This window comes from Ambystoma mexicanum, chromosome 6p, assembly GCF_040938575.1.
Source record: "Ambystoma mexicanum isolate Mex_15411 chromosome 6p, UKY_AmexF1_1, whole genome shotgun sequence".
Taxonomy (NCBI): domain Eukaryota; kingdom Metazoa; phylum Chordata; class Amphibia; order Caudata; family Ambystomatidae; genus Ambystoma; species Ambystoma mexicanum.
Window position 1 is genome coordinate 800,668,742 of NC_090935.1, and position 144,179 is coordinate 800,812,920.

Sequence of the window (144,179 nt, forward strand, 5' to 3'; positions counted from 1 at the left end):
CAGCCATGGACATTACACACCTAAAAAGTACACATATATTAGGTAGCTTATATTAATGAAATATTTAAAGTGAGAGTTTTGAATAGTGGTGCAGTGTGGGTTGAGGAGGTATTTGTAGTCAGAGGGATTTCGTTTCTATTAAGGAAAGAGTAGATTTCGATTGGGTGCACCATAATTATGCATTTCTAATATGTGCCAAATTTAGTTTTTTATAAGTAGTGCCCCCTAGCTTGTTGCAAAAAGTTGTATAGTTCCATTTAGTGCCAGTAGAATAAAATAGAGTCGCCCTGTATATAAAAGGTCACTGTCCTTGTCAATCATGCACTTCACAAGCCTGTGGCTGCCCTCATGGTTAACCTGTCGAGTCAATACAAACCACTTATAATACATAGAGTTTCAAATTGGCAGAAGTAAAGGGTACTTCTTATCTGCATCCATCAACAACACAGATTTCCCCATCTGCCTTCATGCTATCCGACTAACACAATCTTCTTGCCTTTCTTACAGAGCCATGCACAGCGGGACAAACATTTCTTTTTTAAATTATTTATTTTATTGTTTAAAGCGTGGACCTAGCTCGAGAGCAGCGTAGTGTGGCTAGCATCTTTTAACAGTAGCACAGTACTGTGAGGTATGTGTGTCAGTATGTGCATCCATTGGAATTAGTCCTTGGTCAGGTGTTGTTGAAGGAGCCATGTTTTGAGAGATTTGCGAAATCGGAACATTGTGGAGACATTCCAAAACGACACTGGGATCGTGTTCCAGAGGGTGGGTGCATGACAACAGAAGAATTGTTGGCGGATCCTCTCTTTGTGGACGAGTTGTGATTCAAGCTGGTTGGCCGATTTGCTGCACGAGGAGCGTGTGCCACCAGATATGTGGAGCTTAGTCACCAGGTACGCTGGGGTGCTACTCATGACTGCTTTATAGATGATACATACAGTCTTGAACAGCATCCTGGCTTGGAGTGGAAGCCAATGTCATTTGCTTAGGATGGAGGTAATTCAGTCAGATGTCTGTGTTCCCATGATAAGACGTGCTGCAGCGTGGTGGACTGCTTTTGGGGAGCCCAGTGAACAGCTTTGAGCCCGGTCAGGATAGCGTTTCCTCATTGATGTGCTAGACAACAAATGCCAACACTACGGTCCGGAAGTCCTGCAGCAGGATGGAGGGTGTCACGCTCACCTGGGTCTCTGCAGGAGTGATAGAGTCCTTTGATGTCCCTTCCTGCTGCTGGATAGGTTCTTCCTGTGTGCAATGCCTATCTGGCTTAACGGGAGACAAACCTGCCAATGAGAAGGAATTTAGTGGGTGTTTGCTAAATACTACCCAAGCCTCCCTTCTGCCCCTGAATAACCTGTGTTGCAGACTAGGACTTGGCTCACCTCTTGGGCTAGTTTGACGAACTCTCCATCCTGCGGAATGCAGGGGTGCTACAACTTCATGTTCTGAAGACCAGTTACTTCACTGTGCCTGGTATAAAGTTTGTAGTAGTTGTGCTGCTGTGCTGTTATGCGGTCGTGGTCGCTACAGGTAAGTTCCGTTGTCGGAAATGTTGCGGATGCGTTTTTGTTGTAGTGGCACTGCAGGTAAGTTCTGCTGTCTGTAGTGCGATATGTTGCAGGTCTGTCCCGCCGCTGTGTAGTGAGTTCTAGTACTATCAGGAATCTCATAAAGTTAACATGCGGGGTGCGCAGAGCGGAGTTATACCTCCTCTGTTCTTACTTTGATCTTTCTTTTGTCTCCGCAGGAGTTCTGGATACTGGCGCTGCCCTGGCGGGGCGAATGCTGATTAGGAACGCTGGTGGAGTCTTGCAGCGATCCGTCGTCGGAGCAACCCTTGTTGGTGACTTGCAGGTGCACGCAAGACAAGAGTACGTGAACTGCGGCCTGATCGAGCGTGTTACGCTTGCGAGTCGGCGCCGCGTAGAATCTCACGGTGTGTCCTTTGAGTTTTTTTTACAGGTGATGGGCTGCAGAAGGGCATCCAGTCTGGAGCGCAGTGAATGGGCTGCATGTAAGTACTGGAGTCTCTTGGACCAATGAATGCTGTCTCCTTCCTTGTGGATGTCGGGAATGCGATGAGCGTGTAGCTTTTGAGCTAACAGAACCCACACGAAGCACGGGCACCTCCCTGGGCGTGGCTTATAAAGGCAGCCACACCCAGAGACTAGACTGCTTTGCACAGTTCAGGCATGGGCATTAGAAGTCCATGTTACTAGAACAGGAAGTGAGCCTTATCCATAGGACAGGAGAGTGGATGTCTAATACGTACCTTGCTCTCCAGGCCTCTACCCACTGTGCTCCAGCCTGCTTCTCCCCCGTACCTCCATGGACTATGGAGAAATAATGCTTAACTGGGAGCCCAAGCCCAGTACCCATGACAGAGGGTTTGATTTTTTTGAAAGGCAGAGATTCTGAGCCAGGCTATTTGGGCCTTCCTGGCTATGTGTTTCTGGAAGGACAGGCTGCTGTCAATGATGAAGCCTAAGGATATTGCTGAGTCTGAGAGTTGTGGATCAAATCCTTCTAGGTGCATATCATTGACCCATTGGTGGACAAGTTGTTTTTTAGTGGGAGGACTGATGAGATATGAATTAGTCTTGGGTGGGTTTCGTTTGAGGTAGGCAGTCAACATCCAGGACTGGATGATGGCTAGATAATCGTGGAGACGAATAATGTCCTGCTCACTATTTAGTCTCATCTACAACTGAGTATTGTCTGCCTATTGGTGGATGGCTATATTGGGTTTTTTGAGGAGAGTGCCCACAGGCTCCAGGTAAAGGTTAAAAGGGATTGGTGAGAGGATGGAGCCTTGGGGGACTCTGCAGGAGACCTGGAGTCGGTTAGAGTGCAACAAGTTGATCTGGATAGCCTGGTGTCTCCCTGAGAGGCAGGAGGTAAACCAATTCAGGACAGTGCCAAAGAATACCATCCTGTCGGAAAGTAGGGAGAAAAGCATGTGGTGGTCGATGGTGTCCAATGTAACCGAGAGGGCAAGGAGGACGAGGAACCATGAGTCGCCCTTCCATGATTTGGAGAGCATCATCGACCACCTGGTTGACGGCTGTCTCAATGATACACTTGGGGCGGAACTCTGACTGATAGTCATTTAGGTGGTGCAGTTGTTCGAGTCGGGCAAGTTGTTGTGTAGCAATTACTTTTCCCAAGATTTTGCCATTAAGAGGAAGGCTCGTAATGGGCCTGTAGCTGATCAGGTTATCTGTATCTAGAGTTGTTTTTTTAAAAAGAGGTTGTATGAGACAAGTCTTGATGATGTCCAGGAATGATCCTTCTCTGAGGGAGGCATTGATGATGCTGAGGAGTGCAATAAGAACCAGGCCCGTCAATTCTTTAATGATGGAAACCAGAATTATATCATCAGAGTAAGAAGTAGGTTTGAGGGAGGCAATCATTTTTATGAGATCCAGGGGAAAGAGAGAAGCGAATTTGGCCCAGAGGGGCAGTGTGCGTGCTGGGGTGCAGGGGATGCTAATGCTGTGGATGTTGATTTGATTGCCTCTCTGATTTAGTCTGTTCAATAAAAGTAAAAATCGGGAAATGCTGGTACCTCTTGGTCGGATGAGGGTTTGGTACAATGCAATACTACTTCACAGAGGGCTTTGCTCCTATTAGAGGCTGCCACAATGGTGGTGGAGTAGTAATCAGCTTTGGCCTTGGTAATCAGAATCCTACAGTTTCTGCAAAGAGATTTGAGGTTGCTCAGGTCACCCGAGTTATGGTTTTTTCCACCACCTTTTCTCTAGGGCTCTGTTTGAGCATTTTTTGAAGGCTGCTTATGGGGTGTACCATAGGGCGGATGGTTTGGTTTACTGGCAGAAGTGCACTTTATAAGACTACTTTTACATTACATTTGCCCACTAACTTTATCCTGTGTAAGATAGGTTAATTCATGTGTACTACTAAATTCCTGCAAAAGGAAATCAGGCACTGCAGGGAAGCGTACAAGTGACGATTTGGACACAGAAGCAGAGGCAGTGTTTGTAAACTTATGTTTGCATAGAGCCCCTTGAAACATGCATTGATAAAGCTAATAATTTTGCTTTTACAGATGTTTGTTGTATTTTACATGTATATGTACGATTTGTGTTGGCCCTATAAAGAACATGCCCAGTTAAAAAAAAAAAAAGAAAATCAAGCTGATGGGCAGGTCATCCGGTGACTATTATTAGATGAGCTGTTAGTCTCTGCTGGCTGATTAAATACTTCTAACATTTTTAATTGGCAGCTGAGGCACGAAAGCTCCATCTTACATAGCTGCTATGAAGGCCCATAACATGCTTTTGATCTCTGTACCATGCAGCATGGCATCATCAATAATTTTGAAAGCCCATATTCAAGCCCCGATTACGCAGGACAATAAACAATGTCCAAGCGGATGACGTAATGCCTAACAACGGGGCCAAAAAGTAGCGTTGTACCACCCTGAAATAGAATACAGGCATACATGATATATGAGACCATGTGTAGGAAGGCACATACTGCTTGGTAACTATTGTTTTGAGAACAGTAAGGATATTGTGTCATACCAAGACCCAGCATCGTTTTATCAAGTATGCCCATGCAAAGGGGGCATGAACATTCATGTAAACATGCTAGTTATAACTGATGCAAGGAAGATCTCATACCGTGAGTGCGATATGCGCATTTTACTGTTCTATGTCATTTTCCCACTTTCTGAAATTCGCGCATAAAAAAAAGACCAACCGGTCGATTTTGTGCAGCCCTCAGAAAGCAGAAAAAGGATATGGCAATATGAAAGGACAAAGTTTTTTTTTTATTCTGAGGGTTTCACCGCCCGATCCCCCCTTCGCTCCTTGCCACTCTGCTCCCCCACCCCTCTCCCCACATAGACACACAAACATACATAGATGTTCATCTCCTGTTTTCCTACCCGTACACTCACACACACGCAACACACACACTACCACACACACTACATGCACACACACTCACCTGACACTCCCACGGTTTATTCTCTCTGTCTCGCTGTGCCTGTCAGCCCCTGCGCACACCTGTAAGCTTCGCAGGGGCTGACAGTTTGATTTAGAAAGATCGCTCTGCATGGTCACAGAGCGGTCTTTCTAAATCGATATTTTTTGCAAAAGATCTATATAAAAAGATCTTTTGACTTACTACTCATTTTAGTGGTATTCTTGCCTTAACAATTTTTCTCCATGACACCTGAGGCAGCCACTCTACTCGATCTTTGTCTGCAAATTTTACATTTAATAACAGAGCGTAGTTTTCATGCATGCATCTAACTCTGCAACCAAGCAACAACACGAGTTGCAAAATGTAGAAATACCACTAACAGATACATGTGCAGACTTGGGAGGTTGTTTCAGCATAACAAATTGAAATTGTCATACCATGTATAACATCACATTTTATGATTTCAGCAACCAGCCCCTTGAAAACTCTCCGTGCATCCTCTGCTTTTCATGGCCTTCTATTGCGCAATTCCCACCCTGCTGGGCACCACACATTCTTGTGAGGAAGGGAAAGAGAGAAAGAGATTGCAAACAAGAGAGACAGTGAGACAGAGAGAGTGAGAGAGAGAGAGAGAGAGAGAGAGAGAGAGAGAGAGAGAGAGAGAGAGAGACAAAGAGGGACATATGGAAGCTGAAAAGAAGAAAATCAGATGATACAGACACGGGGCAGAGAGAGGGAGACAGCGACTGATACAGTCTAATTAGGAGAAAGGATTATTACAAATGATAATGACAGTGACAAAGGACTATGATGAATGATAAGCACTGAGACAATGAGGAAGGACTGTGATGAAGGAGTACAACTGTGATGAGCAACCTTGAAAATGTAGAACTGTGGTGAAAGACTGAAGGAGAAGGAGTGTGATGAAGTACAATGTGCACAGTGCCAGCAGAGCGGTAACGCTGACTCCTCTGAGGCTAAGGGCGCTGAATTCAGCATCCTCATACCAAAGTCAGAAGATTACCCATTGCCCGCAGGTCATGGGACGTCTTGCAGTAGGAAAGACGTCCAGTATGAAGAAGACAATTTTTAGACTGAGAGGGGGACAAGGAGAGAGTCGACCTTGTCCTTTTCGATCCAGGCCTGTGAAACCTCTGCAAACAGACACATAAGTCCTCAAACAAAGGCAGCGTGTGTTGCAGCAGATGTCTGTGGTACACAAGACCCTCCTCCACTGATTACCAAGCTGGGGAGAGAGGCTTGTTTCTGTGGTACCAACCTTGACTCCAAGGAGGAAGAAAACCAAGCGGTTCCTCAGAGCCGGTGAGTCGAGGCGAGTGCTGATAAGAAACCGAACTGTGTTGAAAGAAAAGTAGCCAAAAGGCTAAATTGAACTTATGAAAAGCAAGCGACACTTGTAACGAAGGAGGGGGAAAACCAGCGACAGAGGAGTCCGGCACCACATGGGTGCTCACTCAGGAACCTCTGGGCAATTACCCAATGTTAAAGACTAAGGGAAGTGAATCCTGTATGATGAACATTTGTATATGAACTGTATAGCTGAAAAGTCGTCGACAGTGAACCCTGCAGAGGGAAACCGACAAAAAGCAGCAAAGACCAAAAAACCTGTTTAAAAAGACATTAAGATTTGTGAAAGTAAGAAGTATTGCAAGACAAGGGCAAGGGAAGTATCCCCCTTGTCATTTGGGATCCAAGCCCGGCCGAGGGAGATCCAGGGGTGGAAAGCTATCATCCAAAGTTCACTGAGAAGTGTCTTTTGAATATGTTGAATACTATTTCTGAAGGGTCAGCGCCCAGAAGAGGGGGACCCAGAGGTGAAACCATCACCCAAAGTATTCGTAGAACAGAACTTTTTTGTTTGTTGAGAGCATCAGGACTCAAAGGCCAGAGACTTTTATTGAAAAGAGACTTAACAATCGAAGAACATGATAGCTGATACGGAACTGTAAGCTCGTGCTGGTAAGGCTAGAGCGTGTGCTGTGCTTCAAAGTCCCACCTTGTCCCATGCTAAAAACGTGTGGAAGGGAGACCTCAAGGACTTATTATTTGAAGAGTTTCCTTTATTTGAATACCCTACCCTACACTCTTTATGTAATTAGTTGTAAGAAATTGGCAATCATTTTATTTTTTAGTATAGGCTTTTTACTTTGACAAGATGTCACAAGGATTGCCTTATTTTCATTTGATGGTCGAAGCTTGCTCCCATCTTACATTTAGGTTTAGGTTAGGCATTTTTCCACCCTACACTTAAGGTTTAATAAACACCCTTGAACTGTGATCACTTGTGTCTGTCTTTACTGTTGTCACCATATAAAAAGTGTTGCGCCAAAAAAGACAGCAAGATGAAGATGCACATTTTGTCTACAGCTCTTTTAACTTCCCGCTTGGTCTGCAGTGTACATAGCAATTCAATGAGCAGAAATTGAGTTGCGAAGTGACCCTCTTCTTTGCCACGTTTTTGATGGGTGTTAATGGGTAGTGAACATTAACAATGGGCTGAGCACATCTCAATGCCAAAGCCCAACATACCGCCCTGTTTTTTGCGCAACCTTTGCATGCTTGGAAGAAAGGTTGCGAAGTGACCCTCTTCTTTGCCACGTCTTTGATGGGTGTTAATGGGTAGTGAACATTAACAATGGGCTGAGCACATCTCAATGCCAAAGCCCAACATACCGCCCTATTTTTTGCGCAACCTTTGCATGCTTGGAAGAAAACAAAAGCTTAGTTGAAAATGCTTATGCATGCCAGAGTCAAAGGAAGATTAAAACCAGCGACTGCAGAGCACATGCTCTTTTTAGGGGTGTCTTCAGGTTTTGATGGTGGTAGAAGCTTTAACAGAAGACTCCAGTTCGCTGTGAGATTGATGAGTACTAGACCTGGTTTAAGTTGATACCACTTTGCATTCTAGTATTCGTGGTCTTCCATAAATAATGGGAAATCACTACGAGTATTGGAATGCAAAATGACGAGCGAAAAATCAGAATTTGCAGAACCTCTGATTCTATAATTTATTTAAATAATGAGCAAGTGATTAAGGAGTTTGGTGAGAAAGGTTGGCATTCGTTTTTTGACATTACAAGCTGAAATCATTGTCAAGAGTTTCTTACCAAAGAGTTATCATTCAGATTGCATTGCGTGGAAGAAAATAAATATTACTGCTAGTTAAAATGGCCCATCCTTTGAAGACCGTTACAAACCCATTAATTAACAAGCCTGACACACATGCATTGATGTGTTATCTGAAATCAGTCTTTGTTCTTGGGCAGTCTGCATCCTAATTACTCCACCCACCATTCATTTACTTTAGTAATTGCAAACTGGCCCTCACCTAACTAAAGTCAACTGTAAAGAAATGTTTAATGTTACATTTCTTGAAAAAACTGAAATGGTAATCCCGGCAGATGACATAAGAGATTAAAAATAAATCTTTTATTTGTGTTATTATGGTTACATAAACCTTTTAACACAACAGTAATAAATACATAGTAAATGAAACACAAATACAATTAATACCTCAATAAATACATCCATAAAAACAAACCATAAAAGTATACATTTCAAACAACATTAAATACCACTTTAAAATAAGTCATATTCAATCTTTTCAATACGTTTCTGTATTTCTAGCCATATATAATACATTGCAAAATTCAAAATCGTATAATTCGCTGAGTATAGTAGGCTCCATGATTGATCACTATTGAAATGTACCAATTTGTATCTCATATTAAGAGACCACCTTTGTATAAACCTTGTTTAGTTTCTCACATCTTGTCAAGAGATGTCTACGGGTTTCAATCTCCTGTTTACAGAGTCTACTACTTAAGCGTTGTGTGTAGGGTATATTTTCCAAGGGCCCAATTCTTGAAAAAGTAGTGAGAAGCTCTAATCTGAGCACCATTATAAACCTCCTCACATTCGTTTTTAAATCATTAATGAGGTCATTTCAAGGAGTCTCAACAGGAAAAGCTTGTTTAACATAATTTTAATATTTTTTATATTTACCAAAGCTAGGTCACGTTAGCATTTCTATTCCATATATTCACCCATTTTTTTTATTTGTTTGCCTTTATTGTAATATGCATATCGTCTTCTATGGTAAATCCAATTTCTTCAAAGAAAGAAAACACATTTCCACTCTTTAAGAGCTCTATTAGAGCACGCATTCTCTAACACATTTTTAAAATTGGAGAACATACAGTCATGATCATCAATTCTACTCATACAAATAAAGAAAAATTCCCCATTGATATCTTCTTTGCGTAGTTAAGGATAACAATCCTAATTCACAATCAAGGCTCTCCCCTGGAGTATTCTTTGGCAGACCCAGAGCTTTTTGCCATATTTTTCTTTCAATTTTTTTCAACCAAATTGTTCCTCTCACAGTGAATATTTCTAGGCTGTAACGCAAACATGGGATTAAGCATGATGTATATTATTTGATTAATGTTTCTGTGAATAACCACCTTTATGTCTTATAAAATGTAACACGGTCATGAATCTTTTTTCTATTTTCTGTCGTATTTATCCCTCATGTAAGTCACATTCATAGTATCGGATACAAATATTCCCCGATATATGTAGGCGTGCAGAATATTGATCCTACTGTTGTCCATTGTCCATGGACATTTGATAATCATTTTCTTTTGGTGACCTATCACCATGATCTTATGAACAAATGAAGCTACTTTCTGACCACCACAGATTTACAATGGCAATTCTGGTATATATTGTTGGCACAGCAAGCATGTAAGAGGGTCATTGTTGGCATATATTGTTTAGATAGAACTAGAGTTTTTGTTCAGCACAAGTAGCATGGAAATGTGTTTTACAAGTCCATGTCCCAATACAAACATGAATCAAGAATTTTGGGCATAACCAGCATGAAAATGTGTTGCAAAATGCTCCTGTGTACTTTTGGTGACCTGGCATTAATTGGAGCATTTCATGACTTCCCCAGAGAACTGCTTGCAAAGCCTCTGGAGCTCGTTTTGCACCACATTGTAAATTTCCCAGGGCGGGGAGGGGGTCGTTTATGTTTGCACTTATGTGCACAGAGGTCCTCTTTGAGCAATATTCATCATGTGCACTGCAAATGAGAAGTGTAGTATAGAGAAGCTGGAAGTCTCTTTACACCTTTCTTTTGCACTCCCTGGTGCAAATAAATGGTGCCTGCCATGGCCGGCGGCATTTAGAATGAGTACCTGTATAATCCATCTGTTTTTTTGCATGTGCATGTTAAAAGTAAGTATATTCCAGAGGAGATTATTGGTTCTACACCAGCATGAAAATCTCATGCTGGCGTTAAACCAAGTTGTGTTTTAAGGCAAGGGGAGGGGCAAACGGGGAGCATAAATGTAACTCCCGTTCCGCCCTTGCCCACGTATTTAAGAAAACAATTAAAATCATCGAGAGCACGAATGGAGGTATTAAGACAGGCATAACTCCATTCACACTGAGGGTGGGGTGCTCGAAAATGTCTCCCTTTGCCCAGAGCCGGCACGAGGCATGGGCAGTCTGTGACTTTGCCCCGGGCCCTGCACTCTATGGGGGGCCCCATAGCTACCTGCTGCCCTGAGTATTAGAAGTAACGAACTCTGGGCTGCTTCCAGCCACAAGGCTTTTCTTTGTGCCTGTTTTAGCGAGGCCATGCTGCTCCCAGCCCCCTGTGATCCACCTCCCACCGACCTCCCCAGCAGCCAATCAGACCTGTGGGGCCTCACAGCGAGGGCTTATCACGCTCTTTGTTTAAAGTAATAGTCTGTTTAAGAAACTTTGTTTTGGACAAGAGGCTGAAAAGGGGCATTTTATTCTGTAAGCACATACAGAAAAACTAGTTGCCACCCAAATCTGTGTTCTTTGAAGACAATTAAAATATGTTCACAAAAAAGAGCTGTGCATCTGAATAGTTTTCACATGTCCGCATTTGTTGTGTTAAATACATTATTTTTGGGGGGAAGACTGGCACATTTCTCTTGCATCATATAAACCATGCCTTTGTCAAACAATGTTATTTTTGTTATTATTAAGTCTTGAAAGACAGCCTAAAAGCCATTTTTTATAATTTTGTGGAATTGCATTCTGGTATTTGTAGTCTTCAAGATGAGGTGAAAATAACACAACATGTGTACTCTTGTTTAAAATATTTCTATATGGACTCCTATATTGCTGGAGTACTTTAAATATGATGTGTGTACTTGTTAAATCCGATTTATAAAAACAGAATATTGTTGAAAGCCAAATGTTGGGGTGAGGAGGGGAAATTATCAGAAGGCACATTTGTTGGGATGATTTACCAGGTGCATGGATGTGGGAAGAGAGGTTGCTCGACTGAAGATGTTCTGCATGGCCCTGTGTTTATTTTCAGGGTACAAGTTGAGATTACATGAGGGTTGACAGCGTCCGCCCACTTTTTTCACAGTTTCGACTCCAATTACCTTGGGTGTTTTTGAGGCCAGCAAAACCACCAGGATTTGAACCCACGAATCCACAAAACCACATGAAAGTGTCTTCAAAGCACACGCCTTGTAGTGGTATTTTGCTTTCCATAGAATATTTCAATATAGATTTTTGGGTTAAAAGGTGCACACCTTTTATACTTTGCAAGCAGTGTTCTAGGAAAATCTCCTCTAGCAGTTTTTCTTCTTTTTTTCGGGTATTGATTATTCATTTTGCGAAAGACGGAACTACTTATTGTCAGCTTCCCGTAACGTCTCAAACACTTGGGACCCCGTCTTCGCCTCCTTCCTCATTGACTGAAACAACATACTGGTATCTCCACACGTCCAAACACTAGGTGTCTACCTTGACGCCGAACTTAACATGCAGAAACATGTGTCTGCAGTAACCTCATCTGCTGCATACGCAAACAAACTCATTAACTATCCAGAAAGTTCCTCACCCCCAGTAACTCCTAACACTAGCTAGACTCACAACTCCAAGAGACTAGAGGATAATGACCCACGTTTTTTGTCTTGGACCTCTTTGCAACAGCCCTCTTCAATACACAGCCTACAACATAGTATAATATGTGCAAAGGGTCACTTGTTTTCTCATTCTCATCCAGTTTTTGACCCTAAATGCATGTCTTTACTAATTCTATTTAGACATACCACCATACAATTTTGGTATCGAAAAAATATTACAATTTTATTTTCACATAAAAAATATATATTGCATTTTATTGTTTTTTTAAAAAGACATTTCATTAGCAAACATTTTTTTATTTTTTTATTTTTCTCAAAAACTTGTTCTAGTACAACATTTTCCTATTCTGACATCCAATCTCTAAGGCAAATCGTCATGCAGCAGTTCTTATTTAGTCTATTGTGTTAATGATTTTAATCACACAGAGATCATTTCTGTCAGTCTCATATAGTGTGTGGTACTGACGGATAGTCTCCTGACAGCTTTCACATTGGTGGCCTTTCACTAAGTCATCCATTCTTTCAACATTCAGTCTCCTGACAGCTTTCACATTGGTGGCCTTTCAGTAAGTCATCCATTCTTTCAACATTCAAACAAACATACCCAAATGTTTCATTCCTCATCTCAACTCTCATACTTATATTCAGGAAATTCTTCAGGGGAAAAAAAACACAATATAAAGACAATTTTTTGTTTCCAAAATGCTTCTTGTCCTCAATATTCGCCTGATATCTAGATTTCTTCTCTTGTCCCTTCTATTATGGCTCTGGGTCAACCTCCGGATGATGGTCTACTTCCTGAAGATCAGGACTTGTGGTCAATCCTCAGGTCAGTGGGCACATATTTCCCTTGGACTGCAGGCCAGGAATGAGAAATTGTATTCTTGAGCTTCCTGTCACTTCAATTGACTGTTCTTATTCTATTGCGGTTTGGTGTATTTTTCTGCCATATGAACTTATTCTTGTTATTGAGGGCTCTGGTAGCTCTCTGTTGATTCATCTAGATCTGAAGTTGAGAGCAAGGCATGTGTCGAAGTCGGCACAGAGTTTAAACCAGCTGCAACTCGCTATTAGTATTCTGTATTATTTATTTCCCGGTGCAGTCAGATATCTACTTCTGCAGTGTACATTTTTTTCTCTCACGTATGTAGTCTTGCATGTAATCGCATGAACTCTAGCTAGAACCATCATTGGCAGCAAACTTGATCACTGTAACGTCATCCTTGCAGGAACTTCCGCCAGAAACCTAAATAAACTTCAACTGATCCAGAACAACGCTCTCAGAGCAGTTTGAGGCCTCAAACGATCAGATCACATCTCCCTTATCAGACAAGAAGCTCATTGGCTTCCTATTAAGGCCTGCAACGAGTTCAGTATTCTATCCATCACTCACCTATGCCTCCACAACACTGCCCCCCAATACCTCACCCATTGCATCACCAAAAAATCCAACCCACGCAGCCTACACTCCTCCTCCTCCACTTCACTTACCACCCCTAGATTCTTCAGAAAAAGAGCAGGGTGGTCAAGCTTCACTGTCATCGCTCCCACGCTGTGGAATACCCTCCCACCTTCCATCAAAGATACCCCTCATACCTGAACTTTTGCAAACAAATCAAAACTTCTCTTTTTAACAAATATGCTCGATTCTGTGTTCTGTAACCATCATTACCATTCCATGTGATCATGCCATGTGAACCTCGTCTGTATACTACCATGCCATGCAACCACGCCATGTGTAGTACGTCTGTATATGTAACCCCTAGCGCTGTGATACCTACGGGTCTTGGGCGCTAACAGCAAATAAAATTCATTAATGCTCATTTCTATTTTTAATTTACTTCTATTAGGAAAGGCCAGTTGAATTAAATGTGCATATTTCACTTTAAGATACGTTCGGTCCCTGTGTGTATGGTAATGATCCCCCACACTTTTTTCTGGACGTGAGCCCTATTGATGACATATGAAGACTTGAGGCAGTCATTGCCTTATCTGTCCCGGGACCAATCCCTGCCCTTAAATCCTTGGAACATGCAGTCACATTAGGTATGTTTGGATTACTTACCAGTAATCTTCATTACTCTTTGTCCTGCTCTTCCTTGTCACAGTACTTTCTTTTGGGATACCCATCTCTACAAATGATTCAGCTCACTCGGGTCGGCTATTACAAATTAATCCTCACTCCTGATATTGCTACATCCATAATGTTAACAGTTAAAATTCAGATATTGATGTCAGTTTATTTGATCCCTGTGGATATTAATGACTATTTTTGTGCAATCATTTTCTGCGATGCAAATAAATGGGCCCCACACATCTTTTGAAAATAAATTGGCCCACACATCTTTTGCAAATAAAGGGGCCACACACACAGTTTGCCGCCCATGGACCCACAAATCCTAGGGCCGGCCCTGCCTTTGCCTCTTCTCAGCCCCTGTCCCCCTGATCCTCCCATTCCCCCCACCCTCGGCGCCGCCCCCGCCTCCCTGTTTTTCACAAATGCACGATTTGATGTCAATATATTGTTTTTAAATCTCAAACCCATACTTGCCAACATTCTATGACCAAAAAGATGTAGTATTTTTGAAGTTTCAAAAATAATAATTCCCATAACAATGACATCACAGGAAAATACAAAACATTCATTGTTGGCACCACTGAAGCATTCTAAAATACACAACCCATCAAACAGCACAACATGGAAAGATGTTCAAATATATAATTGTGAATGGTAACTTAGCACCAAATTCAATTACCTAACTTCACAGAAGGTAATTACACAGAGCTGGTAGGCAACGTTTGACACTGCTCTGTAACAGCAGCCCAGGCAGTACATATTTATTGCAAGTTGAACACTGAATGGCAGGGCAAGTGATACCCACCCTGGTCTGATAGGCAGATGCTATGTGATCGTGTTACACTCTGCCACTTGCCTTCTCTGGTGTTTCACCTAAGGGTTGTCCTAGCAAGAGTGCAGGGCAGAGTCAAGTAGCTGTCAGGTCACTGGATTGGTCTTTGTCCAATCAAAGTAATCACCTACCAGCCCACTGTACAGACTAATTAACATGTTGCATGCTTTGTCCTGCAGCCTGCCTTAGAGTCACATAAATGACTTGCCACTGTAAAAAGCGGATCTGCGTGAAATTACCGAGTTGAAAAGTCCGACCACCAATAGTCCGTTTTTGTTTCGTTGTTTTTGCTCCATGTTTTCGCATTTGCATATGTGGGGGAGAGCCCCCACCTTACACCTATACATTTTTACTAACTTTACCCACCCCCCCCCCCCAACATATACATATGAGAATAAATGGTGGTCGGACTTTTGGTGGTAGGACTTTTCTATTTAGGTAATTTCGTCCTTACCAGTAAAAAGCAGTAGTATCTGTCACTGAAATCTCTAGTCTGGTAGTCGGGTAGGACTGCTTAAAAAGTGGTAGCCTACTGCCTAAATCTGTGGGGTTGGCAAGTATGCAAACCCAACCACCTTGAGTTTGTTTGGGCGTGCTCAATAGAATCGCTTTAGCATTGCCAGGAAAAACATTTCTGCCCCATCACCAGCTGCCATTGATCTCAACGTTCTGTAATTCTTGTCTACGTGTTATCTTTTAGGAACTTCTAGCCTTTGCCAGCCAGGTCGAGCATAAGGCGTGATGCCGAGGAATGACGGCATGGGCGGAGTTGGCGTGACGTAGAACAGCACTTGAGAGTCGGAGCTGGTAGTAACGCAAAGTGCAAAGCGCGCAGCACGTGACACGGTCTTCCCAGGGAATGCGCTCCACACTCATAGGTAAGAAATTATGTGACCCTAAGTAGCTCGTGTCTTTTGTTGAAAGAATCAGAACTTCACACCGATGATCGAGAACGGGCCATATTAATTGTACACAGTGCAGTTGCGGTGCAGTAAATCTCGGCTCCTCGACTTCTGGTTTAAAAGCGAAAAATGCCAATACTTGATAAAATAAGAGTGAAACAGCTGAACAGTGCCCTCCGATGGCCGAAGGAAGTAAAATGTTGCAAACTTCTGAGAACATGATTAAACATTGCGTGTTTTTATAGATGAAAAAAAATGCACAGGAAAAAGGTAAACTTTGTATGCCGCTCAAGCTGCATTCCGGCCCACCCGGGCTGCTGGTGCATGACAGGGCGGGCCACTGAGAAGTGCCAGTGATGACAGGTGGGTGGACAGAGGGGAGGCTGAAGTGTTGGAGATTAGGGGCCTCTTCACAGTTCCTGATAAGGGAAATTGCTCAATCCACTTGAAAGACAGACTTTTCAACCAACCATGTCCCAGTTAGAGCATGCCCGCCACCTGGGCGCTTGTCTCCTGGAGTGGGCTTGGTCTGGTATGCCCGGATGTTAAACGCGCACAGTCACTGCTTGTTCGGTCCAAACCAAAACTGAAATGAGCTCTTGCTGTTTATTTTTATTTATTTTGTTTATGAGGAAACTTTTTGTTTCAAAAAAAGGCACAGTTGTCTGTTGCACGGTGTGGCATTCCAGAGAGTGGTTTAAAGTGGGATTTTGGAAGACACAAGCATCTTTTAAGGAGAATAGCGTTTTCGATCGATTTCTTTAATTTGGGACTGAAGTGTAATGCCTGAATTACTTACTGGTAATCTTCGGTATTCCTGATCCTAATCTTCCTTGTTTAAGTGCTTACTTTTGAGAGATGGCCATCCCTCAATAGAAACGAAATTTAAACGTTCTTTCTTTTTTACCCCTCTTAATCGAAGAGGTGTACAAAGACTTCCTTGACCCACAAATCCAATGTATGACAAAGCTTTCTAGCCCAGTGCTCCCCATCATCACAAGAAGGCAAAAAAAGCTATCGAGACTGTGACGAAGAAGAGTAGAGTTTGAGGTAATAAAGATTACACCTAAGTAATCCAGTCATTTCATCTACGCCCACTCATGAATTTTAACATGTACCAAAGTGGGATGAGTCTCAGCGCATGACTATCCCAAACAAACCATGCAAAACCAAAATTCTTCCCACAGCATTGGTGGCCTTTTTGACGACCTTTTAAAAACATAAAATCAACCAATCACCTAGATACTTTCCTGCGAACTCGAGCACCAAAGGCATGTGCTTCATAAGCTTCAGTATGAAGAAGGTAAAGTTTCACAAATTCAGCGCCATATAAACCTCACCAAAGGAGACACCTTGACGCTTCAGCGCAAGAAGCCGCAACGCCTCTTGTGAATCTACCCCGGATCCTGGAAGGCAACCAACAATCAAAAGAGTACGCCAAAGAAATAGCCAGACCTAGCCACCTGCAATAATGTAAGCAAATGAAACCTTTCAACCTTTTCTGGCTGTGCCATTCTTGCAACTAGTCTTATTCAAATAAGTCAATAATGCCCATCAAGGCAATACCAAAACTCCTCCAGAGACAATGGATTCCTATAGAATGCAAGTAATGCAATATCTTGTCAAAGAGGGAATTCAAACACCTTTTGGCCTCATGGCGGGATCACACTTAGGTAACAAAGGGGTCAGGAAGAAATTAAGCAATGGTTCCCTGCACAAAGCACACCTAATTTAACGATTCTCCTGACAGAGGTGACAGCTACTAGAAAAATGTTTCCACTGACAGAAATGTGAGGTCTGGGGAATCAATTAACTTAAGAGATTGACCTGCAAACAACAATATGTCTCCCACGAGAACCAGTGCCATCAGACGAGGACTGGATACAGAAAAACTCTTCTGCATTCTGAAGACCAAACCTTCACTTTCCACTCCCCCATGAATAAAATATGTCTGGGGTTGCTTATGTTCCTTTGCAAGGGGATATCGCCCAACAGTTGTGACTGGACTGTTACCATTTGTGGCAGAACCAGACGTGGGTCCGTGCCTGCTGGGCCTAGAGACCCAAGCTTCTCTGGTCTGAAAATTTTATGATGGTTTCCCAAAGATTGCTAGACCCAAATTAAAACTTTCCTGGAGGAATTGTAAAACAGCTGGTACATTTCCTCAACTAGGTGAAACATCCAGATTCTTTGTATATTTCTGAAAATAATTAAATTTCTGGAGTAGGATTATAAGACTGCTAAATAGTACTAACCCTGTTGCCTAGTCCTTCCCCCTCAACATTCAGACGGAACAGGAAATCCCCAGGTTCTCAACACTGAGTGTTAGACAAACCACAGAATTTGTCTCCTAGTGTGGCCATCAACCCACCCTAAAGGTATCCTTCATGGTGATTACAGGGGCTTAGTGACTCAGAGGAAAATCTGTAGGTCTTCAGAGATAACCACCAATGGATCAGGCATCCGATGGATCTACACACCAGAACCACTGCTCGAATTTCTGAGAATCCTGTTTCCACTGCTTGACCCCAGAAATCACAATCATGAAGAGATGCGACCCTAAACTCAGAATCCTTTTCTCACTGAACCACTTGGAGACCTGTGTCTTTTTACTCTCCCCTCTGCAAGGTAGACACCGCCCGTCGGGGTGCAAATCAATGGGCTGATAAAAATCAACTGATAAAGGGCTCACATTGCACTTTTGCCAGTCGAGGAGGAATTACTTAATGTCTGAAAGCCCCTCTTCCATTTTAAGGGTACCAAGTCCTTAAATGCTGGTTGTAGCAGCCAGTGGTCGAGATACGTATACATGTAAATGCCTTCCTGATGCAAGGAAACCACCACTGGAGCAAGAACGTTGATGAATAAGTGCGGACCTGTTGTGAGGTGCCATGAATCTTAGGAAGCAGAAATCAAAAGTGCAGATAGGCATATGTAGAGAGTGGTGCCAAGTACAGCAGGGGCGCTGGAGGTTTTCCACTTACTTCCCACTTCCCTGAACATGTTCAGGGGAGCACATACGTGACCATTTATGACGACAGGGACTGCACTTGCACTCCAAGTGGCCTGCAATGTATTCAATCGGCACAGACTGATCGTACCGTACTGTCATTTATTCAAGAGTACTATTTACATGTGTGTTCGCCTTGATAACACAATTCTTCTTAACATGGTATTACAAACCTTCTAAACAAGAGACTTTGTCAAATGTAAAACCATGCTCTAAAACTGCCAATTAGCAATTGATTTTTGTGACCTGCTGTATGTTTCGTTTTTTGGAAGGAATGCAATTTGCATTGACAGCATGCATAAAATATGGTACTGCGTTGGTAATGCCGAAGCAGCAGCGACATTATCACACAGGTAAGACCCAGAAGAGAAATTAAAGACATCCTGGGTTGGCCCATGCCAGTGTGAGATACTCAGTCAGTCCTGGCATTTAGGCTCCTATCACATTGCATGTTTGTACCTGTAGTGCTGTAATTATAGTGGGAAAACAAAACCACACATTCTGCATTTGTGGTACACTTAGAATACATGTGGATGGCTAATCAGAAAAATAAATAAATAAATAAAAATAAAAAGAATACATGTGGATCACTTTCAACAGGTTAGCCCAACCTTCTGACTATTGGGATACTTGGGACTGGCAAGATGAATGATCTGAGACCTTCTTTGGCCCATTCTAAAAACGAACACATTTTAAACACAGCCACACAGACTACCATTTCCTCCAGTTACCCTCTGCCTACTTTTTGGGGCACATCACCCCACCCTTTGATGTTCCCTTTGATGTTACTGCTGTCTCAGTCAAAGGTTGTGCCTCAAAAGTAGCAAGACTACAATGCAGACAGCAATGTATGTTGGTTCACAAGTAAAGAGGTAACAGGAGATTGTGTAGTGTGAAACCTACAACATTTCAAGCTGTACAACCAGAAAGCGTGAGCTTACAGCTAAGCTACCCCTGTAAACAAACATGTGATCCTGGGCAAAGGTCTCTGCCAAAATTGGTCTCTTTTTTGTATGCCATAATCAGGATCACAGAGAAGTGATTCTGTCAAGCAGGCACTCCACAAAAAGCCCCACTCAGTGAAAACAATGTATAATAATAGTTATTATTATACATTGGTTATAAGACTACATTGTTTAATATGTAATAACAATATTGAGGGGTTATTTAGTGCACACCACAGGCTGTGATTCCCACCTGAGACTGCTCATTGCTCATGGTATGGTTGCTTGTGAGACATGGTTCTCTCCTAATTTAAAAGTGAAATACATGATGTACTAGAATGTTTGGTGGTCAAGGGGTCTTTATTGTGACATAGGCAATGGCTACTTAAGGAGTCCCCAATATTTGTTCTCCCCACCCACCAAGGCCTAAGGGCTGTGGCCATGGAGTCTCTACCTGCTACCTAGTTTTAGAGTAGGTTGGTAGGGGGAACACTGGCTTGGGAATGGGGGATGCGTGCATCCTGCCACACATTGCTTTTGTTTTGCTCTCCTCTCTTCCATCGTTCAGGACAAATGTGGGCCGGCTCCTGCTTCCACTTGTGTCTTCTAGGGGACTGGGGAAAGCTCCCCAATGGCTTCAGACTGCTAGCAGCTTCGTTTTCCTCTCTCCTGCTCCCCATTCCAAACAGAAGGGCTCATGGTTACTATTTTTATCAGCCTCTGAAGGATTATGTTCTTTTCTGGCTCATCCAAGAACACGTTTGTGTCCTACAGATGGCACACAGATTTTTGAAGCAGGTGCAGCGAGCAACTGAGAAACAGTGTACATTATATTCGAATTATCCACTCTATCGGTTTACCTACCTAAGGATAAGTAAAACATGAAGGTTGCCATATGAGAAAGTGATCCTGGGTGAAAAAGCCAAATAAAAGCTTTCCTGCAGCTATCCAAATCATACTTTTTAGCCTGCATAGGCCATTACAGAGAGGGATCGGCTGTATTCAAATTAATCTTGATTGTGTAACCAAACGTAGCAGTCCATTGTGATATCCTTAGTCATGTGCACTTGCAGGGCAACACAAGCAGCCCCAGCTATGTTTCGGCCTTGTTGTTCTGCAGTATGATGCTGTAGAAGGCTGCCCAAAGCAATGGCAATGGTGATGACTGAATCAAAGCATTCCACCTAGTAGTACCTTTTGTTTTTAGATTCTTTCTATACGTGAGACAGCATATTCTCAGATGTGAGTCCGTTGCTTGCTATGCTTACAAAGTCAAGCTACACGTCACTGATTAGGTCCAACATAAATTAAATCTGTCTGCGGTTGCTTATGTTCCTTTGCAGGGAGATATCGCTCAACAGTTCTGACTGGACTGTTACCATGTGTGGCAGGACCAGACGTCGGTCTGTGCCTGCTGGGCCTAGCGACCCAAGCTACTCCTCACTGATGAGGCCCAACAAGGCCGAAACATGTTTGGGGATGCTTGTGGCCTCGTGCAGAAGGGATGTCACCAAGCAGTTTGGGCTGGACTGACCCTTTTGGGTTGGGACCAAGCTGGATTTCCATATGGTCTTTCTCCTTTTGTAATGGCTTTGCAGGCGAAGAACAATGGTCTGAAGGGTTGCCTAGAGCAATACCAGAGGTTAGGATTCATTCCAAACCTTCCAGTCATCACCTCTTTTGTTTTGCGTAAGTCACCCCGAGTGGGATGGTATTCCCAGATGGGGGTCCAGTGCCTGCTTGGCCTAGAGACCCAAGCTATTCAAGGCATAAATTCATTTTCAAAAATGGATTAGCAGAGATTGCTAATTAAAAAATGTTTGATTAGCAAACAGACCCATTTGATTAGCAATTTTGTACACATATTGTTAATGTCACTAGAAGTTATTTGTACTCAGGACATAAAATGAGCAACAAGACAGCAGTTTTGCAAACCACTGCAATAAGACATTAGTGAGCTGAGTCATGCATTGCAAATACTTCAGCTACAACTGCAGGTTGGGTAACTTGGTTTACCTATTCAACCTAAAAGAAATACACTCGACCCATAGCAACAGAGGACAACACATTTAAAATTAGATTTCTGTAAACTGGTGCATGTCACTACAAACCCGCTTTTTGTTTGGTACACTGCTTCCGCCCAGAGGCCAGCCATGCACAGTGAAACTTGTATTTGATATTTACTGCAAACAAAGTAAATTTTAGATAAATGTTTCAAACATCTCTTGCTAACGCTTCTCGCCCTTCATAAAATCTACTTGACTGGGTGAAAAGACTTGGCGAGCCCTTGATGAGTGTCTGTAAAATGTAAAAGGTTAGCTGCATGAACAAACACAAATTAATAGATATGATAATAAAGGCTCTGAAAACAATTTGGCCTGCTGTCTTCTACATGTGGTAATATATAATACAATCATAATCATAAAGCAAAGCAAACACTGGATGCTAACTTCAGTGTTTGGCATTGTAGTAGATCTGTAGATGTACAGACTGGATGGAACTATTGATAACTACTTTGCGTAAGCATCTAGTTAGCTTTGTGAATTCATTATGTAAGAGTAAAGAAAGATGGCATAGCAGGCAGAGAACTGGGCAAACCAGGTGGAATATTGTAGTTTGTGGTCATCCCACTTTCAGGGTAACTGGTATAAAGCAACAGGGTGATAATATGGAATGTCAAAGAGTATGGAATCGTTCATGGGTTGAGCACCAGTTGCAAGATGTATGCAACCTGCAGGTTACAGAACTAGGTTTGCCATCAAAAGCATTTGATCATGTGATCATGAACCTTTTCAAAAGTGTTCACTCGTCAATATGATGCATCTTCCCCAACAAAATTAAATATACTTCACACTATGAAATGTAGATACACTAACCTAAACGTTACTGTAAAGCATGGAGATGATGCAGTGTTTTACAGTATCTATACTGTAATGATGCATTCTGTAACAAGTTAAGAATGGAATTGCATGACTGTCTTTTAAAAAAACGATAACGTTAACACATACTGGTCTTATAGGGTATAGAAAGTTTAGTAAAAGTATCATCCTGATTACTTCTGTATTGCAATTATTTGAAACTCCCATACATGCCTTTGGCACTTAAGAGTGGAGGAGATGAGTAATGCTGCACTTTCTCTCCATTAGCACTTGAAGTGAAAAGAGGGCGAAGAGAGCAGTGAGCGCAAAAGAGGAATGCAGGGCGAGTTCTGCTTTTATTGAAGAGGGAAACTTAAATAGCTGATTTTGTACACAAGTGTCCATTTGATTAGCTAACCTACAGAATTGCATAGCAAATTGCTATATGACACTGCTTATTTTATGCCTTGCTATTCCTCACTGATGAGGCCCAACAAGGCGGAAACATGTTTGGGGATGCTTGTGGTCTCGTGCAGAAGGGATGTGACCAATGAGTTTGGGCTTGACTCCCCCTTTCAGGGTGGGACCAAGCCTTATTTGCATATGGTCTTTCCCCTTTTGTAATGACTTGGCAGGTGAAGAATGGTGGTCTGGAGGGTTGCCCAGAGCAATGTCAGAGGTTCAGATTAATTCTAAACCTTACAGTCATCACCTCTTTTGTTTTGCTGTAGTCATTGCAAGTACTGGCATGCTTCCATTTTAGCATCATAATTATATTTTATTAACATAGCATCTTACCTTACAATTGTCACCCACTTGTTAAATGTTCATTCCTCTACTCTCCAAATGATATCAAGCTCATAGTATTCCAACTTTTAAAATTTGTCAATTATGGAAAGTAAACCCCCCTCTATCACCACCTATGGCGTTCACCGGTGCTCTATCCTTTCACCCTGGTTCTTTAAAATCTATCTCGCTCCTCTTGCTCACATTATCTCAACTTTTCCCCCGCACTTCCAGTGTTATGCAGACAACAGCCAACTCTTCTTCAAGCTACCCTCTGCAGCTCTTCTGACCTCCTCTGTCATTCCTGATTGCCTGTCCGCTATCCAGTCCCGGTATACCTCCAATTACCTCTGTCTCAATGCCAGCAAGACTGAGCTTCTTACTATTGGGATCCCTGTTCCATCTTTTCTCCCGGCACTCTGGCCACCCTCAATGAGCTCTCCCCCCTCTCACTCCTCTGAGACCAGAAACCTGGGAGTTATCTCTGACTCCTTTCTCTCTTTCATTCCTCACATCTTGGATTTTGCCATGAAGGCCCATTTCCAACTCTACCTCCTCAAGAGCATCCTCCCTTTCCTCACTTTCCCCGAGAAGCTCAATGTCTCCAGAGCGCTGGTACTCTCCAGGTGGACTACTGTAAGAGCCTCTTCCTTAACCTACCTTCTTCTTCTATCCGCCCCCTCCAGCTAATCCAGAATAAGACTGTGAGACTTATCATTGGCCTTAAACCCAGAGTCCGTATCTCTCCAGCCCCAAAATCTCTCCACTGGCTCCCAGTTGCTGCAAGGATTACATTTAAATCCCTTTGCATCATCCATACGGCTGTCTGGGTCCAGGGAACACACTATCTGCAACTTTCCCTCACAAAATACTCTCCCTTCAGATCCCTCCGATCCTCCGGCTCCAACTCTCTGCTTGTCAAGCGCTTCTCTAAGCAGAGAGCGGATGGCCGGTCCCTTTCCCCAGCTGGCTCCCTCCTCTGGAGAAGCCTTCTCCTCTCTCACTGTCTTGACCTGGATCTCCTCAAGCACCTCAAGACTTTCCTCTTTCCCTTCTCCTTCCCTCCCATGCTAATCCTCACAGTCACTGTGATTGGTGACCTGGGCCCTTATGTGTCTTCTGGGGTCCTGGCCCTCTGTCCAATCACCCACTGCAAACTCCTTCCCTCTGCACTTGCCCTCAGGCACCACTTGGCCTGTACTGCCTCACAGTTCTGCACCTATTGAATGGGCTGATGACCCGTCTTCCATCGGGTGGTCAATGTCTGGCACTTACCTGTTGGCATCGCAACCGGCTCTTGCACTTACCTGTTGTCTTGCAACTGTTCCCTCTGGCACTTCACCCCTCTGTGGATCCTCTAGCACTTCCCCCCCTTAACCTGCTTTCTCTCTGCACTTGCACGATCCAAATGTTCACAAGGCCTAGTAGGATGGCTTCTTTTGGATTTTGTATATCCCATTGTCTTGCTGTTTTCCCTTGTTCCCTTCCCTTTGCCCTCGGGGCGCTTTGAAACACAATTTCTTGATGTATAAGTGCCTTACAAATGCCCAATAAAATAAATAAAAAATACTTTCTTTCCTCCCAAGCGCTGTAACACCCCTTAATGAATAGTAGTTTCCAAGTCACCCCTACAAAAACAAACATAGACCCAATGCACACTTCCGACACAAAGCGATCCCTACAAAGTGCCTGGGCTTCATAGATAAATCCCATTCAGACTGTCCCCATTTGTTCATGTTGCAGTGACAGGGTAAAAATATGAGAATACAGTCGTGTGAGTAAGCTAAAGATACATAAATACAATCTGGTGAATAAAGTGCACACAGCGCTGGTCATTAGCCCGGATTTTCCCAGATCTGGCAAATATGTCTTCTGGTAAAAGGGTCTTAATGTTAATGTTTTCAGTTTGCTTTTGTTTCTGATGCCAGGACACCTTCTGGACAAAGGTCGGGAGACTTAACCACTAGACCACTTGAACATCTGGTAAATATGCTTGTTAGGTTTGTACTGTGCAGAAAATATTCAAGCAAGCTTGATAGGTTTAAAAGCTGTGCACCTTTTATACTTTGCTTGCAACATTATAGGAAACACTCCCCCTCTCTTGGGTTATTGTCAGCTGTTAATTAATTAATCTCCTGAAAAGGAATATTTTAATCATGGGTGGGGGGCGTAGAAAAATCTCCTGCATAGACCAAGATCCTGCCAACCCTCCTGTCCGTATCGTTGGTGCGATCCCACAGTTAATAATGTCCATTTCCAACACTGATACACCTTTTAATGAATCACTAAGTGTGGGTGTTAAATCCACTCCATAAACTTCCCTTGAAAACGCACCAGCAACCATCACACCCTGAACCCTCCCTAAACACAGCACCTACTTATAACAATTCATATCATATGCAGACCGCTCTTGCACAGAACCACAGATGGCGAAATAAAACCTGACTAGGTTACTTAAAATCTGCCTGGAAAGCTTGCAAGGAAAGGGCTGCCTGACACATTCACCATCTTTTCCCCACCAGCCTTCCTCGGTCTGCTGCTGCCGCCTTCCCGCTCGTCAGGCCATCAGGAGGCAGTGTAATTTGCAAGGAACAAGACGTCTACCACACGTTCAGGGCGCGTTGCTGGGTCCGTTCCTCTAATGGGAACTAGTCTCTACCTTGGGGGGGAAGCGAGCGCGAGGCGTATTTGCTGTCACAGTCGCGCTGCGTGTGCGAGCTTCTCACCGGCCTCCGCGAGCGCCCTGCTTGCACCCGGGCCCCGCAGGGTGGCTTTTCATCGGGACCCCTCTACAGAGGAGGCCCGGGGCCCCTCCCGCTAACCCCTCTCTCTCCTCCACAGAGCCCTGAATGGACGGGTATGGGGAGAGCGGCCGCCCCCTGCTTCCACGGCGCTGACCGCCGCCCTGTTCGCGCGCCGCCGCTGCTGCTGCTCTGGCTGTGCTGGGCCGCCTCAGGTAGGAGGAAGGGCAGCGGGTGGGCTGCCGGCTAGTGGCCTGCCCTACTCCAGCGAGTGCCTGGAGTGGGGGTGGTCCGCTGGGCTCGTGAGATCCGGGATGCAGCATGCTCAGGTGGGGAGAGGGGCGGGGGAGAGTGGTCGCGCAGTGTAAAGAGCGGGTGTCACGGGCTGCACCTCTACTCGACTCCGAGGCCACCAATTGTTTGCAGCCCCCCTTGACTCTGCGATGCGCCCCTAGACGGTCGTGTTCGCCTCTCCAAACACGAAAAGGGTTAATGTCAGTGGCGTCTGAAGTTATGGGGATATCGTAAGTGTTGCGAGATTTGTTTCCCAAAGGTAATTCTTATAATTGGATGGCTTTGCATATACAAGTGAGTGCTTTTGGTCTTGTCGGTTAATAGGATGTGTTGCCCTTCTTATGCGAGCGTCTTAACATGGCAAGTATTGGATACGTTTAAGGAATCTACCTCCACCTAGGATTGATTCGGGACACTGTTTATGCCGTGGCTGGGGACTTCTGCTGCTAGGTTTTGCCATTTTAAAGATGGAAAGTCGCTGCGCCCTCGGCTCCAGTTTCAAGGCAGTGCTTCTGAGGGCATAGTCGCGCTCCTCGGTGCCAGTCTACATACAGTGGGGTCTGGCCGGTGTTGGGAAGCGGCTCTGGGGTGTGATTCCCCACGCGCTCTGTGTGAGGTGTCTGGCATTCGGGGTGGCATCAAATGAACCCCTGTAGCTGCAGAGAGGCATGGCAGCTGTGTTCACACGCAGTCGCGTACTATTATTGGCTAGATTTCTGTGGGGGGTGTATTTGTTTTTGGGGGAGATGACTTTCTAGAAGTAGAGAGCGCTATTTAAGAGGATTAACCACGAAACATCAGACAGACCTAACACCTCCGGGAGCTAGCGCTGGCTGAGTAATACACAGAGGTCTTCAGAGTTGTGTTCGTGTGTGCACAAATATCTTTCACAGTAAGACGTTTAGTCTACTTACGTTTGGGCAAGATTCCGCATCTCGTTTAGACCCACAGAGATGTGTTTTAAAGCCGGAACTGACGTTTGTTTGATATGCTCCTATGCGGTTCGCTTAGAATGCGCTGATTTTGGTAGTCGACTAATTATGCCTGGTAAAATGTGCCATGTTCGAAGTTAAGCAATATTACGAGCTGTGATACTTCTACTGCGAGCAGAAGCAGCCAACTGTATCCCCTTCCTATCCCCGTACCCCCAACCGATTACCTTTTAGTAAACTCATTGTGAATGGCAGCGTTAGCCTGTATGATACTTTTCGGATTATTCTACTCAGTCTCGTGAGGATGGCTCAGGGGCAACGTACTCGCCGTGGAAGCAAGGCGACACGGAGCAACACAGGTTCGATCCCTTTCCGTGCTTAGAAACCTCATTTTCACTAAGACATGGCCCTCTGGCTAAAAATGACTGGAGGATCCACATATGTTCGTGATTATTTCTTAAAGGGTTGCATAGCATATTAAATACATGCCTCGATACCCCTTGCCAGTTATTTGCGTTTTAGAAGCAAGCCCCACGTTGTAGGGTTGCATTGCATAAACGCTATTTGGGTGGCTTTTTTATTTGTGGTGGATGACTTTACTGCCTACCAGTGTCATGTGCATGGTATTGTCTGGGTTGCCTCGGACCCATAAGGATCCACGCTCCTTGTTCATTTTCTGTTCCATCCCATCACAAAGCTTCTGATGGACGCCAGCGTTCCCAGACCTGTCATGGTCTTTCTCGGCCCTTGAGGCTGGAGTAGCTTTATCTGCTCCGCCGTGGCTTCATCTATTGACCCCCTGACAGGCAGAGTGTGCAGTGGCATTAAATATTCACTGGGGCCGCGCGTTCTTGGGACTGTGCCTATAAAGATGACCGTCCTGGTGAGGGACCCGACTGCTGCTGAGACATGGAACGTGGCGAGTCATAAAAAATGCACGGGCCTCCTTCGCAGGCAAAGATGGATTTCTCTGGTGGGCGCATTGGTCCGAAGTGCCGCGAGGGTGTAGGCGAACCCTAGTGGAGGGATCTCCAGTTGAGGACTGGAGATCCCTAAAACTGCAACATTGGAGCTGAAACGACATGTCCTTTTGAGCCGTGGCCGCTCTGGTTCACTCTGTCATATGCATGTAAAGGGCTACTTTTTATTCGTATTTGCAGTCCACTGACCAAGCGGTAGCAGTTATTATTACAGATAACAAATGGGTATTGGCCCGGTTTAATGGCCGCGTGTAGGGAGTAGCCGTTCTCTGATCAGCCGCTCGTTGCTGTTTAACGAACCCAATCCGCACCAATTACCCTTTCTGATGACTTTTATTTTTGACAGCCGTGTCCGTGACACTAGTGCGGGTTTTAACATTTAGTTGTCAAGTTATCGATAGGCACGACTGGCTATAGCTTATTTCAATAATTGTTTGACCACGAACCTTATTTTGCAATACATGTACTGCTTCTAAACTACCAATAAATACTGATGCGACGGCGTTTTCAAGTGTAGGCCCTGAAAAAGGTTTTCGATTGTGGTCCATTCAGTATTTGGCATACCATCCAATCTACATGCGGAACTTACAAGCAAGTTGACAGTAGCAAATGGAACCATTTCCCACCTGTTTTTCTCATTCCCTTGTTGCTAACTTACGTATGACCTGCCAGACCCAGTTTTCCAGAGGGTGATCCCTTTCATTTCCAGAGGGTGACCCCTTTCATTGCCAGAGAGGAGTCTGGTGTCTGCCCCATGTTCGATAATCGCATCATTGCCGCTTTTTCATTTGGTTTATTCGGGTGGTATTTCCGTCTCCTCGAAGTGGTCTATTCTGTTCTTCACTAATTCCATGATACCCGATGGGGCGTATTACTGTCTTTGTTTAACCTTTTGTGGAAACCCGACTGCAACCTGTTTTTGTGAATTCTTGGAACGCTCTTTCTTGGTGTATGTAGATGGTGACTTCCACTTGTTTGCCGGTGGTTGGGAATGTGGTGTACCACAGTTCATGCCACTGTCGCGCAAAGTGGCTATGGCGCCGATGGAGATAGTTTCCAAGGTGTTCCCAGGTAGTTCCGCTTTTGGATGTTTACTTCCGTATTACGGTAAGCTTTTTGTATCATTAACCCCTATACCTCGGAACCTTGACTTGAATGCGCTTTCCGCGGTGCCATACCCGGTTGTCCTCGGCATCCCAGATGTTAGCCATTGGGTACAGTGGGGGACACAGATTTACGCTGCGCAGAGTGTGAACAGAAAAATATAGAGAATGGGGACAGAAGGGGTGTTTCTGTGTGGCGCTTTGGCGTTCGTGCTTGCAGAATGTTGTATTTGCTTTCCTCTAGTCTAGATCATGGCAGTTTGAAATCGGAGCTTGTTTTTTACACACAGGAACTGAAATATAAATTAAGCACCAGCATTTTCGCAGTAATGTTTTCTCAAGCTGCGAGGCACCATTGTGCCGCTCTGCCACAGTGGCGCACACTGGGATGCTTTTCACACGGCAAGGTAGTTTTACATGTGGGGTCTTGTTCAAGAAGGCACGGTGGTTTTGTTTTTCCCCTTTTCGGGCCCCATTGGAAAATGGTGAAATGTTAACTTCGGCTGATGGCAAATCGTATCCAGATGTAGAACGTTTTCAACCAGTTCTGAAGTGTGCACAAACGTTTTAACCCATCGGTACTCAGGATTCGTTCAAAAGCATAGCAAGATCTGGCGAAGGGGAATCGGTGCTTGAAGTATTTGTAAACGCGTTTCTGATGGATTTGATATGATGAATACAATTAATTTGGTGCCGTGTAGTATTATTGCTGGGGTGTTCATTTGGCACGCATCCTATGGTTGACGGACCATAGCAATTTCCCACACTTTGCTGCCTAATCAAATGCTTCAAGAAGGCCAGAACCGTGGTATGTTCATTTTTGTTTCTCTATAGGTTATGTAAAAAAATATTGCACCAGTCGCTGCTGCAGTGGTGTAACAGCACTACGGCTTGTTCAGAAAGTGGCACAATGTGACACTTCCATGAGGTATCCATACCTTGGGACTGCAAGAGAATAGAAAAGGGCAGCAGAGGAGGGGGAAAAAGGGTTCATGGTGGGAAAGTAGGAGGGGGTTAAACACTCTGAGAAAGGGAAGGATGGTAGTTATCCGAATACTAGTACAGTTCTCTGAAGTAGTATTGCATACCAGTCTACACCAAAACATTTACATTCTGGCAGATGCTAAGTTATTCAAATGCATGAAGTATATATAATTGACTAATAAGAACAGAGTCGGCGGCCCACATCGCGTGGTAACTGCCCAAGTTACGATCTGGCCCACAGACAAGGGTCTTATTGCTATTAGCACCCCAGGTTTTAAATCCGGAAACCCAGGGTGCTGAAAACAATGATACATATTTAAATGAAATGGGTGTGCTTGCAGCACCCCGTCCATTCAAACAAAATATGTAAGATGACCAGCTTAGAGATGGAAGGTGGGGCTCCATAACAGAGCCCCTCTTCTATTTCCATGGCACCCCAGGAGGCTGGAGTGGTGGTTGCACTGCTGCCAAAATAATGTGACGAGGGTGGTGGTGAAGATGGTGGGACGGGAGACCAGCCTTCAGGTTTCCCGGAACGCAGGCTTGGATCGTGGGATTCAGCACTCGATTCAAGCAAACTAATTGGTTGGCTCCCCGCCATGAGTGCTCAAGTCCATTCGACTTTGTGTTACTTTTATCGTTTGGTGTCCAAATCTACCCTAGAACATTCGGCATGCCTACAAGCGATTGTTATATCTGATGTAAATGCATTTATGCTCTGGTTCATGTAGCCTGGTCTATTAGATCATTCACTTTGCCTCTATTCGTATGTCAAGACCAGCAAATAGATTTCATTGATGTTGACTCTTCTCACTTTTGTTCCGACCCCTCCTCGGCCTTCTTTATTTTTTGTGTTTATAAAGGTGGTCTTGGTGTCCTTGGAGGCTGTTAGCTGTATGTTGTGGTCAGTATTTGAGGGTGGTTTCCTGGGGTGGGTTTCACTTCTATCTGTTGCTTGGTGTCTGTGACTGGGCTGTCTGACTTCACGCCCATGTTTCATCTGCAGCCCGGATGTGTGATTCCCTAGTCGCTGTACCACTCGCTTCATACCCCCTCACACCCCATTGCACTATTTGATGTTTAAGACCACTTTATGTATGGAGCTTTCACATCTGTGGCAGATGCACGAAACCCGAGGACCATCTCATAGACCCCTTTCTTCATGTTTTCCCCCGCCACAACCGATGCGAGTATTTTTTTGCAGGGTAATTTTCGTCTGTGGCAGAAGTCTCATCTCAATGCTGCAGCAAGCTCTGTATTATGTGCTCAACCCACCCACTCTGAGGTATTCTTTGGGATGAGACTAAAACATTTAGGTTGCATCAGAGAGATTTTGATGCTAACTAAACATGTCTATTAATGATGTGTTCATTTTAATATGTTCAGACTTAACATTTAGCAATACAGTATTTTGTCTGGCAAGTGTAGGCACACGAATCGGCCTTCACATGTTTTGTGGTAGAAATAAAATTTGATACGGACTGTACGATGCAGGTGCTGGCCTCGTGAGGATGTTGGTTATTCCCAGACCAAATAAATGGTTACATGATCACTTGGTGCTTATATACACCACAGCCTACTCCCAATGTTCATTTTGTGAACACATTAAACTCAACTCGTGATTCAATATGGGACATTTATACTAGCTCGGTATGTAAGCATTCTAATTGCCATCACTTTTCTTTAACTCCGCCTGTGTTCTTCTCTTCCCACACATACTGATGTAAACGAAACCGCAATACTTGTCACACATTGTGACGTGCACTTCTTCTGGACTGCCTGACATCCTTAATTTGCCACCTGCTTTCCTTGGTGGAAATATGGCAGTGGAATTCGGAGTTGGGCACAGAGTTCCACTTCTCAAGAAACAATCTGCTCTTTCCTCAAGTGTAAGACGAACTGGGTTTGCCTGATGCAGCTTTCTGAGCAGTTCTTTGTTCACGCTGCAGAACAAAAGAGGCTTTTTGTTTCTTTCCCGCTGTTATTGATTTCACCATTTTTGGTTGGTGTCCCCCCTACCCCCGCGATATCCTGAGTTTTTTTCAGCTAGCTTTGGAGGGGTAACATCAAGTATAGCTTTATAGGTGGTAGCAAGGGCGTTCTTGAAGGATCAGGGTATGTGGCAGATGTTCTTTCTTGTCTGTGATTAGGTTTACTTCTCGCAGGAGCCAGGGTGGTGCAGAATGCCTTGAAATTAAGATGTTAATGCAAATTAGATTACACCATAGCTGGTGAAGGCAGGTCTGAAGCCAGATGCTTGGAGTAAAGGTTTGATTTTTGAGGTTTTCTTGATGGTTTGTGACTCGTGGATCGAAGGATGGGTCTCCATTGGTGTAGCCAAAGGATTTCATATGTGGGAAAATTGGTGGGAATCCAGTTTTATTGTTGCAAGTCTAGCGTGGACATGTGGGAAGGGGGCAAATTAGTTCAATTTTTGTGGTTAATGTTGTTGTGCAGGTTCTTAATTCACATGCATGGTCGAATAAAGTAGAAATATTGTTTCAGCCAGTCTGTTAATGCACATGTTGGTGATTGCTGGGTCCTGCTTCTACCCTCGGAGAGCCTGATTAGCTTATAATCTGCACCCAAAGACTGGCAGTGCACTGATGAATGGTCCTTTGGATCTGAAATGCATTGGATTTTTTGTGACTTTTGTTAAAAGCAAAATGTTTCCTGTTATGGCTGTAGCCACCATGGTGCACCCTGATCTCGCTCATGTCCTTGGTCTTTTCTTTGGTGTTTTGGGCTTTACCACAGGTAAGGGGGGCCTCCCAAAACAGTAGGTGTGCGATACTGGAGGAAAACCGCCATTTGCACCATTCGAACCCTGCCTGCAGACACAGTCCAGCTCAAAATCTCCTCTGTGCAAAAACACCATAGACCAGTTTTTTCTCTCCCTGAGCCTCGCCAGTGCAGGGATTGGGGTGATTCAGACCTGGACATCTTGCTCTGTGCCATCACTAAAGCAAAACCATAAGGTGATTTCTGGAAGGTTTTGAATACATCATGACCACAGGCACAGCTCTAGACAACCCCCCAGTTTTTCAGCCTACCAAGCCACTACAGAAGGGGGAAGACCATATGCAAAGGGACAGTCGAGCCCGAAATGCTAGGTCACATCCCTCTGCAAGAGGCCACAAGCATCCCCTGACCTGTTTCTGCCTCATTGGTTGTCATCAGTGAGAGTAGCTTAGGTCTCTTTCACTTGTTTGGTTATAGTTTGTCTCCCTGTATGAGAGTGATGGTATGCCCAGCCATGGGTTCTTTGCTCGCTGTTCAATAGGGAACCAAGCTCCACCTCATTGATGAAGCCGAACAAGGCTGAAACCTGTCTGTGGGTTACTTGTTTCCATGCAGAGGGGACCTGTCCTAACAGTGCGAGCTGGGCTCCTCCCATTGGTGGCATTACCGGACTGATTTGCTTATGGCTGGACCCCTTTTGCAATGGCTGATGGGCTAACAAAAAACGGCCCTGTGGAAGGTTGGCCAGAACAATGCCAGTGGTTCAGATTTATTCAAAACCATCAATTACTTTTTTTGGTTTGTCTGTGCCATCACTGGCTCAGAACAGGAGGCCAAAACACATGATTGCAATGGCTGGTGGTACTCTTGATCGAAGAATATGTGCCTGGAATTAGTGTGGGCAGCCTTTGTGGCAGGATCAGACCTATTCACACTTGCATTCTCCTTGTTTTTGTACACAGTTAAAACGTGATTGTAGTTCTTCTGAGTTGACGACACCCATGGGGACAGTATATGCTTTTGTTCTCGGTGGTGGATCTCACACTTGCAACAAAACTGTGTTTCAAGTTAGCTACAACAGTTGTGTACCTAGAGAGTTGTATTTAGTTTTTGCTGACCCTTCTACATGGCGTGCTCCTCTGGGCCCCCTACAGGGGTCGAAATTAAGATTCATGGAGCAGGAGCTAGATATAGCGCCAGGATGTCTGGATTGTTCTGTGACCAGGAGTTGTTCATTGAGACCCAAGAGCCATTAAAGTTTTGTCTCAAACATGAGTTCTCATGATGGTGTGTGTTTTTTAATGGAGGGCTTAAACAAATAGCAACACAAGATTGCAAGCATCGGAGGTAGGAAAGTGCTACTTTTGTAACTTTCTGTCCAGTGCACATGACAATTTTTTTTGACTTCTAGACGTTTACTAATACCCCTTTTATTCAAATTCCACGACAGGTGGAGTGATAAATCCTATAAACAAGGCGCAAAATGTTCACTCGCCACTGGCTAGTAATATTTGACTCTTGGCTGGTAATATATGATGTGTTTGTGTATGTTTAGAATTAAGATGGCGAGTGACTTTGGCTTGTTAGCTCAGAACTTGAAATTTTCACCCTTGCTATATGTATATTTGTGCAGTGTCAGTTGGCTTGGGCAACTAAAAGTAGCGTTTGGTGTTCAGCTAACCAGGCTCTTTAGGCAATATGCAGGAGCAAAATGGTTCCCCCATCAATTTCGATTCCTTACCTATGTAACAATCTGGTGAACATCTGTTCTATCTCTCACAACCATTGACTCCTTTTTAGATTTTCTGAAAACCCTTATTTGGGAAGGTGGTTACTTCTTGGCTTTAAAGGCAAACGCTCAGAGGCATTGCAGATATTAACACAGGCAACCGGACCTTAATCGTTTTTGTATACTCATTCAGTATAAGCTACCGCAGCACAAAGGTCTGGAGTTTAATCTCGGCACACTCGCCAATACTTTCGGTTCCATGTAATAAGGTCCCCTCAAAAATAACGCCACGCAGAAAATCGCAGAAGAATTGCTGTTTTGCAGGGACATTATTAGATGGAAAATGCGGGGTAGAACCCCGCAACCCCACCCCTTTTTTTTTTCAAGGGGAGCGGGGGACACCACCGCAATCCTCGCTGACCCTGTCAATATATGTCGCCACAACGACCACCCTTTCCCAGCAACATTATATATGGTGACCATATATATCTCTGATGCCTTCCTTTCAGGGCGAACACATGCCTAATGAAAGCAAAGCAGTGCATTTCTTACTAGTTTCCCTGGTAAGTTATGCTTACATGTTTGTTAAAAGACAATTGTGGAGTTCACTTTTTAAAAAAAATAACTGCTGGTTAAAAATGCTGGTTTGCTAATATAGTTTCTGAACTGCAAATGTTGTTCATTGTGTAGGCGATGGCTAGCTGCAATGAATGTCTGATTTCACTTGTGGCAAATGTCAGTTGCGTATTAGGCTTCAAGCATCGGTATACAAACCCAAACTTTGACGCGGTTCCATCTTTGTTAGTTCTATTTGTCAACGAATTGCTGTACAATTAGAAGGTACTATAGGCACGTTTACTGGTCGTTCCGAAAGTATTGGAGAATTCAAGATAAGTCTTTTTCTTCTTCTTAATACTGTTTGTGCACGCGATCGAAGAAACATATTGGGATCCATTAGCTTTCCTTGTTGCATTCAACTGAAATGTCCATTCTTGGCCTGCCTGTGAGACTGCTCGATTTCCAGAGGTGGGATTGGAAGTATCGGTTGACTCTGCCACCGATTAACACCTATGGTTAGATTTACTACCACATCAGAACCTGTCTATCGCCATAGGATGTGAAAATCGTACACTGGATGATGTGGCATATTTTGAAGACCAATCTGTTTTTTTTTGTCCATGTGTATTGCAGATTTGTAAGTTTGAAAAATGAAGTCCCCCCATATTAGTTAGTATGCAGAGCCCCCTTCTGTCTGTCCTACTCCTTCTCTGGATCCAGCCCTGCTCATATTTGTTGTGACGATTCCTGGTCATATGTTCTTTAACTGTAAAATTGTCTTAAAAGAAGACCAATAGTAAGCTACGATCTGGGGGGTTAACTATTTTTACCCTTCTTGTGGCAGAAAATCATCAAGTTTAAGCACTGCATGATGTACTGGTTTGCAGGCTGAAATAGATGTGTTGGTTCTGATCACTTGGAATAAGTCTGCTTCTCCCTCCCACCACGCCAATCATTAAAACATGGGTAAATCAAATGTATAACCTCCTAAAACGTTTTCACTCTTCTTTTGTAGGTGATGGGCAACATCCACAGACGCAGTGCCGTATCCACAAGTGTAGTTCTGATTTTGTCTCTCTTACTTCTCATCTGAATACTGATGGGTTTGAGTTGGAGTTCTGCAAGGCCCTGCGTGCATATGCTGGTTGCACTCAGAAAACGTCTAAAGCGTGCCGGGGAGACCTAGTCTATCATTCTGCTGTGCTGGGGATCAGTGACCTCATGAGCCAGAGAAACTGTTCAAAGGACGGCCCAACCTCCTCCACGCACCCTGAGGTGGCTCACGACCCATGCAACTACCATAGCCGCTCTGGCATTCGAGAACACCTGTTAGGAGAGCACAGCCAGCCTACCTACCTCTTCTGTGGTTTGTTCGGAGACCCCCATCTGAGGACTTTCAAGGATCACTTTCAGACATGTAAAGTGGAAGGGGCTTGGCCTCTGATAGACAACAATTATTTGTCAGTACAAGTGACGAATGTGCCTGTTGTGCCAGGATCCAGTGCTACTGCTACTAATAAGGTAACGTTAATTTTAATTAAAGCCATGTCTTTTCGGACAACTTAATTTTTAATGGAAAATTCATTGAAGCAGTCTGCTGCATACAGAACAGTGAAGTGTTTGGTTTATCTTACCGAATTGATTTTCAAGTTGCCTTTTAATGGAATTCAGATCTTCTGTGTATATAAGTTTGTCATCTTGTGTTTACATAATGACGTTTTATTACGCTTGGGTTGTAGCGCAGTTGTCTAATAAATTCTATGTTGGGTTAAATGCGTAGTAATAACATCAAACATGTATACTAGTTTACAGGCTTGCAAGCAGCTCCATATGCAATTGATCGGTCACCAATATGTTTCTTGCGTCAGTACTGTCCCTCACCGACCGCCCCTAGTAGCCCCAAATCACTGTCCATTGCATGAGACTTTAATTATGGTAACCTCCGTTTACAGTCTGCATTATAATATCATAACTATCCTGTATGTGGCTTGCAGGCACAGCAAATTGCTTCAGGGGTTTTCAAAAAATGTCCTGCTGCTCTTATGTAACTGTGTTTTCATGCCAGCTAAACACTTTTATTAGAGCCCCTCTATGCAGGCACTGAATGCCGCATTCATGCTTGGAGGACAGGCTTCTGCAAGGTGTTGTGTGTAGACTGTGGCACATCTGTCTGAACCTGGCTTTGGGCTTTCACGTGCCAAGGAAGCCAGCAGGTTTGTTACAGTTCAGCACATCAGATATTCAGCTGAGCTCCTTGTGATTCTCTTGACAACCTCCCAAGTATGAGAAGTTGCTCAGCCTGTTATTCCACAGTCGTCTTTATCCATTTGGTTTTCAGTAGTTCCCAAAGCGTACAGCTGTACTTTTTCGACTGCAATGCCGAAATGTGCTCTTAGTTGCGACATTGTTTTAATACTTTTACTTTCAAATTTGGTACATAGTAGTTGTATTGGTATTTACACGATTCTTCTGTTTTTTAGTGTTTTTGTACAATGTATTTGTTGTTTCTCCTGGCTTCTCTGCTCTAGGTTGGCATCAATCTAACTACAAATGACGTGCCCTAACTGCTGTGCACTGTTTAATACAGTGCCTTCAGGAGGCTCCTATTTTTTGGGGCACATCCATTTGGCTGAATAGAGGAAAGTCCATAGAGGTGGTGAGACTGAAGATAAAGGGTTAAGGTAGGCACAGGTAAAGTAGATGATTGGTTCCCAGACATCGAAATTAAAGGTTTGCTGAACAGGTGTCTGGCATCCCCTAGAGCTAGTTCATAGCGTGCCAGACCTTTGTTGCCAGCTGACCTATACCTAACTTTACTTGCCAGTCTAGATATGTAAAAACGCAGGATTAGGAGACATTTGCAAACATGGTTAAAAGTGAACCGTATGTTTGCACTGCTCCAGTTGGCCACGGGCATTTACTATAAGAAATAGGAACCATTTCCTGGCCCATGCCATCTATATTACTGGAATGTAATAGGATTGTGACAATCTAGGAATAACCTTGACGGCTGGCTGAGTGAACACCCCAAGCACGAATTATGTAATTTGGAAAGGGGTAAATATTTCAAATGGCTAGCTACTAGCCAGCCATAAGTCAATCGCCACCACAATTTTATACATACGGACAGGACGCCTTTTTCTTATTGGACAAGTCTATTATGACTAGCCCGTTGTTAGTGCCAAGTGGAAATGTCGAGCCCCGGGTTGGCCCTTGGAAGAAAACATGCCTGCTCCATGGCTATCCAGCGGAGAAACTATGTACGGATCAATCACCTATCTTAGACCGGACTCTTTGAAGAGCCTGGCCTCGGGCGGCATAAAACTGATGTAATCTTAACCTTGGTACCAAATAATTCTTCAGCCATAACGCGTCATACGCGTCATTCAGTGCATTGCCACGATATATGGTGCTTGATGCTACTGCTTCTTGGCCACCTGGAAAGGCAAGATGTCAACACATTAACTAATTTCCTGAGTGGCTCCTTGCTTTGCTTCAAGCACGGGTGTCCCAGGAATTTGATCGGGTGCAGCTGTTAGCTGGTGTGGCTTAACCAATAACAAAATAGGCTTGCGCTTGCTTTCTAATGAGCGAGCTAGCAATGGCCAATGCAACAGCTCATATAGCCGGAAAATGCATGGTCAATTGGTAAATGGGAACGTAGTCCTCAATGTTTCTCACACTGCTTCTTCAGTGCACCATATCATTTATCCCTCGTAGGTCATACTCTCATTTTCCCCTTCTCAACAGAGCTAGGGCTTTGCCAGAGCAACAGGTGGGCTGAATGTACCAAGGCACACAGGCGATTGCTAGACACCCTGATGATCAAGCTTCCATAAAATTGTAGCCAGAAAAAGACAAGCGATTCTTGATCAGATAAAGTAGCACTGTTTAAAGCTGGCCACGCCAATCAGCCTGTCTGTCTCCATTCAAGTCTTTTTTTGTTTTTTTTTCCAGCTGCTTTTTATTGCACAACCTTGCACCATTTGGAGGCTCTGTTCCTGCATGTGGGGTTTTGATTGCTGAATTACTTTCCCTTTCATAAAAGGGGGGCTTACAACATGATAAAATCAATGTCATTGCAGGTTACTTCTTCGAATCAGATACGACCTGTTTTGTTTGATCCTAGATTGGTAGCAAGCGTTTGAAGGCAATCCCTTACTCCAATGGATGTGCCTCAGGTTGGGCGGGAGGTGCCAGCAAGACAGGAGGGGGAGCGGCTGCCGTAGCAGCTGCTGGGAACTGGCCGAGGGTGTGATAACGTGCCCTCGGCTATGCAAAAAAAGAGCCACGTGGGTTGCAGCAATGACGCTGATAGGCCCTGTTATACAGGGTCAAAGTAGGAGAGCAACTGCTACTTCACTTTCGACTGTGTGACCTGCCGAGCACCTGTGCATCTCCTGGCCCTCCCTGCTGCCGGAACTACAACTGTTGGTGAGGAGAACCGCTGCCGGGACTACAACTGTTAGTTAGGAGAACCTCTGCCACACTCGAAGGACAAATTTTCGTTGCCTACTGTTTTTTTTCTTCTATTCCTGTCTTCTTGCTGCTGAGGGAGGACCCAACTTGACTGCTGCTGGGATTCCTGCCAGCCACCGATCACGTTGTGCCTCTTGTCACAGTGAGGGACCTGGCCTCTGTTTCAGTGGTGTAGTTAAGGAGGTTGGGTGTTGCTGGGTGGGCTCTCACTTGGTCGGCGTACCTGGCTTGGGGTCGGACAGTGGGGGTGGAGGGGTGAGGAATCGGGACATTGTGAGGGTTTGTTCCCCTTGCATAGGGTTCCAGGGGAGAGGATGGGACCTGGTTGGCACCGGCCAGGTGAAGACTGGGAAAGAGGTATATGTGTGACTGTGGTATTGTGAGGGGTGCCATCTAGCTAAGGGAGCAGAGTTAATTCTGGGGCACTAAGACACAAGGGTGAAAATAACTGAAGAGGTTGGTGGAAGGAAGAAATAATTAGGGAGGATGGACCCAGCATTGCGGCAAGATTTGCTCTGCTGCAGGATAAGGCCATTGATTTAGTGATTGCACGTCTGACCAGGAGGAGTCGGGGTGGCAAATGGGGCCCAGAAGAGATAATGTAGCCCGAAGGGCCGCATTACCACCTGCTAAGAAAAGGAAAGATGTAGAGCAGCCAGGGACAGGGAAAACATACCATTATGCTGTGACTATTGCAAAACCTGTTGTCCAATTTACAATTCTTTCCCCTATTTTCAGGATGATGCACAACTTATCCTTCCCCCAAAGGGGTGTCTGTAATGATACAATTGTTGAGGATATATGTTCCGTTGAGTATGCATCATTTGATGATGCCCTGAGTAAGCTTAGAGAACTGGGAAAGGGAGCTGAATCGGCATTCTGACTGCCGCCGGTTCACCCTGATGATTACCGGCTGCTAGGTTTCCAGATGGGAGGAAGATTTTGTTTCAACAAATGCTTCTCAATTGGGTGCTCTCTCGTGTAGACATTCGGCTAATTCTTAGAATGGGCCACAAAGGAGCAAAAGGGGGCGAGAGTAGTAAATCACTTGGATGACTTCCTCTTCCTGGGCCCCCCCTTTATCAAGGCAGTGCAGACACACACACACTAGGGACATTTCAGAAGATAACAAGGGAGCTAGGGTGCCGTTGGCACAGGATAAGAGGGCCCAGTGTCCATCAGATTGTTTTGGGATTGAAATTGATTTGAAACGGGGCACTTGCTGCCTCCTGGTTAAGGTGGCAGAATTTCGTGAATCAGTGTATACATGCCTGCAGGCCGAAAAGGTGACACTGGCACCGCTGCAGCGCCTAATGGGGCAGCAAAACATTTGCACTAAAGATTATCCCGATGGGACGTCCATTTTCACGGGCCATAGCAGAGAATAAAAGGGGCAGAGGGGCGGGGTGCTAAGAAATTAAAATATGACTGACTGGGAGATGTATCATCTGGAGTATTTGATGTTACATGCCATTTTCTTCTGAACTGGCCCGTTTGTCAGGTGGGTGATTAAGAATTCTGCCCAACAGCTTGATAAGAGGGGTGGAATATGCATCCTCGAGATGAGCTGGGCATGGACTTGCTTTTAAAAAACTTTTAGCTTGGATGAACGCAGCACTAGCTGGGACCGGATGGTCGAAAGTCCTGTGGCCGGTGGGGGTGGACCAGATGGTCAGTGATGTTCCCCCTCCGGAGGAACCCTGAGGCCGGTTGGGTGCAGTGATTGAGGGCACTGTCTGCCTCTCGCTGGAATGACTTCGGCCAAGTAGGAGGGTCCGATGGGAGGGTGGGTAGAGAAAGGGGGGCTAAAGGAGGCGGAAGGTACCCGACAAGGGAAGGGTGCCTCCTGGGATTGTCCCCCAACATAAGGTGACTGGGAGGTCTGCAGCGGCTTAGAGGGGACCTCACCGCTGTAGGGTACAGAATGGGCAGTTACACCAGGACTGTCTGTCGCAAGGAGGAACTACTGTAAATAGTGTGGATTTGGTTTTTATGGAAACATTTGCAGTTGGTGGTTATGCAATATATAGGTATTTCGGGTCGTGTTTAAATGTGAATGTTGATTATGCTTAATAATGTAAAAGATTAAACGTGGCCTAATATTTCCAAATAAGGGAGTCTGTGTATTTCTTCAGTATGACTGGGACTGCAAAGCTCAATAGTAAAGGAAGGAATTTCACACACTGTCTCTGACTCTGCAGTTTTTTTCTTAGTTGGGAGTACCATGCCGCACCCCTATGCTACAACAGGTCTTCTGTTCAATATTTGTTAGATGGGCGGAACAGAATCCAGGAGGTTAGCAGACCTTCAAGAATCCTGTCGGATTCTCTCCAGAAATCGCCACTGGCAGAGAGGTCGAAGGATTGAAACTCCTAATTAAATCTGGGAGAAACATTTTAAGTTACAAGCTAATAGCAAGGTATAAAGTCGCTTGCCCCCTTGGTTAGCCACATGCACAATGCACACATCAGATCTTTTTGTCCTCCCCAACTTGACGTTGGCTAGCGGAGAGGACAAACTGAGGCCCTCTAACTTTTGATTTTGCAGTCTATTCAAAGTGCAACATCAGGAACATTCAAATGTGCTGCATATTTTTGGAAATGCCATTGAAATGTGTACTTCTGCATACTGCCCTTATTTCAAACATTCAGAAGAACACATCGATTTCTACATGCATGTCTGTTTTGTATAAGTATTATTACTTTGCCAAATTAACCAACTACCTTCAGACAGTAAGGATGTGGCAGTAGAATTATGTATGATTACTGCCTATACCCATTTCAACAAGTTAAATGGCTTTAATGTTTAAATGCATGCTACCTTATTTGGGGACTGTCTTTTTCTTGCACCATTGTCCGAAACCTGCTTTTGAATGTTTTTCCACTTACCCTTAGCTATTCTACAAGTTAGGGCCCCACATTTAACTTCATAAGCCCGACACTCGCCCTCCTTAATTACTTGGGATTAAATTGCCACAAGTCATGAATACTATCCTAGGGTTTGTGTGTTTTTAGGTTCCATTCAATTACATACCAATAGCAATAAACTTGTTTTAAGTAAGTGTTCTGCTACTTCAGCAAATAATGTGGCAAATGTTTCTGCTAATTGAAAAGGCAATGACAGAAATATAGTTCTATTTAGTAGTAAAATAAAACAGTAAGTTGTTTTGCTAAAGGTACACTTTGATAATTTTCACACACTCTGAAACGCAAACTGGCCCTGGGCCAAGGAGAGTAGGCAAGGGGGAGACTGAAAAAGTCAGATACAAAAACATGCAGATTCAACTCTCAACATGTAGGGGAACGAAAATAGAAGGGTGAGTGATGGTGATCTTTTGGTCTGTAAAGTTTTTGGTGTTTTGACCAGAAGAAAATATAATCAAGAGGGGACGAGAGCTTCCTTTGTTGCCTAGAAGATTTTTCATGGAGGAAATTGCTAGTGTGGTGGTGTTATGTTGTGAATTGGTGATGGCCATGAGATTTGCTCAAGACTACCTAGTCTGCTATTAACTAGATAATCCTGTTGATGACCAAAGGCATTCTGTTACAGCCAAAGTTGCTGAAGTTCAGAGCCAGGAATTGGTTGTGTGCAGTGAGTGCTGGGGGAGATGAAAGGAGTTTGACAAAGCCCATCCCAGCCCTCCTGTTTGATACCAGATTGGCTTTGATGGAAGCCACCTTGGTATATAGTCATTTGGTAAACTAGCCAGAATTATGCTGTATGAGAGAATTGGATTAGAGGTGAGGTTGTTGAATCAATTTCCTGGGCACCAGTGGTCCAGTGATGGAATATCGGTTTCTAAACCATCAATCAACCCCACACCTCTAGTACACCGAAAGGGATCCGAACAGATTGGAAACACAAGCACATTATAAACCTCCTTGTCCAATTGTGGTAACGTGGATGGAACGGCAGGCTTATCTCGGAAAGTTTGTGAATCATTGGTTAGTTGCAAAACTGTGAATATAAAAGATTGCCTAATGATAAAAGGAACTGTCCAATCAGGGTTGTATAACACTATCTACTTAATTAGCACTACAAAATACAACCCACCCTGTAAAGGAAGGCATAGGTAGACCGTTTTAAAGAAGGAAAAGGGATGCACTGTGGATACTGACAGGAGGGTAGTCTGCATAGTAATTAATCACAATAGTTAAAGGATACTTGGTTTCAATAGAACCACAATGTACCTTGTGCTGTAGGAGTTATTGGAGCTCAACAGGGTTGTCTGTTTCAGGGCGCTCTACAGCTTCTATGGCGGGAGACTGCTGCGGATATGAGGCGTCAGGCCATTCAGCGAGCGAAGCTGGACGGACGTCTGCAGGCTGGCATACCGACTGCTCAGGGTTAGGAATTGTCTTCGTGCTGGGCAGTGGTTCTGAAGCACTGGTCGCGGCGTCGCCAACGCCTTTAGCGACTATGGCATAAGTCAGCGGTGCAGCCGTTTGCCGCTTGAGGGGCTTGACTGGCTCTAAAATGTCCTTTAAGGTGTATGTCGGTAGAGGCTTGTCGTAGCATTCCTAGCTTCTTTGCTGGACTCGTATCGCACGTCACACCCAGGAAGCTTGCTACAGAGCCTAGCAGGGTGTGCTAGTTGGGTACCTGCGCTGGAGGGCATTCCTTGGGAGATGTTTAGGGATCTTGCTTTACTGGCAGAAGATGTAAGGCAGACTAGGTCCAATGATTTCTAGTCTTCAGATCTGCCAAGAGAGGTATTCAGCCCTCTTTCAAAGCCAAATGGGCCACATGGATTGGTGTAGGCTAAGCCTACTTTAATGAATCTTTCCTGGGTCCCCACCAACAGTCTCCTGTATGCATGAGGTCATAACCAGAGTACTTTGCAACAGAAAAGATAAAGGGTGTTGCATGGTTTCTAAGTCCCAACCATCACCCTGTCTGCTGTGGATCAAAGGGTCCCTCTGGTTAATAGAGCTCTATGTGGATCCTGATTGAAGCGGCATCACGACCAGTCTTTCTGGCTCCTCCAAACCACATGCTTGTACCTTCTAAATGTGGTCCCAGTCCCTCCGTGGATGACTACTGTACACATGCAGTCCCAGATATGACTTTTTATTATCCATTGATACTGAGGGCGGGAACTGGCATCAGGGGTGACATGATGCATATGAGGGGGTGTTGGGGTTTCCTGTCTCCTTTGTTAACCTCTGCAGCCAGGCCCCATGTTGGCCTGTTTAATTAGAACGTAGTATGTGAATGCTGCCACCAGCTACATGGCTAAATAAAAGGACATGGTGGATCCTTTAATTAGGCTGGCCCTGGCAAGGGGGAGGTTTGGCCCTCCCCCTTCTGGAGGTGCATAGTGTAATCCACCTGTCAGATATGACTGGGGGGGTGGAGATTGCGCCTGTAGGCTGTGTCCACACAAAGTACACAGGTCTATGCGCATGTCGTTCGGTGAGCATCGGAAAATCCGTGATTAGCCCCACACATTTCCCATAGATTGATCTACCATCCAATTTCCAAAAAGCCCATGTGAGCGCAAGCCCACCATGAAGATGGCCGAATTCCTCACAGTTGGCAAATAATACATGGCAGGCTAGCTTGGTCAAAGGAGACATTCACATTAAAGACCCAACATCAAGAGAACTGTGTGCAGAATCTGTCTGGCAACTTGAGAACCGGCTTTGAACCCTTCCTGTACGGATTGTGTGCTTAACCGTTGCACAAAGGAACAGAGGTCACACACTAGTCTGCTTAGTCCATAGGTAATAAACTTAGTCCATAGGTTATAAACTGCCACTAATAGCCAGGAAATATGAGGGGAGTTGGACATACTTTTAGATGGAGGGGTGTTCTTTTTTTTATTTATTTATTTTTGGCTCAATTTGCAGCAATGCCCGAGACAGGACTGTGTGGAAGTTCTCAAGACCGTCCTTATGGGAATGGCAATTCTGGTGTAGGAGTAGCATTCCTCTTAGCGTGGGCGCTTCTGGGAGTGTATCTGCATAATCGCACCATGTCTCAACCTAGAGTGTGGTTGCCATGTGCTGCTGATAGAGTACAACAGGGGTAACCTTGGGTTCAGAAGTGCAACTCTGCTTTCGTTGTTGGGTCTAGATGATTGAGGAAATGTATCCATGCACCCTGCAGTGCCCTGTGTTTCTTGTCTAAAACCTTTACTGGGTGGCATAAAAAAAGATGAAGACATCTGAACAAATTTATTTTTCTTCCATAAAGTAGCAGTTTTGGGGGCTGGAGGTTAGGGGTGTTCCCCACTTGTTCAAGATTGTTCCAAAAAGGCCTTTTGATAAAGTACCTTTTTACTTGCCCTCCAAGGGAGAATTCTTATAATCTATGTGGGTCTTTGTAGGACTTTTAGCCATAGATGCGGAGGCAGTCGGGAGGTTAGTCCATTCGCGGTGTCTGGTGGAGACGTCTGCATGGGGTTTCCTGAGCAATCTGTGCCTTTGCATCAATGCTGAATAAAAAATGGATCTGGCACGCAAAATGCTGAAAATGTTATCCTTTGTCTTAAAAGGTGGCACTCTGATTCTTAGTGCTGTTAGGAAGAGCGAGCATATAGATTGTAGTTTTTGCTGAGGTATTGTCATTTGCTAGAGTTTGTAGGTCATGTATATCGGGCGAGGCACGTTGCTTTCCAACAGTACATGACTCATTTTTGACAACCCACACTGTTATTTATTACGGAATTGGTTGGGTATCTATTTCCTTGCCTTTTTTCACTCCTGAAATTGCTCAATGACTAAAGGGAGTGGTTCTCACACCCCATGCTTCCAACATTGTTTCTGCTAAGGCACTTAAGCCATTTGCTGATAATTTGCATGAATTATAAAATGTACTTTCTCATTCTCCAGCATTGGATCTTTCATGGATTCACATGCTTAGAATATTCCCCGTCGTCAGACTGGGAACCCTCGGTACACATATATATAGTCATTTCCAATAGGAAAAACTTCTGCCCTATCCCCGTCTGCGTCCTCTACGGGGCCGCCCACGTACGCCCCGTTGGACGTGATGGTATATAAGCCCCGCCCCCGCGGGTCCCTTCAGATTTCAACCGTCTCCAAAGATAGTGGGATCTCCTCGTGTATTTTCTTCAAATACTTATCGATTGTTTCTAACTCCTGCGAGTTTGTCTGTTTGGTCCGCTTCTAACTCCTACGAGTTTTGTTAGTTGGTCTGGCAATAATGTCGGGTAAGCCTCTTTTCTGCCCGTGTGCCACGTGCGGTCTAAAGAAGGTTTATGAAGGGGATGGCCATCTTGACTGCATCTACTGCCTTCACCCCCACCACTCGGCGGACCAATGTGATATCTGCAAGGGGTTTTCCCAAAAAACCCTGAAGGACCGGAATCGGCGACTGGTCTCGTGGCTGAACGACGGCGCTGGAGCGTACCCTCAGTCGGAGGTAGGATCGGTGCGCAGTATCGCCTCAGCGAAAACATCAGAAGCCTCCCGACGCTCACATCCGTCGGAACCTCCGGCCAAAAAATCACGACCTACGGAGAAGGACGTGCCTCGAAGTCATTCCTCTAAGGCCTCATCGAAAGAATCGACGAAGAAATCATCTTCTTCTTCTTCTTCGTCGAAGAAAGATAAGGACAGGCCAAAATCCTCCTCGAGCGATCAGAAAAGATCAGCTACGAGTAGAGAGGCGGATAAACGCAGGGAGAGCTCCGCGAAGGCGGGACCGCCTAAGCCACCTGCAGGCCCTCCGTCGACGACGACGACGATCCAAGTGCCCACTCCGTCACAGTCCCCCGCCTTTCAAACGGGCTCATCGTCGACGACGATTCCCTCGTCGACGGAGTTCCAGGCCTGGAGGCCAGAAGCGTTCGACATGGGGCTACCCGACACACTGCTACAAGAACAGGCAGTTTCGATCGCCTCCAAAGAAGACGACGGCTTCAGAATAGTGAGCCCGGAAGACCTGGGGCTACGGCCCAGATTTCCTTCTGGTGCAACCTGCTCTCAAGTTTTCACCCAGCCTCCAAACGCCCAGGCTACTCTCTCCATGGAGGTACTTTCCTCCTTACACTCGCTCTTGAAGTCCCTGGACGAAAGGCTCCCACCTGTTCCGACGACTCCCCTCGTCGACGAGCCCGGACCTTCACACCGCCCGACTAGATCGGTCGTGGGCCCAACTGCTCCAACAGTCCAGGAAGAAGGTGAGCTCTCGGACTCCCTCTCTGAACAGGGGTCAGCTTCTGATATCTCCCTCTCGCCGTCGAGAGACCCGTCATGGGTTTCGGATGTGGAGGTGGATCCTCCGAAAAGTCCCATTCACCCATCTCCACCGGATGACATAGGGGCCTTCCATTCCATGATGGAAAAGGCCTGCAAGGAGTTCGGTTTGACCCAACAAGAAGAAAAGAAGGACTGCTTCCTCTTTGACCACATGGGCAAGAATAGGCGTTCCGTTTTTTCGATACCGATACTGGACCACGTATGGAAAGAGGGCGTCCAAACCATGCGGCATCCATTCTCGGAACCTGCGGTCAAAGGCCGCGTAGAGAAAAAATTTAAAGTTCCAGATTCGACGCCAAAATGCCTCTCTGCGCAACCCACGCCTGACTCGGTGGTATCGGCGGCGGCGACGAGAAAGGCAAAGGCCCAGCATAAGTGCTCTACCCCGCCGGACTCCGAAGCTAGACGCCAAGACGCTTTCGGTAAGAAGATCCTGTCAGTGGGAGCGTCAACAGTGAAAGCAGCGAACTCCCTGGCAATCATGGCCAGGTATGACAGGGAGATGTGGCACAGACTGGCACCCATTTTGGACCACCTCCCAGAAGAACACAGAAAATCAGCTATGTCCCTGGTTCGTGAAGGAGAAGAAGCCTCGAACCATGCTATCAATATAGCGGTGGACCTGGCAGACTCGGGGTTCAAACAAATTAACAACGGAGTGGTTCTACGACGCCAGGCCTGGCTCAAGTGCACCAACTTTAGACCCGAGGTGCAATATAAGGTCGTCGACATGCCTTTCGAAGGTGACCACCTGTTTGGCGAAAAGGTGGATGAGGCCTTGAAAGGAATGAAGGAGGACTCTGAGACGGCGCGCTCGCTGGGCTCTCTCCAAAGCGGTAAGCCCTTTCGTTCCTTTCGCCCCTTTAGAGGAGCTACGGGAAACGCACGATTTGCGGGATCCAGGGATAGAGCATTCGGGAGGTCTTCATATCCGTCCCAAGGCTATAGACACGCCTCACAGTCCTCGACCCGACGCAGAAATTTCCAGGCCTCTAAGAGACGTCCCACTTACTCGTCGTCGACGGGAAAACAAAAAGATCAACAATGACGTTCTAGGAGGGAGAGTGTCAAGTTGCGTCGAGGAATGGGAGTCAATTACGACAGATCGGTGGGTTCTGGACACGGTGAGACTGGGACATTCCCTAAGATTCAAATCCAGACCTCCAAGACGTCCACCGATACGCCTGTCTCAACCACACCTAAGCGTCTTGCGTCGAGAGGTTGCGCTCATGCTAAAAAAAGGCGCCATCGAGTTAGTCCCTGCTTCACAGAGAGGCTTAGGGGTTTACTCACGCTGCTTCGTAGTAAAGAAACCAAACGGGAAGTGGCGCCCCATCCTCGACCTACGGGACCTCAACAAAACCCTGCTGAGTCAAAAGTTCAAGATGCTTACTCTACAGGAGGTAATCAGATCGGTCCAAAAGAACGATTTCCTGGCGTCTCTGGACCTCCAAGATGCGTATTTTCACATTCCGGTGCGCACTCACCACAGGAGGTTCCTGAGGTTCCTAGTCGGCCAAACACACTACCAATTTACTGTGCTCCCTTTCGGCCTGAAGTCCTCCCCAAGAACCTTTACAAAGTGCCTAGCACCCGTAGCAGCCTGGCTGCGGAAGGAAGGGCATCACGTTTACCCATACCTCGACGACTGGCTCGTGAGGGGATCCTCCCCAGCGTCGACCAACGACAGCCTATTGACCACCTTGCGACTGCTACAGCGTCTGGGATTTGCAGTGAACTACGAAAAGTCTTCACTAAAGCCCTCGAAGAGCTTGAAGTTCCTAGGTGCTCAATTCGACACCCACACGGGACTAGTGAAACCATCCCTGGAAAGGTTGTTGAAGATCAAACACCTGACAAGCCAACTTCGTTTACAGAGAAGGTTGTCAGTAAGAAAATATGCGGCTCTCCTCGGCTCCATGGCATCGTGCATCCACCTAGTCGCGAACTGCCGGTTGTTCATGAGACCTCTACAGGAGTTCCTATCAGACAGATGGAAGCAGGCCACAGGCCGCTGGTCGGACAAGATAATAGTCGACGACGAACGAGTTATCAAAGCCATCCGATGGTGGAAAGTGGCGCGCAACCTGGACAGAGGGGTCCCCCTGCAGGAGCCGGAATTTCAGAACACCATCATTACAGACGCCTCTCTGTCGGGCTGGGGAGCACACATGTCACGTCACCAAACCCAAGGCAGGTGGTCGTCGACCGAATCTCGCCTACATATCAACGTCCTGGAGCTAAGGGCGGTGAGATGGGCCCTGAAATCTTTCCTCCCACACATCAAGGGGTCAAAAGTAAGAGTGCTCACGGACAATACGACAGCTATGTTCTACCTGATAAAACAGGGTGGCACCAGATCCAGGACCCTCTCGAAGGAAGCTCAAAAGATCTGGCATTGGGCTTTAAAACACCACATCTCCCTAGTGGCATACCACCTACCGGGAGCGAAGAACTTACAGGCGGATTCCCTGAGCAGGACTATGTCACAAATACACGAGTGGGAGCTGGACTCCACTCAACTCGGGGAAATCTTCGAAAGATGGGGGACCCCGTCGATCGATCTCTTCGCCACGGAAAGAAACCGAAAATGTGCTCAGTTCGCGAGCAGATGGCCCCAAACAGGCTCCCTGGGGGAAGCGTTCTCGTTTCCGTGGACAGGCAAGTTCCTCTACGCCTTCCCTCCATTTCCCCTCATACGGAGGACGATCCAGGGGATCCACAGGTACAATTGCCGGGTCATCCTAGTGGCCCCGCGCTGGCCGAGGCAACCATGGTTCTCAGACCTCCTTCATCTGTCGCTGGATCAGCCGATACCATTCAGGAAAGTACCGAACCTCCTGTCCAGGGACGAGGGGACCGTGTGGCACCACAATCCGGACAGCCTGAACTTAACTGCATGGCTCCTGACTTCTCGGAGTTCGGGAACCTAAAAGTCTCGACTGATTGCCGAAGGATTCTGCAGGCGGCCAGAGCCCCGTCCACTAACAAATCATATGTAAGCAAATGGAAAAGGTTCTGTATATGGTGTCAAACACAACAAAATATACAACCTTTGGAAGTAACTCCGGAGCAAATCCTCCCGTATCTTCTTCATCTTGCGGAGAGCGGACTGTCATCATCGTCAATCAAAGTACACCTGGCGGCTGTTTCGAGATTTACCAGAAGAAGACAGTCCCCTCCACTATTCAGTGACAGGCTAGTGAAGCATTTCATGAAGGGTCTGTTTAGAACCTTCCCTCCGGAAAAACGGTTCCCACCGTCGTGGAGTCTGAACACGGTTCTAGCTGCCTTAATGAAGCCTCCCTTTGAGCCAATGTCCTCTTCATCTCTACAATTTCTATCTTGGAAACTCGCGTTCCTAGTTGCCATCACTTCGGCTAGAAGAATGTCGGAACTACAGGCACTGGTCATAGACCCTCCATATCTGAGGTTCTTTAAGGACAAAGTTATTTTATCAACTAACCCTTCATTCATCCCAAAAGTACCGTCGGTCTATCATAAGCACTCGACCCTGGTACTCCCTACTTTCTTTGCATCTCCTTCGTCGACGGCGGAGAAGGCTCTTCACACTCTGGACGTCAAAAGGGCGCTAAAATTTTACCTGCAAAAAACGCAAGATATCAGAGCCACCAGACACCTATTCGTCGCCTACGGCCCCTCGGCTAGGGGTAAGGCTATCTCCAAACAAGGTCTGGCTCGCTGGGTCTCCTCGGCGATTACCCTGTGTCATTCCAAGGCCGGGAGACCTCTACTACATCGTCCCAGAGCCCATTCCACGAGATCGACATCTTCCTCCGTGGCTCTATGGGCAGGAATTCCGCTGACGGACATCTGCCAGGCGGCGGCATGGTCTGTTCCGCACACGTTTACGCGCCACTACTGCCTGGAAAAGCAGCACGCGGATGAGGTACAAATGGGAAGGGCAGTGCTTCGCCACCTTTTTCAATGAGGTAAGCCAAAGTTTCAAGAAGAATGCTGCCTATTATTATTTGGCCTCAGCTGGTTTTTCAGAGTGTATACATGAATGTGCATAGTTTATTGACCTAAACATAAGTGGTTGGGTAGATATGTGCGCAAGGGGTGCATACTGAGTCATATGACATAGCATTGTATGGCGGAAATCCGTTTCGTATCAGTATAATAAGTTGTTGCTTACATACATGGTGTAAACGGTAGTGTTTGGGGGTGTCTCTACGAATGTAAGTTACATTGCACTCTCACCTCCTTCTTGATGTTACTGCTTTACAATCTATTCTAAGCATGTGAATCCATGAAAGATCCAATGCTGGAGAAGGGAGTAGTTTCTTACCTGTAACTCCATTTCTCCAGCATTGGTATCTTTCATGGATTCACATGCGCCCTCCGGCCTCCCCGGACTGCAATGTGGAAGATTGGTATGTAAGCAAGTTTTCCCCCCCGTTATCTTGGAGGGGTCGAAATCTGAAGGGACCCGCGGGGGCGGGGCTTATATACCATCACGTCCAACGGGGCGTACGTGGGCGGCCCCGTAGAGGACGCAGACGGGGATAGGGCAGAAGTTTTTCCTATTGGAAATGACTATATATATGTGTACCGAGGGTTCCCAGTCTGACGACGGGGAATATTCTAAGCATGTGAATCCATGAAAGATACCAATGCTGGAGAAATGGAGTTACAGGTAAGAAACTACTCCCTTCACCATCTCGTCTGATTTAAGGATGAACACTGTACAAAATAATCCTGAAGAAGCTACCTGTCAGTGTTCTGATTTACAAATGTAAAATGTATCCGCCAAATAAATTGGTGTATGTAATTGGACAACACCAATAAAACAAATGGGTCTATGCTGAATCAAATTTCTATTCCTTGAATCAACTGAGAAATATGTTCTAAGTGAATGCACTTCTTTTCCTTAAGATGCATAGCAGAAGCACTATAAGACTGCTGGCTGCAAATGTCCACCAATAATACTATTAAAATTACTGCAAAACCAAGCTCTTACGCTGTACTCTTTGGGATTTGCGTAGGAAGGGATTTATAAAGCTCCAGAGGGCTGAACATAGGTTGTGTGAAGGTGACGTGCTGGGTGTAGTTGATGTAGCTGGAATAGGTAGGCACAGCAAGGGGTGATGGTTGCGACGTAGGGTTAGGGGCGGCTTTTTGGGAGATGAGTAGGGTCTTCTGGTCCTTTCTGAACTGTCTGATGGAAGTGAGGCATTCTTACCTGGGTCCATAACTTGTTCCAAAGACTGTGCGTGCAAAGCAGTAGACAACCGTAGCTTTTTCCATCTGTCAATTCTTTGGTTCCAGTTTGGCAATGGCGTGGCTTCCGGTGGTCTGTTGGCCTCCAGAGATTTTTCTCTTCCATAGCACTTCTTGTTTTGTGGCTCGAGAAGAGGCTAATGCCATTACAGGGTTGAATAGCCTGTACCGTTGCTTGCCCGGCCAACCGTGTTGCTTCTGCAGCCTTCTGTCTAGCCTAATCCTTTTCACGAAAAGCTACATAAGGCTTCAAGCTGACAGGCTCTTCTATGCTACAAGCAGGAGCTGGATAGCTCCCGGCTCCCTTAAATTTCAAGCACCGCAAATAGTGGTGGGTTTGATGTGAGTAAAGTATCAAAAGCAGACCTTATATCCGTGGTCAACCTTTGTTCACTGAAACACTTAAAGGGTGGAATCGTGCATCATTTTCTTTTAAGAACTTAGAAGTAATTGTAAGGGGAATTTGGAGTATTGCAATTTAATGTATGTAAATATGCAAACTGGGCCTCAAAACTAGCACTCACCGTTGGCTGGTGAAAATTTGCTATTGGTGATTAAGAAAAGGTGTGTACGTGTGTGAAGAGCTGAGTGGGGCAAGTGATGTATATGCCTGGCCAATAGCCAGTAACTTGAAATGTGTACCACTCTGCAAAGCATCCCTGAAGATGACACCTGGTGAGCTGGGAGCAACTATCTTTTAGTGAATATTTGGCAAATGTGCAGCAAACGTTTTAAAGTAAGTCAATTGAGCAACTGACCACTTCTGTGTACATACACACTGTCTGTTATCTCCGTGTCTGTCTGAGGTGTAGCAGCCATGCTTTTCTTCAGTTGGCGCCGTTCGGTTGTTCCCCGTTTGTTCTGGTGGAGTATATGCTTGAAAATGTGTAATTTTACTGCGAAGGAAACCAATAAGCAAAAGAAAATCGATACACGATTATTTCACATTGCTGGGCCTTAATGATGGTGGTAGCAATCGCTTGTTTGACAGGAAGTGCTCGTTTCTTTCATTACTTGTCCGATAGTTTTGCTACTGGCAATATACAAAATATTCGAATATTTCCCTCTCCAATCTTGTGACAATCTATATAAAGTTTCCAAATGATTGGTGCAATTTAAATATAATGTGCAGTATTAAAACTATTTTGTGTTTTAAACGTGATGTTATGTTTTCCATTTTGTGGTCTATTCTTGTAGAGCATTTTAAAGGAAGGATGGTGGCCTAAACGATGTGCATTTCGTGTACCAATTTTTGAGCATGTTCCAAAGCTTCAAACCACGTGACCGCTGGCTTCTTGCCTCTTGTTTTGCATAGTATTTTGCTTCGAGAGTCCACCATTTAAGTTGCCAAGTTTGTCAAACAACTTTCTATTCATAACCTTCCCGGAAGACAAAATGCTGAACTTGAATCACTTTCATCAATGCTGACCTTAAAGAAGGGCATTTGTCGAGCGAATGGCGAGGAAGAAGGCTGGAGGCCTAGCTGAGGGAACACAAATCACCGGGTCATTAGTCGACAGGAAATGCGAAGTCCTGTGTAATTTTAGAACATTTTTGCTAAGTAATTGATTTCAGTTTACTTACAATTTAGGGGGTTGGCGTTTTTTGTTCTGACTGATGTTTGTTGCCGAGGTCGCGGCACAAAGAAAGGACGCACACACGGAGGCATAAAGGAAGCTTCTTTATTCTTCTAACTATTCCCCGTAACTGGCGCCCTACGCGCCTTTTCCCACAAACCCCCACTTCCCCGCTCCCACGTCACACTAACACTCCGCCTCCCCAACGGAGGGGGCCAAGTGCCTTTAACTCGTGGAGTGCTGGGTAACAATGTTGGTGTTCTGATATTACAAAACACGGCCACTTTTTTTCCCTTGTAAACCTCTAAAAATAACTACATAGCGCCAGACTTGCATTGCCCTTAGTGGGTGCCGTACTAGCAGTTGGAAAAGTTTGGGGGGGGGGGGGAAGCATTTGCAGTAAGGCCGACCGAAGTCGTTAACTGTGTATCTAACTAGCCAGGCATAAAAGCCACCTCAATCCACACAACATGCCGTTTCTTACTCCCCAAGAGTCCATTATCAGTAGCCAATGCACATTTCGAGGCCTGTTACGTGTTTGTGTACATATAAACTTTAGTTCAACTGATAGTAAGGTGATAGCTTCCTTCCGTTAAACTAAGCTATGCCGCATAAAGTCTCAACCACTGAGTCGCCCATGGCCACCAATGACATCACTTTAAACTATAGTATACTGATAACGGCCATGGCCTGTTGGTACATTGCCTAATTCACCCAGAGTGGCTCAGGGGACACTGGCCATGGCCTGTAGCCATTGCCAAACTGCATGGGGCATGACCCTTAGTTCCCGCTCTCCCCCCCCCCCCCTCCTAGCCATCCAAAATAAACCAAAATTACACTTTACCCCCCATGTGGGATCCAACATGACTTTTGTTAGCATGCTCTACAAAGAAATTGTTATCATGTCTTGAGAATGTTTAACTCTAATGGATATTTTTCTGTGATGTCATTCATGTGCTCATAGCTTGCTCAGCAGGAGGGGCTCAAAAAGGTTAGATAGCTTCCCATACGTAAGCATTTCAAGGGCTTTGTTTCGTTAAACCGTCATCTTAACGACACTTAAAGTTTACACTGAATTACCAGAGTTCCGTTATGCTAGATCCCGCACCACGTGTTCTGTTTTTTTGGTACATTTTTTTTTTTGTTTTTATTATTTTTTTTTTTTTGCTTTCACATCCTCAAAGCTGTCATATTCAGTATTTCTAAGATACGGAGCAGGGTATTTTGCCACATTTCGTGTCCATGGCCAGTGACCCCCTTGAACTGGGAAAAGAATGGGTGCAGTATTGGTTCGATTCTTTTCCTTCTGTGCATACATTGCACTAAAGTGCAAGATCGGTCCTTTCCGTGCGCGATGAACTTCAAAACGGATGCCTCAAAGGCAGGTGAAAGTGCCTGTATAACATTCTTTTGCAAAGTGAGAATATGCCACATGCCATAACTGCATTTTTGCCAGTATAATGTCATACTGGTGTACATGTTTTCATTTGTAGGGTAGAGAAGATGGGCTGAAACGGTAATTCCGTTTCTTACCCCCCCCCCCCTTCCGACCATAGACATTAATGAATATATGGCATGGCATGGCTTAAAAAGCACGCATAAAATGTATTCGATCGTACCCCTTAACGAACGAGGAGCATGACCTCCTTGGTGGTCTGGAGTTTTTTGACTCCCCTGCCCCAGTCTGAAAATGACTGTAAAAATGGCCTGCATCAATTGTTGGAAAAAGTAGTGGGTTTTAATTTCTGAAAAGGCTCAATTGCTCTCAGCCCTACAGATAAGGGGTGCATCAGCCACTATATCTCCGTAAAAATAGGCAAATACTCGCTAAAAATGGGGATTAAAATTACTCCTAACAAAAAATAGGAAACGCACCTTGTGCCCCTGCTTTCCATCTCCATGGATGGGTTTGGACCAGTAATGCACTTAGTACCACAGGAAAAAACTACTGTCATTAGTGCTTGATGAGCAGTAGTAGTGAAGCTGTAGCTTTTAATGTACATGAATAACTAGGTGCAAAGAAATGATTACTACCCAAACAAATTCAATTTTCCAGTTAACCATTTTTCCCACTCCTAAAATACTCACTGGCAATTCAAATTACATTTTTACTCTGGTAAAGTAATTTTACTCCCAACTTTAAAAAATGGGGAGTAAAATACTTCCACTTCCAAATCTTATCTGGAGCACTGGCTGCTCTAGTGCAAAATGGTAGGCACATGCTTTTTTGGGCTGTGGCACCTCATTCTGTCAAATGTTTAAGAAAACAGTTTACCAGATTTGCGCTGTTCTCTGCCTTCTGTGCCCAAATTTTACATGAGTACCTCCAGTAATTTTTGCTGTGCATGTATATTAAAGAACATTACCACCTATATGAAATGGCTCGCTCCAAAGGGGTATCAGGTATTAATATTGCCACATATATGGTCGCCGTAAATAATATCGCCGGGAAAATGTTGTGGCAATATTATTTGGGTGACCATATATGTGGCGATGGAGGCAAAAAAAAAATTGGGGGGGTTGCGAGGATGTCCCCTGCATGTTCAATGCAATAATGTCGCCACAAAAAACGACAATTTTTCGGCGATATTTTTGCATGGCGATATTTTTGTAGCGACATGATTACATGGAACCTCCAAAAGCTGTTCTTTTTTCAGCACTTTGAACCGTTCGAATTTGATCCACATTTTCCATGCAGAAGCGCATGCAAGACCATTCTTTTGGAAAATGTCAGCCTGATATGTCTACGTTATTAACACTACAATGTTTCAGAAGTCCATGGCTCATAGGTTTCACCTTAACTATAGGGTGACAGTGGTATTGTCCCTGTTATACATCCTGTGAAACAATTTATTGAAACAAATCCCTTGAAATTTGGCCAGTGTTTGAAGTGATGAAAAACATAACACTGTCATTGAAATGACTCTCTCATGATTATCCAAGCGGTAAAGCTACTGCCACAAGTTTTGTCTGTATTGTTCAGGCTTTCACTTTTGGAAAGGCATCGTTTTTTTGCTGGAAAATGTTATTTGGCTTCTGTACAAATCCCCGATATAGATTTTTGCATGAAAAATGAAGTCTTATTTGCGTGCTACACTTCAGGCAATTGGTGAAGTTAACTGTTTAGAATGAGGTATGTACTGAGTTACTGGCTGCTCTCAAAGTGTTATGGTTGAGCAAGAGGCAATATCAGAATCAGGAGACTAAATTAGCCTAATGTTGCAGCACAATCTGTGGTTGAAGGTAATGGAGTGAGCTTGGCATGTCCACAGTCCCTATTTCTCATAGGCACGCTAGCTTTAATAAATTCCCCCATTCCTGTGGGCCCTGGAAAAGCGTAGGTTGAGTATTAATTTTATTTATTTTTACATTTGTATAGCAAACATACAGCCATCGCGACGCTGTTACTTGTGGGAGGCTTGGTTACAGGGCTGACTTCAGCATGTAGTTCAGTTAGACATTTCAAATGAAAAAAGTCATGAGATACATAAGACGCATGATAAATTGGAAGACTGATGCCGAAGGGTTTGTGCGGCAGAGCTAGTCTGTGCTTATGTAAATAGTGTTTTCACAGCTTTGCCAAATGCTGACAGAGTGTCTCTTCTCCTCAGGGGCGGTGGCAAGACCTTCCATAATAGGGCTGACGGGTAAGGGAAGCTAGCGCCCCCGAATCGGGCTCTCTTGACTCTGGGGATTGAGAGCATGTTGGTATAGGGTGCTCTGGTCGGTCTTGTGGAAATTGTGGGGTTTATTCTCTCGGAGAGGTATGGTGGGGCAGTGTGGTGGGTACACTTATGGTTGAGTGCAAGGGCTTTGAAGAGGACTCTTTCTTTGATTGGGAGCCAGTGCACCTGTTTCCTGGCGGCTGTGATGTGTTCCCTTGTTTGTAGAGTATCTGCAGAAAGTGAGACTGTTCAGGTAATGGGCTGCTACCTGATAAACACGATCCAGCGGGCTGGATCAGGTATGAGTGCTTATCAGCCCAGAAACCAAGCCATCGCAAGCACTTTTAACAAGGGTCCCTGGGTCGATAACGCCAGATCTAGCATCCCGGAGAGGCTATGAATGCTGTTAGCACGCCGGGTTGCCAATCCGGTAACCCGGTATGCTGAGAGCAATTGTATTTTGTTTGAGTGAATGGGGCACCTTGTGGTGTCCTGTTCATTCAATCAAAATACTAAAGCAAGATGACCACCACAGAGCTGGAACACGGGCTCCATACAGAGCCCCTCTTAACATTTCCATGGCGGTCAGCGCGAACAACTGGTGGAAGCAGTGGCGGTATTGGGTAAGTGGGAGGCATTAAAGGGAAAAGGAGGGGGGAAGCAGCCATTGGCTTTGCTTGCGACACCGCTTAGCTCAGTATTTTCAGGTGTCCGTGGTGGGCTTGGAGAACAGTGTATGCTCCCAACAGAACAGGGGCATTGAAGACCTGATGTGCTAGTCAACTCAACATCCAGTCTGTGTCCCCAGAAGAGATCTGGATAGGTAATCTGAGCACCCGTACAGATTACTTTCGAGAAGACTGTAGCCAGGGTTTCAAAATGGCTTTTTCTAGTCTGGTTGACTGGGATCGAAATTGAGATTTGATAAGCAGGAGCTAAAAGCAGCTCCTGGGTATTTAGCGTTAACCCATGACCAGGAGCTAGTACACAGCGTTCCACGAACTGAACTCCCACATAAGATGAAATCCTATCACATTGTCAATTATTTATGGCCCCTTGTGCTTTAAATGTCATATCGATGTGTCCCATGTGCAGAGTGAAATTCACATAGAAGTGTTGCTCTGGGAGAAAAAAGGGAATATTGCGGGAATGAGTCCAAGCCCAACTCTGAGTCATACCTAGCATTAACTTGCACATCCCTACATTCGGCACGTGACAGAGCGCCCCCCAACCCATGAGGTTACTTCAAAGGGCCATAGGAGGGGAGTCCCGACAGTGCAGAATGAAGAATTATCAAACTCGAGGAGGATGGTCATGTCAACAGGATTTCAGTCCCCAATACTAGCAGATTGTTCTATACCACACACAAAATTAAATAACTACAACAGGACCATCAGTGGGAAACTAAACGTAGCCACAAAGGTGAACGATAGCAACCCACTGGATGATCCTTTGACTAGAACCCTAAAAATGCTATCAAACACTGGGTCCTTAATCCATGAGGTCGAAGTAGCTACACATATTGAGGAAAGTCATTGACAAAAACCTGGAGTAATGAGGCAGCTGGACTCTCCCTAGAGTTAGCCATCCCTATAGGATATAGTATCCTAAGGAGGGATAGAAAGGAGGGTCGGGGAGTAGCACTCATATTTAGAACTGAACTCAATATATGGGAAACCAAAACGGAGGACATACCGGGCTGGGAACTGCTGCTTGTTAAAATTGGGGTTAGCCCAGAGACCACCTTGAACCTGCTTATTTACATAGCCCCCAGGGTGGATTCGGAGTTCCCTGATCACTTCTGTAACCCGGTTTTACATAATGCCTAAACCCAACACAAAGATGCTCATAATGGGGGACTTTAACCTTTGGTTGGGGAATGAGGCCATCTCTGGGACATTGGAGGCTGCTTTAGGCTCTTTTTTGGTTTTTGCAATCTAGTAGTCAACCCAACACCTATAAAAGGACACACATTTGACTGGGTGACAGCACATAATGTTATGGTCTCACCCATAGTAATTCTACCGTGTCCCTAGTCAGACATTCTTGCATTTATACTAATGATTTGTTCTCAGAGAATCTCTAAGACTAGGATATCAAAGTTAGCTAGAAGTCATAAGAACCTAACACAAGAACTACTCGCACCATGGGTTACAACTCTTATCTTAGATTTTGAAAGCAGATACCCTTAATGGGAATGACCCAGTCATTCCTGGATACATTTCATAAAAAATCTGAGTCACTAGCCCCAGTCAAGAGGAAGCTCTGCCAGGAAGGGCATAAAGGCAACAACTGGTTCTCCACAGAAATTCAAAAACTCAAAACTGAGATGATATAGTTTTCCCTTCATGGAAAAAAAAGTCAGGCTATCTGACTTAGCAGGTATCCGGTCATTGCAGCGACAACCAAAGCATCGACAGCCATACCATCTAAAAAGAAAAAAAAGCATATAATGCATTTTTTTAGATGGTAAAGGGTTTAGTTTAATAAAAATGGGGTTTAAAGGTTAAAAAAAGTTGGGCTGGGGGTACTCTCTAAAAAAGTAGGATTTAAAAAAAAATGCATTAGATGCTTTTCCTTTTTAGATGGTATGGCATTAAATGCTTTCACTGTTGATGGAATGACTAAACCGGCTTAGCACTGTATAAAAACTCTGAAGACAAATGAGTTACTCAAGCCAAAAAGACCCGATCAATAACTATCACTAGGTCCACATCAGATGCTAAAGACATTTTCAAAATTTTCAGAGAACAGGAAAACAGTAGAGCTCCCAATAAAGAACCTTTGATAAGAGTGGTGCACCTTAATCTAAGAAGCGATGTCTAACAACTTGCTACTATTAAAAAAAGACTCCCTAAACAACCAGATAAATGCAGAAAAGATTCAACCCACTGACATTACAGATTCACAACAGCAATTCCACTTCCCTCCAATTTCGGAAGAAAGAGGACACCCACCAGCTGTAAGCGAGACCTACATTATTCCATGATCATTAAGGAATGCCCTGACATTTTAATATCTGCGCTTAGGAAATTTGTTAATGCCTCCTTTAAAGAAATCCTGTTCCCTTTGGTCTAAAACAAGCATGGGTTACACCATTGCTAACAAAGCCTAATCTCCTATAACCCCAACCAACTATAGACCAATCACAAATTTGCCATTCCTCCTCAAGATCTTGGATCGGGTGGCATACGACGAGATCTCTCGGCATATTAATAACCATCACATTCTGAATACATTTCAGTCGGGTTTCAGAGTGTCATGGGACGTAACCACCTCTCCTTGACCTGAAGTTCAAGTTACTAGAAAAAATAGACAATGGGCATATATCATTACTCATGATTCTGGATCCATCGGCAGCTTTCGACCTGGTGGACCACGAAATATTGGCCACCAGGTTGAGGGAGGTCAGTCTTTCAGATCAGACCACTCGGTGGATGGTATCATTTCTGAGTGGGAGACAATGCAGGGTGGCAAGCTGGGAAGCCAAAGCTAAAGCAGTTAAACTTTTGGCGTACCGCAGGAGACATGTCTCTCCCACTCTTTACAATATATTCATGGTTCCTTTTTTCGACGACCTGGCACAGAGCAATATATTTACAAACTAGGCTGATGACACGCAATGTATTATCCCATTAACTGGATCACATAGTTATGATGAGACACGCATAAACGGCATATGAGATTATACAGAATTGGATGGTTCATAATCACTTGGCGGTTAATATAAAAAAAACAAAATGATGGTGGTTGGTTCAGAACAGAACAAACTGCTATAGTGAAGCTACTGAACAAAGGGCTCAAACTACAAGCTAGACGTCCAGGGGAAATTAAAAACCCTAGGAATAACACAGGACAAAAACTTAAACATAAAAGCTCAAGTGAGCAGCCTGGTTTCGGCATCATCTTACTACATAAGACTACTCGCCTCTCTGACCGTTTATCTCACAAGCGAAGGCAGAGACGAATGCTAGAGCTATCGTAGGCTCAAAAATTGATTACTGTTGCAGCCTACTAATAGGCATCCCTCAAAGTGAAATCCAGCATCTACAGGTTATCCAAAACGGCGCAGTGAGGGTTAAGAGGTTATGGAGAGATCATGTGTCAGCGGCCCGACGGTCTTCACTGGCTACCTGTAAAAGCCCGAATCCCCGAATCCCCTTTCGACTGCTACTGATAACTCACAAATGCACATTGGGCCTGATGCCGGACTATCTGAAGGACTGTATAGTGGAAAAGAAAAATTGGAGACAACTTAGATCCAGCAATACGTCTCAGCTAAAACGTGCAAATGTAAAACCAACAAAGCCCTCAAGGGAGCCTTCAGTGCCGCTGCCCCATTAGCATGGAAAAAACTTCCTCTGGATATTAAAGTCCATTAACGAACTCCTTCAAGAAGAAACTTTCCCCTGTTCTGCATAAGCAGTAGACAGAAGAGGTGCATTTAAAGTAGTGTAGTGTAGGGACGGCCAGACCTTTTTTTTTAAATTTAGTTTTTACTTGTCCGTGTCTCCTGTTAACATGTTGCGCCCCTAAGCCTACAGGTAATCGGTTCCCACGGTAGAAATGTGAAGGCAAAGTTTTCAGCATCTACTGGCCTGTGGAGACAAAAGTAGGTCCTAGTAGCTATTGGTGTGAAGCTAACAGGCTCTCCTAGGCTACAAGCAGAAGCTAAATAGCTCCCAGCTCCCCTAAATTTCGAACCCTAAGTTGATCATCCCTATTCCATAATGTTTTTCCCTTTTTGGCTTTCAGACCTACCGTGACGTAATTGACTTGGAGCTCCTTAAGAGCTGCATTTGTGTACAGATTGTATTTCTCTTCCACGTTCTTGGTACAGCTGAATAGTAATGGGCATCTAAATCAGATCTAGCAATTAGTCTGCTTCGTTTTGTTTGTAGTGTGGTGTTTGTTTTATTTGTGTTTTTAAGCCGCTCCATTCAAGCGCTCTCCTTAACTGGAAAAACCCCAGTATGCAGCTGCACTTCGACATACATCCAAATGTCACTTCGTCAAAGGGTGAGTATAGATTCTTAGTGCACTGTTATCCAACACCTGTAAATCGACTTCCACCCCAAAAAGGTTCAGAATCTGTTCATGAGCCTTAGTGATTACGTTACCCTTGTATCGGCAGAAAATGTGTACAGAGTTTTCTTTATCAAGGCTTTGAGTTACTGTGTATTTGAGTGACTCCCCTCGTAGCTAACTTCATGGGATGGCTGAGCTACAAATGAGGTCCCTAACATTGAGCAAGGCAAAATTGAACAGGGGTCTTGCAGAGTGGGGAGTTTTGCAGTTTTATGGAGGAAGGTGGTATCTGTATAAGGAGAGCAGATTATGAGGGAGAGCACAGTAGTAGAGGGAATGTGCCAGACTTGTGCTAGGTTTCATTCTACAACCTATCTTTTCACTTCAGCATTCAAGCTAGTACCCAGGATAAACTTGCCCTGCGCTCCCCTCAGTTTCCAGATTCACAAAGTATACTTCATCTTCTCCAGAATGGGGTCTGGCATGGATTCACATGCTCATGAATATTCACCGTCGTCAGGCTGGGAATCTTCGTTACCGAACGGTCTTTCTACTAGTAACCAATCACTGGTCTCTACCTAAGCCCCTCCTCTGGCAGTCATCTTCAGATATTTACCGCACGTTCAAGTGTTGGGAGTCCTTGTGCTATAGCTCTCGAGCTTTTACAGCGTTTAACGATTTTTTTTTTTTTGTTTTTTTTTTTTTGGTTTCCTCCTTTTTTCTTTTTTTTGTGGTCAATCGAGCCTCAAGCTCCACCGATTCTACTTCCGATCAACGGGGACCCAGTGGAGACTACCTCCGGGCCTAGTTTCCCTGCCACCACAGAGGAATCCTCTTTTCAGCCTATCGATAAGACCCCCGTGAAACCCTGGGGGGAGAAAGAGGGCATCTGACAAAGGGGGGGCACGGTAGCCATTACGGACACAGATTCCACCTCTGAAGATGAGCTGGCTGGCATCGCAAAGATCCTGGACAAGAAGTTTGAGGAGGTCCGGTCCCACGGGAGGGATCCCGACTAGGTGGACTAAGAAAGCGACGGTTGTACCGACACCGGGTAGGAGACAGAGGATCCTACTTCCCAACCGGTGCCTGTGCCACAAGACAGGATCGATCTTGATGGCTATTCAGGCTTGTGTACGGAGATGAGGACAAGGTTGCCCTTACCCCCAGCGGACAATCAAACGGAGCCTGGACCGTCAGGAAGCCCACCAAGCAAGCAGAGGTAAATCCATCCCCCTTCTCCTTTCTAGCCTTCACCTCCATCTCAGCCTTCACCTCCTTCCCCTCCACCGAGGGATGAGACGGGAACAGAGACGGCGGGGACGGATGACGATGGTGGTGACGATGGAATGGACGTCCCATCACCACCCGCTTTGGCCTAAACCTCCCCGCCCCCAGACAAACGCTATGATCGCCAGGGCATCTGAGCTCTTCCAGCTCTGCCCCGAAGAACAGAAAAAGTAAGGTTTCCTCTACCAACAGCGGGAGGCCAAGAGGAAGACTGTCCTCTCAATCCCGTGACTGGGTGACATCTGAGACAAGGGGCTGTCGCTCCTGCAGAACCCGTCCACGGCTCCTGCTAGAAGGGACTGGTACAAGAAGTAGTACCGGGTCCCAGACTCCGCCCCTATGTGTCTCAGGGCACAGCCGTCCCTAGATTCGGTGGTCTCTGCGGTGGCCAAGAAGAAAGCGACGGGGCGACAGCGTCAAATTCAACGTCCCCACCAGACGGTGAGGGGAAGAAGCTGGATGCCATGGGACGACGGGCCATCTTGTCGACTACAATCAAAGCGGCCAACACCATCACGATCGTGGCACGCTATGACAGGGAGCTGTTGGTGCAGATCACTCCCCTACTAGACTTCCTCCCGAATGACAAGAGGGCTGAGGCCCTGGAGATCCTACAGGAAGGCGAGGTGGCTTCGGACCACTCCATCACGGTGGCGATGGACACAGACTTACGTCAGGATGTGCAAACCAGGGTACTGGCCATACCCTGCGACTGGAACAACCTGTTCGGCAAGACAGTGGACGAGTTACTGCAGGCCATCAAGGCGGACACCGAGACTGCTCAGGCCTTTGGTGTTCTACAGTAACGGCCGTCCTTTCGGAGCTCCGGAGGCAAACCGAGGTGCCTCCAAAGGATTCGGCAGCGGTTCCTCGTACCGCAAAGCGGTCCGCTCCTCGCCGCAGGAGGCCTACAGAGGACGCGGCAAGCCAGGAGGATCCCGTTGTCGTCGCCAAGGATGCCAAGACGGCAAGGGCGCGACGAGACTGAACCGGCCATGGCGTCTGGCCCCCACCGAAGCACCCCGGTGGGAGGGCCGGCTGGGGAAATTAGTCAGCATGTGGGAGTCCATCTCCACCGACCGTTGGGTGCTAGATGCCCTGGCCCGTGGGCACACCCTGGAATTCCGAAAGAGGTGTTCCCGCATTCCACCCATGGCCAGAAAAGAAAACCACGTCCCACAACTGCTTTGTTAAGGGAAGCCATAGAACTCGTCCCAAAGAGGCTCCAGGGATCAGAGTGTACTTGTGATACTTCCTCATCCGAAAGGAGACCGGCGGGTGGCCTCCCACCCTGGACCTTCGTCGTCTAAACAAGTACATCAAGTCTCGCAGTTCCGGATGGTCACCCTCCAGCACGTGCTGGGACAGCTGGAGGAAGGGGACTTTCTATCGTCGCTGGACCTGGAGGATGCCTACTTCCACATCCCCATCCTAAAGGACATCGAAGTTCCTGCGATTTGTGGTCCAATGGCGACACTTTCAGTTCAAGGCCCTTCCCTTCAGATTGAAGTCGGCGCCCAGGGTGTTCACCAAGTGCCTAGCACCAGAGGCGGCGCAGGGGATCCACGTCTACCCCTACCTGGACGATTGGCTCATCCGAGCAAGGCCAAGAGAACTCGCCGTTGATCACACAGCGAAGACCATCCAACTTCTCACGGATTTAGGATTCTCAATCAACTTCGCGAAATCCCACCTGGTACCGCTGCAAGTCGGCCTGTTTCTGGGAGCCAGGTTCGACGCAGTGGCGCGATTGGCTTCACCGTCGGAGGAAAGGACGAAAGCCATTTTGGGCAAGGTAACACGGCTGTTGACCATGGCCGTGGCCAGGGTGAGGTCGATCAAGTCTCTGCTCGGCATGATGTCCTCGTGCATCTATCTCGTGTGCCTGTGCAGGCTGTGAATGCGACCCCTACAGGAGTTCTTCGACGCCCGTTGGAGGCAAGCGACGGGCAGCTTCGAAGACAGGATCTCTCAACGAGGCTTTCCGCCAAGCAATACGGTGGTGGGGCAACCGCGCACACCTAACGGTGGGCATGGACTTCCAGACCCCGCCGCATCAGGAGACGGTGACGACGGACGCCTCCCTGGAGGGATGGGGAGCGCACTCCAGCGATCTACACGCAAGAGGCTTCTGGCTCCCAGAGGAGGGGTCTCTACACATCAACGTTCTGGAGCTCCAAGCCGTCTTCTGGGCCCCTCAGGCCGTTGCTCCCGTCCCTCAAGGGCAAGGTGGTAAGGATCTTAACCGACAACACCACCACGATGTTCTACATGCGGAAGCGGGGGGGGGGGGGGGCACCAGATCCCAAGCCCTACCCAAGGAAGCGCAGGCCCTGTGGCACTGGGCCGTCGCCAACGGGATGTTCCTGGTACCCTTCCATCTGGCAGGAATCAAGAACACCTTCGCCGACTCGCTCAGCAGAGAGCTACGCTTGTGCCACGAGTGAGAACTTTGGCAGGATCAGGTGGATCTCCTATTCCGACGAAGGTGCACTCTCCAGATAGACTTATTCGCAACGGCGACTGGGTGACGAACGCCAAGTGCTGGAGGTTTGCCAGCAGGTTTCCCCAGGAGAGCATGGGCGATGCCTTCTCATTCCCCTGAGACGGCCTGTTCTGTATGCGTTCACCCCCCTTTTGCCATTGCTGCTACGTCTAATCAGTCAACTCAGACAGTCCCGGTGAAGGATGATCCTCGTCGCACTGGCGTGGCCAAGGCAGATCTGATTTCTGGACATGTCCGCGTCCCCTCCGGTCAATCTTCTCGCCAGGGAAGGAGGTGCCATCCTCCATCACCCAGGATCGTGACCCAGGATCGTTGAACCTGCAGGCCTGGCTCCTGTAGCACTAGAGTTTGGAGGGTACGATATCCCGGCGGACTGCAAGGAGGTACTTGCTAAGGTCAGGGTGTCTTTGACTCTCAAGTGCTATGGACTCAAATGGAAGAGGTTCTATGTCTGGTGCCGTGCACAGAAGATTAACCCTCTACGGATTATGGCCCCTCAAGTGCTGCCGTACTTGCTATTGCTCGCCAAGGTGGGGCTGGCACATGCCTCCATCTGCCGGCTATCTCCCGCTACACCAGAACTCCGGGATGATCATCTCTGTGGTTCCATCGCCTGGTGAAGGAATTCATGAAAGGACTGTTCTGATCGTTCCCGACGGTGAAGGCCCCAGCATGGGAGCTCAACGTGGTGTTGGCCAGACTCATGGGGCTGCCATTCAAGCCTCTGCATGCAGCACCGTTGAAGAACTTGTCGTGGAAGACGGCGTTTATTGTGGCCATCACCTCCCCATGACGAGTGGGAGAGATCCAGGCCCTCTTGTGTAAACCACCGTACCTGACATTCCATCAGACGAGGGTAGTGCTGAGGACACACCGCTCCTTCATGCACAAGGTGCTGTCGGACTTACATCTCAACAAGCCCTTGGTGCTACCTGTTTTCTTTCCATCGCCGGCTGAGAGGACTTTGCACTCGCTGGATGTGGCTAGAGCGCTGAAGTTCTACGTGGACCACACAAAGGACCTTCGGAAGACGAACCAAGGGAAGGCCCTCTCAAAGGCTTTCATTTCCAAATGGCTCTCCGGCTGCATCATGCACTCATCGGTTGGCAAACCGACCGTTGCCCGGGCGTCCGAGAGCCCATTCAACCAGAGCGATCGCTGCTACCACAGGGTTCTTGTCTGGTGTGCCCCTGCTGGACATCTGCAGGGCTGCTAAGTGGAGGTCGACGCACACCTTCACAAGATTCGACTGCGTCGACCGGGATTCCAGGGAGGAGTCAGTCGGCCAAGCAGTGCTGTACAATCTGTTCTCCTGAAGGTGGGCCTGGTGAGGAAGTAAGAGATGCTTAATGTTGAGTTGTTGAAATGCCTAATGTTGAGCCTTGCCACCTCCTGTGGTTCTGCATGTGTGTTCTGCTATGTATTCTTGTATTCATGAGCATGTGAATCCATGCCAGACCCCATGCTGGAGAAGGAACAAGTTACTTACCTTTACTGTTCTCAAGCATGGGTCTGGCATGGATTCACTTGCGAACCCTCCCTCCTACCCCTCTGTGGCTTGGTCCTACTGCCACTTTACGTGCTACCAAATCTGAAGATGGCTGTCGGAGGAGGGGCTTCGGTAGAGGGCAGTCATTGCCTGGGTGCAGTATAACCCAGAGACCAGTGATTGGTTACTAGTAGAAAGACGGTTCAGAAACGAAACTGATTTTTTTTTTTTTTACCGAGGATTCCCAGCCTGACGGGGAATATTCATGAGCATGTGAATCCATGCCAGCCCCATGCTGGAGAACAGTTACAGGTAAGTAAATTGTTCCTTACTGCTCAAGAGCAATTATCGCTAGCCAGTGGCAAGTGTACATTTGTAGGCCTATCTTTTAGTTCATTGCATGTTTAGAAGCGTCTTTAGTTGGTACAAAGTTCAGTTGCCTAGACCCAGGCCTCTCATTTTTGAAAATCCCACTCGACTTGCAAGGCGAATTATTTAGTTTACATGCATGACCTAAAAGAAATGTACTCTTCCCCATGGGTGACAACATATTTACCAGTGCTTTCTGTAAAATGGTGCATAGGCACACTTCATATTTGGGGCATTGCTGCCGCCCAAAGGCAAGCCATGCACAGTGAACTGTAATGTGCCATTCACTGCAGAAACCGTTTATAGTAAATGTCAAGTTTCAAAACGTCCCCAAACTTGCCCGCAAGGAAGATTGCCATGTAAATGCTACTCTCCCATCACCTAATCTCCTTGCCAATGCGATTTGATCTGTTTCTTTTTTTTAACCAAAGCCTGAAGAATAATTGCTTTCCAGTTTTGCTGACACTGCACAGAAAGTAGTCACACAATTGCAAACGGATTTGCTCTTACGTGTGAAGGTAATCCATATCTGTGGTTAACAAAAAAATATTCAAGTTGCAAGCTACTCGCATATAAATATAAATCACACCCCACTCGTCCATGCAGATGCACTGAGGCAAATCCTGCAGTTCTTCTGTAATATGGGTACTCTGAGAAAGCTGCTGTGGTAGGTTCATTTGAAGAAGTCTGTAGTAAAATGAGATACACTGCAGAGTGGATCAGTTACTTGTTCATTAGAACAACCTGTAGCCAGCGTTGCTCCAGCTCCCACAGAAACTCCCAGTAACTGTCCTTTAGAACCCCCCCCCCTTAACGTAGGTAAACAAACTTGGAACCTGGAGTGTGGAATTCTACCTTGGTAGAATTCCACACCAGCATAATATAAGCTATTTACAACACTTCTTCCCCCCCCCCCCCCTTGCACATTCATCAAAACATAACACACCAGATACTTGCACGTTCAAACAACCATATCACGCTAGCCCTGGGGCAAGAAGGATAGAAGGAGAGGAAAGGGGAAGAAAAGAAAGGAAATCAGCATTCAATAGCACTGAGACCAAACTCATTGTATTTAGAGGGAAACCTCCTCTCCCTAGCCGGGTTAGTCTTGCGCATCCCAGAGCCCGAGTCGCACACCCTAGGGGCCAGTATGATTGCACCCCCTGCCAACAGAGGTTGCGGTGGAATCCACTGGACTCGTGATTGTACATTCTGCACCCTCTAGGTCCACACCTTCTGCACTTAAACTTTCCGTGATACCAGCACCACCACGATCAATTGTAGCGGAAGGCAGTACGTCATGACGGCCACCGTCGGGACGCGCACCCATGCCATCACCAACTAACGTGCCACTTGTATCCGAGGAATCTTCCTCCCCCAGAACACCACCCCCCTTTTCACGACGACAATCTGTCTCAAGCTCCATCTGGAACCATGGTCCAGGTTTACGTAACCACGTCCCGTCTTACTCAAACCCTTGGCTACAAACCTCGGGTTCCTCACAACCACCTGATCACCGACTTTCACCTGCAAGGGTTTCTTGAGTCTTAACTGCCCCTGCCAAAAAGACGCCTGTTTACGACGCACCCTATCCAAAACCTCTCCCATGTCTACTTGTGACTGACCACCACCACCGAGAGCAGGAACCCTCAATTTGGAGCCAGGCTTCCTGCCCCTCATTAGCTCGAATGGGGACAAACCTGTAAAAGCCAAAGGTGTCAGTCTGTAAGCCTTAAGTGCCTCAAACTACGCTGCACCATGGCAACCCGTTGGCAAGGGCTAATTGTATGGCCCCCTTCACAAAGCGGTTCATGCGCTCAACAAACCCGTTGGCCGCCGGATTATACAGGGACACCCTATGGTGACGAATTCCCAAATTGGTGAAAGACTCCTGCATAGCACTTGACACAAACTGAGAGCCATTATCCATGACCACACCGGCAGGAACGCCCTCCCTATGAAACACCATTGAAGGGAACTCTACCACCTTCTCAGTCGTCGCGGAGGACAGCGCTGTGGCCTCCACCCACCTGGAGGTATAGTCTACCACCACCACAATGAATCTCAAACCACCACCCAAAGAGTCTATGTGCCCCTTTATATCCACAGCCACCTTGGACCACACATCTCTGGGCACCTCCACGGGATGGATGGGTTGGGTAGCACTCACCTTGCTCTTATCGCTGGCCGAACACGCTGCGCAGTCCTTAACGACCCTTTCAACATCGCCATCCATTCTGGGCCACCAGTACACTTCCCTGAGTTTCCTTTTAGTCATAGACCTCCCCAGGTGCCTTTCATGAGCCAAGTCCACAAGCCTGCCCTTGAGTGACTCTGGCAGAATTAATCTTAAACCCCTGGCGATACCCCAAGGACCCTCGGACAATTCTGGCCAGACATGACCAAACAACCTTGACAGCTCCTCATCACGAACTCCAGTTCTAAGGGCGGACCTGATACTAATTAATACCGGATCCCGACTACACTCCTCACTCCATACTTGTTCACAAACTGCAGGCGTGACACCAGCTATTAAGGTGCAATCGTCGCTGATCAATTCCTGGGCGCGATCAACATCCCCCTGACGTGGAAAACGGGACATGCAGTCAGCAACGGCGTTCCTCAGACCAGGCACATATTCAACCTTAAAATTAAACTCCCCCATATCAGCCATCCATCGCATGACCGTGGACGAAGCCTGGGATAGTCCTTTGTTTGTTAAGCCATGTACCAATGGCTTGTGTATCGGTGCGCAGAGTATACTCGACACCCCAAAGGAAGGTCCTAAAATGTCTCGAGGCCCAGACAGCAGCCAGAGCCTCCCTCTCGATCACAGCATATCTACGCTCTGCCTCCTTAAGCACTCTGGATGCAAACACAATGGGACGTAATGTGCCAGCTTCCCACTGTTCCAACACTGCCCCAACACCGATCTCGCTGGCATCCACAGTCAAAACAGTTTTCCTTGACGGACAAAACTAAGCCAAAGAGGGAGCCTGATCTACATCCACCTTCAAGTTCTCAAACTCACTTTGACACTGATCAGACCAATCGAAATGTGCACCCTTTCTGAGTAAAGCCCTCCTGGCACCCGTTTTGTCAGAATATGCTGGCACGAATCTACTATAAAACTCAGCAAGACCCATAAAGGATCTCAGCTGCTCTTTATTAGTGGGACGAGGCGCGTCACGCAAAACCTTCACCAAATCTTCTTTAGGATGAACACCATTGGCATCCAAGGTATGTCCCAGGTAAGTTACACTTCCCACTCCCACCTTGCACTTGCTCATCTTAACTGTGAGACCACTCTTTTCTAACACACCCATCACTTGCAAAACTCTCATGTTCTTTCCCCCAGACCAAAATGTCATCTTGGAAGTATTCAACACCACGGACACCAGTAAACAGCTTCCTCATGACTCGCTGAAAGACGGCAGATGCGGAAGCCAAACCGAAAAGGCATCCGGCAAAAGCGGAATGCCCCAAACAGAGTGATGAAAGAGGTGAGAGGGCGTGACTCCATGTGTAGGTTTATCTGATGATAGGCAGATGAGAGGCCAAAGGTAGAAAAACAGAGGCCCCCCGCACTCCCACCAAGGAGAGCATCTCACTGATGTTCGGCAAGGGATGCCTGTCGATCCAGATGTTACAATTTAGGTCTCTGAGGTCGACACACATCCTCATGCCCCCATCCGATTTACGTGCCAGGACCACAGGCACCAACCACTCCAAACACTCCACTTCCTCAATCACCCCTAATGGGAGCAGTGCTCCTGCACATACGGGCGTAATGCCCCCTCCCACTTCCTGCAAACTACAGTGGCAGCTGGGCACTCCTTCAAACCTGGCAAATGCCCACGCTAACCACACCACCTACAAACATCTCTAGAATTGAACATCCCTTTGGAGTCTTTCTCTAGTTCTGGTGTCTTCACTCCTGCGAGCCTGAACCATATGTACAATCTTGTTCTTCTCTGACATTTCCTTTGCACTTTTCCTAGACTCCTCCATGGCACGAGCAATTTCGATCACTTTCTCCAGCGGTGGATCTTTCTCAGTCCACAATCTTTCCCTGACTCTATCACTTGTCTTCATCATAATTTGATCACGGATATATTCCTCCACCACACCCATGAATTTACATGTGGCTCTGAGTGTACGCAGGACAGTAACATATGAGTCGATGCCTTCACCAGGGCCTTGCGCCCTCGAGAAACAATCTCTCCAGAACCACGTTGGCTCTCTTGCCAAAACGCCCCTCCAATTTGTTAAGAGCAGTTTCGTATGCGAGCACAGGCCATTGCGCAGTATCGCCACTTTCACCATTATCCGGAGGAGGAGCACGTACACTGGGGCCCGGCAAATGTCTAAAGACTCGAAGGCCCTCTGTGCCAAGACAATTTAGTAAAGCTGCCTCCTTGTCGTCATCGGATAATCTGGTGCCTCCTGATGCTCTTAGGTAAACTTTGAAGGTGTCCACCCACAGTTCCCAGGCAATGGGTGGCTCCCCGGGGTTGGGTAGGAAGGCGGGAGGAGGGCGAGCATTGCTATGCTGCATATTTGGAGAACACTGTGCACAAGGTTAAAAGAATTTCTGGCACTGTACACTTAGGTGCAAGGGGCTCTATGCGAACGTGCAGAGCAACACTTGGGCACAGCCTTTATATGCTTCGGAAACTGAAGAACCAACACTTAGGATGAATGTTGTGCTCCCAGCACCTACTGAGAGACAGTTAAAACAGCTGCAATGTATCTTCAACCTTCACAGATTGATATCGTCCACTGTCAGACGAAAGAATTTCCCTTGGGACCAACAAGGGTTAACACCTGCTGCGCGAACGTGCAGGGACCGTCTTCAGGGGATTTGGCTGTCTCGCTCGCTGATTGGAGAGCGGAGGCTGCGACCAGCCCCGCCCCTTCTTTCTACTTAAGGGACGATCGCGCTTCGCTGGATGCAGGGGGCGGTCCATCCTAATGCCTGGCTATGTTCACACTCGATTGGAGATCAGGGATAGAACCCAACCCCACCCCTTTATGACTCGGGGGCGAGGGAGAGACTCAGGTTACGGCTTCCTCACCTGTGCTCCGTGGTTCAGGCACACCAGCACGGTGCCGCGCTCGACCCAGGCAGGGGAGCGCAGCTTGCTGGTGCGTTGTTCGCTGAGTAGGGCAGGTCTCCCAATGGCAGCGCCGGCTGTGGGAGGCAGGGCTCTGAAACGCCGGCGAGTAGGAGACCACGTTTCCAGGCAGTCTTCCACTCCGGAGGCTCAGGACATTGAGGCAGGACAGCCGACAAAGATTGCTGGGCAGCAACAGCCGGCGAGGATCAGGCGCGTGGGTAAACGGGTTGATCACTCGTCGCCAGTGTAGTAAAACGAGGTACACGGCAGAGTGGATCAGTTACTTGTTTATTAGTTCAACCTGTAGCCAGCGTTGCTCCAGCTCCCACAGAAACTCCCAGTAACTGCCCTTTAGAACCCCCCCCCCCCCCCCAACGTAAGTAAACAAACTTGGAACATGGAGTGTGGAATCCACACATCCTTGGTAGAATTCCACACCAGCATAATATAAGCTATTTACAACAAAGTCCTCCTGTGAATCTGCAGTGCCTCCAGCCAATAACGCAAATAAAATGTTAGCTCGTAGGAAAATGAATTACAACACAGTGGAATCAAAACATGACCTAAACATCTAAGGAGGTGGCAAGGTGCATGTACTTGAATTGCCTGAACTTTAGGGGCATATTGTCATGATTTCAGTCTGCTCGTTTTTAAATCTGAAGGGGCCGTTTATAGCCTTCTATTGGCTGAGGTCCTACTAGCCAGTCTTTGCCGGTAATCCTTGGTGGGTGTGATGGCCAGATGAGATGGCTCCTCATTCCTAAATGCGCAACCACATCAGAAGGGACAAAGTTCAGCTCCCTTGTGGCTGGATCTATCCATTTCCTTGGAACCAAGTAGGTGTACAGATGTTTCAGTGCCCATTCCATTGCCTGCGATGGATGCACCAAGAATTGCAGCCTACAGACTTCCAAATTTGACTTGCAGCTGGTTTCATTTAGCTGCATAGCTTAGCACAGCCGAGAAATTGTTAGAACATTCCAGGCAGATGATATCAGCTGGGAACATGTTGGCTGCTTGTGCTTCGTTAAGAAAGATAATGTTTTGAGACCCATGATGGTAGTGCTTGTATTAAATCACACGTGGGTTAATTTACTTGTTTTCCCTTAAATATTTGAAACCCTGGAGCAGCAACCTTTCTTGTTTCATATCGAGACACTGCACAGCCTGCCAAACTGCTTGGTCTTCCATGTTCACAGCCATCACTCTTAAAGCTTCCCTTTGTCGCACATCTGGAACGCCTTTCTTTCACCCAATTTGCCATCAGTTGGTGTCCATTACTCTTGCGGCTTTTGACTTGTCGCAATGGGAATGGATTGGTTTGCTATGCAATGGACTGCAGGAGGGCTCCCAGGTGACAAGCGGAGATTAAAACTATTTAGCTAGTACCTGTTGAGACTCCATGCACATGTTAGTTTTGCTGTCGAGTTAACTTACTTTACAATAATTCCTTGCACCTCAGTGTCCTGCAGAAGCAAGGCCACACCAAAGACTTGATATACGATAGCCATCAAGTCTTTGGTGTGGCTTGATGTACGATAGTCACTTATTTTGTTCCTTTCCCTACTCTCCCTCACCTTGTGTAATTTTTCAGCTCTACCAGAAATTTCGTCAGGCCTAGTACGGTAGTCGCCTGTCTGTTCCCATGTCCTTCCATTGCTGCACTATCTGAAATGTCGCTAGGCTGGGTACGATGGTTAATTTCACATTCGTGGTGTTCATGACCTGTAAGAATGTTTTGTATTTTTCCCTTGTTCCCTCCGTTGTTGTGAAGCGCTTTGAAACACATTGTGTATAGGCGCTATATATCGTGTGTAGTCTCAAATTGCCTTCATTCGTGGATTCGATTTTCTGCAGTTCTGGGTCTGCAAAAGATAGTTCTTCCTCTCACGGTAGCATTTTGTTTCAAGCTTCCCCCTAGTTATTTATAAATGCGTTTGTGTATGTATATATGTGTATGTGTATGTATATGTATATATATATATATATTTGTTATCCTTAAATCGGGACCTCATTTATGCATACACATGGCATGTGTTTGTCACAGATGGAACCACATTTTGCAAAGCAATAATTATGAACATTTTGAACTGAGCTGTGCAGCCATTAGGTGGGCTCATCAATCTTATAAGCCATGCTATCCCAGCAGGGTTTTCAGAGGAGACTGGTTTGCAGGTCACCTGAACTGCGAAAGGTAATTCCGCATCATGGCTTTGTTGAATTCTCTGGCCCCGGGGGGTGGGCGTGGGTGGGGGGAGTTACTAATGATTAATCATCTTGTGGAACTGCAGCGAGTCCCGTTCGTCTGAGTGTCCTGACTCCCAAACTGAGGACCAAGTTCAGGACCTCAACGTATTCATAATGAGACGAATGGGATCCTGAAGTTGCTCCAGAAGGATCTCCATTGGAAGTGTGATTTTGTCAGTATCATGGTTTTAATATATTCGCACCAACTGCCGTAAATATTTCCATAAAAGTACCACAGAACCGTAAACCATGGTTCAGCTCTCTATTAATTGGGGCACAAAATGCAAAGTAGGCAAAATACTTCATGTTTGAAATCTACAATCCGGTTGGCTGGTCGAACTACGAAATGTACCTAGAACTGTTGTGAAGTGTAGTCTGTAAAGAAAGGAGTCGGAGCACAGGTTGATGACTGAAGTATAGCAGATCTACAAAATGATATATATATATATATATGAAGAAATATAGTTTAGTCGGTGGTTGGTGTTTGTATTGTATTATTTATACTAATGTTCCAGGTGCTGATTGTATCCATGAAAAAGCTTGGACGGTGGTGCAAATATGGACGGCAGGCCACGCGCAGACTTTTTCTTGCCTGATGCCCAGTAAGGTTCTTTAATTTGGATCCAGACTTTAGGTCTATCCTGTCATTTTTTACAATGCGTAGGACGTATCTATGCATGATATAGAATTTTAATAATTGTAAATTCTGGGTGGGATCGAACTCCCAAGTCGGGCCACGATGAGATGCTCTCCTCTTTCGCTTTGCTTTGGCTATTAAATACACTTTTGGAGATGTATAGACATCTCTGCACTGTGTGCAGGCGGGGCATGAAATTTAGTGCCCACATGAGTTGAACACATTTGCAGAGGACTATCCTGAAAGACCTCAGCTTGGCTCTATTTATCAAAAGAAGTTTTTTTTTTTTTTTTTTTGTTTTTTTTTTGTTAGACGTTGTAATGAATGGCCGATCTTTTCTTTTTTGGTACTCCTTCCCCGAACTCCTAATCTACCCCACGCCTCACTGCATTTGACTACCTCCAATAAACTTACGGTGCAGGGAAAGTGTCTGCATGGTGAAATACCTTGTGCGTTCCGTGTGAAAACTGTGCGCAGCTTTAGGGAACACTTTTACTCAGCCTAATTTGATTTAAAGGCAACATTAGTGGCAGGTGCTGCATGGTGGATGATTAACCTTTGGCGCCCCGCAATAGAGATGAGACTGTGCAGGTGAGCTGGGAAGGCAGATTTAACCATGTGAGCAGGGAGTTTGGGATTGAAAAGAGGGTGTGCTAGTTGTATTTATTTGCCTCTAGATGGTTTAATTTATTCTTAAGGTATTTGTTTTTTTTTCTCCCTTCCTTTCGGCCAATGATGTAATTTTACATGCCGAGAACAAGCTCAGTGTCTTGAATTACTGGGCCGTAATGTGGGGCCCTTGGTAGTAATGGTGAATGGCATCTCAGAAGTGGCATACTGTAGAAGTGCAGGCTGATCTTGGGAGCAAATCTATCCAGATGAAATCCATGCTGCGGCTAGTCCTGTTAATGACTTGATCTAGGCCGCCAGCGAATACTGTGCTTCAATATCAGTTTGTAGGGCTGTATAGCTTCTGCACTTTGCTTTGGAAGCTGGGCATGGGCCATGCTTGGTCTAATCCTGAGACTGTTACTTGGGAGGACATGGTTCTAGTTAAAACAGCATGCTTGAATGGATGCTGGAGGACAGTAGAAAGCTTAATGGGGTCACTTGTAACCAGTCACTGTCCGCTTTGCCTCTGAGGTTCCGCCTGGATAAAAGACCTCGAAGGCTGGCAGTGGGCAGATTGAAAAGGTTGGAGTCGGTTGTGGTGGTGTATGTGAGAAGAAAGCCCAGGCAACACATCCTCGGTTTCCTTTTATGAATTCTTCATAAGGAATCGGATCACTTAACTCTGCCCTGAAAGTGGAGGCATCCAGAGAGGTGGACCGGATGTGGGATAAAAGTACATCTTTACCACGTTTTTGGTGAGCGTGTGCAAGGAATTGGATTGCTGAGGTGGTGGGACAGGCAGGAAGCTGAAAAAACGTTTCAAGAGCCCCCACTTCTAGCTGTTTTGTTCACTGTGTATGACCTGTTAAGGACAGTGTTTGTGTTTGCTTGGCATTTGAGGTTAGTGAAGCTGTGTTGCGGTTTCAATGTATTGTTCTGTATCCATGTTTAAGTAGTTTTGTTTGGTAATAAATGGGCTCTACATTGACTTACTTTCCACCCCTGACTTTGGAGACCGGAAGAACTCTGCATACCCTAGAGTCTGTGGGGGCTTTGTTTGACATGACAAAGTAGTGCAAGCCTCTCCTCATATTGTGGTTCCTCTCCTAACCAGGCAGCAAGAGATTGGTCAACTTCTAACCTAGAATCCTACTCCGGTCACACGAGTTGTGCTGCAAATCTCTGTGGCCCGGGTACTGCCATCCCTACCCTGACTCCATCAAGCAAAATGATTGTTTTGCACTGCAAACACGTGTCCTTGATGGTGCAGATGCTATTCAGTGACCTACTTTTTGTCCTTAACTGTTTTCTTGATTAGCTTAATATTCCCTTAAACTAAATGTCCTACAACTTCCTTTGCTGTAAAGCCAAGTGGCAGCTTGTTTAAATTAGTTGAAGCACTCCAAGGATTGCACTCTGCAAGTCTGTTTTAACCAAATGCCTATCTTTATGCTAGGGTAATGCTGAAGGGCTCACATCCCATAGTCGTCCGGGCCTCTTTTCTGGCCAGGTAGGCAGTTTGTCAATCTTCAAAGAAATGGTGTGATGAGTACATGTGCAGAACTGTGGTCAGTGAGGCTGGAGTGACTTTTTTTAGTGTTTTGATTTTCGCTTGCTACTTTACACCTGCATCTCATTGTGCCCACCGATGCCCATCTTTAGCATACGATTTGTATCCCCTTGTTGTCTGTCGTGTCTACTGGAGAATCAGTTTTCAGGATAGTCACTCATTATACGTTTACAGTGAATGTCGACGGTTATTTATCTAAAAGGGCAGGTTAGTGGTTTTGATTTCATTAAAAAAAAAAGTGATTTGGCTTCAAGAAGTGTTGGACAATATGTTCTACATACATTATTGGTATATGCCTTCAAGAATAGATCACTGAGCTGTAGAGGAGGGCCAGTCGTTGAGATTGCATTAAAGGGTAGTATGAGTGCTGGGTATTCATGTGAATGAATGAGCCCTGCCTGTGAACCTCGGGGAATAGTCAAAGTTTGTTGCAGCCATGTTTGAGGTTGTCATTTGTCTGAGACAAGATTTTGCAGGTGGTGGCACTGTGGTTTGAAGTGAGTTTCATAGGCAAGATGCCGTTCCAAGTTTTAAAGTTGTAGACTGCTTGTTTACAAGCTTTCTCTTTCATTGTTATCTCCAATCTGGGATTGCTTTGAGTAATACAGGACCGAGCAGATTATACTAGTTAATGTGCAGGAAGTTATTATATATTTTTTTTATTGTCGTTCACTGGCCTATGTTGGCACGAAGAGCAGTACTAACACTTTCCCCTCCTCCTATCAACTTTCCCCCTTCCTATCTCCCCATCGCCACCTCTGCTCCTCCCTTTCCTTATCCCATCACATTTCTCTCACCTCTCGTTCCTGTTGTCACCATATCTACAACTTCCGCAAGATCAGGTCCTCCCTCACCTTCCACGCTTCTAAACTCTTAATCTCTTCACACATCTTCTCCCGTCTCTTTTACTGTTCCTCTCTCCTCTTTGGACTCCCTGCCTCTCATCTGACTCCCTCAAGTCTATCTACCACTCCTCTATTCGTACTCTGCCTCCTTGGCCCTCGCGACTCTTATGTCCTCACGTTCCCAACTCGGCTGGCTTCCCTTCCCCTCCCAACTTAAAATTTCAATTACTCTGTTTGGTCTTCAAATCTCTACATGACCTTGCTCCCCCTATCTCTCTTCTCGCCATTCCGCTGACCTCTTTCTACTTACTGTACCCCCGTCTCCTTGTGCTGCTTCTCGCTGCCTCTTTTCAGCTTCTGGCCCCCCTGCATTGGAACTCCTTACCTCTCTCTATCCACTCCACCCACACATACACCTCCTTGAAATCCCTTCTCCTCTCCCCCACTTGACCTCCTACCTTCTTTCCTCCCTTTTCCCCATCCCCATACCTCCCCTTCCTCTCGCAGCCACTCAACATTATATCACATAATTGAATTTGTCCCCTTCCCTTCTCTCCCTTCCTTCTCACTTTTCCCTCCTCTCCAATATCCAAGGAAACCGTTCTACATATTGTTACACTGGTTTGTCTCATGTTTGCTAACTTGCTTCTGCATTATTGTATCTTGTTGTTTTATTGTAAAGCGCTTGGGATTAAAGCGCTATATAAATTAATAAACATAAACATAAACATTGACATCAAGTGGGAGTATACGCTTGTATTGGCTAAGCAGGACTTTGGTGTGCTGCTTTCAAGGGTGGGTGAGGTGGGTATGCCTGGCAAATCTTTCGACCATCCGTTTTTTTAAATATTTCCAGTGTTTTTGTGCTTTATTTTTAAAGATGGGTAAGAGTGAAGATGAAAACCAAATGTTGCCTGGGTATAACTTGTTTTTTTTTAATGGTAACTGTTTGGAACAAAATCGATGTAAGTGGGGTTCAGCTTTGGTAGACTGCTGATATCGAAGTCTGAGCTCGACTAGTTCCCCTCCAACCGGCCATCTCCCTGCAGATTGCCTACATGGAGTACAGATATTAGGTTTATCCTTTGGGACACCATGTCAGTGGTACGGTTGTGGTGCAATCTTGGTTCGGTTTGAATTCAGAGCATATCAAACTAGTAGGCCTGGGTTTCCTTCACTCTTTGGCCTTAGTGCATGAATCACCTGAAAGGCCACTAGGTCTTGGGCTGAAGTAGCCAGAATGAAACCACAATTAGATTTTCATGCTGGCTTCTTCTCCATCTAACTGATTTTATTAAACATTGCCAATGGAGTGGCAGCAGTTTATGAACCTCCAAGTTAGACTAGCCCAGTGGCTCTATTGGAGAGTCGAACATGTGCAGACATTATCCGGGATGTGCTTTCTCTACGAGTTGGAAGTAAGCTGGTAAAAAGTCCAAAGGGACCATTTGTGTTGTATTTTAGTAAATATTTTGTAAACTTTTTATTTTTTTTATTTTCTTACACCAGCAAGGGAAGTTGTATGATGTGCTGATGGAAAATCTGGTTCGAATTAAGGAATGTTAGTTATTCTCTAGATGTGTTTTAATGTTCTTTGGGGCGATCTATTGGTAAGTGGTAGACTTTAGCGACTTCATAATTTTGTACAGAAATTTGCTCTATAAGCATTCCAAGATTCCAAGTTTCGATGTGGGCTAGGACAGCCATGATAAAGGTTAATGTTAATTCTAATGATTACATTTTGGCTATTGCTTGCACTGGGAACGTTGGAATGCTAGGCTTATTTTCAAGTGATCGAATTGCTCCTGCTGTCCATAGCTTCTCCTTTTATAACGAGAATAGGACTTGGGGTTTTACTGGGGCATGGCGGAACCTGGCTGCATTTTGTGAAGTCTGCGTTAATCTGGCGCTTGAAAATCTACTAGCATATCTCCATTGGCAAGGCTATTTTAGGGAGGACGAGTACCATTTGCATGTTACTCCACCTTGCTTGTGAGGTATGGCGATGTTTTAAACTTTTATTGCCTTTTGCTGCAAACACACTTTGTATCACTGACTGGCCTTTGTGTGCTTATGGGATGCACTATGTTAGAGTAAGCACTGGGAATTATTTTCACGTGTCCACCATTGGGAGAGTGCATTTATTTTATGTTGCGTATGTAAACCAGGGTTCGAAATTGCCTGGTGCTGGGAGCTGTTTGGCTCCTGGTTACAGCCAAGGAAAGCCTGGTTACCTTAAAACCAAGAGCTACCTGGAGATACTGCTGACTCCCCGGGCAGGCGGTGCCATAGACACATAGCTGTGTAGGTTTCAGTATGTGTATAGCAGATAATGAAGGACGCACTTCACCATTTAAAGGGCTAATATATAAAGAGAGTTTTGCATCTTATGCAAAAATTACATTTGCTGGTCACCGCTACTTGTTGACCCGGCGTAGCTCCTGCCTAACTGGTGATGCCTGATACCCAAGAGCTGCATTTTTGCTCCTGGTCAACAAAACCTAATTTTGACCCATGTTAACTAAGGAACTGTGCCTGCCAGTCTAGTCGAATTTGTAAGAATTTGCAAGGCCTGATCAATGGCATTCATTGCAAGGTCCAATGTGATGTGTTCAGAGAACCAGGAGGGTGGGCTGTTCAGTTCTTTTAATGGGAGGCTTTGTGGGGATTAGATAGCTGGCCTTGGAAGGCCTAATATTGGGTCTAGTCAAAGTAACTAAATCTTAAGTGTGTTGGCCACATTTACTCCCTAAAAACAAGCTAATGTTCCCAACGAAAAAAAATAGGAAGAAGAAATGCATGCAACAAAAAGTAGGCACTTTATTGCACCAATTTTCTTTTTTACCTAATTTTAGTATCTTCTTTGAGGTAACCTATATTTTATTTTGTCATTGGAATTGGTATTTAACTTTTTTTACTCTCCCCAAAAAAATCGATATACTCTAACCTTAAATAGTCGTCTATAAAATACTCACTCCAAAGTATTGGGGGCCCTGGGGAAATGGTACTGGAAATGTATGTGATGTTAGAGATCATGGTGTCTGGGAGGTTATTTTCAGTTTTGATGCTGATGCTCTGCAAGGTTTATCTGGATTTTTTTTAGAACGTAGTCGCAGTGGTTATACTCTCGTTGCTAATTGCTAGCCAAGAATAAAGTTACTTTGTCCCTAAATTATCCCCATGCACACTGCACATTTCTTACTCCTCGTCAGATAACCACTAGCTATTGACTTGTGGCATGTGCACATTTTAAGGCCTGTGGGGGTTGGTTTAACAAGATGTTCTGATGCTTTGTGACTTGGAAACCTGTAGAAGCAGTAGAGGTAGTGTGCAATATGTGCAATTGAGATCAAGAATGTGAGTCACTCTTCACTTGTTGAGTTACTGATGAATATTTTAAAGGATGAGCTGCTCCTACATCCCATCGCCTTTCTCCATACTGATGGGATTCTGTCCCAAATGCAGCACAGGGAATGGCCTGGAAACACGGCGGAGAGGGGCTATGGCACGAGCCGCCGTTCCCCAGACCCAGGGGCTTGGCCACGACACAATGAGCAGGCTGCTTTCCGCACTGCAGAGTCTTCTGAAAGCAGTGTGCGCGATGAAGCGTGGGTTGCTTGTGCATGCGACAGTTCAGGACCGATCCTGTTCTGAAGCAGAGTTGTGTGATCACATGCACGAGCAACCCACGTTTCAACAAACTGACGATTTCAATAAGTTCGGCATGACCAACGGAATACAGAAACGACCAAAACCTCATACTTGTAGCCGTCCAAACTGCTATAAATGTCTTTTTTCCTTGGGGTAAGTAGTGTGACCAATTATAACTGCAGAGCAGAACTTCCATTATTCGCTCATGTATACACCAGCAAATCGGTGTATACATCTTATTAAAAGAGAGGTTTATGGGTGGTAACTCGTTGAAAAAAACTGTATTTTAAAAGAAGTAAATGGGGTGGAGGGGCCTTGGGTACAAGGTTTGACTAAGGACCATTTTCAGCCCTGTCCGGCCCTCTCCTGGGGAAAGGAACCTGCCCTCCCAGAGTTCCACCAGAGACTGGGGGCGGGGGGGGGGGCATCTGTACACAGGCAGAGCATCGGCTCTATGCGAAGATGGCTGCCGTTGTGATAAGTAATAAAGAACGGCCTCGCTGGCCCATTGGTCCTGCATCTTGATTGGCCTCAACTGGGATCAATCCGAGGTGCTGGCGGGCACTGCCAGTCCCTCTCCAAGGACCCTCACTAAGAATTATATTTTATGTCCCTGGTCAGGCTGCTGGAAGTAAGCCGTTAGCTGGCAATGCAAGACAGTACGTGCTACACTCAAACTTATTGTGCACCATCTCGCTGCACATGTCTCACTCTTTGCCTAATTCCACCCATCCTGCTTATCGACCAATGGTCGATATCGGAAACTCCAAACATAATATCACAGTGCCCAACGTGGTCCCGGTCACAAGAACATCCTGCCCTGTAAAGATAAGAAATGTGTCTCATCGCACACAGCTTTGCACCTCCGGTACGCTGTTAAACCACCCCGACCCACCTCAAATCTTCGCCTCAGTTCACAAGTCACCACCCCTGTGCTTTCCAAGCGCTAGGTTACTCCCCACCATAAAGGCCTGCTCTGACAACTCCCACATTGCGACTGACCTCAGGAAGCACAGAACAGCTGGCTATTGAAGCCTCAAACTGCTGTACCTCAGGCAAATGCCATAGCCTCACAAAGTTGCAGGTGCAGCCAGCCTGCTACAAACGCCATGCTTAATATCCCCCCGCCAGGCCTTGCCTACCACACAACTCTTCCAATAACCCATCTAGTGTGCACCAGGCACTAATGAGCCATCCAACCATCATCCAATAATTTAGCTGTTGACCTTACATTGGTGCTCCTGCATGACCCGACGAGGCTATCGCGCCTAATGCCATTGATGTGAATGCCATTGCAGTACTTGAAACACCAAGTAATCTGGAGCCTGTCCCCAACACAACTGCAGACTCTGGTGCAATACGATGTCTGTTGCTGCATGTACCTCTGAGCCCACTGTCCTAGTAATTAAAGTCCATCAGTGAGCCCGAGTTTACTGCCCCTGCATCTACAACTACTTTGTGTGACTTCCAATTTGTTACATTAACAACTGTAACTGCTTTACAGGATTTGGATTTGGACTGCCACTCATGTTCCTAAGCCTCCCACCGCCATTACGGCAAATGCTATTCTATTATCAGCCTGGGATTGTTTGAGATTATTCAGTCTGCTGTCCCCATCACTGTGAATGCCATTGGTGACCACACTGAGCCTAATCCCTTTGGAAGTGTAAAGACTACTCGTGAGTCTAAGCCTGCTACCCACTGTAACCTCGAATGCTAGGTGCAAATCGAAGCCTGCTGCCCTCACTACTAACCCTGTGGGCAACTGCCTTAGGATCCCTTGTCAGCGCTACTACCTTAGCAAAAACCCCATGTACTAGCTAATCCTACCCCTGCCTTTGGGATGATCCGTAACGCAGACCAATATGTAACTTTGCCCCTTAAACGTGCGCTTATCAATGCTAGATCCTATTTGGCCCACGCCCTTGACTTATCCGATTTCAATACTTCGAACAATCTTGGCCTCATAACCATTACTGAAACGTAGCTGCACGCTGCTGCTGGTCCTGCTCGCTCCCTTGCCATCCCAGACAGCTACACTATTCTTAGGAAAAAGAGAATGATTACCAAAGGGATGAGGAGTGGCAATCATAGCCAAAAATATGCTAGCCATTAGTGATATCCCTACCCAAACCTTCAGGGGAACTGCTTTCAATATGCCTCTGCAACACAGACACAATAACACTTCATTTAATATACAAACGTTCCTGTGCTACCCTTCGAGGAAGACCTCTCTCAGCTCCTTTCACATGACTCCAAACCATTCTCATGGGGGACATAAATCTCAGATCCAACAATCCCAATGACGACAATGCTTGCCTTAGCTAATACTATTGAAGCCTTAGGCTTCACCCAGCGCATCACCTGCCCCACGAATGTTAAAGGTTGCACACTTGACTAGCTAGCTGATAAACTGCAATATCAGCATCTTATCCAACCCGTCCTGGCCATTGTCAGACCATAACGTTCTCATTCACCATCATTAAATCCAAACACACCAGTGTCGCACCTGCAACCGGCTCCTGCCTCTAAAGCAATACCCGCAACATCACCCCTGCTAATATGGTCCCACAACCTCTGACAACCCACACTCTATTGACCGTCCACCATGGTAGAATTATACAGTCAAACTCTATTTGCCATCAACCAGGTAGCCCCCTTGATTAAGCGTAGACCTAAACCAATAGCTCACTTGTACTCCAGGTGCCCCCCCACCCCCCAAACTTGAAGCTCTCCACACGCCTAGAAGCTAGCCGTCGAGACCGTATGGAAAAAGATCCCTCATCTATCAATAAAGAATACTTCACCACCGTCTCCAAAAACTATAAACTTGTCCTCATTCAAACCAAAAGCCTGTTGTACAACAAGAGAACAGCAAATGATAACTCGAGCACGAGAGAGCTCTTCGTAATTCTGCGAGAACTTGAATCACAATCTCCCCCACACCCCTCCAGCCGATAGCCACAAAGACACCAGCTCAAATATCCAAAATGCACTTTGGATAAAATCCACCTACAACAAACTGAAATGGATTCATTAAAAGCTTTCAGAGACACTGGTGTCACCCCGTTTCTTCCCCACAATGCTACCCAGGTTCTATCCCAGAGGTTACAAAAATCATTAGGTTGAAGCCTTATAGATACCATGGGGACATTGGCCCTGCTTTTCTCATGAAAGACTGCGCAGCAGTACTCTCCCCTTTGTATCACATCACTGATCAACTCCTTTACCTCTAGTATCATACCCACTAAGCTAAAAGACACATGGGTCCTCCCACTTCTCAAGAAACCAACACTTCACCCAGACATCTGCACTAACAACCGACCCATCACAACAGTCCCCTTCTTAATAAAATACTACACAAACCGGCATACCTGCAAATTCAAAAGTACCTAGAAGCCAATAACCTACTTGGACTATGCCAATCTGGTTTCCACCCTGGTCACGGAACAGAATCAGCACTCATTGGCTTAAAAATCCCAATGGATGCAATTAAAGACCAAGGCAAAGGCAATCTAGCACTCCTCCTTGACCTATGAACAGCCTTTGACCTGGTGGACCACAATATCCTATGCCAACATCTCTTCAGCTATACACTGCTCCACCAAAGCTACATCCTGGATCGACATTTCTTTCAAACAGAACCTATGAGGCTTTTCTCCACCTCCGCTCTTTCAACCCAACTCATCTCTGTGTTCCCAAAGGTTGTTGGTTCTCCCTGACTCTCTACAATATCTTCACGAAGCCTCTTTGACCTACTTGACACTCTGGGTCCCTCTTAAACTAACTATGTGGACGATACCCAGAGCCTCCTAACCCCATCTGGCACTTGCGTGACTGACTCTAATGCGCTGAATAAAATATATCAAACTATCCAGACCTGGATGTCTCTTCATTCACTCTGCCTAAATGACGAGAAAACTGAGCTGCTCCTTATTGGAATGCAAACTGGCACGGCTACAATTCATTCATCATTGATGGAAACATCATTCCAGTTTCAAAAGATGTAAAAACATTAGGGGTTTACCTAGACGCTGCTCTATCACTAACACGACACATAAACTCATGTCACCTCTGCTGCTGCATATTCATCGAACTGATAAATGCCTGCAGACCATTCTTGTCTACTGACGGCTGCAACACTATTGATAGAGCCCTCATCCTATCCAGATTAGACAATTGCAATCCTCTCCAGATTAGACAATTGCAATGCCCTCTTCACAGGTTCTACCATTCTTACCATCAACAAACTCCAGATTCTATTAAACACACTAGGAGCAGCCCTGAACATTCAGAAAAAATTCCACCTTCTTCTGCTAGACGAAACGCCCACTAGCTACCCATCCACTAACGTATTCTATTCAAATCACTCACGTTGACACACACATGCCAGTCAAATACTGCAACTAGTACTTGTCCAGAGAATTCGCTAAATCTCAAGCGCAGACCCACCTGGACCACCTACTCGCACCTCCTCACGATCCCCATGGTCAAACTGGAAAAAGAAAGGGGCAGCAGCTTCACAATCCTAGCGGATACAGTGGAATGCCTTACTGTTCGCACTAAGATCAGAACCATCCTTCTGGGCCTTCCGCAAAAGCCTCAAAACATGGCTATTCAATCAAGAACTCTAAATCTGCTGTATACTATGTTACAGCCTCTTGACCTACCTGCATGTTAACCAATGTAAACCATGTTCAAATCATTGTTTTCCAACTATTTGGACCACTGTATGATTGTAACCAGCGTCCAGATGCCTTCGGGCTTGGCACGCTTTATAAATACAAATATTCATGGTTATGTCTTTTGCTAATATTTTTACATTTCTTTACCTTCGAACTGTATCAGACCTAAATAATTTTAAACTAAATCAAGACGCTAGAGATGATTAATTTCAGTGTTTATTTGAACACTGTGTGTTGGGATTTAGTCCATTGAAATGTAAACTGAGATATATTCCCCTTGCAATCATTTTCTACTTGGAAGTTTAAGTTGGCAGAAATAGTTTGCTTTTATGGTGGATGATGTGTACATTAACTGGAACACTTCGTAAAATGTGTAATTTGTCCTTGAAGTATGATCTGTGCAGCTAACGTGGTAAAATGCCCCACCCTCTTAAAACATGCCCAGATCACTGTTCCCTTTTAACCTACATAGTAATCTTAACTGACATAACTTTATTTGTGTTTTTTCTTTTCCTTTCAGATTACAATCATCTTCAAATCCTACCAAGACTGTACAGATCAGAAGGTATACTTGGCGGTGACTGATGACTTACCAGCAGCCTTTGTAGATGGCACAACAAATGGGCGTGAGGGTGACTCTAAAAGTTTGCGCATTCTAGAAAAAGTCAGTGGAAGACATGTAGAGATTCATGCAAAGTACATTGGGACCACTGTGTTTGTGCGCCAACTTGGGCGCTACTTAACTTTGGCGATTCGTATGCCTGAAGAACTAGCTATGGCTTACGAAGAAAGCCAAGATCTGCAGCTTTGCATGAATGGTTGCCCCTCGAGTGAACGCATAGATGAACGGGGTAATTTGCCTCTACCTATCAAAGGGCCTCTTCTGCTTCACACAGCCTCCACTCAGACGCAGTCTGTTTACACACTGGAGTCTGCCACCACGAAATGTCTGGAGATTATGAGAGTGAAGGACATCTATTTTTACAGCTGTGTTTTTGATCTACTTACCACTGGAGATGCAAATTTCACTGCAGCTGCTCAGAGTGCTTTGGAGGACATGAAGGTACTGCATCCAAAAAGAGAGCGCTGGCATATTTTCCCAAGTAATGGCTTTGACAGCACTGGTTGCCACCATGCTTTGCCACTGATGTCTCTTGGACTTCTGTACTTTATCCTTGCTTTTTCGTAGGGTTCTTGTTTTGTCTAAAACAAAGTTTATATATATATTGTCATAATATATTGAGTAAAGATAAGAACATATATGTATATACTGTGTATATGATGGGATTGTACATAGTGTCATTGTTATGTATGTTGGATGTAGTATTCTATGATTGTATCAATTTGTTTTGCAGTTTGTGAAATATTTTGTAATGTCCCGGCATCGGGACGTCTTAGAAAGCACTTTATTTTTTTATATACATACAATGTTTGTGTATCTCGGTAATCTGTATAGTTTGTACATAACACTGAGTCACTGCTCGGCCGTGGTGCTCCCTCGGTATTTATATTTTGGTAGGCAGCATCGAGTAGTTAGGAGCTCTTACTTGCAAATGTCCTACCTTTCTAGCCCCAAAATAGCACTCCCAGTATTCAAGTGTTACAGGACAATTTTTTTTTTTTCTTCTGCCTGCTTCAAAAATGTGAATTCTCACTTGTTTTTTTTGTAGTGTTATGGCGACCTTTTTGAGAGCATTTTCCAGGTACTCCACTGAAGACAGTACGCCTGGATGGCGTGAGCTGTGCGGAGTTAGTAGCACTGTACTGTTATAATCTGCTTAGTCCTGTCTTGTTCATTCCCATTTTACTCTCTTTAGGAGCTCCACATTAAATGTACTAAGTCCGTGTCTTTGTAGCTTGAAGCCTTAAATATGCAGATTGCGTTAAAAATACAGCAAGGCATGGCACGAGTTGCCGATAGTATATTTCATGTTTAAATTTCGATTGTTGGCAGCATAAGCTGAACGTTTAACCAAGTGGTATGTTGGGTACCAACACTTTAACGCAGGCAGCCGTGCGTTTCAGCCATTGCAAAAAAAAGTAATACATTAACCTCTGTTTTCATGACCAATCGGTTTAGGCCACCCTGTTTACTGCACGCAGATTACAGAGCTGAAGGTTTCTGCGGCATTGTAATTAATCACTGGCCTTATTACAACTGCAGTAAAGTTCCTGGCCAATTGCTTGTAATATTTATTTGCATCTGGAAATGGAATTGCTGTGCGAGTGTTGCACGATCTGTAAACAGCCTACAGTGGCTTGTGGCACCCCCAAGATTTGAAACTATGCTCTTTCAAAACTAATGAAACCTTCAGATCCATATTGTTTGTTTTCCTGCTGCCTCCAAAAAAGTGTTTCTGCTAAAGCATACCTGTTCTTGATCTGCAATTTCTTTGAGAAAATGTTTCTTGCACGTGTCAAGTCTATGATGGCCAGAAGAACTACAGGTAATGCCAAAAACGTGGCTGTTTTGAAGCAAGTAAATGCTCTTAGATAATAGTCTCCTGGAGGGCAGGAACACGTTTTCCACACAATCTAAAGAAATTGGTGTCCTTTTGCCATGCTTCAAATGTATAATTTATGCTCCAACACAATTTCGCTTTGCAAAAACATGTAAGCTATGAATGTAGGTAGACCTCTGCTTGTATAAATGTGACTGCAGAATGTAAATACGTTAAGTTATTATGCCAGAAGAATAAAGTTACATACCATGTTGTGAGTTTTAAATTGTCCCTTTGGTGGCACCTCGTGGATTTCTTTTTACTTGATACCTTGTGTTTTTTAGACACTATTATATTCAGCACACATTTGCATAAACATGCTTCTACCCATGTGTTTAACCGTCAAGGAAACCTTTATTGCAGGAGCTTCTGTTGGATGATGTACTACCACAAGAATTTATCCCGACTGTGTTTAAAACATTTATTTTTTAAAAACTAAACAAGCATTATGATCGCAGTTCGAAGTCTGCGTGGAGGAGACTATTTGTTTATTCCCTACTGAAAGTACAAAGTCCCTACTGAAAGTACGAAGTAACTTACGTTTTTAAGTTTTGCTGTTCCCAAGATCCAGGCTTGGTCCATTGAACACATTCCTGCATGTTACATTACTCTTGGCAGTGACATACAGACTCATCCCATCAGACTTGCTCTCTGAAGACATTGGAGCAGTTCAGTAAGCCTATAGAGAACTGGAATTGTGGATCCCTAATAATTCACACCACCATCTCCCTCCCACAGAGCACTAGAAATATTTGAACTACTTTGTCTCCTTGTAACTTCTTTTCTGTTTATTGAACTATGTTTGATAGTTGCTTCAACTTGCCATGGGTTTGAGAAACAATCTGACAATGCAAAGGTTGGGGTGATTGGGAAAAGACTGATGCTGACTTGGTTACCCGTTTTTGTGCCTTGTGATGTGATAAAGCTGACTCCTTCCTGTGAAAAGATCCTCTGGGTGAAATTCTGGGCTCTGGCATCTGATGCCTCTTGCAGTAGCTGAGGCGCAAGAGCATTGCTGACAGTGCTTCAAGGTTTAGACTGATGTTGACTGCCAACCTTCCAAGAGCTGTGAAACTGCCTTTACTTCCTACAAGTGTGAAGTGCTTATGTTCTGGGGATGTGAAAATTGTACTCTAAAGAGGTGGGCCACAACGGGGTGGGCTGTACCCAGTCTGACTCCCCTTTTAGGGAGTAGTGACCTGCACAGACAGCCTATATGTACATGCCAATGGTCATAAAAGCCCTGCTCTTTGAAGGGTTAGTCTGGAAATGTAGTACTGAAATGGGACCGAGACCCTTATGCCACACACCAGCTGATCCAAACTGGCCAGGCTGTGTTGCAACTTTGGGAGGTGGAGGGAACCAAGGAATTACTGATGAGTCTGTGACTGAATGCCTATGACCCCCCAGCAAGCACCAAAACCTTCCATTCTGCCAAGTTAGGAGCCATCCTATACCATTGAGGTCGGGCATCCTGACTGTTGGAACACTTGGACAAACCCTGGGGATTTACCAAAGAAGTGGAAACTGTTTGGGGTATTTCCAATACATCACCCCCAGATTCCTAAACCCTTCTTACTTCACTGGAACTCTCACTATCGTAGTGGAAGGCATAGTTTGTGGGCTGAAGCGATGCAGGAAGGTATCTGAGTACTGGGAAGGTCTCTTTGGATCTACTGCGAAACGTGGACACATTAATTTTCAGACGTGATGCAAATGGGGTCTGTTTGGAATGGGCCTAGTCGCTATGCAGTGGAGGGGGGGGGGTAGATTTGCTAGCTAAACATGGCACTTGGACACTCAGTCCCCTACATACAATTTCATAATCGCTAAGAGTGGTTTCTCACTAGTCATTTACTTGTGGTAAGCCTTTGAGACCTCCATCTAAGGAGGTGCAAACTTGTAGGCCACACCTCCAGTCCTTGTGTTCCATGAGGTATCTTTAGTTTCAGTCCACCACCATGCTAGAAGGTTCTGGAAGATTTTATTGTGGTGTGGAGGTTTTGCTGGCAGTAGTACCAAGTATCTTTTGACCAACCCAGCCAAGAGATGTGATCTTGAGCCCCCTTTCTAATAGATCAATTGGACTGCCAATACATTGTCCATCCTGATCCTTGTATTCACATGCTTGGTTGAAAACATTCCTGGATGTTTCACTGCTCTTGGCAGTACCCATTGCAGATTTGTCCAATGGGAAGATGTTGGAGCTGGCCAGTTAACCTAAAGTGAACTGCAGTCCTGGAGAGCACATATTGCAAAGGGCTCTACTGGGAGCTTCAAGCAATTGAATTCCTGGGTTCATTCCTGTGTGAGCCATTTGCCCCCTATTGAGTTGTTGGCACAGTGCGCACATCTGCCTTTTACTTTATTGGATTTATACTGTGCAACCATATACCCATAGGCTTGAGAGTGCGCACAAAAAACACTGGTGAAAAACGCACATTAAAAAGCGCCTGAAGCACAGAAGGACAAAAGAACAAGATGAGCAAACAGAAAAAGAAATTGGGCAAATGGCAGTTTTTTTCTTCTTTTTTTTCCTGAATGTGTCTGTGGACTTCTGTGCTGAGGTCCAGTGGCATGGCATTCCATGCTCTTGGGGCTGCGCTCTGAAACGAGCCCTTAATGACTTTACTGGTGTTACATCTCGGAATAACTAACTGGTCAGCATTATTTGATATATTTTATTTATATCGCGCTCATACACAGGTGTTTCAGAGCGTGACCAGGCAAAGGGAGGGGAATAGTAGAGAGAACAAACAACGATTTTACTAGGCCCATTGACATGGGGAAGGGAAAAGGGGGGAGGGCGGGTGTGTGGGAGGGGGGGAGAAATTGGAAAGTGCAGAGCATAAGAGGGGACAAGATAAAGTAAAATAAATAAATGCAGTGATCAGAAGCAGTGGTAGTGCAGCCTGTGCGGGCCAAGTGCACGATTAGTCAGATAATCCCTATCTGATCAGTGCAGAACAAAGAGTGCGGGGGGGCCTGTATGGGTACAGATACAGGCCCCAGTGCAAGGGGTGGCCAGGGAGCAGTGAAGGAGGGCGAGGGTGAGCAGGTACCTGGGCCCAAAGGGCAGACGGTGGCCAGGTGCAGCATTGCTGAGAGAGAAAGCAGATCAGCAGGGGAGAAGGGGGGGGGGGGGCGGGCAGAGGCGAAGAGGAAGGTCTAGATGAACTTACGGAACCCTAGGTGGTTCTCAAGTTTCAAGGTAGCAGGTAGGCAGTTCCAGAGGGAGGCCTCTGCAGAAGACAAAGATCTACCACCAGCTAATTTCTTTGAGAAACCATTGACCCTGATGGAGTTGGAGGTAGAGGAGCGAAGGGCTGTAGAGGGGAGGTATTTACGGAGGGATAGTTGAAGGTAATTTGGACCCAGGCCCCAGAAAGCCTTGTGGACAATGCAAAGGGTTTTAAATTTAATCCTTGCAACCACAGGGAGCCAAAGAAGGGATTTCAGAGCTGGAGAGATACGATCCCAGGGCTTGAGGCCAAGGACCAGTCGCAGTCCTGTTCTGGATTAGTTGTAAAGGGCGGAGAGTGGAGGCAGGTAGATTTAGAAAGAGGCTGTTACAGTGGTCCAACCTAGAGAGAATCGGAGCTCGGGAGACGAGGAGCTTCTGAGGGAAGGAAAGGAAGAGTGCCTTTAAGGAGGTGCAGTAAGAAGTTAGACTTTTTGGAGACATCAGAGATGTGTGCGGAGAAGGAAAGTTTGGAGCCAAAGATGACCCCAAGGGTTTTAGCTTCGCAGGTAGGGGCAGGAGGAGGGCCAAGGGAGGCCGGCCAGAGAGTGAGGGGAAAGGATGGAGGGAGTGTATGAGAAGGATCTCAGTCTTGTTGGCGTTTAAACAAAGATCATTTGCGGCACACCAATTTTGAATGGCGATTAGGCAGTCAGAGATGAGGGAAGGAGAGGAGGTGGCTGAGGGAAGCCTGAAAATGAGTTGGGTGTCGTCCGCATAGCACTGGAAATTTGAGCAAAAAATGGAAATTCAGTAGGCGAGAGTTGCCAGATATTGATTGAAAAGTAGACCCAGGGGGAACACCGCAGGTAGAGAGGGAGATGGCGGATAGGAAGGACCCAAGTTGTACCTGGGAGGGTTGATCAGAGAGAAAAGATTTAATCTACATTGGGTTTTTCTTTGAGAAGATCTTGTAAATGAGGGGGCGTTTTTCCCATACAGCATTTGTATGTTCTGAGAGGAAGGCGATCCAGTATTCTCGAGTCTACTGGGAGCCAGTGCAGACTATGTCTGGCCTCCGAAACATGGTCTCTCCTTGCAAGACCAGTAACCACTCAAACTGCATTATTTTGTATTACCTGCAACCGATTGCAGTCTGATTTTGTAATACAATGCAGCAACAATCTATTTTGGTGCCCACTGTGTCCCTTGCAATGGTCTCAGCGCTCTTATGTGTAATGAATGAGCGAAGGTGGGCTGAAAGATTAATATAATATACTGAGGAGACCAGACCGCTAACATGCACGTTCATGGTCAGGTGCTGGTCAAGAAGAACGCCAAGTGTCTTAACCTTCTTTTGGGGAATAATTTGAGTCTCTAATTTCCATATGGGAGTACGGACTACCAAAAGTTCTGTTATCTCTGTTAAGGGCACGACCATTCTGCAGCATCCAGCCCTGAATAAGATCATACTTTGAGAAGGAATTCATCTTTGTCATGTGGGCTTGTCAATGGGATGGCACACTGGGTGTCTTCAGCGTCATTCGTGAAGGACTACATCATTCTGATCTAATAGTGCAAAAAGGGACTAAAAATATTGTATAAGCATGGACCAATACAGGCCCCCCTGGGGAACACCATATTCAAAGGTAATAGGAGGGAGTGTCAGATTCTCCAGAAAGACTCGACATTCCTGATTTATTAAGAAACAAAGCTACCCAAGGGGCCGCTTTCTCTGAAAAATTGGCAACGGCCTTCAACCTGGTGATCAAAATGGAATGATCCACCAGGTCGAAAGGCTGCCGATAAATCCAGTAACTTTAGGAGGGATAGTTCACCCCTATCTATATGGTCCCGTTGGATTTAAGCACCAAGAAAGCAGTCTGTGTCCCTTATCCTTGCCTAAACCCTGACTGCCATTTATTAAGAATAGGGCATTCAGATGCGGCCAGAGATTTGGCTATAGGCCACATGGTCCAGGAGTTTTAACAAAAAGAGTATTTGTGATGGGCCTCTAAGGCTATTTTAGGACATAATCCTGTTTTTGTACGAGTAATCTAGGCTTTTCTTTTTATTTCCTGTGAGTACTGTGCTTTTTGTGATTGAGGCGTTCACAAATTTACACATTGAATCCAACGAAATAGATGAACACGACTTAATGATCAACATGGAACAAGGATCACCCTAAACTTTGGATTTTAGATGATCGAGGATGCTAGCTAGCTCGGGCACAGTTCTGGGGGAGAAACTGCTGTAAAGGGGAGATATCTAATTGCTCAGCAGACGTCCTAGGTTCTGCCTGAATATCTTGAGGCCTGTTTTAAGGTCATGTCCTCCTTCGTTTTCTCAAGTTTTCCATGCATGGCTTCTTGAATAGATGAATACCAGGAATACTCTTTATTCACATTGTCAGTATCCATAGTTCCTGCTATTTTAACATTTTAAAGATCTCCATCTCAGACTGAGTTTTTAATTCTGTTATTGATGCTAAAAAGAATATTTTTAATGCATTCTTTAGCTGCCAGTCTATAAGCTACAAGAAGCTGAGGGGACTGACTAGTTTTCCAGGCATAATATTGTTTAAGTTTAAAGGCTTTAAGTCTCCTAAGCTCTGGGTGTAAACCAGGTGTTATATAGTTTCTCTTTGACTAGTTTATTTTTCAAAGGTGCCAGTGTGTTGGAAATATTGACGAACGAAGAGGAGAGAAGGTTAGACAAATACTGCACATAAGGTAAATTGGTGATAGCAGACGTTCAATTTGCTCTAAGCCTCTCAATGTAATGGGACATTCGGTCTGACCACGGACAGGCAAGGACTTGAAGGTCATTGGTCAAGATATTGTGTGTAACCACCCAATCAAGAGTGTGCCCCCTGCAATGGGAGGGTTCATGGACCTTCTGCTCAAAACCCATATTTTCCAGAGCAGTTGCCAGGTCCAAGGCGATTCCATCACACTCGTGACCTTACCAAAGGTTAAAGTGCTCCGCTGAAGTAAGGAGGGGCAAGTTAACATGAATATATATATATTTATTTCTTTATTATTTTATTTATATTCGTTTAAGTGGAAGCATAAATAAACAAGGGACAACGACGTGTACGTCTCCTCAGCTCCGCTTCTCCTCCAACTGTCCTTTTCCACCGTTCCATCTCCTCCTTCCATTCTTCTCCCCAAGCATAGTCTCGTGCAGATGCACGCTATACGGAAGAAGGATACTACACATCTCCCTTCTTTATATGGAAGAACTCTTTGGCATAGTTTCATCATCCCACATAGTCACAGAGATATCTTGGTGGTCTGGATTCTCTTCCCGACCTGGATCTAAACCTGTAACTCCAGTCTTGATACTCATCTGAATCTGTTGCCAAGGAAGAAACCCTCTTTGATTTTCTGCTCAACACTTCACCCTCACCTCGCACATTCCTATCCACAATGTCAACATTAGTACCAACTCTACTTCTCTCACTATCCATATTTCCCAAAGCACCATACTGACTTCCCCATCTTTGACCACTTATATCCATTACCCTTTCATTGTTCCATACTCTACCATCCTGGGTTCTAATAGCATGGGAATAAACCTCTACCACTCTCACAGGCTTGGACCATTTGCAACCATCTCTTCTCAAATTCTCAGGTAGTTTTATCCTCACCCAATCACCCACCTGAAATTCAGGTAATTTCCCAAAGCGTTTTTTATCATGTATTTTTTTTGTTGTCAATTTGTCTATGTCTAATATTTTCCTTTGCTATTTCTATTTTATTCTCACTACTCACAAGATCATTCATCCACCCTGGAGACATATTTGTATTGGCTTTCCTGCCCCTATTGAGTTCAAACGGTGTGACTCCAGTGGAGCTGTGAGGAGTGAATCTGTGGGCTAATAGAGTCTCTTTGACCGCTACCTTCCATTCCTTCCCATTGGCCCATGCCAGTTTTATAGCATCTTTTATCACTCTGTTAAACCTCTCCACAATGCCATTGGTTTGTGGGTGGTAAATGGCGCACAACTTATGGTAAATGGCTTTACTTTTCAAATACGTCTCCATTTCCTCAGATTTAAATTGTGAGCCATTATCTGTGAGGACTGTTTTGGGATATCCCTCTCTCTCACACACCTCTTCCATGAATCTTATAACATCACTTGTGGTAACTTTAGGTAAAAATTCAACTTCAACCCATCTGGTTAACATGTCAATTATAACTAGACAATACGTAGCACACCCATCACTCCAAACGGGACCAATCGCATCCATAGCTAATTCGCTCCACGGACTCTCAGGGACCTCTCTCAAAACCATTGGATATTCTGCACCCTTGCACACTTTATCGCTCTTAGAGCAAAGGATACATTTTCTAACTCGGTCTTCGATCAGTCTATCACAACCGGGCCACCAATATGTGCTTCTGATTCTTTTTAGTCTTTACAATTCCCTGATGTCCTTCGTGAGCCATCGTTATAATCTTTTCTCTTAAGTTGGTAGGGGGTATCAATTTGTCTCCTTTCATGAGGCAATCACTTTGCAAATATAATTCTTCACGTACGTCCCAAAAAGCCTTTACTTCTGGAGAAAGTACTTCATTCTTCTTCCATCCCCCTTCTTTCACCATCTTCACAACTTCTAATAGCGTAATATCCTTCGTCATGCCATCGTTCCAATCCTCCTTGGATACTGCTTGGCTTGATATTTCACACACGGCTTCATGATCTCCAAAATCTTCTTCAACATCATTAAGATTGGTCAAGCGGGACAAACAATCTGCCGTAATGTTCTTTGAACCTGGAATGTACATGACTTTAAAACTGAACTCCTGAAGCCTTGTGACCCATCTCCTAATCCTGCTGGATACTCTGTCTAGACCTTTGGTACTGAATATTTCCACTAAAGGTTTATGATCTGTGTGTATGGTGAATTGTACGCCCCAAACAAAAGACCGGAATTTCTCAATGGCCCACTTAGTACTTCATTCTTCTTCCATCCCCCTTCTTTCACCATCTTCACAACTTCTAATAGCGTAATATCCTTCGTCATTATTTTTCAAAGGTGCCAGTGTGTTGGAAATATTGACGAACGAAGAGGAGAGAAGGTTAGACAAATACTGCACATTAGGTAAATTGGTGATAGCAGACGTTCAATTTGCTCTAAGCCTCTCAATGTAATGGGACATTCGGTCTGACCACGGACAGGCAAGGACTTGAAGGTCATTGGTCAAGATATTGTGTGTAACCACCCAATCAAGAGTGTGTCCCCTGCAATGGGAGGGTTCATGGACCTTCTGCTCAAAACCCATATTTTCCAGAGCAGTTGCCAGGTCCAAGGCGATTCCATCACACTCGTGACCTTACCAAAGGTTAAAGTGCTCCGCCCACCCCCAAACCCCAAGAGCAGGAATCTCGTTTTCGGTTTAAAAAGGGGTAGTAGGAAATGAGTAAGCGTGGTTGGAAAGTCTGTAGCAGCAATCGAGGGGGGTCTATACAAAATTCATAGTGGTTTCTTCATTAAGCGCCATTTTGACCAGCTTCGAATCAGTCCCAGCAATGGATAGGCTCTTAGCCTCCCAGATATCTAAATGAGATTTTAAAATAATGGCAACTCCCCACCTCTTCCATCCAATCTGTCCTGACGAAACTTGCTATATCCGTCTGGAATCGCCAAGTCCATAGAAGGGCCTGCTGCATCATATCAAGTCTTGGTAATGACACAGATGTCTACTGTCATTTCTGTGATATATGTGGCCACTTTCACTGTGTGTTTTATTAAAGATCTAGTGTTTTCAGTACAAATTTGAAGGTCGAGATTGAGGTTTTTCTAGTAGGATTTATAGATGGGCTCCTAGAAGCAGCAAGAGTAGGCTCCGCCCCAGGAGAAATGCTACCTGTCTCCTGATGTAGGTCCCCAGACTGTGGGGAGGAGAGGGAGCGAGTAGGGCCTGCTGGCAAGCAGGGTAGGATCCTTGATCCAATTCTATATTGGTATAGAAACCCATATGAGACTCTTGGGATAACCAAGGAGAGCCCCAAAAATGGCCAACTTCTTTACGGGCCAACCACCAACACAGTTCTTTTGTGCTTTGGGTTCAGCGGTACTTGAGGCCAACTTTTATGTTGAGGATGGTTCTTCAACGGCTGGACAGCCCTCTATGCTTGTATTTGGGTTGGTGTCTTCCAAATCTACAAGAGGACAATCCTTGCTGCTGTAAAAGGGTTTAACATGCAGATGTCGGCTCCCAGACTGCCTTATCTGCAAGAACCGATTTGTCACCAGAAGGAAGTGTGTCATAGGCATGTTTAAGATGACAGGATCATTTTGAGATCCAACCCTAAGTTACACAATACTGCCCTGCCCTGTAAGATCTGAAAAACTGCAGTGATTATCTCCCTGGTGTGACTTGTGCACTACATGTGTTAAACTTGGTGGTTTACGCTAAAGCACTGTACATAAATTAAGGATATTGTACAATTTAATGCCATTTTGAATATGAATGGAACCAAGAGAAAACATAAGGAAAAACAAATGTAAAGATCATCCAGTAAACTGTCAAATATATGAAGGTGTAGCCCAAAAAAAATGCATGAGAATTTACTACGATCAAAGACTGAAAAGAAGGAGCTTGGTGAGGCATTGATGGGAATAAAAAGGTGGAGACAAATGCAGCACACATCCAGGCTGAATAGAAAATTCACACACTGCTTCTTGGATTGCAGTAGTATTTCTGATGTTTTGCTTGCACTCGCCAGGTTACTAAACCTGTAGCTCGATGCCGCCAACACTATTTTAATTATGTCTTAAAAGTATTGAACTCCTCCTCATGTTGTGACCATGGACCACTGTTTGCCTCCCTTTCTCTACTCTCCATTTGTGCTGCTTTCAGTATTTTATTTTTGCAACGAATTTTTCGAGGTATGATCCTCGAGCTTCATGTGAGAAGGTTGTTTAAATGGCAGCAGAACCACCAAGAGGAATTTAACATTAAAAAAGAAGGATCTATACTTTTCTCAAAGTGCTGCTGTATTTGACTTGGTGCAGAAAGTCTCTCTGATCCCCTTAAATGAACCTTTGCAAAAAATATCAACTCCAAAGTGAATCACTCACTTTTCGGTCTTTTGTTCATTATTTTTAGATTCCTATTTTGGGTAGTTTACTTACTCTAGAATTTCATTTCTGTCAACTAACTGGTTGTGCAGCCCACTATACACAATGTTTTATTGTTGCACAAACTAACCATGTGTGGCTACTACTGTCAAAGGAAAAACAAACCCGTATCCGACTTACTTTCCAAAGGCAGCAGATTAGCTAGAACCTATGTATTGTGTGTATACATGCTACAAAACATTTTCTATCTACCAGGAGAGCATCTAATATATCTGCTACTGACTAGATATGAGAGCGCTTTGCGGGTAAGATTGACATCTTATAAAGTCTTCATGTGAACAAGCTTGGGAATGTCCAAGTGGAAAGGAAATTGACAGATAACCTAACTGTAAAGACATTTGTTGGGATGTCTTTCTGGAAAGGCACTTGGTTGAGTTTGCTCTGCAGTTCATGTAAAGAATTTGCCATTGTAACTTCTTAAGAAAACTGCGTGTGTATATTTTATATAGCCATTGAAGGGTGGATGCTATAAAGTGAAACTTAAGCACGATGTATTGCAACTCCATAGGTAAAAGGTGGAGGGTGGGAGCTCCAGGTCATCTTGGTGCCTTGCTTGGGGGTAGGATCCTTTGGAGGGAGAGGTTTGCTTGTGGTGTAGGGTGGGCTGAAGTGATGTAGAGATTGGGAGAGAAGGGGCTCCTCACTGGACACGTCTTTGCGTTTAGAATGTTTCATCTTAAATGGACTGGGACTCGGGTTTCCAAGGTTGTGGGGGGCTCATAGAGACCGATGGTGGCATTTGGGCAGCCTACGGCTCATCTCTGAGGAGTAGAAGGTGTGACGGTCTGCCTTGTCTATCAAGGTCTCTTGGGAGTTCTGGAGGCCTGGTTGTTTGGGCCTAGCCTGCTGGAGAGGCATTTCCTCCTCGAGTTGCGACAGGCACATTCTGGCCAAGGACATCCTTGAGTGTTAAGGGACAGAGTACCAGTGGAGCTGCTGCAACACTCTCTAAGAAGAGCTTTTCTCACATCGCTACACTTGTATCTACAAGTCTTCATTTCAACAAACTTAACATCAAGTGATTAATAACTTCCTTTTAGGGCGTAGCCCTTTGATATCAATAGGTGACCCTGCAGTGCCCCTCCAGGCTAACACCAGGGGCAATCTTGACGATCCTCCTAGTGGAGGCGCAAGCCTGACTGAGCTTCCTGTTTCAGGTGCTAATTCTTGGTCTAGGTCTGAGGTTGCCCAAGCAGTGGCTTGATCCAGGTGAAAACCCAAGAACCCTTTTAAAAGGGTAGAGAAGTCTGTGTGCCATAAAGTCTCTAGCATGAATCAGGCCCCGCTGGAGTTCACGGACCCCGTAGGTGGCGTGCGTCATTAACAATGCTTCCTGTGGACTATGCACTAACAAAATGGCTGGCACATCAAGACAATATAAAATGGCCCTCATGACTTGGCTGATTCCTGTGGCCAAAGATCACACAGGGCCATAAAGAGTCACTTTTGTCAGTGGTTGCCAGTCCCCTGCATTTCTGGGACAGGGTACTTTTGCCCATTCAGTTAAATAATCACTGCCTACCTGGATGTTGCTGCCCCACATTGACCTGCCACTACCTCCTGTATGTTTTGTTTTTAGTCACACGTGGCTTACAGGGAAGCAGGAACAATCTTGGTAACCGGCATCTGCAGCCTCTTGGAAGAGAGGACTCGTTCAAGGAGCTATTGCTGATACCCCTGTGTCCCAGTGCTCCCCCAACTGGCTGTGGAATGTTTGGGTCTGCAGGTTCTCTGGCTCCTGCTGCTTTCATGTCAGCAGGGTTAATGTTGTGGATTCTAGAGGTCATGGATTTCTTGGAGTTATTAGACATACCAGTGCATGAGTCCCCTCGGAGCCCATAGTTTTCAGGTTTGTTGGCCTCCAGGAGTGTCAAGAAGTCAGGCCTCCCAGTCAAAACTAAAACCCAAGAAGATATTACAAAAGCCTCATGCGTTCTCAGTCTTTATGTGGAAGACGGTTAGTGCCTACAAAGCTGGGATGTCTTGCTCTCCACCCCAGCCTCTTGTTGATGGGAACAGCCTCAACCGGACACTCAGCCTCTTGGGCGCTCTTATTTGCTAAATAAAGACAAGATCTTGGACAGAGTGGGGAAAAGGTTTGTTAAACCTTCCCTTAACCTTTGTCAGGCTAATGCTACAGCCCTACACTGCTGCTAACCAATGGAGTTGGAAAGAGCTTGCTACGTTTGAGCAGTTTTCCAAGCAATAAGATTCTTTCATGTCTGGGTCGGCAGAGGTTCACCAGATAGCCCAGGACCTTGGTGTGTCAGCTGCTGACAATCTAGAGATCACCGACAGTAGCATGCTTTTTGGCATATATGCTTGTTTCAAGCACTTATGTGGGCAATGCAATTTTATACTCGTGTGCAGGGCCAAATACTGGACTTGACTGTTTTTGAGGGTTGGAGCATTTTCTTTCTTGGACTGTTGAGGAGCTCCTGAAAAAGAAAAAAAAAACACTTTGATGGAGAAGTCTTGGGTACGCTATTCAAGCCTCCTCTAAAGGTTTTGAAAGAAGATCTAGCTTGTTTGGAGGCTTCAAAAGCTTCCTTGAGAGAAGAGCACAGCAGGCAGACCAGTCTGTCCCTACCCTGCAAGAAGCAGGTGCGTTTGACCATGAGATTTTCCATGCTTCCTCCAATATGATTGAGGCCAAGACAAACCAATGATGTGGTTGTTCACCTGCGGGTCTTTTCAGTAGCTGCATGGTTTTGTTTGCCACGCCCTGCATATGCTTCGGTTTCATGGGAGATACAGGAGCTCTTATCCCTCCATGCTGTCCAGGAGGTACTTTCTAATCGGAGGGGACATGGCTTATTCTCCGGGCTGATCACAGTATCTAAAAACATCCAGCCAGGCTTGTGCACCATCCTGCATCTTTCTTCCATCAACCTCTTTCTGTAGAGAGCTTCAAGTTGATCATGCCAGGGCGGATCTGGTCTGCCCCTTACTAGGGACACTGGTTCTGCCCAGTGGATCTGGGGTGGGGGCTGGGGGAGGGCTGTCCCCCGCCTACCCATGCCTACGAATGTAGTTGTTAGTAAACCTGGGGACATTCTCATGGACTGTTGTCCAGAGCCTGATGGTTATTGGTTTTCTGTGGGGCACGAGTCAGTCTTCTCCCACTATGGTCAAAGGTTCAGCACTTACTTGCTGCATGCAACTTCTTATTTACTCACCAGAAGACCATGTCTTGGTGATTTCAGTTCTTTTTGGGACTGATGGCAGTTTACATTTTTACAGTGACCCATGCCAGACTCAAGATGAGAACTCTACTGCACCTGACTTTTCTGTGGTGCCAGGCGTTCCGCCTCCACCCCCCCCCCCCTGCAATCAATGGTCATTTCTAATGCCTTCATTCTTGAAGGAAGATTTACTCTAGTGAAGTGATTGTCTACTTTGAACCCACCCCCCTATTACTCTCTTGCTCAGTGATATTTACGGTAGACTCCTCTGTTGTGGGCTTGGGAGCAACCCTTGAGATCTGCAAGTGCATGATCTTTGGTCTCTGGCAGAGCGCTCCAGTCGCATAAATGGCTGGGAAATTCAAGTTGTCTTGAATGCCCTTAGGGCCTCTTACAATGATTGTGGGCCTCAGTGCAAGTCCTGACTGACAACACTGCCAACTGAGCAAACTGGGTGACTGCAACTCTGCACCCTCCGTTAAGTTAGCAGTCACTATTTGGGAATGGCTGATAAGCTGCAACATTCATATTTGAGTCCTTCATCTCCAGGACCCCTTCAACCTGAAAGCTGATTTGATCAGTGGGCTGGTCTCCCTGCTCCCAATGTTCCCTCTAGTGGTCCAGCACCTTTTTCTCAAGGTAGGGGAACCCCATCAGTGTAGGAGATTTCATAGCAAAAGGACAGGAAAGGTCTTCTGTTTGGGCCAGAATCCCTGAGTGATGGTCTGGTTCATCAATGGGATAGCTCAACTTATGAGTAATTCGTCATAAACTAAAATACTGGGAAAAATGCATAATGTTGAAGTTTCTTCCTAATATTATACCTTTGTTTCCCTTTTCCTTTAGGGAGCTCCCCATCTTTTCCATTGCATTCCCCAAATCCTGACTTCTCATTGCACCACGGATTGCAGTTCCTCCCCTCCTTACAGGTGCTTTACTAAAACTTTTGAGCTGGGAATTGGCCAAGATAACCAGTAGTACTGTTTTTGAAGCACTTGAATGCCAGGAGTGTCTCGTTTGTGCAGGGATAATTGCACTCTGTGTGCTTAATGATCCTTGCAACAGATGGTTGAAGATGTGCTGTGGTTTGTCTGATAGATGAAGGTGGTGCATTCCAAAGGGAGAGGGTGAGCACAGAGAAGGCTCTTCCTCTAACTGAGACAATGGGAAAGTTAAGAATCTGCCATTTGATGAGCAGAGAGCACGTCTGGACATTTATGCCTTCGAGATGTGATATGCTCTGGGCCACTATCTAGGAGTTGGTGATGAATAACTTGCACCTTGATTGTGGATCGCCTCACAAAGGGAGCGCAAGGTCTCCAGAGCTAGGGAAGTGTGATTAGACTTCAGTAGATTTAGCATTTGGCATGCAGTATATAGCCCATTTTGAGCAGTGCCTCTGACCCCAGATGAGATGGCCTGAGTGTCTGATGTTGTTAAAGGATGCTGAAAGATCCATCAGTACTAAGACTGCTTTATGACTGTTATCAGAGATTGCACACGCATTATCCAGGGCTGGGAACAGAAGGGACTCTGTTTCTCAAACCAGACACAAGCCAATCTCTAGAGCAATGGTTTCCAAACCATTGCAGTGCTTTCCTCTTCAGTAAAATACTGTTGTCAAGCATCCACCCCAATGCCAGAACTGCTTGTACTTTACATTAAAAGGAGTTGCTGATTATTTATTTAAATCAAACCCTTGTGCCCTCCCTCACTGCAGGTGGTGGCAGCACCACAGTTTCAATACCACTGCTCTAGAGGATCTGGGATGATATGGGTTTCCAAATAGGACTGAATTAACAAATCACTTGTTCTAGATTTCTTTTTTTTTTTTTATAGATGGGGCAGATTGGAAATGTCCAGATCTCTAGAATCCAGGATGGTTCCTTCAACAAAGACTCTGTCTAGTGTGCCTAAAATATCTGGAACCTTGGTTTAAGGAACATTCATAAATATTACTGAGGGCGTTTAACGGGAATGATTGTTGAATCAATTGCTTAAGCATACATAAGTCCAGCAGAGAGCCTGGTGCTTTGCTAGTGACGATATGGGGCTAATTCTGCGACGGACCGTGTGAAAATGTCTTTTCACAGTTGAGCCAGAGATGTTCCCAGTGGGCTTAAAGGAGTAGTTTAGTCAGAAATTGTATTGGCCCAATGGATTGGGCATGTATTTTAAATCATGCATTGATTGTTCTTAAAAAGAAAATTCCAATGCAGCTTACCTGAGTTTTTCTCACTTTAACACATGCGACAATGACGGGTAGGACACTGCCATCTTGTGCTGATCTTATCAGTTGATCCATCGCCCTAAATTCAAGTGGTCTAACAGCACTAATTCTGATGATCTGCCCCTAACGCCGACAACACTAGACGCTCACAATGATCTCCACTTGGGGAATAGCCAAACGTACCCGGTCATCGCCAAAACGTTATCTAACGCAGGAACATAAACACACACATCCATGACGGATGCAAAATTTCAGTTCTTTTCACAAAAATGTTAGTGTTTATTTTGAAGAAAACTGCAGTGGGCGGGAGTGTAACAAGTACTTTTAATTTTGACCTAATGCTGAAAAGAGGTAATTAAGTCCACGAAAACATGGCTAACTTTTTCCAATAGAGGTTATAGCTACTGAACATTACATGGTTCTCATTTTTTGTTTAACTGTGAATGGTGATCTTATAATGCCGATTCCATTCATTGATCGATTAATCCCAGCCTTTGCATTCTTCACAAAGTTATCGTCCATGACTAATTTCTGATCGTCGCACATGGTGTCACATTACAGAAAAGAAATTGGTGGTTTAAATTTCAGATGTAACCCCTTCACATCTGCACGTTGTCAGAACCTATAGAGTGCCATGTTGCTGCATATTACTGCAACAGGATAGATTGGTGTCTGGCAATTGTCTAAGATAATGGTGACTGGTAAACTGTACCCATGTGTATATTATAGCAATGTAACATTGAAAAAGGAAAAATATATTTCAGTACCCAATTTATAATTTTATATACGCAGTACATATTGGTGACTATCAATCTAAGTTACAATTATGTACAATGTCATTTGAACATTTGTCCGTCACATCAATCATGTAGCATACAGCACACTTGCCATTCTCATGTGCATAAATATTATTTAAAACTTTGCTTATATTATGTCTTGTTTTCCATTCTCCCTAGATTTCAGTAATAGAAACTTAACTTTCCTACATAAACATTCAATATAGTGAATCTTATCACTTCTTTGTGATTGTTCGACACATTTTGGCCTTCAAATTGTTAGTGTGGTGGATTCAAGGACAAATAACAATGTGACCCATCATTCAGCGTGGCAGAGTTTTGTTTTGGGATCACATGCCACAAAAAAGAACAATATTAATGGCCAGCTGTGCAATGAAAAACAAATCTTTCAAGTATCCCACATATGACAATATTGACTTCCTTTTGAATGGTATCAATGTGCCTGGTCCCACAACATATGTCATCTTTCAAAGATGATCTGAGGTGCAGACAAGCTCGGGTTTCCCTATACTTCAGAAGGACAATGCCTGGGAAAAAAAAGCAAATTAATAGTGCTGGGCAGTTTTCTTTGCCCAGATGGGTCACTTCTTTTCTGAAAAACAGAATTTGAATACAAAAGCGGTGGGTTAATATATAGAAATAGCATGGATGGAATGGGAAAGGAAGGGGTGATTTCACCCCAGGCGGGGTGGACTGTTGCAGCCAAGGCAACACGTGCAATGAGCACCAATAAAAAGGAAAACAAGTTTCCATCACAAATTCCAGCATGCATTTAATGTGTGCAGTTTTGAAAGGCTTACTGCCTTCTGTGTATATTTCAGCAATCATGATTTCTTCATTGATGCATGTGTGTCTGGTTGTCCTCCACAGTAAGATGTAAATGTGCAAAGGCCGTGGGCGCATGGTCATAGTGCACATTGACATTCCTTTGCTTGTTATTTTTGGCTAACACTGTGGCACTGTTACGCTCACCTGGTTCCCACGGGGGCGTCGACCGGAACTGGGCCGCTGTTATTTCCACCAGCGTGATGTTTAGCGCCGAGATGACTGACTGGACTGGCCCGCTCAGCCTAGTTTGTCTGGCTCGCAAGAATATTCTTCTGCAAAGGAGAAGAGGAATTAACCACCCGTGGAATTGAGTGTCAACCCTCCTTCCCCACTCCCGTTGTCTTCCCACTGATCACTCTTGATGTCCCCTCCTTAGTCTCACCTGATGGTTTGGAAGTGTGAGCTCTCCATCCTGCGTCGACCGCAGGGGCGCGTTGATGACCAGTTACTTCACTGCCTTAGAGGAATTGGTGAGTTCCAGTATTGACTCTAAAGTCCAATTGTTCATAAGAGTTCAAATGTCTGCTCTTCACTCTGTCCGATTCCTTGCAGGTTGCCGATTAATCCACTCGAAGATTTCCAAATGGCACTCTGTAAGATTCAGGTAAGTCTATTGTGTTTTTCGCCTTAGGGGCCGGGGTACGGCGATGAAGCAGAGTTGACTGCGCCGACCCGAAATGAGGTGAGTACCTCCCGTGGTAAATCAGGTAAGTCCTTGGGGGTAGCTTGTATGGCCTTTGAGAGTCCCCTTGCTCGCCTTGCTGTCTTTGTCTCCTTAGGTGTCGGAGGGCGGCCGCGAGATGGAGAGAGCGTGATGGAATTCTGAAGTACCGCCAAGCAGGTGAGCTCAGCGCGGAGCCGTAGGAATGCAAAGCGATGCTTCAAAGACTTCTGTCTTTCAGTTACGTGGCGAAATGGATCAGGATTCAGGTAAGGATTAAAGTTAAAACTCCTGTTCTAACCTTTATCCTTTTTGTCTTCTTGTTTCAGGAGTCCCAGGACTGAAGCGGGCGTGGCTGAAGACTGGAGCTGCTGAAAACACGGTGAGCGTTACGCTGCAGCAAGCAGAATAACGCGAAGCACGTGTGGCTGTCCGGGCATGGTTTAAATAGCCTTGGAAGAAGATCCAGGTAAGTATTCTTCCACAGCCCCACCCAAGTAACAAAATAGTCCCTTCAGTAAAATAGTCCCTCCTAAGCCTCATTTGGCTTGAGTCTTCATGCAGCATGGTCTGCCTCAGGTAAGTTATCAATAATGAGCCTGGCGCCCATGGCGCCAGGATTGTACCCAAACAGCCCCTAACTGGGGCTTTTGGGCATGCTCCAAGTGGCATGATGCCTGCTTCCGGGGCTGCTGGGCCTGGTCTGGTCTTCCGGGAGCAGGCATCATGACAGCACTCCCCTTCAAGGCCCCTCCTAAAGTCGTTCTCCCCCTCGGCCGTGGTTTGTCTGGAAATTCCCGATGGAAACTCTTCACTAAACGAGGTGCATGCACGTGGTCACTAGGTTCCCAAGACCTTTCCTGTGGACCATAACCTTTCCAGTCAATTAGGTAAAAGAGTTTTGATCTCACTCTTTTTGAGTCCAAAATATTCTTGACTTCGAACTCGGGCTCCCCATCTATGAGGATAGGTTCAGGTGGAGTGGTTAGCCTTGTTCCTGGTTGCACTGGGTTCAAAAGAGACACGTGGAAAACGGGATGGATTCGCATATGAGCAGGTAGGTCCAATTTGATGGCCACTGGGTTAATAATTGCCTTGACAGAAAAAGGTCCCAAATACCTGGGGTTAAAGGTCCGAGTCCCCTTGAGTGGTAAGTGCTTAGTGGCTAACCATACTTGGTCCCCTATTTGGTATTGAGGAGCTTCACGTCTGTGCTGATCCGCATCCTTTTTGTATTTTTCCTTAGCCTTTTGCAAATAGATGGTTGCTTCTTTAAAGGCTTGTGTAATAACAGCGTGGAGATGGTCCACTGAGGGCATCTCTAGATGCTGGGGTGAGTCCAAATCCGAGGTTCGAGGATGGTGTCCATAATTGGTAAAAAAAGGACTTTGTCCAGTTCTGAGTGTACGGAATTATTGTACGCATACTCTGCGATCCACAGAATGTCTTTCCAATTCCCCTCAGACTGATGTAGCATACAACGGAGGTACTGTTCAAGAGTCTGGTTGGTCCTCTCCGTTTGACCGTCGGTCTGAGGGTGGTGACTGGTCGAAAGCCTAACATCAATTTGTGCCAGTTGGCAGCATTTCCTCCAAAAATGTGAAATGAATTGACTGCCCCGATCTGAAATTAACACGGAAGGAAAGCCATGCAGGCGGACAACATTTTCAAGGAATTCCTTGGCCAGGATTGAAGCTGAAGGTATCCCTTTTAAAGGAATGAAGTGGGCCATTTTAGAAAAAAAGATCTACAATAACTAGAATGGTATTGTAACCTTGGTATGGGGGTAAATCCGTGATGAAGTCTAATGACAAGGTATGCCAAGGGGTAGGTGGTATGTCTAATGGTTGCAATAATCCAGCAGGTTTTTTCTTTTGCCCTTTATTTTGTGTGCAAATGCCACAAGACATGACAAATGACTTGACATCCTTTCGCCAGGTAGGCCACCAAAATTGCTTCCTAATTTTAGCTTCGGTTTTTGCAATACCCGGATGCCCTTCTATTAAGGTGTCATGGTAATGGGAAATGACAAGTTCCTGTAGTTCCTTTTGCGGTAAAAATAGCTGGCCTTGGTAATAAGGTAAATCATCGATGACAGAGTACTCTAGACCTTTCTTTGCCCAGTCCTGTAGGGCAACGGAATCAAAGAGTTGGTGGATCTTGTTTTGAATGTTCTCCAGTGTCTGTATGGAAGTCAGGCCAAGGATTCTCTGTTCCGGAATTATGGGTACGGGTTCTAAAGTTATTTCTGCTTCTCCCGTTCCAATCCGGGACAAGGCGTCTGCTTTACCATTATTACAACCTGGTCGATAGGTTATTACAAAATCAAACTCGGCGAAGAACAATGCCCAACGGAGTTGGCGCGAAGATTGGGCTTTGGCTGTCTTTAGGTATTGTAAGTTGCAGTGATCGGTGATGACCGTGATGGTATGTCTGGCCCCCAGTAGATAGTGCCGCCAAGCCTTGAAGGCGGACTTGATGGCCAGCAGCTCCTTGTCGGTTATGGCATAGTTTAATTCGGGGGCTGAAAATGTTCTTGACCAAAACGCCACTGGGTGAAGCTGGTTAGTTTCGGGATCCTTTTGGCAAAGGACTGCTCCCATGGCTGAACTGGATGCATCTGTTTCCACTATGTAGGGAAGCTCGGGGCGCGGGTGTCTTAATATGGGAGCAGATGTGAATTTAGCTTTTAACTCTTGGAAGGCGTTCTCGGCTTCTTCTGTCCACACAAAGCGTTTGTTTTTCGCAATAGTGTTGTGATGGGATGTACAATGTGCGAGAAGTCCGGGGTAAACCTGCGGTAGAAATTGGCAAAGCCAAGCATGCTTTGAACTCCTTTGATTGAACTTGGCGAAGGCCAATTAAGAATGGCATCCACTTTTCGTGTATCCATCCGGATTCCTCTTGGGGTCAGAATAAATCCAAGGAATTCCACTTCCGTAGTGTGAAAGATGCATTTTTCCAGTTTAGCATATAATTTATGCTGGCGTAACTTCTCTAGGACTGCTCGGATGTGTTTTACATGCTCAGATTCTGATAAAGAGTACACTAAGATGTCGATGTAAACGACCACACAAACGTCGATAAGCTCTTGGAAGACATCGTTCATGAAGAACTGGAAGGCTGCTGGTGCATTGCATAGTCCGAAGGGCATCACCTGGTACTCAAATAGTCCATACTTGGTGCGAAAAGCAGTCTTCCATTCATCACCCTCTTTGACACGTACCAGATGATATGCCCCCCGAAGGTCTAGTTTCGTGTATATACAAGCATCCTTCACCTGGTCTAGTAGTTCTGGGATCAAAGGCAGTGGGTATCGATTCTTGATGGTTATCTGATTCAGTGCGCGGTAGTCTATACATATTCTAAGGTCGCCTTCCTTTTTTGGTACGAAGAACAAAGCTGAAGATGCAGGGGATTTGGACGGGCGAATGAAGCCATTAGCAAGGTACTGGCGCAAATGAAGATTTTCGGGTTCCGTAAGGGCATAGATTCTGCTGCAAGGTGGTTGTGCTCCAGGTACAAGATCTATTTGACAATCGTACGATCTGTGAGGTGGTAAGGTGTTTGCCTGTTCCTTTTGGAAGACATCCTGAAAGTCTTGGTTTTCAACAGGTAATTGCATGGCTACTGGAATTACTGGGGCCAGGACTGAGTTTTGAGTTTTCCTTGGGTAGCAGGTGTGAGCACATTCTGGGAAGGTTAGTCTCTTCTCTCGCCAATCAATATAGGGATTATGTTTTTCCAACCAAGGTATCCCCAGTATCAGCTGAAACTGTGGGGCCTTGATTACGTCAAACATCATAGCCTCTCGATGCCCATCTTGACTCAGCAATGTCATCTCTGCAGTGGAATGAGTTACGGGTCCAGAGGCAATTTCCGTTCCATCTACAGTGGTGACATCGGCCGTGGTCTTGCGGGTGAGAGATGGATTCATCCTGGTAGCCAATTCCCAGTCCAAGTAATTTCCTATGGCTCCACTGTCTACGTACGCCTTTACCGCGTGCATGCGTGATGGCTGCTCTGGATCTACAAGGACCATGGGTATGGTGAAATGCGAGGTCAGAGTGTCCTTCTTTAAGCTCGGCAAGCGGACCTCTACGCTTGCCGGGCGTGGTCGTTTCCCAAGTCAGATTTCACATGGTTTTCGTCTGCTGCTCCTATAACTTTCTTGGGTGGTTTTACAGGGCAGTTCCGAGGAAAATGACCAGCAGTTCCGCAATATAAACATAATTGCAGTTGCCGTCTTCTATCTCTCTCCTTTTGGGTTAGGGGTCCTTTAACCCCCCCCGATTTGCATTGGTTCTGAGACATCTACTCCCTTGGAGCTTACGTGGGTTTTAACCAACACCCTGTTCTCAAACTTGGTTCGGTCAGCCTTCCTGGTTTGAAGTCTGTAATCGAGCTGGACCACTAGATCTATATATTCATTCAGCGCAGTCTTGAGGCGGGTTCACGATTTGGGCCAAAACATCTTTGAGTTCTCCTCGATGGAATAATGTGATTCGCTTGGCTTCAGGCCATTCGGTTTCCACTACTAATCTATTGAAAGTTGCAATGTAAGATAAAAGATCCTGGTTACCTTGACGTAGGGATAAAAGTTTGTTGTCCAAAGCCTGTCCTCGGGAGTGTCGGGCGAATAGTCTTTCCATGCTTGTTCGAAAACCCTGGAAATCCCGAAGAATCGGGTCATCCTGGTTAACTAGTGGAATGGACCAATCCGCCGCACTGCCGCTGAGATATGACAGTACAAAGGCTACCTTGTCCTGATTGTTTGGGAAAGCTCCAGGTCTACATAAAAAGTGCAAGCGGCATTGATTCATGAATGTTGTAAACCCTTTTGGCTCTCCGGCAAAGCGTTCAGGCGGAGCCAAAGGAACGGCTCCAGGTAAATTTATCTGCACCGGGTTATTCGATGGTACAGGAGCTGGACTTGCCCCAAGTCCTGGTAGAGGTGTTTGTCCAGCCTGGCTCTGTAATAGTTGTCTGGCCAACTCATCAGTTTGTTCTTTTGACACTATCAGTTCCCTCCTGAGGGCATTGGTTTCTTGGCGGGCGGAATGCACTTCGGCCCTTAATTCCCCTAATAATTGGGCCAACTGATCAGTTTCCGAGGTCTCCATGACGCCCAGGTGGGTATTTGTGGGTAGGCTTCGCGTTCTGTTACGCTCACCTGGTTCCCATGGGGGCGTCGACCGGAACTGGGCCGCTGTTATTTCCACCAGCGTGACCTGTAGCGCCGAGATGACTGACTGGACTGGCCCGCTCAGCCTAGTTTGTCTGGCTCGCAAGAATATTCTTCTGCAAAGGAGAAGAGGAATTAACCACCTGTGGAATTGAGTGTCAACACACCTTCCCCACTCCCGTTGTCTTCCCACTGATCACTCTTGATGTCCCCTCCTTAGTCTCACCTGATGGTTTGGAAGGATGAGCTCTCCATCCTGCGTCGACCGCAGGGGCGCGCTGATGACCAGTTACTTCACTGGCGTAGAGGAATTGGTGAGTTCCAGTATTGACTCTAAAGCCCAATTGTTCATAAGAGTTCAAATGTCTGCTTTTCGCTCTGTCCGATTCCTTGCAGGTTGCCGATTAATCCACTCGAAGATTTCCAAATGGCACTTGGTAAGATTCAGGTAAGTCTATTGTGTTTTTCCCCTTAGGGGCTGGGGTACGGCGATGAAGCAGAGTTGACTGCGCCGACCCGAAATGAGGTGAGTACCTCCCGTGGTAAATCAGTTAAGTCCTTGGGGGTAGCTTGTATGGCCTTAGAGAGTCCCCTTGCTCACCTTGCTGTCTTTGTCTCCTTAGGTGTCGGAGGGCGGCCGCGAGATGGAGAGAGCGTGATGGAATGCTGAAGTACCGCCAAGCAGGTGAGCTCAGCGCGGCGCCGTAGGAATGCGAAGCAATGCTTCAAAGACTTCTCTGGCGAAATGGATCAGGATTCAGGTAAGGATTAAAGTTAAAACTCCTGTTCTAACCTTTATCCTTTTTGTCTTCTTGTTTCAGGAGCCCCAGGACTGAAGCGGGCGTGGCTGAAGACTGGTGCTGCTGAAAACACGGTGAGCGTTACGCTGCAGCAAGCAGAATAACGCGAAGCACGTGTGGCTGTCCGGGCGTGGTTTAAATAGCCTTGGAAGAAGATCCAGGTAAGTATTCTTCCACAGCCCCAACCAAGTAACAAAAACGTCCCTTCAGTAAAATAGTCCCTCCTAAGCCTCATTTGGCTTGAGTCTTCATGCAGCATGCTCTGCCTCAGGTGAGTATGCAGCATGGTCTGCTTCAGGTAAGTTATCAATAATGAGCCTGGCGCCCATGGCGCCAGGACTGACTTTATCTTTATGAGCCTGGCGCCATAGGTGCCAGGACTGTACCCAAACAGCCCCTAACTGGGGCTTTTGGGCATGCTCCAAGTGGCATGATGCCTGCTTCCGAGGCTGCTGGGCCTGGTCTGGTCTTCCGGGGGCAGGCATCATGACAGGCACATACACCTTTGGTCTATTTCTATCTGCTGCCACTTATGATTTCTACTTTACAGTGAGGTTAAACTTTATTCATTGTTTTTTTGCCTCCACAAGAAAATGGTGTTTCAAGGTGCCACAAGACAACAAAAAAAGGGAGGGGGCAGGGAAGAAAAAAACAACGGCCCTATTAGGCTTTGTCATTCAGATCATGCAGTAGCAAGAAGTGCTGGTGGTGGGGGTGTAGTTCTGGACAGAAGGGAACATGCTAGGGTGCGAGGGAGGTGCATGGCCAGCACCTTCAATGTCAGATCTTTCACAAATTCAAAATCCATATGCTGGAAGATTGGCTTTGCCACCCACTGTTTGCTTCTTTTCATAAATTCCTTGCTGTAACGAGGCATCCCAAAAATTCCTGCTGTTTTTGCTTGTTCCATAACTGTTCTCCTGTGTGGAAGTACAGCCAGTCTTGTTCTGGCCTCCATACCATCTATGCCAAAGTGCAACCTTTTAAGCCTGTACTTTTGGCACTTATTATGGAACACCTCCAAATCTCCAGTGTAGCAGAACTCTGCGTACCCTCATGTCTCTTGAAAGCGGTTTGTCCTACACAATCTTCTCAAGTGCTGTGTGGGAGGGGAGCCTGGAACCAACTACCTTTTCTAACGCTCCTTGCTCAATTGTGCATTTGTGGAAATGTTTCTTTTCTTTACACAAGTGTATGTTAGAGCAATGGAGCATCAATGAACCCCATTTTTGAAGCATAATATCTACAGATCCATCACAGGTTTTTGAACTCCAGCAATGATGGTTGCTGAAAGACTGACCAATTTAAAATATTTTCTGTAGCCTCCCCCAACACCTCCCAGATGTAATTTATTTTTAAATTGATTTTGAGACGTGCCATACATCATATTGACGCTTTATGTCTGCAAGGCCTTGGTTATTGAAATGTGCCTGTCCGTGGTTATTGTGTCTATTTGCGTTCCTCTGGATTGCAGAAGTTGAAAGGATTTTATGAAACCATATTTTTCCATGGCAACAGAAGATGTACATTCAGATACTTGCATGATGACTGAACTCACTATTTGTTTGGTTTCCATGTCTTGGAAATGAAATGTGCAGTATTTAGCAGAAAAACCTGGGCTGTCACACTGTCCTTCACCAGCCAGCCAGAGCCTTTTGCCAGTGAGAGCATTGTCCGTTAACATCTGTTCTGTGATGTCCATTCCATTATTCCATTCCTGGCCAAAAGTGGGGAACAAGAGATCTTTCTGATGTTTGTAGTACTGTTTTTTTATTTATTTATTAAAGGAACTTGAGTGCCTCAAAATTAGAAAAACCTGAAATTGTACTGTATGTTGATCTGCTACACAACAAAGCAGATGAACAAAGTTCATTTCCAGCAGGCACTTTTCCAAGTATAGCTTCAGCAGACGATGAAAATGAGTTCTGGTGATGTACACAGTTACCCTTTATCGTCAGGTTGGTGCCTTTGACTACACAAGTAAACTTCATCAATGGCTCCCCACAAATCCTCTGGTGCAATTTATGATCACATTTAATCATTTTCATAATCTTGATCAGGCACCAGTTCACTACAATGTATTTTGGTTCCTTAAAACAGCCAATTCTCCAGAAATATACTGGTTTGCGATTCCATGGTGGTGGATAAATCCTCCACACTAGGAAGAGTGAAGTCCACATCACAGACACAATTGTCAATTAGTAGGGAAGATGCTTCGGTTATTTCTGTGTGATGTTTCTAATTTGGGGGGTTGGGGGGGGGTGTGTGTGTGTGTGTTTTTTTTTTTTCTGCAAGCAATTCTGAGTTGTCTGTTTCTTCTGAGTGATGTGTGCTGTAACAATGATCCAAGGTTATTTACCATGCATCACTGCTGACATTCAATTCTAGCCACTGGACATCTGCATCATGGCACTGAATCTTGCGAGGACCATGCTGATCCTCAAAATGGAGCTGCTCCCAAGTGACAATGGTTTGGCAAGCAACTTCATTAGTTTGTGTAGTTGTCGGAGTCTTTATGTGCCTCTTCTTCCTAGGCCTATAATTGAAGAGAACAAAAAAATCACGCATTCATAATATCTGAATTGCAACATGAAAATGTAATATCAATGAAATGATAAACCACTTATTTCAAAAAAGAAACTATGTACCTTCTTTTTCCGACTTCCTTGAAAGTCAAATTGGATTTGCTGACCACCAGACCAAGCTGAAAACATAATTTCTAATTGTATAAACCTTGAAATGTTCTCTTCCGCTTAACGAATCATATATACATATAACAAAATGTCACTATGGAGACCATTATAACATATTAAATATTACAAAAGTTAAAATGGATAACTGATATTTTATAATGTCTTATGTATACCTATTGGCCATGTTTCTTCAGTTTCGACCGCTTCAGTAGCACATTCCTTGTACATAACACATTCAAAGAACATGGATTCAATTGTTAAACAATTTACTGCTAACATCTTTGGTCTCTCCAAGTACATCTTGAGAAAGTTGATTTAATGATTGCTGACCTTACAATGTAAGTTAAACTATGTAAAAAGATAGGGTTAATCTTCTGAGTACAATGTTTAAATTAATATTGACACAAAGTTGAACACTGTACATGTAACATTTTAAAAAGACATATTTGAAAACTGTACCTGATAACCTTCAGAGATGTTGTAGGGAGTTGGTAAGAGGTCATCCTGCAAAACAAAATTGTGGCCCCTTTAATGCATTGTAATGTTATTTTGTTTCGTTTCAACGATTCCATTTTTCGCTAAGCACTAAAGTTTATAAACAAAACCATAAACATAGTGAAAGGGTCTGTTATTCAGTGATGAAATACATTTTTCTGAAGGTTTACTTTAATTGTTGCATGTGTTTCTGTGTTAAATATATCAGGGTTGATGATCGAATGCTTTGCAATTTGCTGACAGAATTGCAAATTATCAAAAAAATAAATGATATAAAATGTTTAAAAAAAAGATATTGTTAATACCTATTAGTATAAATCAACAAATTATTACTTATACCTCAGCCTCCAGACTGGTTGCAGTAGAAAAGTATGCGCCTATATAACTATTTGTAATAATAAAGATGTAACATAAACGTTTTATTTTACATGTTAATGATGCTTGCTATTTTCAGAGAAGCCTACAAGCCAGTTTGTATCAAAAGCTAATATTATACATAATAATCAATGTGTAAGTTGAACTTGAACAAAAACATATTTTGTAGAGTCTCATCCGAGGGAATATTGTAAAATTATTTGAAACTAGAGTGAGGTTGCTGTTGACTTCGGAAAAGTGGTCGATGTAGCATCAGTCCTTGAATCGATGTACATATTCATGCCATTGTTCAATAGAAAATGGACTTTAGTATTATTATTTAGACCATATAAAAAATAAGTTTATGGGCAAGTTGCATGGCCTCATCATTAGGATGTTGGACGGGTGTGTGGTTTTCTCCATGGTAAATGTCTATAAACCCATCAGTGCAGTGTATGTAAAGACCGACATGGTGAAAAAATGTTTAATAGTATAAAGTATGCAATGTGAGTGTGTGTTTGGAAAGGCTTTGAGTGTCTCTAAAGTAGGGATATAGAAAGTAATTCAAAGTGCAACATGGACAAACCACAGTACATGGTGTCATGAAGGAAACTTGTGTAGTGATAGGTTCCCAAAACACTGAAAACCGTTCATTATGTTACCTGTTCACAAACTCTTTCAATATATTGAGTGGTCATTTATAACACATAATAGAGGCAAATTTAGAAAATGGTAAAATACATTTAAAAATACAGCATCCACTACTCACCTGGGTCAGCGTGTGCTGAAATTCAGTTGGAACTGCATTGGGAAGTAATTTGTGAAGGAGTCTGCGGCGACGCTTTTTAGTGTAATCTGCAGCTTCAGAGCCATTTTCTTATTGCATTTAAATCCTTTGGAACTACATACAGGAATGTACTCTGACTTTTAGCAGGGCTGTCATTAGTGCAAACCAAAATGATACAAGAAGGCATTGTTTGATTGTCCCTAAGATCTGTTAGAGAAATATAAATAAATATTACTATTCTAAAAGGATCACAGTGAGTCAATTGAACATATTCCTTTGACAATTATTTTTGAACTGTGTATAAAAAATGGCAACTAAAGCAAACCTGCACTACGAAAAATTACATTTGGAAACAATACTCTGTAATGTTTAGTGCTAATTACAGAAAATACAATGCGTAGGACGGTTGATAATGGTGTAGACTTTTTTGAATAAAATAATAGGGAGTACATTGGGTATAAAGGCACGCCCTGTATGCTCATGCCAGAAAAAATACAACCCTCTAGGGAAAAAAAGGCCAAGCGAGGTCTTGCAAGGATAACCAGTTTTAATCATACAAAAGATAAAGGTGTAAGGAAAGAACCCTGCTGCTTGAGAACGTTCTGCCAGAATCTGCATGAGCAGCCCATTATAAGGGGACACAGTCTCATCATAACATATGGTAGAAACATGTGCGGCTGGTTGGTGAGATCCTACACCTGGGCCTGCTCCATAGGGGATGTCAGGCTATGATTGGTTGAAGTCTCATCTGTCCGTCTTCGATCATGTTGGTTCATCTGAGTTAATCTCTCCAGGGACGGAAGGTCAGGCTCTTCACATGATGCTGTTACAGGGTTACTATTGTGCGATAATCATTATGGCATGGACCTGGAAGACTTGGGGACTGGCACAGGGGGGAGGAACACGATCACGCTGACCCACACATTCTTTGCTCAGTACATATCGCACTCTCTGCACCCAAGGCTTCCACCCTCATTTTGAGCTAAATTTATTCCTCCCTGTAACTCGTATTAGAAAGGGTATATTTATGGGATAAGGTGACATGGTCGTGTTCGTTTAGATCTTTTATCACCATTGATTTTATTGTTGGTGGTCTGAGGTCACCCACTATCGCGGAATGTAGGGGTTCTTTGGCTGGGTCAGTGGTGGGTGCTGTTACTCCTGGTGGGCTGGGTGGGGGTTTGGAGGTCTGCTGCTGGCCTGGCTGTGATGAATGTACACCACAAGGAGCCTGGTGCTGTCTCGTGGCCTTGCAGGGCGCATTCCTCTCTGGGATAACAAGTCATTGCAACAGTTAAGGAACAAAGGGAAGTTTCTATGGGAATTAGCAGCGCAGGTTCATCTGCCCTCTATGTTTGGGCCTGTTCAGGTTTCTCCATCGGGCCTACTTTTTACGCGCACTAAGTCTGCATCAATAATTCCTGCAATATTGTGTTTTATACCGGGTTTGTTAGCACAGCCCTTTCCTCCCTGGTATATCGCAGGTCTGTCTATGGGACTCGCCTCACTCTAAAGCACTTAGGCGGGTGGGAAAGGCTCATTTCCTTCCCTTTTTTGGCATCCACACCCTACATACATGCTTTCTCCCACTTGTGCATACTCTTCAGGAGTACATATCATATAGATGCATCCCCCATCTCCTGATAAATCTACCCATACGCCCTTATAATTTTCAGGGTCTGGAGGAGGGACGATGATTGTGTGGTAAGAGTCGGTCTACATCTCCGTAGGGTAACCGGAACCATGTGGGGGATAGGGTGGTCAGTTTGTACTTCTATCTCCTTTGTGCTGTGAGGTACCTTTGAAACCACTGCTTTGGCACAACTTCGGAGTCCCAATTGGCATGTGCAGAAAAGAACCAGGATGAACACGATGATGTATACCAGCATCTCCACCAGAGCTTCCAGCCAGGATGGAGCTCAGCGGGATGCCATTATAAACTAGTCCTCCTCTTGAATGCCAGCTTCTTTTTTCATTTTAACCCCCAGGTCGTGCACTGCAGCAATGTTGTGTGACAGAGACCATTTTCTGCATCTTCAGAAGGCACGAACATGCAACATGAGCTCCTGATCCTTTTGTGCCTGCCTCCTTCCATCGCTGTCAGCATATACAAGACGTAGCGGTTCTGCATCATCATCAGTCTCCCGGCGCACAGCTAGACCTTTAACATGGAACCCCTGCTCAGTGTCCTTTGCCAATTGGACCAATTCCCAGCGCACGATTTGGAGCCATTTACCATTAGCGCGTGCTTGTACGCCATGCAACATAGTGATGCAAAGAACGCCTCTGCTGAGCTAATCAACTTGTTTTCTTTGGGTATCTCTTCAAGCAATGTTGCTGAGTCTTTTGACTGGTGATGGCAGTGTGTTTTTGTCTGCGATTGTTGGGGACACTGTCAGTGTCTTGTCAGGCAGTGGCCCCACTTTCAGTTGTTCTTCTGGGACTGTTAGTAGCGCTAAGTGTAGCATGGCCAGCGAACAATAGCCGATCCATGATCGTGGAAGGTGCAAGTATGCTTGTGGACCACACACCCAGTAGTAGTCCATCAGTGCTGCCATGCCTCTCTTCAGATCTAGAATCAACAATGTTCTGTTGCATCGCGCGTTGGACCTGACAAAGACTGTTTCTTTGCTATGAAACTCCTAGTTCTCCTCTCAGTGCACTTTCACTGACTTCTCCATTGCTGCAGTCCATGTCAGTTTTGTGATATGCTCTGTCCATATTTGTGCACATGTTCTTTCCAAAAAAGGCCACTGTTTGTTCCTACGTATCCCAGGAGGCCTTCAGCTCAGCAACTTGTTTCCTGCCACCTGTTTGCATACTTTGCTCCATTGATCACTAAATATGGTTGTTTTAAACAGTTGATGTTTGTTGGGTTGATATTGCATTTCTGGGCATCTGGATCGACAAGCGCTAGACGCACGCTGTGTGCCTGGAAGGTGCCTTTTAGCCTACATAGAGCAAGATGAATCAGGCATTGTCTCTTTATAATTGGAACTTCTTGTGGTACTAAAACCTTTTGGTGCCCCTAATGCGTTCAGTATCAATGAGCATACATAGCAACTGCTATTGGCCGTTGGCCTTCCCACCGCACTCATGTTGGAATACCAACTATTCGAGTGTTCGCTATGATAAATATCTTTGATAGCATCCAGACCCAGGCCATAGTATGCATCATATTTGTGCCTACGCGCTTGTCTTTTTGTTCTGCCATGCCGTGATATATACCTCCTTTGTGGCATGCTACTACTAACATTGCTACTACTGCTACTATTTGTGCTACAACGGAGGTTTTTAACTATGGGAAGTAATATTTCAAACATTTTATTCATGCACACATTCATTTGGTACTGGTCTTATTTATATAGGATGTAGTGTACATATACACAGTTGTGTTTAGCAGTTTGGTTGTATTGAGAGGTGTACTTTCATTCAGGAGGTGCATTGTGCAATATGTACTCTTATTCATGTTCCCCCTCCCCCACTTTTTTAGATGGCTTGCACAGATAAAAGATGAACCCCAATAAATTACTAACATAAACATAAGTATGGTAAACAGGATTGCGGCAAAGTACAGACCGCAGTGATAAGAATATAGTCTAACAGAACTGATAACATTACATTATGCAATGAACACTTTGACGGTGAACGTTCCATTTTCGTCCTCCTGTAATGGGATCACAAACAGGTAGGGAAAAGCGATAGAGGAGAAGGGGAAAGGGAGGGTGGAGGGAGAAAGAGAGAGAGAGAGAGTTTTAATTTAGAGCTTATGCTTTTAGCAGCAATGCACATTTGGTATCTTTGTACATGCACTTATATTGGCAGCATGAAGTGAAGTAAGGTGAGGTAGATTGGTTGTCTCGTTTTAGGATACTGGTGAGGAATTTGGTGGTGCCTTGCGAATGTCTGAGCGGTGTATCCAATAACAAAGCCCTTTTACCTTTACTGCAAGAGGGGTGGAAAACACCATTTCAAAGGGCCTGTGGAACCTAGGATTGTTCCACTTGCACACAAAGCTCCCCTGGCAGCAATGGTTGTGTCTGAAGCAGGTTGCTCTGGGGGTTGTACGGGCAAGGTGGTCCAATCTGTCGTGAGACACATTTGATTGCATGTGTTAAATTTGTCAAGTATTCTTTGAACTCCTTGCCCAGAACTGTTAACAGCTATATGGGCATCTGATGCAGGGGAGATGGGTGTGTTCCTGTGCCTGTCCGTTATTATCTCGTGTGGTCCGAGGTGGTGGTCCCTACATGACTGAATACACAAATTGACCCAGGCCAGGGGCAAACAATGCACCCTGTTCTTTTTTAGGGTGTTGTGCAGGATATTTTTACCCATGCCGATCCGCCCCACTGCACCCCTTTGCCAATAAGGAAAGAAAACCACCAAAAATCGATGCAGTAACCCCTGTGCGCGGAAATATCTGTAAAACTGTGCATGGTTCACCATCACAAAAGGCTGCACACCCCTGCCACACACAGTCAAAGTTGGGGTAAAAAACAGAACTCACTGCAGGAGAATGCCAGTGGGTGCTGTTGCATGTAACATGAAGCAAGGCCACAGAAATGGGCTAAAACCGAAAATGCCTTTTAAAATGCTGCTTCACCAACCAATTGCAACCTTCAAAGTGCTGTTTTCTCGCTAAATTCAGTCATTTTCCAAGTGAACCATTGAAATTAAAAGTGTGCTGAAATCCCAGATCATCCAGTGTGGTCAGAGAAACCGGGCCTCACTGACTGACAGCAGCTAAGAAAGGTATTTCATGAAAAACCAGTCCAGCAACAGTTTCTTTCAGTTGCACAGGAAAAGTATGATTAAAAGTGGCAACATATAATAATTTCAGCTGTGCAGAGAAAACTCCAAACAAAAGCTGAATACTTATTTCCAGACTACAGACAATTTCCAGCACTCAAGGACAGAAATGGTGCAGAGTAGATGTGTTGTTGGGTGTCCTGACCCACGTTTGAACTATTATGCTACAACATTTGGTGCTGTGGGCTTAGAAAATCCAAGATGGCAGAAAAGCCCACATTTGCGCCAGAATCCAGGAGAACCGCGCAGTTTTGCGCACACCAAAATGGTCGCCTGACCTGCCACCCACCAGTGCAAAGAAAGATGGTTCTGTTCAAAATCTGTTTTTATTAATGTCAAAAATTGCTAAGATCATGGCCCACAAGACCACTATAAAGATTCAATCTTCTGGTTTGGTGTTCTACATCACTCTACTGCAAGGATCCCCATCAAAACGATGTCAGCTAAAATCATATGCTGTCAAGCTAAATCCCCTTTTTGAAAGACATTAATTCAAGACAGCTCCCAAAAATAGGTGCAGTACCGGCATTGGACACTAACTGGCGCTAGCGGTCTAAACTCTGACAGGTGAACTGTATTTCAGTAGCTGACAAAGGAGCCTGAGCCAGCCTGGACTTCAAAGCCTTGCTGGTTAATATACATTCTTAACACCTGCTGTTCCCAGAAGACAGTCTGATTCTATTAACAGTCCAAGAGGCTGGGAAGCCTTCACACCTCAGAACTCCACACAAGAAGGCAGGAAATCACAGGTTTCTGTTAACCAAATGCAGAGTGGCCCCCTGGTCTGCTGACCTCAGTCAACACAATAGACTCTTTCCATTTGAATAGAATATGCTGATTTGATGTGTATCTGTAAACAGTGCTCTGCCTGGAAGGAAAGACATGTGATCTCTAACTCACCAAGTTTCTGGGGGCAGACCCAGACACTTTTGTGAATTGAATTGAAGGCAAATATATGTTTTATAAAAATACTGATAACTAATTGTAACTCATTGTAACCAGATGACAGAAATGTACAACTTTGAGATTCTTAAAATGACAATTTTACTCATGGTTCAAGACCCAGCTGGTCGCTCTGTGATGTTCTGAGGCAAAACCCCGGGAATTATGAATATTGCAGACACGATGCTAGAGACCTAGTACATTACTGTAATATGCCCAGAAGAGGGGTGTACCTCTGTGCAAATTCGGGTAAAAGTCCAATATGGCAAAACCCACTAAAAATGAAAATAAGTTGTCATTTCTGAACACAAGCTCTTAGGAAGATCAGAGTTGGGCAAGAAAGAATGTACCTTTCTCCAATGTGTACATGTAATTTCAACAACCTGTGTATCTGGGAAGCATGTGTGGTTATGAAAAATCGTTTTTGTAAGTAAATGCAAAGGGGAGGGACTTCAGCCAGACATTAAAATAGCATCACTCTGACTCATCCTAACTCACTACTTAGTCCCCCAGTGAGAGCACACAGAATTCTTTAGCCTATCAGGATCATGAGAGGGTGGGGCATAGAAAGTCAGCCTCCCCACCCACTTTCAAAAGACATAAAAAGAGCCACTAAGACCCAGGAAGGGACACTCATTTTTCCACTTTACCTGAATTCTTGCGAAGCACTCTGCTGGACCAGACAATATCCCGAAAACTCCAGAACCAGAACTTAGGAAACCAGACTCCAGATTTCAGAACTTGCAGCAGAGAGGCCTAGTCCAAAAGCTGAATCCTTCTCAGCAGGCCTCAGAATCCAGCAACCTAACCAAACTATTAAACAGCCAGGCTGCGCTGTTTGATTCTGGCCTAGAACCCTGTGCCAGAAACACCCAGAAAGCAGAGCTGTATCCAGACCCAGTAAGCAGAGCTGTATCCGGAACCCGAGAGAGACCCAGACCAGACTGCTGTGCAGTGCCAGACCCGAGGCCACGCTGTGAATGGAACCGGTGCCAGAGACTGTCCGGAGAGAGAACCGCAGCCCAATCCTGACCCGATCCGTGACGAAGGCGCATTCCTTTCCAAAATTAGGAGTGAGTATCCAGCCAGAACTGTGCATAGTCATCTCTTGGTTTAAAGTAATCTTATCCCATCCCTTCAAATTGTCTAGAACTGCATTTAGAATTTTGTGTCCATCCTGTGGCTTCAAATCTGTAAAAACGCGACATGTCATTCTGAAAATGTAACTTATTTCTGAAATCTACCTTCACAAAACCGTTCGCATCTTTTGAATCGTATGTGCTAGGACGCACTCGGAAAAAGTGCTGCGATTTGGCCCAATTTCTTCACCTGTCAAAATAGTCACTTTTGCTTGAACTGCTAAAATTCATTTTCAACCTGCTAATCCCTCATTTAGCATCGCGAGTGTGACTTGAACTAATCTTAAAACTATCACCTACCCTGAATCTCCTACAGGGAATTAAAATCATTTTTAGCATATTTTTCCCTTCTTTGCATACCACATTTAAAAGTACTTTTTCCTGTGTTTAAAACCATCCCTGTTTCTCTAAGCTTGCTAGGGGGGAACTGAAATTCGTATTGTATTGTGATTGTATTCCTGAAAACTGTGTGCTTTACTTCCATCTCCTTATATTGCATAGGGGGGGAGTGAATTGCCACAAGGCGAAAAGTGAACATATTATTTCTTGTGAAAACCGATCAGTTTATTTCTGTACTGCATTTTTATTCATCATTGCATTTCCTTGAAATCATAAAAGTATTCTCAGCTACCTTATCCTCCCTATACTAACTCCTAAGTAATTAAATCAGTGTGCTAGTGTAACATCGTCCATTGTTGATCACTGTCATATGCCTAAGTGTGCTATCAAATATTAATTTATTCATAAAAGTGTGATATATATATTGTTTACTTTCTCAATAAACCTTTTAAATTGCAAAACAAACCTACTTCTTGGCTCAGTGAGGTCAGGGGGATTCAAAGAGAGGGGCGTTATATAAGGGTTTATCATCCAGATTATAACTTGTCATAAAAATATATAAATAAGGGCTTCCCTTGGGCGTCACAGACGAGGCACTGACTTAGTGGGATTGCTGAATTGCAGTCATTAACAGATTGGGGGCTCGAGCCGGGGATTCTGGATTAGATCTATCACTTGTGCAGATTAATACAGTGTGCTAACTGACAGGATACATAAATCCTGTTGGATCACCACGCCGTGTTACACTGTAAAAACACCCCTCGAAGGAACGCTCTAAGGAAACGGTCAGTTTTGCAAAATAAAATACAAACTTCTGTAAGTCAGGAAGGAAATCAATTTCCAGAATGACGACCTTGGTAGATATCAAAATAGCCAGAGAACACCTCTTACATAAGCTATTTGTGAGAGGTGAGTGGGCTCACCAGGACCAGGCTCTCTAGTTGCTGGCAATCGCACCCCAGATCACTGAAACAGGGTCAGACATATGGAGAGATCAGGGTCCATTACATGTGGCCCTGAGTGAACTATATATGGCCCCTAAAGCCAAAGATGAGCACGACAAGATTGTCAGGATAGCGGCATATTTATATTTATATATGGGAGCCATACAGGACAAATGTGCTGAAAGCCAAGATCTGGCAAATAGGCAACTGATGGCATTAGAGAAGGCCCAATCTGACCTGGCCTCTTCTGAGCAGAGGCTGCAGAGGAACCAGGAGTCAGAAAATGATAGGAGGCAGTATATTATTAAAATAAAAGAGGACATGGGTATCCTGCAACAGGAAAAGTCTGACCAGGATACCAGATTTCTGGCCTTGCAGAAGGAGTACCAAGAAGGTTTGGACTCCCTACTGCAGAGCCAGAAAAAGCTGGAGCAACAGATAGATTTCAACAGGGCATGCACAAAGCAGGTAGCCACCCTGCAAAGCCAATTGGATAGAGAAAAAGAGGAGAGCAATAAACTGATTCTGAAAGACCTGGATACCCAGACAGAATTTGAGGAAGAGCGCCAGAAAGCTGGTGCCTTTCAAAGGCAGAGGGACGACCTGGCGGCACAGATGCAGGCTCTTAGTCAGGAAAGGGACACCTTAGGCCAGGAAGTCTGCCAATTAAAAGAAAAAATTGAAAAAAATCACTTGGCCCTCCAGGGACTGGGTGACCTCCAAAAAGAGCATCAGAATTTGTTAAAGCACACCAGGAGGGTGGAAGATTGATTCCGCAGATCTTCTGGCAAGAAAGGAACAGGCCAGTAGGGATGGGACTCAGGAGGTAACCCTCCTGCAGCAAAGACTGGCCTAGTATTCCAGGACCAACCAGGAAGCGCAGAGAGAAAATGAGGCTCTCTGTCAGCACAATGATAGGCTCCAGCAACAGGTAGCCATGCAGGAGAGACTGATAGAGTCTAGTAAGGCCTTAACTGAGGAACTGAAAGCGCAGGCTCTTGTATTGCAACAGGGAGCAGGGGCTGACAGAGATGAAGTTCGCTGGGAAAGGGAAACACCTGAGCATAACCTCAGGAGCCCTAGTACCAGAAGCCTTCATCTCTCCCAGTCCTTGGACTCTGCCACCCCCATGTCCCCTGGCGCACATGCGCACAGGGCCACAGGGATGGCAGATTACTATCCAGCCAAAAGTATGGGGCTCATAGGCCAGTACCACCCAGGAATGGATGGGTGGGCATCCGGTTATGGGCACCTAAGTACAGTGCAGTTTAGTGGGGAACCCCAGGAGAGTAGGCCCACTAAGGGCATCCTGAAAACCTCTGCCCAGTTAGGTCAGTTGGGGGGGGGGTACCCATCAAATCCTGGCATTAAGGAGGAATCTGTAGACTCCTCTGAATGTCACAGGACACAGGAGACCAGGTCCCCACATTCTGCCAGCCATTCCCAGGCTCGCAGAATCCGGGAAAACCTGGAAGAGCAGGCGGGCACCTCTGGGAGCAGTGCTTCTGAGTCAGAGGATGAATGGACCAGGGTTACCCGAACCAAAAAGGCCAATAAGGCAAAAAGGGCCTTGCTTAAGGACCCCTTAAAACAGATTAAGGCAATAAGGAGTGTCATCACGCCTTATTACAAGAACACCAAGTATTCTGTTTGGGAACACTTGAAGCTTTACGAGAAAATGATGGAGACTTTCCATTTGAAGGACAGCAGTAGCTGCATTCAGTATGTCAAATGGACATTCTCCCCAGAATACTCCAGTTTCTTTGCGGGGCTGGAGGACCAAAACCATTCAAGATGGTCCACACATAGGGCGGCCATCTTGAAACATTTTTCTGTTCACAGAAATCCCCAAGAGGCTCGCAAGGCAGCCTACAATTTGCAATGTGGGGAGGATCAGGCCCCAAAGAATTTGTGCAGGAATTGAAGCATTCCTTCGCGCAGACTACCAGAAGGGTGCGCACGGACAGCAAAGAGTTTGTAAATACGTTTTTCCATGCCTTACCCAAATACAAACTGACCCAGCTAGTGAGAGATTTCATAAGAAAAGGTCACTAGACTGGATCATTGAACAGGCCACCCAGATCTATGAGGTGCAGAAGCCCATAGAAAATAAAAACAACACCCAGAAAAGTCCCACCAGCACCCCTGCTGCTGCCAAGGTGGCAGAGGTAAAGGTTGCCCTCATTTTAGATTTGGAGATGGGGGGGGCCTAAAAACCTGCCTGCACTGAATAATTCTCAGCACAGAAGGCCCTCGGGCCAGTCACAGACAGGGAGTCAAGGAGGTAGTCCCACAAATGGGGTCCCTCCCTCCCCTGACTATGTAAGTCCCCGCTACAAGGGAAATCGACCCATCCTGGGGTATGTGTGTACTCCTCCAGCCCAAGGGGGGGATCCAACCAGGCACCCAACCCAGGGAACTTCCCTCCTAACTTCCCACATGAGGGCAGAAATTCACCAAACCATGGGCAGAACTTTTTTTCCCAGGTATCCACCCAATTTCCAGGCCCAAAATCATCCATCCTTCTTTCCCCAATTCCCTGAGCCCAGACAACCTAATCCGGGAGAGGGGAGGCCAAGGGTGGAGGGGTACCCAAATCTTCCCAACCTGGAGTACTACCAGAGAAGGGATAGCTACCCTTCCTGGGATCAGCCCAGGGGAGAAAACAGAACCCTGTATCAGCCTGAGCGGGTTTCCCAACTTGAGCGCCAGGTCCAAAATATGGCACAGGAGCTGGGTCGCATGCTAAGGGCTCAACAGAACCCTCATATGGGCATGCCGGCACAGAATGCACCAAACTCTGGGCCTGGTGCTCCAGAACAATGACGGGGGCAGCACCCCAATAACCCACCGGTTCCCAGGGAGGAGGCACAAGGGGAAGGGTGGTGTAAAGCCTTGGAGGAAGCATTCTTCCCCACTTGTAAACAGCCCCTGGAAACCCAGGAACCGGAAACAAAATCTCCTACCCCTGAAAATCTGCCACCCAAGGAGCAGAGAGGAGGTAGGAGAAACAAAGGACCCAAACAGACCCACTTTGTGGAGGAGGTACAGGTCTTCCAATTTGAGGGAGAGGGATCCTCAGAGGATCCTGGGAAAAGGATCTTCTCCTTCAGAGATGGGGGAACTCCTCCCAAGGAAAATGGGTCCCAAGGGATTCCAACCCAGACTGGATAGATGTGGGGATTGAGCTGTCGCCGCCCATCATTCTATCCCAGAACCAACAATACCAAAAACCCCTGGTTCAAACCCATCCTGGTGACTGCCTCCATAAAGGGGGGGTTGGCCCAGAACCGGAACCAGGGGAACCCAGAACCGCATCCTTATCCGATTGCCAACTTTTCCTTTCAGATTCCCAAACCTTCCTGCCGAACTCTGCCCAGATCTCTTCTCTCTCAATGTCCAAAACCAGAAAATTAGCCCACCAGTTGTCCAAAAATGTGCATTATCTGTGCCCCCTTGAGGAGAAGGAGGGAAGATACTATGCCCAGGTACAATTACAGGGGCAGGGTACAATTTTGGCACTGGTGGACACTGGATCCCAAGCTACTCTTCTGTCCAAAAAGGCCTTTGATGAACTAAATGCAGGAAGGGGGGAGAATTACCGTATTCCTCTCACCTCTCTTCCTGGACAACTTCAGAACTTTGATGGGAAAGAAATTCCCGTCGAGGGGACTGCAGATTTGGACATCAAAATTGGGCGACACAAGGTGAAACACCCGGTCATAGTAGTGACTCCAGAGGGCACCCCTTGTTTACTAGGGAATGACCTCCTGAGAAGTTGTCACCCCTAATCGATTGCGTAAACAAGATCCTCTGGACCCAGGCTAGCCGGCCAATAAAATTAAAACAGAGTGTCAACCATGTTAGTTTAAACAGCACCTGCCACATGGTTGAAAAAAAAGTAGAATTTCACTTCCAGAACAACCAAATTCCAGACGTGACAGTAATAGCAGTAGGACAACAGACTGGTGATGGGGGGGTCCTCTCTATTTCTGAAAATCAACTTTCCTTCCAGTCTAAGGTGGTATTCCACACTGGAAGGAAACACTCTGAAATTATTTACTAATCCACAATCAGACATTCCCACTCCGATAGTCCAGAAAGATGTGAAATCAGCTCAGAGCCTGGCTGATGTTCAACAAATTGGAGAGCAGTTCTTCATCCCTGTTCAGTTAAATGATTGGAAGGACTCTGTTCTCACCCGAGTGTGGGTGAACAACAGTAAGAGCTTCATCAGCGAAGCCATGTTCCGCCAACTCCCAAAAGATCCAGCTATTCCCACATTCAAACTGATAGACAAACGGGAAATGGATCTGGAAACACCCAATTCCAAACATCTCCTGCCAAGCAGGTGTATGCTCAAAATCTCCATTGGCAACAAGAGCATAGTCCATAATTGTTGGGTCGTGCGAGATGTCCAAGCCGCCTTTTACTTAGGCAGTGACATTCTCAATCGCTTTGCCATTAGTTTGGACCTAATAAACTTCAAAGCTTGGTCCCGATTAGCGGATAATCCCATGGGCTTTGATGATCCAGAAAAAGCATTTAGGTCAGCTCAATTGCTACCTTATGCAGTTGAAATTCAGATTAAAGAGGAAGTCACCATCCCAGAAAGGACCCGACGATTCTCCCTGGAAGTGAAAGTTAAAAGAGGACAAAAATTGAAAAACACTGATGCTTATATTCATCTAAATGCTTCTCTCCAACAGCAAGGTTTGGTGGTAAACCCAACACCATTAGTCAACATAGAACATGACACCATTCCAATAGAGGTAGATAACAGAGACTTAAAGAGTATTACTCTAGCCGCAGGCACCATTATTGGAATGGCGGTTGATGACCGACATTTCTCCATTGATTTAGGAAATGAACTGTTAGGACCAATCCCCAAGGACTGTTGTGACAGTGACAGTGATGACAATACAACACCAGACAGGATCTTTACCCGGCATGGGGGGAACTTCCTGGTGTACACTTCCTGCCCTTATGGTAAGGAAGATGTGACTTGTGGCTTCAGGAGGAATGAGGTGATTTTCCAGGTCCATGAGGGCTGCTTTTCCCACCTGAAGCCTCCAGTCCAAATCAGCACTCTGACCAGGGACTTCTCCACCCAGCTGGAGGAGGCCGCTGAGATAGCAAAACCAGAAGTCTTTCCAGGCTTCAGGCAGATGGTGGAAGAGAGAGTCAACCTAGCTGATGCTTGTGTGACTCTGGAACAGAAGCAAAAGTTGAAACAAGTTTTCTTGGATTTCCAAGATCTCTTTACGGTCGACTCATATGACTGTGGTCGCACCGACATCCACACAACAACAATTCCCACGGACCCTAGCATGACTCCAGTGTTTGTGAAGCAATATCATTTGCCTCTCGCATCCATGGAGTCCCTTACTGAAATAATTAAGAACCTTGAGTCCCGGGGGATAATCCGTCCAGTACACAGCACCTGCAATAATCCGGTGCTGGGAATATTGAAGCTAAACGGCCAGTGGAGACTCTGCGCCAACCTTAGGGAGATCAACAAACGGGTCCATACTTCCCGATGGCCTCTGCCCTACATTGACGAAGGGCTGGCCCAGATTCAGGGGTCACAGGTATTCACTGCAATAGACCTGACCAATGGATACTGGACCGTGCCTGTCAGTAGGGAGGACCAATACAAACTGGCTTTTACCTTTGGGGGCCAGCAGTACACATAGACCCGGACTCCCTTCGGATACCTCAACTCCGGCAATGAGTTCAACATTTTCCTACACAAGGCCATGCCCGACCTGGGTACGAGGGGTAACCTGGCTTATGTAGATAATGTCCTCATTAAAAGTTCAACTGTGGAGGAACATATAGCGGTGATCCGTTATGTTCTGACCCAGTTGAGGGCCGCCGGAGCAAAACTTTCCTTTCAGAAAGCACAGTGGTGTAGAACCCCTGTTAATTTCTTGGGGCATGAGATTACTCCTCGGGGTCTCAGTCCCCAAGAAAAGAAAGTGGAAGCACTTCAGAAACTGAAAGACCCCACAACTCTGCAGGAACTAAGGAGCCTCCTTGGACTGACTAATTACAGCAGAAAGTTCATTGAGGGCTACGCAGAGATCACCAGACCCCTGATTCATCTCTTGAAGGGGGATATCAAGTGGGAATGGGGTCCAGAACAATCCGAGGCAGTAAGACAGCTCAAAAGAAGCCTCTCACAAGCACCCTGCCTAGCTTACCCTGTCAGAAACAAGGAGTTTTTTCTGGAGACAGGTTTCTATAATACGTGCTTGATGGCAGTATTATACCAAAAGCATGACAAGGTCAATAAAGTAATCTCCTATGTGAGCAAAACTTTATCCTCTGTGGAGGAAAAAAATCAACGATTGTGAGAAGGCACTCCTGGCAACGGTGTGGGCATTGAAGAATTAGCGCCCGTTTATCCAGGGGGAACACATCATAGTGGAGACTCCACACCAGCCTCTGCAATATCTCCAAAGTGACAGAATCCGGCCCAGAAATGTGAGTAATTCCCGAATTACTTCCTGGATTCTGTCAATGCAAGGCTTTCCTGTGGAGGTCAGATATGGCCAAAACAAGAAGAGTCACCTTGCGCAAGATCTGGCTGACTTGCATGATTGTGCCAGAGAAAACTGTCTCGAGGACGAAAGTCTAAAAATCAAGGACAACATGGAGGCATACCTTAATTCTCCACACAAAGTCTTTGAAGAAGGCAAGTGTGAGGGAATGCCCACTGTCTATGTGGATGGATGCTCTTACCATGTTGACAACAACGGGTAAAAAGAACTTGTGGCTGGCTAGGGAATGCATGGGTGAATGAGTCCCCAGATCCCAGTCGCTTACAAGATCCGCATCCCCAAAGGTAGTTTGGCGGAAGGGGAAGACAAGTGGGTCCATATAAATCAGTTAAAGTGTTGCCATCCCAGGCACACTCTGCAGCAACTGGAGGAGTCCTCTGCAATACCAGAGGGGGCCGCTTCAGAGTAATTCAGTTCCAACCCTAAAATATCCCACATATAGTCTCTAAAATATTATGATTCTTGAATGCAAATGTCTCCTGATTATATCTTGTTTTTTTAAAATAAGAATGTAAATGTCTATTGATTTATAAAATGTATATGCCGCCCCACTATATCAATAGTGGGGGAGAAATGTCTATGAATAGGTATTGCCGCTTTGCTTTGTCATCCTAGGAGAGATGAAACCATGGAGACTGACCAAGGAGGACGATCCGGGGACCGGGAGCAGAGATCCGAGGGGCCTGGGTTACCGCCCGAAACTCCCATCAGGACCGGCTAGGAGAACCGATGTATCCACCCTGATGGAGGAAAAGATGCTGAACTGTGCCATCTTCGGAATCACAAGAAGATGATGCGGACATACCAGCGCGTGGATCAAAACATCCTTTGCACCCGACTCCCCCTCGACTCAAAATCAAAGTGCAGTCAGGCGGGGGGCTTGTTGGGTGTCCTGACCCACGTTTGAACTATTATGCTACAACATTTGGTGCTGTGGGCTTAGAAAATCCAAGATGGCGGAAAAGCCCACATTTGCGCTAGAATCCAGGAGAACCGCGCAGTTTTGCGCACACCAAAATGGTCGCCTGACCTGCCACCCACCAGTGCAAAGAAAGATGGTTCTGTTCAAAATCTGTTTTTATTAATGTCAAAAATTGCTAAGATCATGGCCCACAAGACCACTATAAAGATTCAATCTTCTGGTTTGGTGTTCTACATCACTCTACTGCAAGGATCCCCATCAAAACGATGTCAGCTAAAATCATATGCTGTCAAGCTAAATCCCCTTTTTGAAAGACATTAATTCAAGACAGCTCCCAAAAATAGGTGCAGTACCGACATTGGACACTAACTGGCGCTAGCGGTCTAAACTCTGACAGGCGAACTGTATTTCAGTAGCTGACAAAGGAGCCTGAGCCAGCCTGGACTTCAAAGCCTTTCTGGTTAATGAAAATTCTTAACACCTGCTGTTCCCAGAAGACAGTCTGATTCTATTAACAGTCCAAGAGGCTGGGAAGTCTTCACACCTCAGAACTCCACACAAGAAGGCAGGAAATCACAGGTTTCTGTTAACCAAATGCAGAGTGGCCCCCTGGTCTGCTGACCTCAGTCAACACAATAGACTCTTTCCATTTGAATAGAATATGCTGATTTGATGTGTATCTGTAAACAGTGCTCTGCCTGGAAGGAAGTACATGTGATCTCTGACTCACCAAGTTTCTGGGGGCGGACCCAGACACTTTTGTGAATTGAATTGAAGGCAAATATATGTTTTATAAAAATACTGATAACTAATTGTAACCAGATGATAGAAATGTACAACTTTGAGATTCTTAAAATGACAATTTTACTCACGGTTCAAGACCCAGCTGGTCGCTCTGTGATGTTCTGAGGCAAAACCCTGGGAATTATAAATATTGCAGACACTGTGCTTATGCTAGAGACCTAGTACATTACTGTAATATGCCCAGAAGAGGGGTGTACCTCTGTGTAAATTCGGGTAAAAGTCCAATATGACAAAACCCACAAAAAATGAAAATAAGTTGTCATTTCTGGACCCAAGCTCTTAGGAAGATCAGAGTTGGGCAAGAATGTACCTTAATTTATCTGCAATGTGTACATGTAATTTCAACAACTTGTGTATCTGGGAAGCATGCATGGTTATGAAAAATTGTTTTTCTAAGTAAATGCAAAGGGGAGGGACTTCAGCCAGCCATAAAAATAGCATCACTCTGACTCATCCTGACTCACTACTTAGTTCCCCAGTGAGAGCACAGAGAATTCTTTAGCCTATCAGGATCATGAGAGGGTGGGGCATAGAAAGTCAGCCTCCCCACCCACTTTCAAAAGACATAAAAAGAGCCACTAAGACCCAGGAAGGGACACTCATTTTTCCACTTCACCTGAATTCTTGCGAAGCACTCTGCTGGACCAGACAATATCCAGAAGACTCTGGAACCAGAGCTTAGAAAACCAGACTCCAGATTTCAGAACTTGCAGCAGAGAGGCCTAGTCCAAAAGCTGAATCCTTCTCAGCAGGCCTCAGAATCCAGCAACCTAACCAAACTATTAAACAGCCGGGCTGTGCTGTTTGATTCTGGCCTAGAACCCTGTGCCAGAAACACCCAAAAAGCAGAGCTGTACCCAGAACCATATCCAGACCCAGTAAGCAGAGCTGTATCCAGAATCCGAGAGAGACCCAGACCAGACCGCTGTGCAGTGCCGGACCCAGACCCGAGGCCACGCTATGAACGGAACCAGTGCCAGAGACTGTCCGGAGAGAGAACCGCAGCCCAATCCTGACCCGATCCGTGACGAAGGCGCATTCCTGTCCAAAATTAGGAGTGAGTATCCAGCCAGAACTGTGCATAGTCATCTCTTGGTTTAAAGTAATCTTATCCCATCCCTTCAACTTGTCTAGAACTGCATTTAGAATTTTGTGTCCATCCTGTGGCTTCAAATCTGTAAAAACGCCACATGTCATTCTGAAAATGTAACTTATTTCTGAAATCTACCTTCACAAAACCGTTCGCATCTTTTGAATCGTATGTGATAGGATTTAACTTTCCCTTTAAAGCTAAGAATCTAAGCTTTCTAACAAGCCTAAAATCGACTTCCTACTGCTTATACTTTTTCTGTAATCGCGTTCGACGCACTCGGAAAGAGTGCCGCGATTTGGCCCAATTTCTTCACCTGTCAAAATAGCCGCTTTTGCTTGAACTGCTAAAATTCGTTTTCAACCTGCTAAACCCTCATTGAGCATCGCGAGTGTGACTTGAACTAATCTTAAATAGCTATCACCTACCCTGAACCTCCTACAGGGAATTAAAATCATTTTTAGCATATTTTTCCCTTCTTTGCATACCACATTTAAAAGTACTTTTGCCTGTGTTTAAAACCATCCCTGTTTCTCTAAGCTTGCTAGGGGGGAACTGAAATTCGTATTGTATTGTGATTGTATTCCTGAAAACTGTGTGCTTTATTTCCATCTCCTTATATTGCATAGAGGGGAGTGAATTGCCACAAGGGGAAAAGTGAACATATTATTTTGTGTGAAACCCGATCAGTTTATTTCTGTACTGCATTTTTATTCATCATTGCATTTCCTTGAAATCATAAAAGTATTCTCAGCTACCTTATCCTCCCTATACTAACTCCTAAGTAATTAAATCAGTGTGCTAGTGTAACATCATCCATTGTTGATCACTGTCATATGCCTAAGTGTGCAATCAAATATTAATTTATTCATAAAAGTGTGATATATATATATTGTTTACTTTCTCAATAAACCTTTTAAATTGCAAAACAAACCTATTTCTTGGCTCAGTGAGGTCAGGGGGGTTCAAAGAGAGGGGCGTTATGTAAGAGTTTATCATCCAGATTGTAACGTGTCATGAAAATATATAAATAATGGCTTCCCTTGGACGTCCCAGACGAGGCACTGACTTAGTGGGATTGCTGAATTGAAGTCATTAACAGTGAATGCTGCACAGGAAACTCTGATGTAAAAGGCTCAGTTTAAATGTGTTTTTTTCCATGAAGAAATTGCAAAGTTTGCCTGTGTAAAAGCAATTTTTGTGAAGGGCTAAATTCCTTTAATTTTCAACATCCCATATGAACTATGTTCATTTTATATCTTTTAAATTAAAGATTTTAGGGAATCTTAAAGTAACCTAGTTTGGAGTTAACTGATTAATTCTGATTGGACAGTACCCCGCTTGGGAAAGATGACACTTCATGTTGACACTAGGCTGCTACAGGTTGGCTTAATTGATGCTGGAGGTTCTCGCATATTGACAACAATGAACTTATCAGACTTTCGTCTCTGGCTCAGCCAAGGACAATGGCAGGAAACTTCCCTCTACACCCCACCCTGATCAAAGGAATGTGACAGCTATTGCTAGTTGAATGAAAGTAAAAAAAACTGAAAAGACATTTGTTGTTTAAAATGCCTATTTGCGAGTACGTTTTGAAAACCTTTAACTTTGCCCCATGAAGGAGGACAAATCTAAAAATTGGTAGTTGTAAATCTAATGTTATGCCCTTGCTTTGAAGTCGTTAGTGAACCCTGTACTGCATAAGGAACCAAAGCTACATGAAAACCCTAATTGTAGCAAAACTATTAATGCTGCAAGTCTAATATTGTATACCCATGCTCTAGTGATAATCACCCGAACAACAAAGACAGCTCTCACAGAGATGGGAATTCGACGTAAGGATAGCTCATCAAATATATAATGTGGGTGTTCAATTTTAGTAGAGGGTATAATTATAGAAATGTGCATTTGTGCAAAAGTTAAATTGTGGTTGAAATCAATGTGGGAGTTCCTAAATCCCATCATAAACATGACAGCTCTTTTCTGACTTCCAACCAGAACAAGGCAAGTGCCTTTGACCACTCACAGCCGTAGGGGTGTGGTTTGAAATTCTGCCCCTACCATAAACTTTGTGATGTCACTTGGCAGGATAAATGTAGGAACTTCACCACACATAGACACACAGTGCTTCCTGACCACATCCTGATTTCTGCACAGCTCTTTGTTCCTGACTTCTTCATCTTGTTCCTGACTTCTTCATCTTGTCCTGATCCAGATTACTTGGAAATACCAAGGCTCGGCATTTGCTGAACTCTTTTCAGCTAGGCCAAATTCAACCATCCCAAACTTCAGGAAAGAATAATTCTGATCTAGTCTGGCTTGCTACCATCACGCTTGCCTGCTTAAATTCGCCATCACACTAATCTACCACGCCCAATGACCAGAAGGGCCAATCCAATCCAAATCCAGTTGAGGAGTCAGTCCAATTGACCAGAACTGCCCAGCTGACTGATCCCTCCAGAAGTGCCCTGCTGCCAGTAGACCCGATCCGAATGACCGGAACCCTGACGGTCCAATCTGAAATTACAGTGGACTGTAAGTATCAATAGGAATCCTAGTAACCCATAGTGTACTTGCCTTGTCCTATCCCAATCTATAACCCATCCTATCTTAAACTTCAGAACCTCTAACATTGTCAGAACCATTCTTGTGCTGATTCTTCCCATTTTGGTGTCATTAAACCATAACACATTAGTGATTTGGAATAAATAAAGTAATTCCCATACAGAACGGAAACCAGAGTATCATACGTGAAGAGTTACAAGCGACTGTGCGTAACTGTGGAGATTCACGGGTGGCATTCTCTTTTTTATAGTCATTAATATAGTTTAAATAAACCCAATCTGTCATTTTCAAAACCGAATTTCTGCTTTTATCTGTCCTATTTTTCAAAAACGCCTCTCACTAAAACTTCCATAACTTCTTCAGTTTTATAGCTAGAGACTTAATCTCAACTCTCAGTTAAACCTAAGACCTGTTGATACATTCACAACCAATAACCGCATTGCAGAACAGTGTATTTGACCGGTTTGAATTAAAAATCGCATAGTGAAATATTGCTGCAAATTCACATTTTGCAAAAGTTTTAGATGTGCCTTTTCCCATTCAAAGTGTTTCTTAACTCCCATCCTGATTTAAAGTGTGTACTGTTGCTTTATATTGTAGCTTTTGTTTGTTAGAACCTTTTTAGTATTGCTCCCATAGGATTTTATTTTTATCAATTTACGCATTTTTGCACACGTTTCATTGTTTCACAAAGCCATTTTCAACTGCCATTTTAAAAGTGTCAAAGTTCCAAAAACACTTTTGTTTTCTCTTGTTTGGGGAGTGAAGACTGTATTCAACTCTAAACATTGTTCTTTCATTCCTGAATACCTGTTGCTCACTTATATCTGTGTGGAATTGCTCATTTGTGAATTAAGAACTTGGCAGGGGGAATCTTGACTTAAACACTATCTTTTCACAAGCCAAAACTGTCTTTTCCCTGTATTTTATCTTCTGTGCTGCTTCAAAGTTAATTCAATTGCTTTACTTAGTTTCTGAATTGTATTGTCACCACTTGGGTGATTGCTGCCCCATATATATATATATTCAAATTTGTGTTTGATTTGAATATTAAATAAATAAATAAATATTTACCTTTATAAAACAGCCTGATTCCTGGTCCACTGTGGCCTGGGGGGTATTTTGAGACAGGTGTGATATCAGTGGTATATCACTCAGAATATTGAACATATGGACATAATAAATAAGTATTTCATTTGTGCATTACATGCTAGGCGAGACCCGGGTGTGTGCCTGATTGAAATCCTTAACAGTTGCAAAGTTTGTAAAGCAAACTCTTGAGAAGGCCGTTTGTTCATTACACAATGCCATTTGTTTGGGGTTGCTAATTGGAGCACATGCAGTGCTTGATGCCTAGTAGTGCTGTGATTTCCTTGAAGAGCTCATTTGGCATCTGGGTGGGCACAAGGGCTGGCCTCAACCCACCGGGAGAAGGGGCACACTACTACAATGAGATATCGAGCTACATTACATCTCTCACCCTTGTCCACCGAATCAACATGTAGCTCGCGGAATGGCCCGATGGAGCAGGGCAAGGTGCCTCGTAACATGTGGAGTGTCATTCCAGTGCTGAACACTTGACATAGTGCATTGTATGACTGTGATTGAGAGGTGCTCCTGGAGATATGGTGAGAACCAGTCCTGCTGGATGTCTGCTGCAATGCGTTGTTTCGAACTGTGAGAGGGGTAGTGCAATTGCTGAAAGGCTGTGTACAGTAGTTCAATGGACATTGCTGCATTCCCTGTGTATTGCTGTCTGCATAAAAGATCAGTTGGTGATTATACGCACCCACGCTTGAGCCAAATGTCTTTCTCTTCCCGTGGTACTCTACATTGGAGCTCTTTTATGTGTGCTGTGGGCAGTGCTCTATATGGGTCATTCTCTGGTTGTGTGGAAATGGTAGTAACAATGTACTCAACAGGTGTGGGCACTGGGAGGTATGCTGCCGATTTGGCAGCCGCATTTTTGTGGCTGCGTTTCCCAAAGAAATGTCATCAGTGTTATTGGTATAGGCGGCACATTTAACAAGCACCACTACAGATGGCTCTGTCAGGGCGGAAATCAGGGCATTTTGCAGCGCTGCATGTTGCACGGGTGATCCGTCTGCCCGTTGGAAGCCCCTTCTTTTCCAGCACGAGAGACGAGTGTGCACCATTGTGGTGACGTGTGCTGAGTCTGAATAAATGGTCACATGACAATCCTTTGATGCTCGAAGCGGTTCTATGAGTGCTATGAGCTCTGCTGCTTGTACTGAGTAGTGCATAGGTAGTCTTTTCATTACTAGTGTTTCATACCCCACCTCCTACTTCTAAGTGCACCAATGCCACCCCAGTACGTCTGTGTCCTGGTCGATTGTCGGTGACCCATCAACAAAGAGCACCTCGCCCTCTTCTAGCGGACTGTCTTTGGGGGTATCCTCTTCTTTGCCCTCATTGGTGGCACAGTGGTGTTGCTCTAAATCTTTGTCTGTGCACTCTTCCGTTAGATACGTGGCAGGATTCACTATTTTGCATCTTACAACATGTACATTTGTACTTGAGATGATGACCTCGTAAACCAATGCTCTCTGGGTGGTGAGGGTGGACTTCGATCTTTCCAAGATCGCAAATACTGAGTGATCCATGTACAATGTTTCTGAGCACCCCATTACAATTGTGGAGCTTTTCTTGATGGTGAAGACAGCTGCAGCGAGAGCTTGTTCGTATACTAACTCTCCTTGCATCACAGAATCTAGTGACTGCTGTAGTAGGCTAGTGCTTATGGCGCGTCATACTCTTCCGTGTCAGTACAGCTGTCATAAGTCTGCCATTTGAGTGTGAAAATATGTAAAATTCCTGCATGTAGTCTGGTGTGGTGAGAACTGAAGCTGTGGAAATCACTCCTGTTAGGTCATTGAAACTTTGTATCATGTCTGATGTCCATTCTAGCTTATGACTGCCTTTTCGAGATTCCTTGAGGCCCTGTAAGAGTGGCATTGTGTATGCTGCATAGTCTAGAATCCAAGCCCTGCAGTAGTTGCATAACCCCAGGAATTTCTGCATGTCTTTTACTGTAACTAGCTTGGGCATGGTGTGCATTGTCGCTGCTCTGTCAGGTATAATTCTCTTGCCATCTGCTGAAATGAGCTGTCCTAAATGGAGTACTTCAAGCTGGCAGTATTGGAGATTAGCCTTGTCAACCTTATATCCCTTGCAGGCTAACAGTTGCAGCAGGGTGATGGAGTCCCTGCGACAGTTCTGCTCACTTTCACTGCACACCAATAAGTCATCTACCTACTCGATGACTGTGCTGGGTACACGGATGTTACCCAAGTCTTCATGCAGTATCCTGTTGAATATGCTAGGACTCTTGCAATACCCTTAGGGCAAAAAAGTGTGCTCATAGCGCTTTCTGCCATGTGTAAATGTGAGATAGTGTGAGTCTGGGTGCAATGGTATTGAGAAGAAAGCATTCTTTAAATTGACCACCGTGAAGTGTGTCACTTCTTTGGTGATGCTGCACAAAATGAAGGCAGGGTTTGGAACAAGAGGAAATTCCTTCTGTACTACGTCATTGAGGAGGCGGAAATCCTGGATCATTCTCCAATTACCTCCCGTTGACTTTTTAACAGGTTATATGGCTGTGTTGCATGGTGAGGTAGAGGGCACCATGATCCCTTGCTGTAGTAAGGCCTGTATTGGGTCCTTTAGCCCCTCTTCTGCCACCCTTGATAGTGGGTATAGTTTCACTCGGGGGTAATACTGCTGAATTCTTTAGTGCAATTCTCACTGTGGTCACCTTTTAGTAGCCCTTCATCGTGTGAGTTAGTTGTCCATAACTGTGATGGCAGTCACCCTGGGTGAATGGGGGCGGTGCGACAACGGCCATGAAGGAGCTCTGCACTCTCCTAGACTGCACCATGATATCACAGGGGATGCACATCTCAAGTATTGTTTCCCCGCCATTGTCCTTATCCTCAAAGTTCTGCATCTGTCAATTCCTTGAGGGCTACAGTGGAATAAGTGCACAAGACGGTACGCTACTGGCATCCCGGAGTGTCTTTACCTAGGACCACAATTCTCTTGGCAGATACCAACAACCGCTGAAGATCTAGGGACAGTATGTTGCCTGCTACTAACTCTGGGGACATAACAGGATGGAAAATGAAATCAGTTGGCACTTTCCAGCAGGCCTTGGTAATTTGCAGCACTGCTTGCACAAGCACTGTCATGCCATAGATAAACATGTCTGGGTCAACAGGAATTCCTCACACCACTATGTTACGTGCCATGGCGTGGATTACAAGCATCTCCCTCATTGAGCACATACCCGGCATGGCGCAGACAATGCTGTTGTCCGTGAATGTTCAACTTGCTAAGCAGATCCCTGCCATGCAAGTTGACAAGAGAGCTCTCAGAATACAGAAGGGGAGTGTGTACTACCCGTCCTCCCACCTTTACATGGAAGTCTTTTGTATATGGAATTGTTAAAACGGCCCCACAGAATCCCTGCTTGAGGAGAGTTTTCCTGGATAGCGGTCACCTTCACTGATGCACGATTTCTTGGCTCCTGAATCTACCATAAAGATTAATTGCTTGTTTCTGATCT

At 45.2% G+C, this 144,179-nt stretch overlaps 1 protein-coding gene across 2 annotated transcripts; it reads left to right on the plus strand.

The window, feature by feature from the left end:
- The first annotated feature begins 25,922 nt into the window (after positions 1–25,922).
- On the plus strand, positions 25,923–91,349 carry RGMB (repulsive guidance molecule BMP co-receptor b). 2 transcript variants are annotated; one of them, XM_069625452.1, is made up of 3 exons: positions 25,923–26,268; positions 36,391–36,896; positions 89,138–91,349. In XM_069625452.1, exons 1-3 carry the CDS (start codon positions 26,172–26,174, stop codon positions 89,804–89,806), a joined length of 1,272 nt encoding a protein of 423 aa, XP_069481553.1. In that variant the 5' UTR covers positions 25,923–26,171; the 3' UTR covers positions 89,807–91,349. The 2 variants fall into 2 exon arrangements, with proteins under 2 accessions (XP_069481553.1, XP_069481554.1); XM_069625453.1 differs by lacking the exon at positions 25,923–26,268 and adding an exon at positions 29,892–30,170.
- The last annotated feature ends 52,830 nt before the right edge of the window (positions 91,350–144,179 follow it).

Excerpts from the sequence above, each read along its gene's own strand:
- RGMB (XM_069625452.1), top strand. The coding sequence starts at position 26,172 with ATGGGGAGAGCGGCCGCCCCCTGCTTCCACGGCGCTGACCGCCGCCCT. Across the intron at positions 26,269-36,390 it reads GCTGTGCTGGGCCGCCTCAG|GTGATGGGCAACATCCACAG; the intron begins GTAGGAGGAAGG and ends CTTCTTTTGTAG. Across the intron at positions 36,897-89,137 it reads GTGCTACTGCTACTAATAAG|ATTACAATCATCTTCAAATC; the intron begins GTAACGTTAATT and ends TTTTCCTTTCAG.